This window comes from Paroedura picta, chromosome 1, assembly GCF_049243985.1.
Source record: "Paroedura picta isolate Pp20150507F chromosome 1, Ppicta_v3.0, whole genome shotgun sequence".
NCBI lineage: Eukaryota > Metazoa > Chordata > Lepidosauria > Squamata > Gekkonidae > Paroedura > Paroedura picta.
The window spans coordinates 110583827-110728005 of NC_135369.1; the positions used below are offsets into that span (position 1 = coordinate 110583827).

General features: G+C 43.2%; 1 protein-coding gene across 2 annotated transcripts; it reads left to right on the forward strand.

The window, feature by feature from the left end:
• The first annotated feature begins 21063 nt into the window (after window positions 1–21063).
• On the forward strand, window positions 21064–85794 carry MED23 (mediator complex subunit 23). 2 transcript variants are annotated; one of them, XM_077352824.1, is made up of 30 exons: window positions 21066–21219; window positions 33754–33785; window positions 33903–33990; window positions 34559–34683; window positions 34796–34907; window positions 42224–42322; window positions 43608–43709; window positions 45261–45330; window positions 46482–46594; window positions 47472–47567; window positions 48156–48173; window positions 57085–57285; window positions 59405–59548; window positions 62380–62525; window positions 63585–63830; window positions 63960–64102; window positions 65161–65335; window positions 68055–68218; window positions 68873–68997; window positions 69426–69631; window positions 70132–70312; window positions 71136–71306; window positions 72143–72359; window positions 74679–74915; window positions 79476–79635; window positions 79761–79833; window positions 81209–81423; window positions 81675–81795; window positions 83378–83509; window positions 84747–85794. In XM_077352824.1, the coding sequence occupies exons 1-30, from the start codon at window positions 21172–21174 to the stop codon at window positions 84915–84917; spliced, it is 4131 nt and encodes a 1376-aa protein (XP_077208939.1). In that variant the 5' UTR covers window positions 21066–21171; the 3' UTR covers window positions 84918–85794. The 2 variants fall into 2 exon arrangements, with proteins under 2 accessions (XP_077208931.1, XP_077208939.1); XM_077352816.1 differs by lacking the exon at window positions 48156–48173 and having other exon boundaries at window positions 21064–21219.
• The last annotated feature ends 58385 nt before the right edge of the window (window positions 85795–144179 follow it).

The window sequence follows — 144179 nt, forward strand, 5'->3', positions numbered from 1 at the left end:
TACAACATATTGTATAATTTTTGTACACTGAGACAAATACAAATAAACAAATTCTGAACCTCCTATTTAAATCTCAACTGAGGATTCCCACTCCACATTTATATATGTTTTCCCCATATAATTCCAAAATGGTCTCCATTGATTTTTATACTTTTCTAAGTCTGTGTCCTTCAACAATGCTGTTGTTGAAGGAAGCCATTTTTGAAAAATCCAATAATTTCATTTTCCAATCCTCCAGCGATGGGGTCTCCTTTGTTTTCCAAACTTTTGCTACCACCATTCTGGCTGCTGTTAAGGCATACAATAACAATATATTCAATTCTTTAGGTATTTCATCTCTCGTTATACCTAATAGAAATAGTTCTGATTTCTTTTTGAAGTTAACACCCAGCATTTTCTTAAGTTCTACATATATTTTATTCCAAAATGTAACCATCCCTGGGCAGCTCCACCGCATATGAAAAAAGTGGCCTTCATTTATCTTACATTTCCAACATCTCTTGTCAGTATTCTGAGACCATTTTGCCAATTTTGACGGAGTTAAGTACCACCTAAAGTACATTTTATAAAAATTTTCCCTCAGATCATAACTATCTGAGAACTTAATTTGTTTCTTCCATAAATGTTCCCAAGTCTATTGAATAGCCTAGTTCCTTGGCCCACTTAACCATGACTAATTTAACACTTTCGGTTTCAGTGTCCCACCCTAATAGTATTTTATAAACCTTTGATATAAGTTTCTCATCCTTGTCTATTATCGCTATCTCAAATCTGGATTTCTTAAAACTAAAGCCCGCTGCTTTGTCTCTCTTAAAACATTCATATAGCTGGTGGTACTGAAACCATCCATCCACTGCCTCAGACATTTCTTCCCACCTCAACTTTTTAGTGCCTTCTTTTGAGTTAGTCAAAATATCTCTGTATCTAATCCACTGATCTCTCATATTCTTTTCTGGTCTTTTAACTATCTCTTTAGGAAAAATCCAAAGTGGGGTACACCTCTCTAACCTAACTTTATATCTATTCCATGTCTGCAGTAAGGCTCTTCTTACAAAATGATTCTTAAAATCTTTATGTATCCTCTCTTTATCATGCCACATGTAAGCATGCCATCCAAATCGTCTATCAAAACCCTCAAGATCTAGTAGTCTGGTATCCTGCAATGTCACCCATTCTTTAATACAAACTAATTTAACAGCCTCATGATATAGATATAGGTTTGGAAGAGATAGCCCGCCTCTTTCCTTTGAATCTGATAAGATTCTAAAACTAATTCTTGGTCTTTTCCCTGCCCAAACAAAATTTTGAATATCTTTCTGCCATTTTAAAAAACAATTTTTCTTAATTATAATCAGGATTGATTGAAATAAATACATCATCCTTGGCAACACATTCATTTTTATAGCTGAAATCCTTCCTAACAAAGAGAGGTTAAGTTTATTCCATAAAATTAGATCTTTCTTATTATCCTCCCATACTTACTCATAATTATTACGGAATAGTGTTATATTTTGATTAGTCAACCAGATACCCAAATATTTTACCTTTTTCACATCTCAAACCACTCATCTCCTGTAAATTTACCACTTCTTCATACTTCATATTTTTAATCAATAATTTTGTTTTACTTTTATTCATCTTAAATCCTGCTACCTGACCAAAGTCCTTAATAACTTCCAACATTTCATTCATATTGTTTAGAGGATCCTCTAAGAAGAAGACCACGTCATCAGCAAATGCTCTCAATTTATATTCCTACTGACCAATTTTAGTGCCCTTAATCCCTTGTTCAGATCTAACTTTATTACATAATACCTCAAGAACTAATATAAAAAGTAGGGGTGAGAGTGGAGACCCTTGCCTCATCCCTCTATATATTCTAAATTCTTCTGATAAATCACTATTTACTATAATTCTTGCCTTTTGATCTAAATAAATTGATCTTATACTCCTAAAAAAAATGTTCCCCCATCTGCATCTTTTCACAAGCTTGCATCATAAAATACCAAGAAATATTGTCAAATGCTTTTTCAGCATCAACAAAAATTAAAGCCACCTTCTTTTCGCAATGTTTCTCATAATATTCAAGGATATCTAGTACTACTCTCATATTATCTTTAACATTTCTCTTTGGTAAGAAGCCCGCCTGATCTTTGTGGATATACTCACCCAAAACCCTTTTCAATCTTTGTGCCAGTATACTCATGAAAATTTTGTAGTCATTATTTAAAAGTGATATGGGCCTAAAATTTGCTATTTCCTCTTGGTCCACATTCCCTTTAAGTATGAGTGTTATATTTGCCTCTTTCCATAAGTTTGGAATTTCACCAAATTTCAGTACCTGGTTCATCATTTCAAGTAGAGGTTTTACCAATTCTTGTTTAAACATTTTATAATAAACCGCTGACAAGCCATCAGGTCCTGGTGATTTATTTAGTTTTTGCTTACTAATGGTTGTCTCAAGCTCTTCTAAACTAATTTCACTATTTAATATTTCCCTCTGTTCTTCAGTTAAACTTCTTATTTTTTGTTGTTCAATGTAATTTCTAATTTGATCTATTTTTGGTTCTTCCTGTTTATAAAGATTGGGAAAAAATTTACAAACTCACCCTTAATTTTACTTGGATCAAATATTAATTCATGTCCAGACCTAATTCTGTTAATAATTCTGCTTTCTTTATGTTTTTTCAACTTCAAGGCTAATAATTTACCTGGTCAATTTGAGGTTTCAAATGTTCTTTGTTTGAGACACTCCCGATTCCACTCTAATTCTTTATCCATAATTGCTTCCAATTCTTTTTTAATAATATTAATCTCTTTAACAATAGATCTAGTTTTCTATATTTGAAGTTGTTTTTCCTTATGTTGAATTAGTTCTAATAATTCTTTTTGTCTCTTTTGTCTCTTCTTTCTAATAATTGCACTTTGGTTGATGAAGAAACCCCTCATAAATGCTTTCCCTGCATCACACGCATTGCCTATACTTGTATTGTTATTCCAGTTAATTTCCATATATTCTCTAATTTTTTCTTTACCTTTTTCTATCACCTCCATATTTTTTAATAATCTCTCATTCAATCTCCATCCCCTCTTTTTCCTTCAACTCTCTTTATAGGTCATTCCTATCTATGATCTGAAAGGAACCTAGGGTGAAATTCCATATCAATGGCTTTGTTCATAACTCTCTTTGTTGCCCAAATCATATCAATTCTGGAATTGGAGTTAAATCTATTTAAGTAGTATGTATACTCTCTCTGTCTTGGATTTCGCTCTCTCCATATATCCTCCAAACCTAATTGACTTACCATCTTGTGAAAATTTTGGGGAAGTGATCCATCTATTTTGTCTTTTATATTAACTTTTTGGGTACTATCTCTATCTAGTCCTTTATCTATTACTCCATTAAAGTCACCCATCAAGATCATATCCTCATTGGGTAACTCTAGTAATTTCTTATCATTCGGTGCATATATACCAACACAAGTCATCTTAACTCCATCTACCACAATCTCAATTATTAAGATCTTACCATCCTTATCACTATAAATCAATTTGGGGCTTAGTTTCTCTTTAACATAAAAAAATTACTCCTCTCTTTTTCTTCGCATAACAAGAAGCAAATTCAAGACCTAAATTTCTCCTTATCAACAACCTTCTATCGTTATTACGTATATGTGTCTCCTGTAAGCAAATTAAATCGACTTTTTGTTTATACAAAAAATGGAAGACCCTTCCACGTTTGCTTTTCCCATTCAACCCATTAACATTCCATGAAAAAAACCTAAGACTCATTTATAGGAATAAAAAAAATCAAAAACTTACAAAAAAAATCAAAAAGTTATTAACCACTTAGTTATCAAAATCTGGATCTGGGTCAAGTTCTTTCTTGTATTTTCACCAGAAAGCTTGTGTCTTGATCTGTTCTGTAAACTTATATTTTTTCCCTCTATAGCTGAAGGATATTCCCACTGGTAGCTCCCATCTGTATTTTATTCCTTTGTTCTTTAAGGCTGTGGACAAAAAATTATAATATTTTCTTTTCCTCAGAAGCCTTGCTGGAATCTCTTTTAAAATTTTAATACGTTCTCCCACAACACAAAAAGGTGTTTTATAATGCTCTTGCAAAATTTGATCTTTTATATTCCTTGTAGTAAATTGGATAAGACAATCTCTGGGAAGTTTATGTTGTTTTGCATATACAAAGTTAACCCAAAATACTGTGTCAACTTGGTCTTCCATATATTCCACATTAACGTTTAGTAATTTGGCCAGTCCATCTATCATAAATTTCCTAATATCAATAGCATCCTTATCTTTATCTGGTAGACCCCTAAATCTTAGGGTATGCTCTCTTTGTCTTTAGGGTATGCTCTCTTTTTCCAACATGGCCATTTGGTCCTCAAGTTTCTCCCGTTCTTCTCTTATAGTTTCCACAGTTTGTTCATTATTGTCCATTCTCCTTTTAATTTCTTCCAAATCTTCCACTATTTTTTTTTGTTGTTTCTTCCAGTCCTCCTTGTTTTTTGGTTAACTCTTTTATATTCAAACTCAGTTAGTTAATTGCCCCCGTATTCGTTTGCAAGATCTGCTTTATTGTTGTTAGTGATTCATTTAATTCTACATTCATCTTGTCACTTCTGGTCTGAGAGGCTTGGGAGCTTGGGTCCCCTTTACCAGCAAATGAAAACCTTCTCAGGGATGTCTGGTAACTCTGTTGGCTTTTACCTTTATTCATTTGTTTATTCGCAGTCTGCTTAATCTCCAAATGGCCTTCTAGTTGCACTTCCCTATCAACAAGTTTGATTAGGAAAAACCAATACTGTATTCCCTCTTAAAGAGACCATACATATTTAGTTTAATTTATCCAGAGGTATTCCAAATCAAGACACAAAGCCAAAGATATTTACTTTAGCTGACACATATGAAGGATATTTTCTCAACAATCATGCTGTTTCAATAACCTTGAATTCCTTTCTTCACCTCCCACAGCCTTAAACAAACTCAGCTGGAAGGTAAAACTCCTCCCCTCAAGTGGTTCTTTTACTCACGCAGTTGTTATCTCTTTGTTGTATTCAGTGGTACTTCATATTTACGCCTTTCTCTTAATTATCCATATTAAATGAAGCTGCAAGGTTCCGGTGAGGTGTTTATATTTTGTAAAGGGAACGGCCAAACTTTCAGAGCTGTGCCGCTCTTCTGTTGCGGAGAAGGAATTCCCCTTCGTTTCCGCTTCTTCTGAAGAGTTAAGCTTACAGCAGGCACCTACTTTTGTTCCCCTTTCTCCAGGAACAAAGACCGGACTCAATATCTCCAGCAAAAGAAAAAAAATTCCCTTTAGCAGCCTTGAGCTCTAGAGAGCAAGGAAGGTCATCTCACCTCTCCCCCATGCAACCGGAAGCCTCGGGTCTTGGAGAACTTCTGAGTTAACAAGAAAGATCAAATATACAAATGCTAAGGAAATTCAGTGAAAGCCAAGCCTTTATAAGTGATGCCATAAAATAAAACAAGTTCCCCCTTTTTTTGTCTTCATGCAAAATGTAATACCTTATTTTTATGATAAAACAGAAAAATTGTAATGAGATAATGAGTAGGTGTGCTCTTAGAGCTGTGTCCTAGGGATTTAACTGTAATTATATGTCCTTTGGGTAGTGGGAAGAAGCTATTGGACTGAGGGCTGATTTTATTTAAAACACTGTGCTTCATTGGCATTCTAATAGTAGTGATGAAGAAGAAAGGGCAGAGAGCCCCCCACAAAGATGCCAAAAATAACTGAGCAGTCCACAACTAATATAACCCAAGGAAAGTCTGCAGGCGTCAATGAGCAGCCTGAAGTCCTAGTATCAAACTATTGCATGGGCTGATGCTTTTCCATCTTTAGACTTGAATTCGTTTTTTTTTTCTTAGCTAGGGTTGCCCACAGCCTGGAGAAAAAGACTGTCCTTCCCCTTTAATAGAGGTCTAAACTGTAGAAATAGGCAGCTGAAGCTTTTCATAGTAAATATATCATCTAGAAACTCACATCCACTATCAAAGGAATGGGATTCTTTTTCCTCCAGGCTGTTGGCAGCACTAGTATCATCCAATAAGGAAAGCATTCCAAAACAAAGGGGGTTATCCTGGGAGGGTCAGAAGAATTCCAGTCCCATTTAGTCACCCTTATGTGCTTTTCATACTAATTGTAAGATGACTGAGATTTCTCCTCCACAAACCATCATTCACACACACACGACTGCTAGGAGAGAGAGGGGGAAAGGGGAGGAGAGAAAAGAGAGAAGAAATGAGGAGATGAAGGCTGGTGTGATGTAGCAGTTAGCAACAAATAAGCGATGCTTCTTTGGCTGAAATCCCTTCACAAGCAATTGTCTGTAAAGTTTCCAAGCACAATACAGCCCCCCATTCGACACTGCCCATAATTTCAGCAACAAATAGCATGGGGGGGGGGTTACTTTAAGAGTGTGTAAACAATTAAGTGCCAGCTCCTACGCCAGCAAAAAAGGTCTTTCTGATATATCGAATGAACAAATATGCGTTGCTACTGGTGTTTTCGGGTTTTTAAAAAACAGTTTTTAAAGGGAAGCACGAACACAACAGTTAATTGGTTGTTCTGTTTGATTGACGGCCAGGAGCGGGAGGAAGAGCGGAAAAATATTGCCTACTTTGTTGCGATTTCAGCGAGACCGGAAACTGTGCGTTACCAGAACAGCGCTAGTGGGAAAGCCTTTTTTCTATAGAAACGGCTGTGTGCATTACCGAGACCTGTTGCTTTTGATTGCAGCAATTTTCAGTAGCACACAGATTTAGCAACACTGCCTGTAGTGCAGAATGGGCTCAAGATTTTATAGGTCAGAATGGAAACATGTAACATTTCATATTGAAGAATAATTATACTTATGAATAGATATAAATTAAATCCATCTGTTAGCTTTGTCCAACAAACAGCCATCAGTGGATATTTATTTATTTATTTATATTTGTATACCGCCCTTCCCTATGGCCTGGAACAGCCACTTCGGACGCCACCACGCACAACCCTAGTTACAATCCCTGAAGTATATCTGATGGCAAGGTTGGGTGAACTGGTGGAAAGCACTGGGGTAGCACATTTCATTTCCACCATTGATCTAACAAAACAGTGGATCCTAAGGACCAGGGAAACACTACATTGGTGACCCAAGAGGACTCTTTGGAAAGTCACAGCCAAGTTCAAAAGGTTGGTGGCTAAACTGTAAATGGGGTTAAGTGTTTTACTCGTGCTCGTATTGATGACATAGTGCCCATAAAAGGGAAGGAGAATATCAGTGCAGATGAGCTCTCCAAAACTCTCCACTTAAGGGTGGAGGTGATTGAAACAGGTTATTAAATGCATTTTAAATGTTACATTTATATATGTTAGTTTAAGATGAAGTAAAGTAAACAAAAAGGTAACACACCCATATGCTTCACTGTTGTGCAGGAGAGGCTTGTAAGAACTTCCACTGAAGCAATGAACTCAAAGGGTGGGACAGGTGATGGACTGCAAGCTTAGAAGTTCTGTATAAACAACTAAAGGAGTATGAAGGATTAATTCTTCACAGAGCCAAAGAGCTTTAAGTGACAAGCTGCTCAGGAGATCTGCTTGGGTAGGATCAGATGAACCGCAAAAGACTTCTGAATGGAATGCTGAGGAGAATTAAGGCTGATTTCAGCACTAGCAGAAAAGAGTCAAGTCGGTATATTATGCAAGGTGGTAGCCATGCTGGGTCACCGCTGGTTTCTTGCAGCGGAGCACCATGCTCTGCTGCTTCCCATGTACTAATGGGGTAAGAAATCCCCCGTTGCACACTTTCCACCCTGGAGTTGCATGTGTGCAAGCACAACTCTGGAGCAGAAAGATTCCACCGCTCATCGCCATGCCACAAGTGAGGGGGGTGAGGGGGCATGGGAGATAGCATTACGCCATCCCTCCATCATGGGGGTGAATAAATGCCCATTTGGCTTTGTGGTGCTGCAAAGTACCACGGAGACAAATGAGACATTTTGTGTCCCTTCTGCAACACCATAGGCAGGGAAGGAACCAGGGAAGGACTCAGGCTTGACTGGGAGCAGTTTAACACAAAGAGGACAACTGAGGGGAAATTGGCAAGAAGGTTTGGGAAGTTAGGTGACAATTCCCATTTGGACCAAAGAAAATATTCTAGTGAGAGGAGAATTTCCCTGTCAAGTCAAACAGGGAGTTAACTTTGAAGGTTGATGAAATCTCTGGACTGGCATGGTTAAAAATTGCTTTTAGAGACCTTAAGAGGCAGTTAAAAACTCAATACAAGTACAGGAGTTTCAAGAGAAGGAGTTTGGGTATGGGAAATACTGCATCAGTTTTCTGGAAACCAAGAGTCAGAGTTTTGTATATGCAGTGAAATGGACCCGCAGAGTGGGAAGCGCAGTTCAAACAGTGGGGACATTTAATGTTATTTGGCTGGCAGGTAGGATCAGTCCTGCCACAGGATCATTTGAACAGTCCAATTACCTAGTTTAAACCTGAGAATGTGCAAGGAGCCAGTCACAGGCTCTAGTGGGAACCTGGGGTTGTATAAAAGTTAGGGTGGTGGGCTATATTTCCCCAGTTCTTGGTCTGATCCCAAATAAAGAGCTGATATTTCACTCTAAGAGCAATTCTGTGTCTTATTGAACCCACTATTCAATACGGAGAATACTTAAAGCATACTGGAGTGTTTTAGGAAAACAATGGAACAAAAGCTTCCCAACATAAAGTTTTCCATCACTATGAAAAGCTTAAGAAATTCTCATTTGACTGAAATAGAAGAACTGAAGTCTATGCATGTACTCGTTTTACCTCAGAAATTCCAATTCCTGATTTGATCTATGACAGGGTAGGACAACTAGAGTTCTTCAGCAAAGAGAAAACCACATTACTAGGACAGTTCAGTCAGTAAAGAGAAAGAGAGTAGGAAGTGGGAGGAGGGTGTCATACACATCAAAGCAAAAGTCTTCCTCTGCTGTCTCTTCCAACCCCCCCAAAAAAAACATTTAGGGCTATACTGCCTGTCAAGAAGTTAGGTTCTAAGGCATACAAACAACCAGAGACTTCATAAAACTAAACAAGATTTATTCAGGCTCCTCAAAAGGAGCTTATCATCATATAACATGCAAAACACATAAAAGATACAAAGCAAAAATGATAAAATAAAGATTGACTTACTACCTCGAGCGAGATGGCACTTTCCTTTGTCCTGTTCCTTGAAGAAAAGTTACCTCCCCCTATTCCCCTTATCTCCAAGCCAAGGCTGACCTGATTTTTCCCTAACGAATCACTGGATGAATGGGACCCTCAGGGTTTGAATTACCTCACCCTACAGGTTTCCTGCATAAACTATTAGCAAGCAGAATGACCTATGTGGGTACTGAGTGTTGGCCTACATCAAATGAATGCATCTGAGGGCAATTAACATTCCAAATCAGGAAGGAAAGGAAGACAGTTTGAGTATAAAGTGACAAAAAACTACTTTGCTTCATACTGCCTCTAAACATGAAGACTTCATTTAACTATCATTGAGGGACCACGCTACATAAATTTGTCTAAACCCCTTTTAGATATCTACACTAGTGGCCATAGCTATAACCTATGCCAGAGATTTCAACAAGTTGGTCCCACGAGCAGAACTTGATGAATCGAAGCGTGATCTAAAGACCCTGATAAATGCCGCCGCCACCACCGCTGGGGAGTGCGCGGGGGGTGCAGATGGCGGCACCGCATCCCACCTTTCAGTGGGTACAATCTGGTTACTTTAAGCTATCACTATAACTTATGCCAGGGAGTTCAATAAGTTGGTCCCACAACCAGAACTGGCAAAAGGCAGGCTCAGTGATGAAGTTAATGGTGATTGTGCAGGGCAAAAGGTATGGTTCCACTTCTTCTGATACATATTCACTGCATGCAAAAGTAACATCTGCATAAGGCTAGAAACTAGTAATGGGTTGTGTAATTCTACTTCTTCCAAATCGCTGTTGCTAAATATTTCTTCAGTGGTAGTGGTATAGCACTGTTGGAAAACTACATTTTGTAGTATTCTGTGCATGGTACACTTGCTTTGAAACAGTGGCATGCCTAAGCAATAGATGTGAGACCCATTTCAAATATTCTATGTCACCACATTTACCCAAATAATTCTTCATGAGTTGTCTGTTTATATGAGCAATATAACACTTCTACTTTCCCAGGTAAGAACCTCCTCACATAAACAATGTTGTTATAGCCCAAACCAATGTTTAGTATTGCCTTCTGTAATGACAATTAAGCCATGCACTATAATTTGGTAACTCTCATCCAACCAAGGAGGACAGTGTGACTCATCAAGCCAAATGCAACCCATAATTACTATATTGCAGTCCACCTGAGGTTATAGCAATCTCCTTTCCAGGACAATAAATTCAGGAGAATTACCAGATGGCCCCGATATTACTGATTGGGCAGAACAGTTTTATCAGTGCCTGGCAAGCCCAAGGTCACCCAGCTGGTTGCATGTGTGGGAGTGCAGAATCGAACCCGGCATGCCAGATTAGAAGTCTGCACTCCTAACCACTACACCAAACTGGCCATAAAACATAAGAAGAGAACTGCAGGATTAGACCAGTGGTCCATCTAGCCCTTGATCCTGTCTCTGGAAGACCAACAACAGAGCACAGAAGCTGAGTCTTTCCTCTGAAGTTGTCTGGGATGTTTGTGAACATGGCAGTCCCCTTTAATTAATATGACTAGGAGCCAGTAGCCACAGATAGACCTATCTTCCATGGGTCTGTCTAACATGTTTCTCCCTCACAAACATTTCTAAAGGTTTCTGTGGAGTCGGCACATGAAGCTGTCTTATATTGGATCAGACCACTGGCCCAACAAAGCCAATATTGTCTACTTAGACAGGGCAGCAGCTCTCTACGGTCTCAAGCAGAAGTATTTCACATCACCTACTAGTCCTTTCAACTGGAAGTGCCAGGGATTGAACAATGGACCTTCTGTATGCCAAGTACATGCTCTACCACTGAGCCACAGTACCTTTCAATACACTGGACAGCACTCAAGTAAGGAATAACTGTAATTGCAGGAATCTCTCAGGGCAACCTCCTTTTAAAGTCCAATCCAATGTTTAACAGAAGGGTTAAAAAGAAAATTTTAATTAGTTAAACTAACAACATAATACAGAAACAGGGTGTAAAATATTTGGGTTCAAGAATCTCATGACACTGGAATCTTTGCAGCTCTCTAATTGTGAATGTACCTGAGACAAAAGCAACAAGACTTCACTCCGCTATAACACCCCTAAGATTCCAACTTATATACAATGTAAGGACAAAGGAGCTGGCCAGGACAGATAGCCATTGGTGTACTTTAGCCCTGGTTGTTTGGAAGTGGCTGAGGACCTCTCACAAGTGGCTGGCAAGTTCCTCTTTGGTGCTCCCAGCACGCAAGACAACATCAAAGAATGGGATGATGCTTGTGATACCCTTGAGGAGGTCTTCCATGAGACCTGACCTTGAATGCAGCCTCATGTGTGACAATTGTCTGGGTTTCAGCCGATTCATTGTCCACAGATAATTGCTGGTAGGCCTGTGCAAGGCTGAGCTTTGCAAACACTTTCCCTCTGCGAGGGAGGCCAGCAGGTGGCTTATTTCTGGCACTGGGTACAAGTGGTTGCTGGGTACAAGCCTTATTTACTGTGCATTTATAATACGTGCAGATCCTAATGTCACCATTTGCATTGAGCGGGGTGACAAAGGCATTTCCCAATGGGCGCTGGGGACCAGCTCGAGAACACCTTGTTTGATGAGCTTGGCCAGTTCCACATCAATCTTTGGCTTTGAATAGATATAAATTAAATCCATCTGTTAGCTTTGTCCAACAAACAGCCATCAGTGCATATTTATTTATTTCAATTTCAAAACCACCCTTCCCTATGGCCTGGAACAGCCACTTCGGACGCCGCCACGCACAACCCTAGTTACAATCCCTGAAGTATATCTGATGGCAAGGTTGGGTGAACTGGTGGAAAGCACTGGGGTAGCACATTTCATTTCCACCATTGATCTACCAAAACAGTGGATCCTAAGGACCAGGGAAACACTACATTGGTGACCCAAGAAAACTCATAGGAAAGTCACAGCCAAGTTCAAAAGGTTGGTGGCTCAGACAACTGAGAGCATGTGGAGAGAGCTACTGGGGAGTGTTGCGGCTGACCAGGTGAGGCTATTGTGCTGACTGGGTGAGGTGATTGCTGGGTGATTGCTGGGAGGAATAAAAAGGGCTGCTCCTCGCCAGAGGCGCGAGACAAAGGGCTCTTAGCCTGTGGCTCTTAGCCTGGGGTTCTTGGCCGAGTAATTAGAATCAGTAGATTATATTTCCCTAGTACTTGCACTGCCTAGAACTTACTCATCCCATCATCTGTGGTGAGTGTGACATGATTGCCTTCCTCCCAGAAAACAAGATGGACTACATCTGCCCCGAGTGTAAGCTGGTAAGACTTTTGGAAAAAAGGATTAGGGGAGTAGAAGACAGTATTATTACTCTGACCAAAATTAAGAAAGGGGAGGACTTCATGGACCACAGCCGTGCAACTCGGAATAAAGAGGATACAACCAGTCCTGAAGAGGATAAGGAGATTGACCTCACTACGGAGCCTCTGCAGACAGTTCGGAAAAAGACTCAACGGCGTAGAGCAAGATGGTTCTCGGGGCCTTTGGAGCTCCAGAATGGATTTCAGGCCCTTGCAGAGGAGGTGCAAGTGTCAACGAGGAAAGAGGACCCAAAACAAAGTCTAAGACAAAGAGACCACGGGGACAGAAGGAAATGGAGTTGAGAGGGGAAAAAAGGAGAGTACTGGTAATTGGAGACTCCCTGCTAAGAGGAATGGATCGCCCTGTGGCTGGGCCCGACCCCCTAACCTGAGAGGTGTGTTGCTTGCCAGGGGCGAAAATTAAAGACGTTTCAGAACGGCTGCCCAAACTCCTCAAATCTACGGATCGCTACCCATTTGTGATGGTCCATGTGGGAACGAATGACATGTCCATGAATACCATCACTCCTCTTTAAAAATACTATCAAGATCTGGGGAGGAAGCTCAAGCAAAATGGGGGCACAAGTGGTATCTCTTCAGTCTTGCCTGTCAAGGGAAGAGGAATGCGTCGGGAGAGGAAGATGATGGAGGTGAATCAGTGGCTGCGTAGTTGGTGCCGGCAGGAGAGATTTGGTTTCTGGGACCATGGGATAGGCTTTCTTGAGGAAGACCTACTAGCACCTGATGGATTGCACTTATCGAAGCTGGGGAAGAATGTGTTTGACAGGAACCTGGGGAGATTCATCAGGAGAGCTTTAAACTGAAGCCACAAGGGGAAGGAGACGATCAACATAGGGACTGTAAGGAAGGAGACAGATCGGGGGCAGCCCAACCGGCAAGGCCAGCTCATAGGGAACCAAAAGTAAAAGGATTCAGATGCCTTTATACTAACACCCGAAGCATGGGCAATAAGAAGGAAGAGCTGGAACCTCTCATGCTGATGGAAAGGTATGATCTAGTAGGCATCACAGAAACTTGGTGGAATGATTCTCATGACTGGAATGTAATGGTGGATGGATATGAACTGTTCAGAAAAAACAGAATAGATCAAAGAGGTGGAGGAGTGGCACTGTATGTGAGGAAAGGGCTTACCTGTCAGGAAATTCTAGTGAAGGAGAGCATATCTACAGTGGAAAGCATCTGGGTGAAAATAAGCGAGGGGAAAACAAACAGTGTGGTGGTTGGTGTCTGCTACCGACCGCCAGACCAACAAGAGGATGTGGATGCTGCACTTTGTGAGCAGCTTGAGAACATATCCAAGCAGCAGGACCTTGTCATCATGGGTGACTTCAATTTCCCAGATGTGTGCTGGGAAACAAACTCTGCGAAGCGTCCTCAGTCGTGCAACGTTCTTACCTGCCTGGCTGACAATTTCATTTATCAAATGGTAGATGAACCCACAAGAGGTTCAGCCATACTGGACTTAATACTGACCAACAGGCAAGACTTGGTGGATGAGGTGAAGGAGGTGGGGACCCTAGGGGGAAGTGACCATGTCCTCATAGAATTCCTTTTGAGATGGAGAGCCAAGGAAGCTTGTAGCCAGACATGGATGTTGGATTTTCGTAGGGCAAATTTTAATAAACTCAGAGACATGATGAGTGTCATACCATGGACGAGAATGCTGGAAGGGAAGGGAGCATGTGAAGGGTGGGCGCTACTCAAACAAGAGCTATTGCATGCTCGATCAATGACTACCCCAGAAAGAAGAAAACACTGCAAGAACTCTAAGAAGCCTATTTGGATGAACAAAGAACTTCAAAAGGAACTAAGAAACAAAAGGAAAATGTTCAGGAAATGGAGGAAAGGACAGAGCTCTAAAGAAGAGTACCTACAGGTTACTAGGCACTATAGATCAATCATCAGAAAGGCCAAAGCTGAGAGTGAGCTAAGATTGGCCAGGGAAGCCCACTGTAACAAGAAAAGATTTTTCAGTTATGTGAGGAGCAAACGTAAAGTAAAGGAGGCAATAGGCCCACTGTTGGGTGAGGATGGACAAACTCTAACGGAAGATGAAGAGAAAGCAGAAAGGCTTAGTGCCTATTTTACATCTGTTTTTTTCCCACAGGTCAAAGGGTTTAGGCACATCTAGAGATGGCAGTAGCCAAGAGATAGTGACTGGGTGGCAGGTTAACATGGATAGAGAGGTTGTCAAGAGGCATTTAGCTGCACTGGATGAGTTCAAATCCCCTGGGCCGGATGAAATGCACCCGAGAGTGCTCAAAGAACTTTCCAGAGAACTTGCACAACCCTTGTCCATCATCTTCGGGACCTCTTTAAGGACTCGAGATGTCCCGGAGGACTGGAAGAGATCAAACGTTATTCTGATCTTCAAAAAAGGGAGGAATGAAGACCCGGGAAACTACAGACCAGTGAGTCTGACCTCTGTTGTGGGGAAGATAATGGAGCAGATATTAAAGGGAGCGATCTGCAAACATCTGGAGGACAATTTGGTGATCCAAGGAAGTCAGCATGGATTTGTCTCCAACAGGTCCTGTCAGACCAACCTGGTTTCCTTTTTTGACCAAGTAACAGGTTTGCTAGATCGTGGAAATTCGGTTGATGTCATTTACTTGGATTTTAGTAAAGCTTTTGATAAGCTTCCCCATGATGTTTTGATGGATAAGTTGAAGGACTGCAGTCTGGAGTTTCAGATAATTAGGTGGATAGGGAATTGGTTAGAGAACCGCACTCAAAGAGTTGTTGTCAATGGTGTTTCATCAGACGGGAGAGAGGTGAGTAGCGGGGTACCTCAGGGCTTGGTGCTCGGCCCAGTACTTTTTAACATATTTATTAATGATCTAGACTAGATGAGGGGGTGGAGGGACTACTCATCAAGTTTGCAGACGACACCGTATTGGGAGGACTGGCAAATACTTCGGAAGATACAGAGTTCAACGAGATCTGAACACAATGGGAAAATGGGAAAATGAGAACAAGATGCAATTTAATAAAGAAAAGTGTAAAGTTCTGCATCTGGGTCGGAAAAATGAAAAGTATGCCTACTAGATGGGGGATACGCTTCTAGGTAACACTGTGTGTGAACGAGACCTTGGGGTACTTGTGGATTGTAAACTAAACATGATCAGGCAGTGTGATGCAGCGGTAAAAAAGGCGAATGACATTTTGGGCTGTATCAACAGGGGCATCACATCAAAATCACAAGATGTCATAGTCCCATTGTATACAGCACTGGTCAGACCACACCTGGAGTACTGTGTGCAGTTCTGGAGGCCTCACTTCAAGAAGGGTGTAGATATAAAATGGAAACGGTACAGAGGAGAGCGACGAAGATGATCTGAGGCCAAGGGACCAAGCCCTATGAAGATAGGTTGAGGGACTTGGGAATGTTCAGCCTGGAGAAAAGGAGGTTGAGAGGGAAAATGATAGCCCTCTTTAAGTATTTGAAAGGTTGTCACTTGGAGGAGGGCAGGATGCTGTTTCCGTTGGCTGCAGAGGAGAGGATGGGTTTAAACTACAAGTACAACGATATAGGCTAGATATCAGGAAAAAAAAATTCACAGAGTAGTTCAGCAGTTGAATAGGCTGCCTAAGGAGGTGGTGAACTCCCCCTCACTGGCAGTCTTCAAGCAAAGGTTGGATACACACTTTCCTTGGATGCTTTAGGATGCTTAGGGCTGATCCTGCGTAGAGCAGGGGGTTGACTAGATGGCCTGTATGGCCCCTTCCAAGTCTAAGATTCTATGATTCTATAAACTGGGGTTAAGTGTTTTACTCGTGCTCGTATTGATGACATAGTGCACATAAAAGGAAAGGAGAATATCAGTGCAGATGAACTCTCCAGATCCACTTAAGGGTGGAGGTGATTGAAACAGGTTATTAAATGCATTTTAAATGTTACATTTTTATATATTAGTATAAGATGAAGTAAAGTAAACAAAAAGGTAACACACCCACATGCTTCACTGTTGTGCAGGAGAGGCTTGTAAGAACTTCCACTGAAGCAATGAACTCAAAGGGTGGGACAGGTGATGGACTGCAAGCTTAGAAGTTCTGTATAAACAACTAAAGGACTGTGAAGGGTTAATTCTTCACAGAGCCAAAGAGCTTTAAGTGACAAGCTGCTCAGGAGATCTGCTTGGGTAGGATCAGATGAACCGCAAAAGACTTCTGAATGGAATGCTGAGGAGAATTAAGGCTGATTTCAGCACTAGCAGAAAAGAGTCAAGTCGGTATATTATGCAAGGTGGTAGCCATGCTGGGTCACCGCTGGTTTCTTGCAGCGGAGCACCATGCTCTGCTGCTTCCCATGTACTAATGGGGTAAGAAATCCCCCGTTGCACACTTTCCACCCTGGAGTTGCATGTGTGCAAGCACAACTCTGGAGCAGAAAGATTCCACCGCTCATCGCCATGCCACAAGTGAGGGGGGTGAGGGGGCATGGGAGATAGCATTACGCCATCCCTCCATCATGGGGGTGAATAAATGCCCATTTGGCTTTGTGGTGCTGCAAAGTACCACGGAGACAAATGAGACATTTTGTGTCCCTTCTGCAACACCATAGGCAGGGAAGGAACCAGGGAAGGACTCAGGCTTGACTGGGAGCAGTTTAACACAAAGAGGACAACTGAGGGGAAATTGGCAAGAAGGTTTGGGAAGTTAGGTGACAATTCCCATTTGGACCAAAGAAAATATTCTAGTGAGAGGAGAATTTCCCTGTCAAGTCAAACAGGGAGTTAACTTTGAAGGTTGATGAAATCTCTGGACTGGCATGGTTAAAAATTGCTTTTAGAGACCTTAAGAGGCAGTTAAAAACGCAATAAAAACTCAGGACATCATCAAAGAATGGGATGATGCCTGTGATCCCCTTGAGGAGGTCTTCCATGAGGTTTTGGAAGACCCTGGGAGCAACGCTTACCACGAACTGCAGGGCCCTGATCTTGAATGCAGCCTCATGTGTGACAATTGTCTGGGTTTCAGCCGATTCATTGTCCACAGATAATTGCTGGTAGGCCTGTGCAAGGCTGAGCTTTGCAAACACTTTCCCCCTGCGAGGGAGGCCAGCAGGTGGCTTATTTCTGGCACTGGGTACAAGTGATGCAGATCCTAATGTCACCGTTTGCGTTGAGCGGGGTGACAAGGGCATTTCCCAATGGGCGCTGGGGACCAGCTTGAGAACACCTTGTTTGATGAGCTTGTCCAGTTCCACATCAGTCTTTGGCTTTAAAGCCAAGGCTATGCACCTGGTCTCGAGCTGAATTGGAGCGACTTGCAGGTCAAGGGCAAGGGAGACCAGCTGGCAGATGAAATGCCACAGCGACTGATTGAAAACCACCGGTAATTCTATGCAAATATCTGACAAGTCTGTCGACATCCATGATCAGGACTCCCAGGGGCTTCAGCAACTCGAGGTGGTGGAGGCTGTTCCATTGTCCTTCAACCATGACTAGTCGCAGGTGTTCAGAGAAGGTCCTGAAGATGTGGAAGCCCCTGACGCCCCTTGAGTACTGGGATCTCTGTGCCCAGATAGTCCTTTACCTGAATCAGTAGGGGGTGTAGTGACAGACCCCCATTCAGGCAGAGGCACCATAATGTGGCACTTGAAATAATGAACAGCGATGATCCTGTGTCGAGCTCCATTTTGTGTGGGGAACCCTCGATCCTGACCTTGATCCTGATTTTCAGCTCCACGCAAAACTGCATGCTTTATGGCAGCACATTCAGTCAATCAGTTGGTGGGTAATCCCCCCTTGGAAGGCTGGCCTCTGCATCAGTGAGACTCAGCCGCTTGATCCCTCCTCAGAAGGCAGGACTGCGTGGCCATGGCTCCACATCTGCAGTGATTCGAGTTGCAGATTGCTTACTAGCGCAGCTTGCTAGCATCGCGATCTCACCTTTGTCGCCAGTGTAAAATATGTGGGTTCAAGAACCACATGACACTGGAATTGTTGCAGCTTTGTGAATGTACATGATACAAAAGCACCAAGACTTCACTCTGCTAAGCCCCGCCCCCTAAGATCCCAACTGATATACCCTGTAAGAACAATGGGGCTGGCCAGGGTGGATAGCCATTGGCACAGACCCAAGTGATTCAAACCAACTGGCTGCTGCAGTGGCTGTGGCGATTAGAGTGCAAATGTACCTGATCCTACCTCGGATCATGTGCTCGGTCCTGCAGGATTGGCCATGTGCCTCACTTCAAGAAGGGCGTAGATAAAATTGAAAGGGTACAGAGGAGAGCGACGAAGATGATCTGGGGCCAAGGGAACAAGCCCTATGAAGATAGGTTGAGGGACTTGGGAATGTTCAGCCTGGAGAAAAGTAGGTTGAGAGGGGACATGATAGCCCTCTTTAAATATTTGAAAGGTTGTCACTTGGAGGAGAGCAGGATGCTGTTTCTGTTGGCTGCAGAGGAGAGGACACACAGTAATGGGTTTAAATTTCAAGTACAACGATATAGGCTAGATATCAGGAAAAAAAATTTCACAGTCAGAGTAGTTCAGCAGTGGAATAGGCTGCCTAAGGAGGTGGTGAGCTCCCCCTCACTGGCAGTCTTCAAGCAAAGGTTGGATACACACTTTTCTTGGATGCTTTAGGATGCTTTCAGCTGATCCTGCGTTGAGCAGGGGTTGGACTAGATGGCCTGTATGGCCCCTTCCAACTCTATGATTCTAACACAAGGATAACTAATTGTAAAATTATGCTTCTTGCTGTTTTTGTCTTTTCCCTTTTTTACAATTATTAAGAAGGGATGAAAAAAAGAAAAAGATGTAATCAGACTCCCACCTCAAAGTATACAGGAGAACATTCCTTTCACAAAGGGAGGGCAGGGCTCATAGGCAACTTGACTGTAATACACTGGAAACAAATTTCTCTTGTTCGCCAGAAGCTAGGAACTTTATACATCCTATGATGAAGTACTATGTTGTAGGTGCCATTGAATCAACAGTATTAATTAACAGTAGTCCAACTGACCAGTATTTTCTGAAACTGAGCCCTCTTGTTATGACTATGTTAATTAATGAGAGAGACTATCAAGCACTAATTACTGATACTTCTCTACTGATTAATCAGTGCAAGAGATAAGAGCACCAAAAAGCTACTATGGAAGGTCTTTGCCACTAACAGTGCCGTGCTTTGTATAATTAGTCTAATTTTAGCTCACTGAAATGAACTGGGGAGGGGGGGTCTAAACCCAATTACTAACAAGTCCTATTGAATTCAGTGGTCTTTACTTGTGAGGTTGCATAGTTATAATTTTAAAAAGTCAGCAGTCATGTTGGTCCATAACAAAATCTAAAACCAAAAGCTTACCCCCCCGCACAGGGATAAAAAAAAAATGTCATCAAATGAACCGTTTTGGAGAATTCAAAAACTTGCCCAACATTTGTGTTTTAAGTTGCTGGGAAACAAGCCTTCTGTAAGTAAATCTATGACCTTGCAATTTCTGCTCTCTGACAAAGACCCAGAGATAACCATTTTAGTTGCCAGAGTTTTAACTAAGATGCTTTTATAATATGCTGCCTACCTTGTATTTTATCTCTTATAGTTTATTTAATCATTTTAAGATCTGTTTGGTCATGTAACCCCATTTTATTATTTTGTTGATTTTTGTTGATAAAACCCCATTTTATTATTTTGTTGAAATTTTAAACCCTATTTTTATATGTCTTATACATTTTATGCCAATAAAAGGTTACTGACTGACTGACTGAGTGTTTTAAGATGGCCTTAATTTTTAAAAAAGCATTGCATGATCCACCCCATTTCCTGTTTTCCATTCAGCCGAATAAGTGCTGGAGAATTGAGGATCTTAATAAAAGGTACTATATACCCCCCTTTTTTTTAACATCCAGCCTAATGACACGTTATGGAAAGTTTGCATAGTGTTTTTGGTTGTTCTTAACTAAAAGTAGTATATAATACTAGAACTGCGGGGCGGGGGTGCCCCATGAAGTTGTTGGGCAATAGGTTCTAGGCAGACAAAAGCCCTTAATTCACAGAGTAATTAAATTGTGGAATTCACAACTAATAGGCATAGTGATAGTCACCAGCATAGTTTTAAAACAGTATTAGGCATATTCATGGACCATAACTCCATCCATAGCTACTAGTCATGGTGGCTAATGGGGGGTTTCCGCATCCAGAAGCAGCAGATTTCTGAATACCAGTGCCGCCAAGCGGCAGCAGGGTAGGCTTTTCTTGACCCGCCACGTTTGGCCGCTGTACTAATCAAGATGCTGGATTAGATGGACCCTGCGAGGCTGTTTTTGTGGTTTTTCTTTCGGCCCAATCCGCGCTTTGGTTTTGGATACCGCATAGGCTCTCTTGCAGATTCCGTGGGGACTCCGTCCTAAGGGGTCGGGCTGCAATCACATTTGTTTCCACCTCCCACTGAACTGAGTGAGGCGCATCGCCTTTAGTTAAACTTGCACCATATTTCTTGGGCACCTAAACTGAGGACTGGCCGAAGCGCTGCCGGGATTGCCGCGAGGCCCCAGCAGCGACGGGGCGGGCTGTGAGCGCGACTCCCGGAAGTGAAAGGGAACACCTCCGGAGCGCTCTCCGCGGGCTCGCCCGGCTCCTGGCCAGCAAGGGGGCGGCCATCACGATGGTGCCGATGGAGACCCAGTTGCAGAGCATCTTCGAGGAGGTGGTGGTAAGACAGCGGCCGCCTGCCTTCCGTCCCGGCATCCCCGAGGGATGGCTCGCTCGGGTGGGGCCAAGGGGGGAAGGCAGCCTCGCCTGCTGCGGAGGGAAAGAGAGGCCGTGACTCTTTTGTGTCCGGAAGGGAAGGGAAGGGAAGGCGGGCGGTGTGAAGGAGCGCAGCCTTTACGGGCCGGAGTTGAGGGTGTGAATTCAGTAAGGCACTGGCGGGGATGAGGGGAGACAGGAGGGTGGGGCAGGGCAGGGCAGGGCAGGGATGCCAGTCCCCAGGTGGCACCTGGAGATCCCCTGGATGGAGGGACAGCTCATCTGCTGACTAAAGAGGCCAGTTCCCCTGGGGAGAAGGGATGCTTCGGAGAGTGGACTTCGTAGCATCATATTCCACTAGGTTCCCTCCCTCCTCGCCCCAAATCCCACCCACTCCCTGCTCCACCCACAAAGTCTCCAGGTATTTCTCAGCCCAGAGCTGGCAACCCGTGGGTGGGGCAAATCAGTGGCGTGGGCGACGACATTTCTGGTTGGAGGTATGGGCTGTGTGCCTTGGAGTGACAATGCCTTTGGTTGTAGAATTCCGGAACCATAATAGCAACATTCTGATTTTGGTGTAATTTTTCATGGTCCATTGACAGATTGATTTTCTTCTAAAGTAGTAGGTTTTGGAAAACAAACGTTTGTGCTGTAATGTGTTACTAGCTTGCAGAGTATTGGTTTGTTTTTGGGTCTAGGGTATGAACTAGCTTTGGAAGCAGTGGTGCTTTTCAGATTTTTTAGGTAGCGTGCATTTCTTATGATGGACTCTTAAGGATACAGTGATCAGAGGTTTGGGAGGTGCTTTGGACTAGTGGTTGATTTGATTCATTGCCATTAACAGTACAATAATAAATTGCAAAGACACAAGATATAGTAATTCCATTAACTAAAAATAGCACATAGATTAAAAAGTCTATCCAAATCTGTCAAACATTATGCATCCTCCACTAAAAGCCCTGGGTAATCAACTGTTAATGGTCAGCAATAAAAGGAAACGTGGTCGCCAAAGGATCCGCTGGCTTGACACGATCAAAGCCGATACAGGGATGACCATCAACCAACTAAAAGAAGCTGTCATTGATTGCAGTCAGAGACGAATGGAGGAAACTTTCCTATGGAATCCCGAAGGTCGGACACGATTGAACAGATAATATCATCATCAATTAACTGTTTTACATAGCTTCCTGAATTCAGGAATTGAAGGTGTCTTTGGTCTCCAGTCTCATAGACTAGCGATCCCCAACCTGTGGGCTGCGGACCACATGTGGTCCTTCGACTAATTGGAGGTGGGCCCTGAAGGACGCTTTCTCCCCCCCCCCCCCGGCCCTTTACTTCATTTCCCCCAGCCCTTTACAACACACTTCGGGTGTCATTGTCTCCCATCACTCCCAGATGGGACTATCTCGTTGCAGAGAAACAAGCTCAGGGTTCCTTCCCATTGATTTGTCATTGTCATGAGTTAAAATAGTGAATATTTTCATGAGTGAAAATAAAATGTTCCTTATGTTTATTGTTGTGGCGTGTCTGTATCTTATTTTGAAGGGATGTTTAAACATTATCATAGTGATCAGAGAGCGTTAGGGCAGTGGTTGAGAGTAGAGGAGTAAACTACCCCCCCACCGGGCCTCAGTAAAAGGCATTGAGTGGTCCCCGGTGATAAATAGGTTGGGGACCACTGTTTTAGACCACTCAGAGGACTGCAGCAACCATTGAGACAACCCATGACTTGGCTGTTGCCATATTGACAATCTTAAAATAGGGCATCACAAATGGGAGTCCTGCACAGGCTTGTGGGGCAACTCATTTCCCCACCCCCACTGTCTCTTCTTTCCCTTTCCTGAAAACCTCTCTCTCCTCTTTTCTTGCTTCCTTCTTTCCTTTCCACATGTCAGCCAACCAGCCCTTATCTGCCTCCTCATCTTCAACTTTCCCTCTCTCTATCAGCTCTCTCTGGCAGCCTGACCTGTTAGCAGTCAGATTCCTCCTCTTATTGGGGAGTAGTTTAGAAATAGCAAAGCATGGACACCCTTCATTCAATATAATTTCAAATATTGATTGCAACATGCTTCTTGGCCAAAAATGACATGAAATAGGTGTCATAAATGCAAGCCCAAGAGGACACAAAAAGGATGTCAGCCAGAGTCAAATATGACATATAGTTTTGAACATGTGGGAAAGAGTGGCTGACCTGCTGGCAACCTCCTCCACCCCAGGGAGATACATACCTTAGGATAGCGATCCCCAACCTGTGGATTGCGGACCACATGTGGTCCTTCGACTAATTGGAGGTGGGCCCCGAAGGACGCCTTCTTCCTCCCCCCCGGCCCTTTACTTCACCCCCCCTCCAGCCCTTTACAACACACTTCGGTTGTCATTGACCCATTATGCACGGGGGTTTTAGCACACATTCGGGGTGGAATGGCGGCGACTAAAATCACTGATAACGCACGGAGCCGGCTGCAACTGGCCACAGCTTCGGTGCATGCCGCCGAAAAAGCCGCGTCAGTGAAACGCGGAAGAAAGCGCAGCTTCCGGGTGACCGGGGCGCAACCAGAAGCGGCGCCCGGATCGCCGCGTGCATAATCGGTTACTCTGAGTTTTGCCGCCGTTGCGCCCCGCCCCGTACATAACCAGTATGCGTCGCGTCTTCCCCTTCTGCGTTTTCCATGTGACCCGAAATCGCCGTTTCGGCGGCCGTGCATAATGGGCCATTGTCTCCCATCACTCCCAGATGGGACTATCTCGTTGCAGAGAAACAAGCTCAGGGTTCCCATTGATTTGTCATTGTCATGAGTTAAAATTTCCATGAAAATAAAATGTTCCTTATGTTCATTGTTGTGGTGTGTCTGTATCTTATTTTGAAGGGATGTTTAAACATTACCATAGCGATCAGAGAGCGTTAGGGCAGTGGTTGAGAGTAGAGGAGTAAACTACCCCCCACACCAGGCCTCAGTAAAAGGCGTTGAGTGGTCCCCGATGATAAAAAGGTTGGGGACCACTGACTTAGGTAAATAGTTCTCCCAAGAACTTGCAACTAATTTCATCAGTTTCCAATCATCTCCCATGCACCAGTTTGCCCTAATGTAGCAATACTTAGCACCTTTATTCCCAAGGAATAGCTTTTCCTTCCGTTACTCAAAGGGTCATCGAGCATCATTAATACGTATAGTCTAACTCAGGTAAAGCAATTACGATTATTGTCCTTCTCACCCTTTCCCCAAAATGCTATCTGGTGGTTGCTGTGGTGCCTGGTTCTAATGAGATCTCCCTCTTGTCTTGAAAAAAGCCCAGTCTGATGGCTCTGGTTGAGAAGGTAAAGCTGAGGCTGCCAGCTCCATGAATTGCTGGAGCTGCCAGCTCTGGGTGGGGAGGTCAAGCTAAGGCTGCCAGCTCAGTGAACTGTTGCAGCTGCTGATTGGGTGGAGAGGTCAAGCCAAGGCTACCAGCTCCATGAACTGCTGTGGTTGCCAGCTCTGGGCGGGGCGGTCAAGTCGAGGCTGCCAGCTTTTTGTACTGCTGTGGCTGTTGGCTCCAGGTGGAGAGGTCAGGGCAAGGCTGCCAAAGCTGCTGTTGCTATGTGCAGCCCTGCAGAGGCTAGCATTGGTGGGCAGCAGTCACTACTGTCTCCATGTGGCCACCATCTTGAAATCCCCCATGCTACGATACATCTGATATTCTCTCAGGGTACACCTTTATCCCTGTTCTACAGACTCCCTGGGCTCTGCTAAAGCTTGATGTCGTCTCCATATTGGTGCAAACTCAGCTATAATATCCAGTCAACCTCTAAAAGGTAAAGGGTAAAGGTATCCCCTGTGCAAGCACCGGGTCATGTCTGACCCTTGGGGTGACGCCCTCTAGCATTTTCATGTACTAGTCAACCTCTAGTAGTAGCTAAAACTTTGAATTGGTCATGGAAGCAAATAACTGGTACAGTATTGGAGTAATCTGTTGCAAGTGGCTGACCCCAGAAATGTCTTCAAAGGCAGCCCCACACACAGCATGTTACAGCCGAAGTTACAGTAGCATGGATTAGTGTTTGGTTGGCGAATTCTCAGGGTCTCTTCATAACAATAGCAGCCTGTTTATCCAGTGATAAGTCCGTTAAAGAGCACCCACAGGGCCTTTGTTCAATCTACGAAAATGAGCTCAAAGCAGTCTAGATCCAGGAAATCAGCAGTAGGCCAATATATACTCATCCCAACCAGAATCACCCCCTTCTTGTCTGGATTAAGCTTTGGTTAGTTTACTCTCAACTAGGCATGGCATATGCACACACACCCCTACCAAAAAAACACAAAAAACCCAGACTATTTTGGATTCAGGCCAAATCTGAAGCACCCTACCCTGGTTCGGATTTGGTGCCATTAAGAAGAAGACTCAATGGGAAATATCCCCTTTCTGTCTGTTCTGTGGTCTGGGGTTGGGGTGGGATTTGAGGTAGAGGCACCAGATTTGAAGTGTAGCTGTGGGAGCCTCTTCTCCAAAGAACCCTCAAGTTTAAAAAAAATTGGGCCTGGAGGTTCAATTCTACGGGCAACCAAAGAGGGTGCTCCCATCTGACCTCCATTTTTTCCAATGAAGATTTTGTTCTTGTCTTTTACCATTGGAACCCAAACAGGGTGCCCGTAGAATTGGATCCCCTGATTCAATATTTTTTAAACTTGGGGGTTCTTTTGAGTAGAGGCTCCTACAGCTACACTGCAAATTTGGTGCCTTCTACCTCAGTCCCCCACTCCAGACCACAGAATGAAAAGGGAAAAAATTGGTCCCTTTAAACTGCCTGATTTCCATAAGGCTGTGTTGAGCCCAAATCATGGGTCAATGATTTGGGCAGTTTAACTTAAGGGGAAATGCGATTCAGACCTGATTTATCCAAAAAGTGTCCAGATCAACATTGATTCAGGTACTATTCGGACTATCCAAAATGAATCACGCATGCCTACTCCAAACCACTTTGGTATATTTACTCCCAAACAGCCTTAAGACACTGGCTCAGGACCTTCACAGCTGCTTCTAAATGCTTGGAATTAGACAATAAATTGTAAAGCTAGGTGTCATCCAGAGTGCCTGAGGATCCCAGCCAAAGGTACAACATAAAGATTAAAGTACACTGGGAATAAAAGGGATCCTTGGGCATTCCACACTTCAGGTCCTGGCTAGCTAATGCTTCCTCCTTAGTGGAAACTTCTTGTTTCCTTTTAGTTTACTAGGATTGAGTTCCATTGAACAACAATTTGCTAGGATAGAGGAGAGATTGATGCGGTAGAAGAAGACTTGGGTTTTATACCCTGCTTTCCACTACTCAAAGGAGTCTCAAAGTGGCTTACAACCACCTTTCCTTCCTCTCCCCACTATAGACACCCTGTGAGGTAGGTGTGGCTGAGAGAGCTCTGGCAGGGCTGCTCTGTGAGAACAGCACTATCAGGACTGTGACTAGCCCAAGGTCACCCAGCTGGCTGCATGTGGAGGAGTGGGGAATCAAACTGGCTCTAGAGTAAAAGCTGCTGCTTTTCTACATCAAGCTAGCTTAGTCTTGTTGTCCTGCTTTTGGTCCTGTTAAGAGAGCAAACTCGGATATAAATTAAAAACGAGCTTTGTAGGTAAATGTGTTTTGGGGCACATTTTAAAGTGCTGGTTCTTACGTGTAGGTCTTTAACAGCTTGTGGCTATAATCTGAGGTATCCGAATGACCACCTTTTCTCATAAGTAGTCTTCCTAAAGATGTACAATCTCTAGAAATTTTGAAGCCATGAGGATGAAAAACAAATTGAGGCAGGAAGGCCCATAGGTGGCAGCGAGGGCTCACTTCATGGTTCCTCCATGTCCTCCTCCCTGGCTCTCACCAGCAGTAGGCTGCCCTGCCATGACATCAAGGCCAGGCCCAGCAGCTTGCCAGGTGAGGCAACCCCTTGGGTGGCTGCGGTCCTGTTCCCCCACCACACAGTGAAGACTAGGGTTTGGCTCCCTCTCCCTCCCAGGCCCCAGCCACTGGGCAACTGCCCTCCCCCCAACCGTGGTCCCTGGACCCCCATACCTTCCTCCCAGCTCACTCACCAGCTGGCTCACTTCTGATCATCAGCACAGTAGAGGGGCTGGCACTTCTTCCATGTGGAAGAAGTTGGAGGGGGATTCAGCCAGGGGCAGGACAGCCTACCTGATTGTTTTTGTTCACTTGAGATTGAATTGCATGAAAAACATCTTGGGTTCAATATATATTTTTTCATTAAAAGAATAATGGGCAACTAGATAATCAATTGCTGACAACAGTTACCTATAATCTTGCCCTTCTGCCCCCCCCCTATCCTTTCAAGCATGGAAGCATCTAGGGCAGTGGTCCCCAACTCCCTAGCAGTGGCCCGGTGCTGGGCCACGAAGGCCTTGGCCCTGAGCCGCGGCTCCCTCTCCCCACCCCACCCCGCAGCGAGAAGCTCGCCAGAACGCAAGCAAATCAGCCGCCATAGTGGCTGATTAGCTTGTGGCCCAGCGAGCTTCTTGCTGCGGGAGGGGGGGAGAGGGAAGTGCGGCCGGCAGCGCAAATGCACATGCACTGACCTAACGCGCATGCACGTTTGAGCCCAGTGGAGCCGCAAACGCACACACGTGGCAGTTTTGTGGATGCATGCATGCAGAGCTGCTGCGCATGCACATTTGCACCCCACTGGGAGCGCAAATGTGCTTTCGCGGCAGGCCCGCACATGTGCGAAAGTGCCATGCGTGCACGTTTGCGGCCCCCACCGGGGGCAAACGCGAATGCGCGGGGGTTGCCACACATGCATGGCAGCCGGGTCGCCCTCTCCCCCCACCCATTGGCAGCGGTCCGCAACACAAAAAAGTTTGCAGACCGCTGATCTAGGGCATCAGCTTCTTTGAAGTAGAGCATTTGACTGTTTCTGTTCACAGACCAGAGAAAAGCATATATATAGTATTCCCAACTACATTCTGTTATACTAGTCATAGTTACATACAGTCTGCTTGTTCATCAGTTATTCCAATTAAGAGATAAATTAAAATACTGCATTGGCCGGAGCCATGGCACTTAGATAGCTCGAATACTTTGAGCTCCTGTTCCACTGAGGGTGAATCGCTGCTGTGATTGACAGAATCGGGTTCTGGGTACGCAAACCCACCCACCATCTACTCAGGAATTCCTTGTGAATCTCTGGGGCCTCTCTGTTCCGCAGGGAAATTAATATTCCCTGGAACGCAAGCTCAGTGTGCACAGGGTCCAGTAAGTGCCGTTCGCCATTTTAAAACTTTCGTCTTTCCTTACAACTCTGCAATCTACACAGCTCTTACTTTAATCTTCAAAGCTAATTGGATTCCTCCCTGCAAGACTTTTGACTCATCACAACTCCGGAATGAAAACAACTGGCAGACATCAGATCAAGCCTACAAACAGTGAGTGGGGGTTTCCCCCGGCACCTTCTCCCCTGGAACAAACTCTCGGTGTGGAAAGCTGCTTTCTTTAACTTAAGCAAGCTAGAGTGACAGGAAGATAAATGAGAGAAGGTAAAGAAAGGGGTTAAGGTAGCCAGAACATCCCCTCGCCACTGTGTATAAATCGGAGATTGAAAAGTAGATATAAGGATCTCGCGAGAGTTCGCTTGCCAGAACGAGAACTCAGGCTTGGAAAAGCTTCAACAGGTCATTAAAGGGACGGACGACAGCTGGTGAGACATTACTTTAATATCAAAACAGACTGTTGCTCTTCGTTAGGACTCCGTAGGCTACTGGTTATTTGCAAAATTGCCTACAACATGTCCATGCTAAAGAGATTTGCTTACCTATTGGATAAACAGACACAAGATTTGAAAGCATATACAGATGGCTTGCTTAAAGATATGCTCAAGGAGTTCAAGGGCGGCAAGGAAGAAGTCTCTAATAGGAATGATGAATCAATAACAGTGGCTGATGATAGCTCTAAACAAGGTGGGAAATTACCAGCAGAAGAGAAATCTGAAACTATGGAGATGGAAAAGGGGATGCCGGAGCTTTGCAGCCTAGATAAGGACTCCCTACCTAAGAAGACACACAGCCACTCCAAAGCAACAGTATACAAGAACCAATCAAAAGATATATGGTCCTGTTGTGAAAGTAATCGACTGAAAGGAGCTTCTTGGGAAAAAAACTGTACTGATATTGGAGCCCAGGAGGTACAACTGTTTCAAGATTCACCGATGTATACTCCGAGGGAAAGGCTACAACTGCACTCTCCAAGCCAAAGGCCAACTGGACAAAACATGGGTCAGCGGGAACAACAAGATGCGTCAGGCCTCGATATGAGACCCCCTTAAGCCTCCTCCTGCTTTTTTCCGTAGCCATATAGGCAAGCTGAATTTGAATTAACATATCTCTGTAGTGACTCTCAGCTTAAACTTAAAGCATAACTAACAGGAGGCACCTAACTGAGGAGGTGTAAATGTAACTAGCGAAGACCTTATTTTACAAACTAATGAAGACTCTATTTTATCATTTTTTGTATTTAATAATGTACACTTATATAGCTTACAACCTTAACAACCTATACATATATATATATATTTATTTTTCCGTACAACTAAGTAGGCTTTTATTTTTTCGTTTTCTTTTCCCTAGTGGAAATGAGGATGGCTCTAAGACCACGTTAAGTATAAATTGTTTATGATCGTTAAAAGTGTTAAAACTATGCAGACAAATGTTGAAACTTCTCTTTTTAAATGTGGTGGAAACGTGAAAAAGTTTATAAGCTCTGGGTAAAAGTCTATAATATTGTAGCCATGTGGAGTCTTATAATCTTAAATGAAGAGAAGAGGCTTTCTAAGAACAATGGGGCCCTTATCTGATCTACCTAAGAAAATAAGTTAAAAGGGGATTGAAACGGGGTATCAAGTGTATCAAACGAAGAGCATAATCTTTTTCTTTCTGTATTAATAATGTAGATTATCTGCATTGTATTATCTTTAAATATTACAAAAGGGGATTGAAATGGGGGACTAAATGTATCAAATGAAGAGTATAACCTTTCTTTTTCTGTATTAACAATGTAGATTGCATGTATTTTATTACCCTTAATCTTGGAAAACAAAAATAAAAATCTTATTTAAAAAAAGAGATAAATTAAAATACAGAAGACATTTGGCCTTTCTAAGGGATTATTAAAATAGTAGGTTAGCATATATAGTGAGCTTAAGAAACCAATACCTTTATTAAATTACAGTACTAATACTTGTTCAAATCAATTATTCCAAATAAGAGAATTTAAAATACAGAGGACATTAGGTCTTTCTGAAGGCTTGTTAAAAATGCAAGGTTAGCACATATAGTGAGTTCAAAAACTAATATCCCTGTTGTGTCCTTGGGATTCCATTGTTCTGAGTGTTGTTATAACTTGCATTTCAGCAGTTTGCTTTTTCATTCTGTTCTTGAAGTTCCTTTGTAATAAAAGGGCTACTTTAATGTCATCTATTGAATGTCTTGGAAGACTGAAGTGTTTTCCCACAGGTTTATCAGTCTTGTAGTTCCTGATGAAGCAACAATGAGAACCGGGCATGGAATCACTGATTGCTTCAAAATTGAGAAAGGAGTTCGGCAAGGCTGTTTACTGTCGCCTTGCCTTTTTAACTTGTATGCGGAGCACATCATGAGAAAGGCGGGGTTAGAGGAGTCACAAATTGGGATCAAGATTGCAGGGAGAAATATCAACAACCTCAGATATGCAGATGATACCACTTTAATGGCAGAAAATGAAGAGGAACTAAAGAGCCTGTTGATGCGGGTGAAGGAGGAGAGTGCAAAAGTTGGCTTGAACCTCATTATCAAGAAAACAAAGATCATGGCATTGGACCCTCTCAATTCCTGGCAAATAGATGGGGAAGAAATGGAGATAGTGACAGATTTTATTTTCCTGGGTTCCAAGATCACTGCAGATGGGGACTGCAGCAAAGAAATTAAAAGACACTTGCTCCTGGGGAGGAAAGCTATGGCAAATCTAGACAGCATCCTAAAAAGCAGAGACATCACCTGCCAACAAAAGTGTGTTTAGTCAAGGCTATGGTTTTCCCAGTTGCAATGTATGGCTGTGAAAGTTGAACCATAAGGAAGGCCGAGCGTCAAAGAATTGAGGCTTTTGAACTCTGGTGCTGGAGAAGACTCTTGCGAGTCCCTTGGACTGCAAGACTAACAAACCGGTCAGTCTTAGAGGAGATCAGCCCTGACTGCTCCTTAGAAGGCCAGATCCTGAAGATGAAACTCAAATACTTTGGCCACATCATGAGAAGGGAGCGATTGAAGGCAAAAGAAGAAGGAGATGACAGAGAATGAGGTGGCTAGATGGAGTCACTGAAGCAGTAGGTGCAAACCTAAATGGACTCCGGGGAATGGTAGAGGACAGGAAAGCCTGGAGGATCATTGTCCATGGGGTTGCGATGGGTCAGACACGACTTTGCACCTAACAACAACAACTAGGGAAGCATGCCTAGCCTTGACCAGGGCCAGGGCCTTTTCGGTCCTGGCCCCCACCTGGTGGAACGAGCTCCCAGGAGAGCTGCAGGCCTTGTGGGACCTTTCAACGTTCCACAGGGCCTGCAAGACGAAGCTCTTCCGCCAGGTCTACGGTTGAGGCTGGGGCTGCCATGGCACATCAACTGCTCTCCCCCGGGCTTCTTCTTGAACATCGTTGACTTTCTTCTCCTCCGCCCCCCCCCTTATAGGAATGGAGGTAGGAATGGGATTTTATTATTGCGCCGCCATGTTATGATGGTTGTAAGTCTTTTAATGGCAGTTTTAATGGGGTTTTAACCCACCACGAGCCATTTGGGAATGGCGGGAAATAAATCGAAATAATAATAATAATAATAAAAATAATAATAAAAATAAAAATAACAACAACAAAGTTCCTGATGTCAGATTTGTGTGCATTTATCCTTTGGCATAGAGTTTGTCCTTTTTAGGGAATGGAAGGGCATTGTTTGCATTTGATGGCATATACAATGTTAGAAGATGAGCATGTGAATAAGCCTTTAGTGGTGTAGATGATGTTGGGTCCAGTGATTGTGTTGTTTGGGTAGATGTGGCAAAGTTGACATCTGGGTTTGTTTCAAGCTCTGTACCAGTATTCATGTTCAAATTAGATGTTGTATTATCATGGGTGAGAAGTTGTTTGAGGTTAAGGAGTTGTCTGTGTGCAAGAAAAAGTTTGCTCCCCCCCCTCAAGAACTTGTGAAAGAGAACTGTCATTTTCCAGTAGAGGTTGTAAGTCGCAGATGATGTGTTGAACTGTTTTGAGTTGTGAGCTGTATGTGACCACCAGCGGTATCTTGCTATTGTCTCCTTGGGGCCTGTCTTGTAACAGTTTTCTCTAGATATCATTCTGGCATTGTTAATTTGTTTCCTGGTTTTTTCAGATGGGTACTTAAGTTCCAAAAAGGTTTGTTGCAGATCTCTCAGATGAGAATCCCTGTCTGTAGGGTTGGAGCAGATGCAATTGTAGCGTAGAGCCTAGCTATATACAATGGATCATTTGGTGTATTTAGGATGATAGCTAGAGGAATGCAGGTATGTATGTATGTCTGTCAGTAGGGTTCCAGTATAATGTGGTCTCTAGGCGTCCATTGTGTATTTCTACTGTAGTGTCCAGACAATGTATTGCATAGATTGGTTCATTGTCATGTTGGTGGTGGGGTGAAAGTCATTGTCTGCCTGATAGAAAGTGTCCAGGGTTTCATTACCATGTGTCCAGATGATGAAAATGTCATCAATGAATCGTAGGTATAAGAGAGGTGTGAGTGGGTGGGTATTGGCAAAACACTTCTGAACGTCTCTTGGCTTAAAAACGCTACAGGATCACCTTAAGTTTGCTCACAGTAGGGTTTTTTTCCCCAGTACTCCCCAAAAATTGAGCTTTTCTCATCAGAAAATTGAAAAAGGCCATGACTAAAACTTTCCTTGTGCCCTCCCCCCCCCCCCAGCACTTTACATCCCTAAGCACTGCTAGCCCTTCTGTTTTTACTCCTGCCTGCAAGTGTAGACCAGGGGCAGGGCCTTTATGAGTTGTGGTATCTCAATGAGATGTGGTACCACTCAATGGGGTATCTTTATGAGTTGTGGAATTCTCCCACCCCTCAGAGGCTTACCTGGTACCTACCTTACTGTTCTTTTAAGGGCCAGGTAAAAAAATTGTTTTTTACTCATGTTTTGGAGGATCTCCATCCTTATAAAGCTGCTTTTATTGTTTGTTTTTGAGATTGCTGTCCTATGCTAAATTAGCGACACTTCAGGATGTGGAAGTTGGATATTCTGCCTTCTTTTAGCTAGTGATACCGATCATTGTACATTTTTTTGATCCTCTAATAATTGTTCTTGCAGATCACTCTTCAACAGGAGATTTGTTTTGATTATTTAATCGATTGGTTTCTCTGAGTGGCAGTGGTTGAACACAGGGGAGAAAAGATGTAACACAGACAGTCAAGTAAACTTTATCTGCAGGAATGGCTCATGTTTGTTTGTTTTCTTCTTCCAGAAAACGGAGGTCATTGAGGAGGCTTTTCCTGGGTAAGTACATTACTATTTTACTTGCTTGTAGGATTGTAAACATCTGGTTACATTTGTAATTTGGTAGAATGGTACATTTGGTAATTTGGCAAATAACAGTGGTTTTGTTTACAACAGCATGTTTATGGACACTCCTGAAGATGAGAGAACCAAATTGATCAGTTGCTTGGGAGCCTTTAGGCAGTTTTGGAGCAATCTTTCTCAGGTGAGTGAGTCATTTGTTGTTGGTACCCATTTTTACAGTGCTGAGCAGAATGGAAAATAGCCAAAATGTTCATGTATTCATGCAGTAGACTGGAGCCAATTATTTGCCCTCATGAAAACTAGGTCTTTTTGTGATCCAGTGGGAAAGTTTTTATCTAAATATTTTGTTTTGCTGCTTTTTAACCTGAAATAAGTATGTTTGATTCCAGTAAGTATGGGGACATTGTAGTCCTAATCACATTTGCTAGGAATTCCCATATTAACTCAGTAGGATTTAGAAGTAGACATGCCTAGGACTGAGCTAAATGTTATGCCAGCAACCTGTCAAGATCTTTATTGTGATAGTATTTTCTATCAATTTAAACTAAATTCATCTGACTGCCTGTAAATTGGATTTGGATTATCAATCTTTGTTGTTCGTTCGGTTAATAGTGTGAAAAAATAGGAAATAGTTTAAGGTTATTTGGGCCAGAGAGTTTATCAGTGAAAATGTTTTCATTGCCTGTTTTTGTAAATTGTAAAATAAGGAAATATCTGAACTGATTTTAATCATGTTCTTCCCCCCACAGGAATCTCATGAACAATGCGTTCAGTGGATTGTAAGATTCATACATAACCAGCATAGTCCTAAAAGAATTTCTTTTCTGTACGACTGTTTAGCAATGGCTGTGGAGACTGGGCTGTTACCACCCAAGTATGTTCCAGCTGCTTAAGACTTGACCTCTTAGAAATAAGGCTTATTGGCACTGGAATCTGCTGATGATTCTGACAGAATGTATCTCTGTTTTTGTTTGGAATCTCTCTAGGTTGGTTTGTGAATCTCTGCTGAATTCTGATAACCTTGAATGGGAGAGGACACAGCTTTGGTCTCTAACATTTAAACTTGTCCGAAAAATAATTGGTGGCATAGACTATAAGGTAATCATCCAAAACTCCCAGTATAGTAATATCTGTTTGTTTACTGGCTTCCCCCAAGGGAGCATGCCTTTATTCATTTTGTCCTTACATTCTGTCCTTTGCTTCTTACAACAACTTGATGAAATACACAAGATTGACAACAAAATTTGAGTCCAGTGGCACCTTTGAGACCAATGAAGAGAGAGATTATTTAGAATCCAACTCTCTGTTCTCAAGACAGGATAATAAACTCAGCATGGTGGAGATGGATGGGTCTAACCACAAGTTGCTTTTAATTACTTCTTTTCACAACTGGGAAAGTGTCTGCCGTTAATCACTAACTTTACATTTTTATTGCTCCACTCTTTTTGAACCCTGTCGTGGTTCGGTCCTTGGTGGCTTGGGAACCGGACCGAACCCCGCCATCAGAGGCGCCCGCGATCACGGAGGTAGGGCATGGTGATCATAGGCAAGCCGGCAGCTGGGCGCCCCACCCGATCGTTGAGGTGGCAATGGCCGCTAAAGAACCTCAATGTCCCCCTCCACCTTTTGACAAGGGCCCGGAGATGGCCCTTTGTTCCAGGAAAATGGGCCATCAGGAACCCCGGAAAACCTCGCATATGTGCATGAGTCATGATTGTATCAGCATGTTCCCTCCGCAAGTACTGGGTGGGGCAATACAGCCTAAGGAGGTGGGTTTTGTATAAAAGGGAGCTTCCACCTGGAGTTCGGTGGAAGCTCTTACTCCATACCAGCGGACTCCACGTTGCTGAAATAAAGCTTGTTCCTGTTGTATCGTTCACCAGGCCTGGCGTGACGTTTTCTTCAAAGGGGCACCCTGTTTTTTCAGTTAGCAAGCGGGTCCCCGACATCGTAAGAGCTTCCCACCGAACTCCAGGGTCGGCATCGCATCCGAGCGCTTATCGGGACGGATCCAGAGATGGCGTTTTCAAGCAACGGGGCGGTCTCGACCCCCACGAACCCCGGGAACATGAGTTTAATGTCCCCGGGAGATTTCCTCCGAAAATCGGGGGGCCAGGAGCAGCTGTCCGGGACCCCGAGACCCTCGGCAGCGGCGGCCAAGGGAAGGCGCCGGGCCATGGGGTTCCCAAGCACGGCGGGGAGCGCGCCGAGGTCTGGGGGGTTGGCCCCAACCTGGGACACCCAGCTGAGGCAGGCGCTTCGCCCGGTAGGACCTGAGGAATCCCTAGAGGACCTGCGGCGGGCCATGGCGGACTTGGCCAGGCGCTTGCAGGCAGCTGAAGCCCGTGAGCAAGCTCGGGCCGGGCCCGGAGGGACTGGTAATACAACGGCGGAGGGGATCGCGTCGAGTGAGGACGTCTCCAGCGACGAGGACGAGCCCGGCACTGGTGAGCGGGCCCCGGACCCCGACCCGGAGCAGTTTTCAGTCCCGAGTAGGCGAGACGGCCAGCGGAGAGGCGAGACAGCAGAGGATCTCGGGGGAGCGGGTGAGCCGACGGGGCGGCGAGAGCCGGACCAACGCAGGAGCGACGTGCAAGGCAGGGAGCGGCACGGCGTCGTTGGGCAAGTTGGTAGCCGGTGGAGCGGAGCAGGACGAGACGGCGGACGCCGAGAATCCCGGATCCGGAGGGGGTCGGACTACTCTCCAAAACGTTCCCCCCCAGAGCTTAAGGCGCGTTTCGACGGGACGCCGGACGACCTCCCGCAGTTCCTCCTCCACGCGCTGACGCATGCCCGGAGGTATGGAGACCGGTATGAGGACTCCGAGGACTTGGTCTGGGGGGTGGCCTCGTGTCTCCAGGGCAAGGCGGGTCAGTGGTACCTAGGGTTGGCCGAGCGCGGCGACCCGGCAACTCGGGACCTGCAGGACTTCGTGGTCGCGCTCCGCCGACGATTCCAGGACCCCCAGGCTGAGGACAAGGCAAAGAGTCGGATCAAGGGACTTCGACAGGGTACTAGGGGGGTTATGGACTATATAGACATTTTCCGGAGGGAAGCAGGCAAGGTGTTCTCCTGGAACGAGGAGACCCAAATCGAGTACTTCCGGGAGGGCCTTAACCCGAAGCTCAGGGAATGGGCCGTGATCAAGGGGACGGAAGAAGATCTGTCTACACTGGAGGGGTGGTGTTTTGTGGTCGCCAAGCTGGAAGCCAGCCTGGGTTGGGCCGCCGCACCCCCCCGGGAGGCCAAAGGCGGGTCAGCCGAGGCGCCGAGACCGGGCCCCGACAACTCTCGCCCCAAACGACCCCCGAACCCCGAGCGGGAAAGGAGACGCCGGGAAGGTCTGTGCCTGAAATGCGGGGGGTCAGGACATTTCGCAGCAGCGTGCCAACGGCAAGGGGGGGAGGACCGCAGGCTCTCCCAGGGGGGAGGTGCGACACGCCCCCAGCAGGCACGCCGGGCGGAGGACCTCCGCAACGAACCGGGAAGCGCCCAGGCGACGGGAAACGGCCAGGACCTGCTGTAGACGGCGCCGGGCAGCAGGTCCCGCGGTGCGAGGGAAAACCCCTACAGCATGAGGCGCGACCTCCGAACGTGGTAATTTTAGAGCTCCGGAACCCGGAGAACGGACTAAGTTGGGTGGGGGAGGCTCTTTTGGACTCTGGATGCGACCACAGCATGGTCCACCCCCAGATAGCCCGGGCTTTGGGGCTACCGAAGCGCATTCGGAAGGTTCCCCTGGTTTTCGTCCAGATGGACGGCAGCCCGATTCAGGGGGGACCTTTCGGGGAGGAGGTGGGTCCTATCGCCATCCACATAGGGGACCACCAAGAGCTGCGGTGGCTGATCCAGGTCCCCGTAGCGGGATATCGGGCGGTGTTGGGCCTGGATTGGCTGAAGGAACACAACCCCGTGGTGGACTGGCGGGCGGGGACCCTGAAGTTCGACTTGACGGTGGGTGCACGGCATCGGGTCCCCCACGAGAATTCCAGCCACAAGAGGACGGCGGCGCGTCCCAGGGGAGCGGCGGCGGCGCAGCAGGAGATACCAGAGCCCGAGGTCCCGCCAGAGTACCGAGACCTCGCAGCCGTTTTCAGCGAGCGGGAAGCGGACGAGCTACCCCCACACCGCCGCACGGACTGCGCTATCAACATCCCAGAGGGGGCGGTACTACCCAAAGGGCGCATCTACAAGATGAGTGAGGGTGAGCTCAAGGACCTCCGGGAGTTTTTGGGTAAAAATCTGGCCCGAGGTTTCATCCGGCCCGCTTCCAGTCCCATGGGAGCTCCAGTCTTGTTCGTCCGGAAAAAGGATGGGTCCCGACGGCTGTGCCAGGACTACCGGGGCCTCAACGCCATCGCAGCGGGGCACGCTTACCCCCTCCCGCTGATCCCGGATTTGCTGGCCCGGCTGGGCAAAGGGACTCTGTTCACTAAGCTGGACCTAAGGGAGGCGTACTACTGGGTACGCATCCGGGAGGGGGATGAGTGGAAAACAGCGTTTAACTGTCAATTGGGACAATTCGAATTTAAAGTGATGCCGTTCGGTTTAAGCGGGGCACCGGGGGTTTTCATGAGTCTAATTAATGAGGTGTTGCAGGACCTTCTGTTTCAGGGGGTGGTTGTTTATTTGGATGACGTCCTGATCTACAGCCAAGATCCCCAAGAGCACGTGACCCTGGTGAGGGAGGTGTTAAAGCGCCTGCTGGCAAACCACCTATACGTGAAGCTGGCTAAGTGCGAATTCCACCGTCCCTCCCTGGACTATTTGGGCTACCGCATCTCAGCCCAGGGCATAGCTATGGACCCCGAGAAGGTGCAGGCGGTGCTGGCCTGGGAAAGGCCCCGCACCCGGAAACAGCTACAAAGCTTCCTGGGGTTTGCTAACTTTTTTAGAGGCTTCATCCCCAGATACTCCTCCGTAGTGGCTCCCCTCACGGACTTGCTAGGTACCAAGGGGAGAGGTCCTCGCGCCACGCGGCCCAGCGCAGCGCTCGGCTGGAATGAGAAATCGGAGGCAGCGTTCCTGGCCCTCAAGCAAGCTTTCGCGTCTGAGCCCACGCTACTGCACGTCGACCCAACCCAGCCGATGGTGGTACAAGTCGACGCCAGCGACGCAGCAGCCGGGGCGGTTCTCCTGCAGCGAGACAAGGCGGGACAGCTGAGGCCGGCGGCCTACCTCTCACGAAAATTCGCCGAAACGGAGCGGAACTGGTCTACCTGGGAGAAGGAGGCGTTTGCGATTAAGTTCGCCCTCACCGAATGGCGGCATTGGCTGGAGGAAACAGAGGAGCCGTTCGAGGTCTGGACAGATCACAAGAATCTGGAGGCGCTCCGGCAACCGCGATCCCTGAACGCCAAGCAGATGAGGTGGGCGGAGTTCTTTTCGCGGTACAATTTCAAGCTTGGTCACATCCCCGGCAAAGAGAATTTCCTCGCGGACGCCCTCTCCCGTCTGCCGCATTATGGGGAGGGGTACGCTCCCTGCACCAGGTCCGTGTTTGGTGAGGAGCAGCTGGGGCGGGGGGTCGTCACTAGGCGTCGGGCCAGGGAGGGATGGGAGCCCGACCCGGCGACCGCCCCGCTCCGAGACCGCCTAGTGGCAGCCTACGGGACAGACGAGGAGCTGGCTGAGCTCCGGGACTCTTTGATTTTGGACTCCGGTCTCTGGCGGAGGGGGGAGGCTGTCTACGTCCCGGAAGGGCTACGACGGGAAGCCCTCAGCCTCTGCCACGATGCTAAGACCGCCGGGCACTTCGGTTTCGTAAAATCCTGGAAGTTGGCCCGGCGGCGGTTTTGGTGGCCCAGTCTGCGGCGGGACACAAAAGCTTACGTCAGTGGTTGTCCTGTCTGCCTGACCTGCAAGCCGGGGGTTGGCAAGCCGAAAGGTCTGCTGCACCCGCTCGAGGTCCCGACCCGGCCGTGGTCAGTGATCTCCATGGACTTTATAACAGACTTGCCTCCCAGCAAGGGGAAAACGGTGATCTGGGTGGTGGTAGATCTATTTTCCAAACAGGCCCATTTCATTCCTTGCGCCAGTGTCCCCAGTGCTTCACAGTTGGCTCGGATGTTCCTGGATCACGTGTTCCGACTGCACGGGCTGCCGGACAAGGTGATTTCCGATCGGGGCTCACAATTCGTGTCCCGGTTTTGGCAAGCTTTCCTGCGCCTGTTAGACATCGAGCAAGGGCTGAGCTCCGCTTACCACCCCCAGACGGACGGGCAGACCGAGCGGGTTAATCAAGTACTGGAGCAGTACTTGTGGTGTTTCGGTTCCTATCATCAAGACACCTGGGTGCCCCTGCTCCCCCTGGCCGAGTTCGCGTACAACAACGCAGACCACAGCAGCACGGAGATGTCGCCTTTTGCCGTCGTCTACGGGACAGACCTGAGACACTTCCCGGAGCTTGGAGAGGTCCCCGCCCGGGAATCGGCCGACCTTCGCGAGTGGGGGAAGCGTGCCGGGAGCTGCTGGAAGTCGCTGCAGGAGCAGCTCCACAAAGTCAAGGCAGCGCAGAAAGAGGACGCCGACCGGAAGAGACGACCAGCTGAAGAGATCCGACCGGGGGATCGAGTTTACCTTTCCACCCGGAACCTACGGTTGAATTTGCCCAGCAAGAAGCTAGGCCCTCGGTTTTTGGGGCCTTTCGAGGTCTTGGCCCCGATCAACGAAGTTTCGGTCAAGCTCAAGCTCCCCAAGAACCTCCGGCACATCCATCCCGTCTTTCACGTGAGCCTTCTAAAAAAAACTCCGGACGGTGACGTTTGGCACCCCGTGTTTTCCCCGCCAGCGCCCGAGGTCCTGCCGGGGGGGGAGCACCACGAGGTGGCGGATATCCTGGACTCTAGACTCCACAGGGGGAAGTTGCAGTACCTCGTGGAATGGAAGGACTTCGCTTTGGGGGACCGGGAATGGGTCTGGGCAGCGGACGTCCTTGCGCCCCGACTCACTGAACGTTTCCACAAGCGGTATCCTGGCCGTCCCGGGGGGTTGGAGAATGGACCTTTGGGGGGGCAGAATGTCGTGGTTCGGTCCTTGGTGGCTTGGGAACCGGACCGAACCCCGCCATCAGAGGCGCCCGCGATCACGGAGGTAGGGCATGGTGATCATAGGCAAGCCGGCAGCTGGGCGCCCCACCCGATCGTTGAGGTGGCAATGGCCGCTAAAGAACCTCAATGTCCCCCTCCACCTTTTGACAAGGGCCCGGAGATGGCCCTTTGTTCCAGGAAAATGGGCCATCAGGAACCCCGGAAAACCTCGCATATGTGCATGAGTCATGATTGTATCAGCATGTTCCCTCCGCAAGTACTGGGTGGGGCAATACAGCCTAAGGAGGTGGGTTTTGTATAAAAGGGAGCTTCCACCTGGAGTTCGGTGGAAGCTCTTACTCCATACCAGCGGACTCCACGTTGCTGAAATAAAGCTTGTTCCTGTTGTATCGTTCACCAGGCCTGGCGTGACGTTTTCTTCAAAGGGGCACCCTGTTTTTTCAGTTAGCAAGCGGGTCCCCGACAAACCCATAGGACTGATTGGCTTTTCTAGCAAAGAATTAACATACTGCATATTTGGACATGATGCAGTTTATTAATTTGTTACTAAGTTATGATCCGTATTCCATTGTCTGAGGAAGTGTGCATGCACACAAAAGCTTGTGCCTTGAATAACTCTTTGTCTTAAAGGTGCTATCAGACTCAAATTTTGTTGTACTACTTCAGACCAACACAGATTTCCACTTGAATCTACACAAGATTGAGTGAGTGATGAGGCTCTCTAACAGACACATTAAAATTTCAGTATGGGAATAGAAAGGCAGGCTGTATCAGCATTGAGATCAATTTTAATGGTCTGGGGATTTAATGACTATAATTTGGATTTTAATTGCTGTTTTATGGGATTACAAGGTAGGGAGATTTTTTGTAAACTGCCCCAAGCCATTGGGTGTGGTGGTATAGAAACTGAAATATAAATAAATAAAATAAAATAAATGTAGTGGAACCGTTAGTCCAGAAGTAAGGCTGCTGACATTGATAAAATCCATTCAGAGGTTCAGTGCTGGTGGACTGTTCAGGTTAGTAAATCAGAAGTAGTTGATTTTTCTGTAGGATTATTTATTCAATGAATTACCTGTCCAGTGCACAGAACTAGTAAGAGGACTGACGCATAGAAACCTGATGTGATTCTCAGGTTTGCTATGTAGAGGTCTGGTATGTTCTGTTCATTAAGTCAAGAGGAGGTGAATGAACGCTAACCCATTTGTTAAGTTGGTGTATGTAGTATTTTCTTCAGAATCTTCTTAAAAGGGAACATCAGATCTTACCATGCAGTTTTAAGAACACATATATATTCTGTTTTGAATTTTCTGTCACAATTGTGTACAGGGTTTCTCCATTAAAGCTATCGTTGTATCTTTATAGGGTGTGCGAGATCTTCTGAAGGTTATCCTAGAGAAAATCCTAACTATTCCTAATACAGTGAGCTCTGCTGTTGTACAGCAACTTCTAGCAGCAAGAGAGGTAAAGTGGGGGGGAAATGAAACAGTGGCAAGTTAGTTTAGACCTCATATCTGCATTTTGTCAGTTCTTGCATGGTTTTGGAGGAGCCTTTGTAATTTGCATTTTAAATTTCGTTAGAAGATTTCTGAAAGTTGATCTTATCTGTTAGTAAAAGTTGTTATCTGCATGTTACATGTAGATTATATGCATTTGAAGTGTCTGCAGAACTTCTTAGATAGTAAGGTCCATTGAATGCATATCTGCATTTCAGGCTCTCAGAAAATATATTTAATTCTTAAAGTAAGCAGTGCAGTTACTGAAATAGAATATGCCAGTTGAAATATTTCATTTGATCCATTAATTGTCATGTTGTTATAGCACATTAAAATTGAAAACAAAATCAGTTTTTTGTTTGTCCAGCCTTCCTGAAGGGATGCTTGATGTTATCAGATATAATGTTTCAACATTTTAACACTTCAAAGCCTTCATAGTGTCATGTTATTACCCACTCTGTCATGTATTCCTGTAAGAGTACCTGAGTGCACCACTGGCGGCGCGTCCGACGTCCCCACAGGCAGCTGGCCTGCAGGGTGAGCTGGTAGCCAGGTCAGGCAGCTGGGTGCCTCGCAGCCGGCCTCTGTGAGTGGGCGCTCCAGAGGCCAGCCCAATCTGGGCACGCTCAGATTGCCCTGTGGGCCAGACAGGCCCAGGTAGGGCCCAAATACTGCTCCTCCCACAGTGGCTCTTACAAAATATTAATAGCTACTAATGGTTACAGATTATGACTCCAGTAAATAGCTCTGGGCCTTTTAGCCTCTAGGTGTAGAAATTATAACTTTTGCTTTGTTCTGACTGTTCCTTGATGATAAAAGCCCTTCTGCCATTGGAAGCACAAATGGGGGCGGGGTGGGGTGCCTATATATATCCAAGACTGGAAAGGTCAGTCATTCTTAGCAACATATTTTCTATCATGAAGTTTCCAGATGTACCCTCTTGGACACAATGAAGCTCTGAACCTTTTCTAAGGAGAATGTCTCAGCTTTTCTTGTCTCTCGCAAGAGAGTAGCCTTGGTTCATGACAGATAGCTTTATGTTTTTAAATCTAAGTATTCACCATCTTCTCAACTCTCATATTATCTTTCAGGAATGTAAGAGCATTCTAGCATATTTTTAACATGGATATAAACTGAAAGATGCGTTATCAGTATGATTGTAATTAATTCTGGCCACATTTTGCTGCCACTGCTGCCTCTGTATGTCCCCCCTTTCCTTTTATTAATAACATAGAAACTTCCTTTCTGCCTAGGTGGTTGCTTATATTTTGGAAAGAAATGCATGTTTACTACCCGCGTACTTTGCAGTGACAGAGATCCGGAAGCTGTACCCTGAGGGAAAACTTCCTCATTGGGTGAGATTTTATTGATTTACATTATTTATAGTCCACCTATGTCACAGGGTGAGAAAGTCAATACAGTCATCAAAATGGGACATTCTATAAACAGTGTGTAAGGAATCTAAGTCTAGAACCAACCTGAAAGCTAAAACACAGAACTAGAACACAGCATAAGTATTAACATAACACATTAAGCAGTACAGACGTTCCACAATACATCTTACAGTAAATTTTGCTATGTCTCAGAACAAACTTTTGTTTATGTAACTAAAGGCCTACATAATGACACATCTTCTTTTGAAATAAATGGCTTGAATTCAGTACCTGGAGTTGCACTCAAAATTCTCCTGTTTCATGTCAGCTTCTGTTTTTGGTTTCTTTGTATCTCTTTGTGTATAGGAGCATTTAAAGTAGCGTTTCTCAATTTTTTTACCATGAGAAACTCCTGAAACATTCTTCAGGGTTTGAGAAACCCCAGAAGTGGTGCGATCATACAGAATATGATTGGGAAGCATAGCTATGTACAGGCTCACCCAGGCTCTCCTCTTCCCACTCTCTCTATGCCCAGCATTGGCCATTTTGGAAAGGGGGTGACCGGGTTTACATAACCATATATGGTCATATCACCTGATAAATGTTTACCAAATATTTAAAAAATTAATCCACCCATTCAAGAAATCTTTCCAGGGCCATCAAGAAATCCCAGGGTTTTTGTGAAACCCTGATTGAGAAAGCCTGATTTAAGGTATATGATGTGAGGTGAACTAGATCCTATTGCAAGCCATACTTAATAGGAGGTGTTTGAATATCCTTTTGCTTGTGTTTTGGATCATATAGCAGCAAATAAGTGAGTGTGGCCAGGCTTGATGATCTTCTAATCAGTGGGTTCCACTCAAGGCAGAGGTAGAAGGGACAGTTTTGCCCCCTTCCTCCTCCTGATTGCAGGTCCCTGTCCCATCTGGATATTAGTCTCCACTGGCCATGGGACCCAGGAATCAGTTTCCCATGGTTGGAAAGCTCTGCTGGAGGGAGGGACCAAGATCTGGTAGTATCTTCATCTGATGGGTCCCAGGAGCCAATACTTCAATTAAAGGTCTAAGGTAAAGGTAACCCCTGTGCAAGCACCGGGTCATGTCTAACCCTTGGGGTGATGCCCTCTAGCGTTTTGATGGCAGACTCAATATGGGGTGGTTTGCCAGTGCCTTCCCCAGTAATTACCGTTTACCCCCCCGCAAGCTGGGTACTCATTTTACCGACCTTGGAAGGATGGAAGGCTGAGTCAACCTTGAGCCGGCTGCTGGAATTGAACTCCCAGCCTCATGGGCAGACAGCTTCAGACAGCATTTCTGCTGCCTTACCTCCCTGCGCCACAAGATGCTCAATTAAAAGTCTAGTGATTGTTAAAACCTAATTGTAGACCAAGATTAAACTTAATTGTAGACCAAGATTAATAGTACTTGAATTAATCACATAATACTGATTAAATTTTTCAATGAAAAGAACTATCAAGTAATTTCCGCCGTGAGCAACTTCTATTCAATTGGATATTAATATCATTTTTTTTAGTTGTTAGGCAGCCTACTGTCAGATTTTGTGGATTCCTTCAGACCCACAGCAAGAATAAACTCCATCTGTGGTAAGAACTTCCATGTTAATTTAGTGTGCTTTAAGTAAAAATGCAGTAGTGCAAGAGCATCTAGGGCAGTGGTCCCCAACCCCCGGTCCGGGAACCGGGACCAGTCCATGGATCAGTTGGTACTGGGTCGCGACTCCTCCTCATCCTCCTCCTCGACTGCTGCCTCAGAGGCTGCCCTGCCACTCTGCTGCCAGATCACCTTTGGTGATCTCCAGCAGCCGCCATGGCTGGGGCTCCCCCTCTGCGCGGTACTGTGCAGCTGCTGCTGGCAGCGCCCCCAAGTGGGCGGCGGGAAGTCAGGGGCACTGGCGGGAAAGCAAGTGGAGCAGGAGCTCAGGCAGGGGCAACATCCCTCAGCAAAAGACTATCCCCCCCTCCCCCGGGCCTCACTAAAATTGTCAAGTGTTGACTGGTCCCCAGTGATAAAAAGGTTGGGGACCACTGATCTAGGGCACAACATATGACTAACTATTGTGCCTGTGCCTGTTGATCAGCTAGTGCTAAAACCTCTTCCTGAGCTCTAGTAATTTGTTACTCAGAATTATATAGGCTTGGGTGAAATGTACTTGACAACAAAGCAATGCTCCAAGTCATGGCATTTTGCTGGCAAAGTTCCTTCAGCTGTATCTTGTTGTGTAAGACCTCTTTTACTGTTCTGTCAAGGATTTAGGGTAAGGAGGATGCATTATAACTGCACACAATTCCGTTGGCCTTTTGAACATGGTAGGGCTTCAGTGGTCAGCACTGCTGTGCAGTTGGTGTTTAAGAAAAGTAAGTTATTAGGGCTGTATGGCTGTGTCTTAGTTCCCATGCATGCATAGCAGCTTTGCTAGCCAGAGCTAAAGCTTGTAGCTAAATGGCACATAGTTGGAGAAGATCAGGCTCTTTGGATTAACCTTTCTTTTATATATATAAAAATGGCAAGAAGGCGTACTGACATGCTTACAAAGTAGCTGGAAAGCTGAAATTTGCGATATGTTAAGTATTTCTGATTGTTAATCATACCTGAAGATACATTTTGACATCCAACCTAAAACATGATATTTATTTCATTAGCAATGGACAGCATTTCAGTGCAGAGCAAAGTAAAACTATATGACAGTTCTTGTTTTGTGAATCATGTTTTTCTCTCTGGTGTCCAATATATGTAGGGAGATGTAGTCTACTTCCTGTGGTAAATAACTCTGGTGCTATTTGCAATTCCTGGAAGCTGGATCCTACAACTCTTCGTTTCCCCCTGAGAGGCCTTTTGCCATATGATAAGGTATATGTGCCTGTGATAGTCATGAAAACTGTGATTCCTTCCTGTTCAATATAGTTTATGCTACAGTCTCTACTCTACTGTTTCCAGAAGCACCTTATGAAAACCCCTCCAGTGTTAGTCTGCTCAGGTCCTTCTAGAGAAGAAAATTACACATGTGATGCTTGTGTTGGTGCCACAGGAGAATTCTGCCAAAGAAGGGTAAATATATGAAGGATGTAGCTATTACACTAGAGAGAAGACAAGCTTCTGGAGGTGGCATTTACATACAGACCTACATTATACGGTAGAAATAGCATTTAGTTCTTCTCCCTTTCAACTCATTATGCATCTCTGAGAAGAATTTAGGAGAGGGGTGTATGTGAATAAACTACATGTGGAGAGCTAAACCAAGATATAGTCTTTAGCACCATATGACGTGGTAAAAGGCAAGTAGAGGTAAGTTGTCTCTGATCATTTAACTCTAATGTTTTGAGGTAACAAGGACATAGCGGGTATATGAACAGATGATGAAATGAAGCTGGTATGGAATTTTGGGATGTGTCAGATGAATTGCTGCTTTTGTGAAAGTTGCCATACCTACACGTGTGAAATGCTGCCGTTCATACTGGTATATGGCAGTATCTGGGTATAGTTTTATTTGGGTGGACTATCATCATAGTGACAGTCAGAGGTAAGGTAATATTTAGGGTTGAATTGCTAACTCTGCTCCCCCCCCAAAAAAAAGGGGGGGGAAGGGACTAAAGCATAAATCAAAACATAACATAACCTGCTTAAAATCAGTCAAGATGACCTGGATAGTGACTCTGATTTCAGTTTTCAAATGAAGACTAGCTTTGTGTCAATATGCTGGTATTTGTTTGCTTTTTTTGTTTTCAAGGATCTGTTTGAGCCCCAAACGGCTTTGTTGCGGTATGTGCTGGAGCAGCCCTATTCCAGAGATATGGTCTGCAATATGCTAGGTCTAAACAAGCAGGTACTGTATTGTGCTACAGTGTTGTTCTTAGTTTTGCATAGAATCTGCACTTTTTCTTTTCTCTTTTTCTTTGCTGTAGCTAACTAAGCAAAACAGTTGAGGATCAGATCATGATTTCCCCCCTCAATATAGGTTAATTGGGCACTATTTTTCCTATCATTTACATATTGCTTTAAAGATGTCTAAATTGAAAAACAGTTTTTTTTTTTAAGAATGATATTTTGGCATTGCTTTTTTTCTCTATAAGGCCAGCCTCAAATATACCCTAGACAGATATTAACATGAGTAGACATAGTATTTTCTTTTTGTGAAGGGAGGCCAAAATAGCTACAGATGAATTGCTTAGATCAGTGCTCTTTAGAACTTTTGCATTAAATGCCTTGGCATGTTTGCATTACCTTAGGTGGTAATGATTGATTTAGTAAGTAAATTTTTAATTATTATTTTTTGCCTTACCATGTGGGAGGGCCTGGTCTGACTTGGGGTAACTTGAGGCTGGCCTCATAGTCACTGTTTTGTCTTTTCTTTTTTTTCTTCCTTTATTTTTGTTCTGTCCTGTCTTGTCCTGCCCATCCTCCAATGCTCTAGACCTTGAACATTGCTCAGGTATGTTCACAACCTTACTGTTGTATTGTGACTAACGATACGCTGGCTGCTTTGTAGCCATTTATTCCAGTTCGAGAATACACGTCTGGCCAGGGCTTGAAATTGGTGGGACCATCACATGCTAAGATAAGATCAACTTCCTATTAAAATTCTGAAGTTATAAGAATGCTTCTCAATTTTAAAAGAATGAGTTCAATAATTGGCTTGATTTACCCATTGTTTGCCTGACCTGCCAACTTGCTATAGCTGTTTTTATTCGGACCATAAGTTTCTTGCCTGAAATCATTTGTTTGTATGAAATGAATCTCAGAATGCTTCAGATTTATAAACCTGTCACTCAGAATGATTATTCTTAGCCGCCAATCTCCTTTCAAGTGTTTTCTAATGGGCTGAAAGAGAAGAAGGACAGATTAAATTTACAACTAATTTTTTATCCTCATTTGTATGTTTCTATAATTATTGGCCTGTTTTAGTCTTAGGTGAAATTTAAGCAAAATAAAAATAGCGTTGATGTTTGCAATACTATAGTGAAGGTTGTGTCAGTGTTTTCATTTATTAAAAACTCATTTCAAGGATTTGTATCTTGCCCATGATATTTGCTTGATGCTAAAACTTTGGTTGATGCATTAAAAACCCACTTGTATCTATATTTCTACAATTTTTAAACCTTGTTTTTAAAATCTTGTTTTTTAAACTTTTTCAAAATCTAAAATGAACCTCACTGGTACATCTGGATTCAAATGTGTGCAAGCTGTGAATTCCACAGTGTGTCTGAAAAGGCCTTCTGCTTCTCTTCTCATCTGATAAACAGGAGTAATACTTCCACTGTGCAACAGAGTGTATGTAGTGATTCTAAAAACACCCTGCAAAACATATCAAGTCAACAGGCTGCTCCCTGAACAGTCTGAGACCCCTGCATTTATGGGACCACGTCTTTTAATGTACCCCCCCCCCCAGACCAGTAAGTCAGTTAACAACACTTTTTCAGGATCCTTAGTCCAAAAGAAATAGAATTATAGAGTTGGAAGGGTCCAAATAGGCAATCTAAATGCAGGATTATTGTAGGCTGAATGCAGAATCAGCCTAAAACATCCATGATAAGTACCTGTTCAGCCACTACTTAAAGACCATCAGTGAGTGGGAGCTCACCACCTCCTTAGTCAACCAATTTCACCGCTGGACTACTCTGAAAAATTCTTCCCTGATACCTAACAGATACTGTACTACATGTAGTTTTAACCCATTACTGTGGGTTCTATTCTCTGCTGCCAACAGGAACCACTCCCTGCTCTCCTCTATGTGACAACCCTTCAAACACTTAGAGAGCAATCATGTCCTCTCTCAGCCTCACATTCCCAAGGCCCTCAACCTTTTTTCATAAGGCTTGATCCCCAAGCATCATTTCTCTCCCCTGCACCATTTTGAAGTGAGGCTTCAAGAACTGCACACAGTACTCTACGTACAGTCTGACCATTGCAGTATACAGCAGGACTAGGGTATCTTGTGATTTTGTTCTGATGCCTCTGTTGATACAGCCCAAGACTACATTTGCCTTCTTTACCGCCCCATCACATTGACTGTTTATATTTAGCTTACAGTCCACAAGTACCCCAAGATCTTATTCGTACACACTGCTACCCAGAAGTATATCTTCCATCCAGTATGCATGCCTCTCATTTTTGTGACCCAGATGTAGAACACTGCACTTCTCCTTTTTGAATTGCATCTTGTTCTCATTTGCCCATTTTTCCATCATGTTCAGTTCTCATTTGATTCCATATCTTCTGGGGTGCTTGTTACTCTTCCCAATTTGGTATCATCTGCAAATTTAATGAATAGTCCCTCCACCCCCTCATTGAAATCATTGATAAAAATGTTGAAAGTACCCAACCCAGTATCAAGACCTGTGGCACCCCATTGCTCACTTCTCTCCAATCTGATGAAATACCGTTGACAACTACTTTTTGTGTGTGGTTTTCTAAAAAATTCCCTATCCACCTAACCATCTGAAAATCCAGACTGCAGTCCACGAGTTTACCCATTAGAACATCATAAAGAACCTTGTCAAAAGCCTTACTGAAATCCAGGTAAACAACAATGGCTGAGTTTCCACAATCTAGTAAGCCTGTCACTCGGTCAAAGAAAGAAACCAGATTGCTCTGGCAAGACCTGTTGGAGACAAATCCATGCTGACGTCTGCGGATCAACAAATTAGTCTTCAGAAGTTTGCAGGTCATCCCCTTTAAGATCTTCATTAACTTCCCTGTAAGAGAGGTCAGACTCACTGAATTGTAGTTTCCCAGGTCATCTGTCCTCCCTTTTTTGAAGACTGGGATAATATTCACTTTCCTCCAATCTCCCAAGAGGTCCTAAAGATGATAGACAAAGGTTCAGCAAACTCTCCAGAAAGTTCTTTGAGTATCCTTGTGTGCACACCTTCTGACCCAAGGGATTTGAACACACCCAGTACAGCCAGGTGCCTCTCAATAACATGTCTGTCTATGTCAACTTACCACCCAGACATGATAGCTTGCCTGCTAGCATCCCTAGATGTGCCCATATCCTTGTGGGCAAAAACAGAGGTAAAAGAGGTACTAAGCCTATTTGCTTTCTCTCTAACCTCTGACAACATCTCTCCATCTTCACCCAACAGTGGGCCTATTGCCTCATGTTTGCTCCTCATATCTGAATAAGCTTTTCTTATTATAGTGGGTTTCCCTGATCAGTCTCAGCTCACAGATTTAGCCTCTGATGGTCTGTCCTTCCCTCCATTTCTTGATCATTTCCTTTTTCTTCCTTGGCTCTTCCTGAAATTTTCTGTTCATCAAAATAGGCTTCTTGAATCCCCTACCATATTTCCATCCTGTTGGAATAGTCACAACTTGTACATGTGATAACTCTTGTCATTTGCTCCTTCCTCTTCCAGCATTCTTGTCCAGAGGATGACTCTCATTATATCTGTAAGTTTATTAAAATCTGCCCTATGAAAGCCTGACATATGACTGTGGACTTCCTTGCCCCCCCCCCCATCTCAAAGGGAATTCTAGAAGGACATGGTCACTCCCCTCCTCCCAGAGTCCCCATCTCCTTCACCCCATCCACTAGCTCTTGCCTGTTGGGGAATATTAAATTGAGTATGGCCCTACCTCTTATAGGTTCTTCTACCATTTGATAAATGAAATCGTTGGCCCAGCAGGTCAGAAAATTGCATAACTCTGGATGCTTAACAGAGTTCATTTCCTAGCACACATCGGGGTAATTAAAGTCACCCATAATTGCAAGAAGGATGGGAACAGCCACATATGCAAGAGGAGTTGTAGTAAGGATGAGAATTAGGTGAGATGGAGTGAAGAAGCTGGCTAGATATAACTTCCTGTTCTCTGTTTAAAATATTCTGTAGCCTGCTGCTTTCTATTTAGTTTGAAACTTCCAGCCTATTACTGCCTAAGGATAATTTTTATTTTTAAAAATTTGCAGAAGTTTGATTGAAATTAAATTTAAAATAAGCATTTAATATTGTTCTATAAATCTAGTAAAATTCTCTATATGTATGGTGACAGAACAAGATTTGTGAAATATTTCCAGTTTTTCAAAGAATTGTTGAATAACAAATACAAACAGTTTGGCCATTTCTTACAAATAGGTAGGTATTGTAACCTGTTATGTGTCCATTTGCATAAAAAGTAGAACAAACTTATACTAGTAGTTTTACTGAAAATATAAGGGTATATGACCAACATACCTCTTCCAGCAACTGCTGTCATAAACTATTAGAGCACTGCTGAAATAGAAAGCCTTACATTATGTCTTTCAATAGCTATAGCAAAGAACATCCTCAAATCATTGATATAAATAAATGATAGGTAAACCGTAGTCTAGATAATATTAATTTCAAAGAATTGTAACTTTATTTTCAGTTTTTCTCTAATGCTCACCATGGTTACTGTTTCAACCCAAAGCAAATTTATATGGCCAAGTATCAAAACTCTGAAATTAATAGTTTTTAATGGAAATGCTGACAGACTATGAATTGTAGGTGTGCTGCTGTAACAACAAGAGTCTGTGGAATTTCTGTTCATTTGTTGGTGGAAAAGCATGAGAGGGTTGTATGTGATTTTGCTTGGTGGGAACTCAAGGCTGATGCTGTAAATCAGTATTCAAATTATGTAAATAGTTTTGAATGTAGATTAATCTGTTCACAGATATGCTGTCCAGCTAGTATAAACCATAGCTTTTCACTGCAACAACTAGTTACAGCTCCCATGCACTAATTGGATGTCATGTGAGGTTCACAAGTAATTCAGTAGAAAGAATCTTTAAAACTATAATCTCGGTGAAGACATTAAAATCCTATGCAGAGTGTGGGATCAGAATTGCACCTGTCTGCCCTTGGGCCATACTTATTTGTCCCCTGATCTTTGTGTTTGACTTTGCATTTGCTTAGGGGTTGGTTTTGTCTAGGGTAGATTGTGACTGGAGACAGTTTGCTAGTAGGCACAAATTATTGTTGCCTTTAAACCATGCTGCCAGGAGAAACATTTCCTCCCTCCAATGTATTCTACTATTCATTCTCTCTCTATGTTCTTGCTACCTCCTTTTTCCTCCCCTGGAATCTCAGTAAAATTGTTCTTTAAGGAACTCTTCAAAGTTCCTATTCATATCTGCATTCAGTTTTCAGCTCACACTATTGACCATGTTCCTATCCTGTCTGCACTGAAAGATATTTCCTTTCCAGCTCCTCCATTATTCAGATTAGAAGATGGCTCCTTGATACATACGTTTTCAGTAAAGAGAATGATTCCATACATCTTCTGTTTAGGCTGTAAATTTGTCTGAAATGCATTTCGAAGGCTGCCATTTAGAAAGCGTCTGGAGACGTGTGATTTCATAGAAATTTTAAGACACCTCCTTCATTTCTTCCAAGCACTGAAGATACGTATTCATTGCTTAGAAGAGAGGGGTTCATTGTTGAACTTTTTCCTTCCACTCCCACTAGTTGTTTACATATTCACTAGCAAAAGTTTCTTCCTCCACAATAGTTCCAATCTAACCAATCTTCCTATTACCATCGGTTTTTAAATCAGTTAATATAGGACACGACTGTCGATTCTTCCTCAAACAGATTTATCGGTCCTGGTTTAATGGATTTAAAATAAGAAGTGCTTAGACTTTGATGTCACATACTGGAAAACACATGGTGTCTAAACAAGATCTGGATTGAGGTTTCCCGGTGGGAGGAAGGGCTGGCTGAATGGTTATTTTTTTGCAAATTTGTATGCTCAAATTTCAAACTGGTAATTAAGTATCAGTCTTGAAGTATCCATATGATGGATATTTCACAGGATTTGGTACGTTTGCATACAGGTCAATACAAAATGTCTGCCCACGATAACTATTCAGTATTTACTGCTGCTGAAAAACAGTATTGTAGGTCAGTGAGCATAAACAGCTGGTAGTAAATGCCACATTAAGATGTATCCACCCCTTCAGGAATTGGTGACCACATCAGCAGAGGAGAATGGACAGTTTCAGTGGCGATAGGGGCAAAGGAATCCTTGAAGAGTAGCTACTGGGAAGCAGCAGTAGATGACAACACTTGAGGAGGATCTGTCATGGACAATGGCAATGACACCTCAGCTAACTCTGACTACTGTGCAAAAGAAGGCAATCTCATACTTATAAAAGTGAGACAATCCAAAACAAAAAGAGAGAGTGAGTGCTGGAAAACAGGAGCCCCTGGTTAGATGGCAGTCAATCAGCTACTGGGAAAGAGCAGAGGACATGTACGACTGTTGCATTAATTTCTCATGCAAGTAAAGTGATGCTCGAAATTTTACAAAAAAAAAAGACTGTTATAATACATGAAATGAGAAATTACAGCTGTTCCAACTGTATTCAGAAAAGGAAAAGGCACCAGAGAGCATAGTACAATATTGTGTTGGTTACTGGAGCAGGCAACAGAATTTCTGAAGTAAATCATATATTTCATAGATTACAGCAAAGCATTTGACTGTGGATTTAGAAAAAATAGGTTTTAGAAGAAATTTATTCTGGGTTTGCTAGTTACAAGAAAGTATGGATGTTGTCTTGACTTTGCCTCTGGATCTATTTGAAGTTGCAGGGTGGGGAGGTGAGGAAGTTGTGCCCTGCAGATGGATTTCCTTGGGCTCATGGAAATGCTGCTGTGGATCCAACCAAGGTCATCACCTCTGAAAATATCATTCAGCTACCTCTGTAGTTTCTGATGTTTTAGCATGCACTGCCCATATGCTCTCAAGCATACCTAACTGGTAGGAATTAGAAATGGAGAGGTTGAGTTCTACACCAACATCACTTGCTCTGGTTTTTCTGCACCCCTGTAGAACTGTAGCATACTTTCAGTTGTGAGCATAGCTTTGTCAGTTGCAAGCTTTACTTTTACCTCTCTTTTTACTTTTTGTGATGGATCTTACAGCAGTAATACTGTAATATTGATTCAGGCAACAAAATGTAGTATCAGCAGAGCTATCTAAATTCTTACTATACTGATTGATACAGTTTTGAGATGGTGAATTCCTCTCTTTCCCATTATAGGATCAGTTCTCTTTGATGTTTTTGTAAGTCTTTTCTCTGTAGTCTATAGATAAGATATCTCTGGTAGATTTTTATTGGTGGGTCGTACTTCTGTGACCATAGTTCTTTGTAAGTTGGTGTCAGTGCTGCTCCGCATGGACTGCTCAGGTCACCTTATTCTTCCAAGGCCTGTTATAGCTGCTTTCATGCACTATAGGTGAGCACACCAGGAACAATGTGAGACAGTTGTAAATGCTGCAGCAGTTTGTTGATTTTGCCCTTCATAGTTCCGTGTTAATTGAGTTATAGAATTCAGTATACATCTGCTAGCCTTTTATTGACAGTGTTGCTATAGATTAAATGGCAAGAATTTTAGTACATGCTTCCATAATTATGAGATGTTCCTTGGATGAAATTAGACATCCTTGTGAAGTTTTTATCTTTTCAACTTTCTATACATATAATTTTGAAATTTTGTGGCTTTACTGAGCAGTCCTAAGAACACTTACCTTAGGAATAAGCTCCATCGAGTAGATTTGAATAGGGGTCTGAGTCAACCAGTTTAGGATTGTACTGATAGTGTTAAATCTGTTTGCAGTAACAATAGTTGTTATGGAGTGAGTATGTTGCCCTGTAAGTCTTGCAGTTTTGACCTGCTTTATATTTTTTCCTCTAGATCTGGCTGAGAAAAACTGAGAATTTGTCCTGCTCCTACCTACATTTCCTTTCTCTGATTTCCATTTCCTGGTCAGGCTAGAGTGCTCCAGAAGACAAGAATGTTTTTATTGTCCATAACTATTAAAATTGTAAAGAACAAGTTTCATTTTCTTTTTCATTAGAAATACCATCTCTTTGATATTTACATGAACTATCCTTTTACATATCTTGATTTAAAACCGATATAGCTTTGCATTGTTGGCGACTTTGAGAGTTGCCCTCTGCCTATCAAATTACAGTGAATTTCAAGCCCTGTACACTGTAGTTTTGCATGCTGGATCATGAAATAGTTTGTAGTGTTGTCTGTTGCATTCTGCTCTGCTTCATAATTAGTTGCATTTGGAAAACAAAAGTATTCTCAACTGGTGGTGTTAATATTGCTCTTCGTAAATCTGTAACGTGGTTGATCTGTGATAATGGCATTGTATTTTTGACAGAGAGGGTCAAAAGCAACTAATGCTTTCCTTTTGGTTAGAAGTCTTCTGTTTTAAGCATGCTTCAAGAAAGCACAGCTAGATTTATAGCTTTTGGCAGTTTTGAGATGGCAAAGAGCATGTGAAAGAGGGAGTGCTGTTCTTAGAGTTTGTCTGGAGTTTTGCCATTCTTGCATTGTATTGTTAATTTAGAAACATCCCTTTTTCATGGCAAAAAGCAACCCATGTTGATTGAGGTTAGAATATGTATTTCCTTTCTGCAATCTTCTTTTCCTTTTTGGCAATTCAAAGGGGCTTTTTAGTTTGCCTGCCATTTATTAAGAGGAACACAAAAATATATTGAAATCATGTTTGGGTATCTTGGCAAATTTTGCTTTAAAAAACAACAACACTGAATCCCCCTTTTTTGCCTCTAGAAAGGGACACAGCATTCTCATGATTAGATTCTGAGCAGCTCAGTTCCTTTTCTGTGTTTGTCTTTGAAAATAATACATTTTCTTTCTATTAAGGCTGTTTTATGTTACAGATATACCACAGAAAACTCTAAAACTGTTTCTTAAAAAGGCACGTTCAGAAATGTCTCATATTCATAGCTAATGCCTAGATTATGCATGAATCAGCATAGCTTTCTGCTGCTTGCTATTGAATTTCAGATTGTGTAGATATAGCAGAATTACACACTTTACACAGTCTGGATAGAAGAAAAGTGAAATTAAGGTGAGCCACCAATTTCCTAATTGATAAATACAAACCAAGGAAGATGTGTTAACAGTAGGATAGAAGAGGGTGTCAGTGTTCCCACAGAATGCCTTTTTGTATCTGAGCTGCCTGGAGATGGTCCATCTGAAGCCCATTAATTACAAAATCAGTATCTAAAATCCAAGTTCATGGGAATATTACTCTTTAAACATTAGGCATACAAATATACCTTTCTAAATGCAGTCTCCTTAGCTATATTAATTCTATGAATACTGTTAGGTTAAACTATAGCTCCACCTGTTCATAAAGGCGATGAAATGTAGATATATATATACTGTGACCTGTAACATAAGACAGTTTTAATGCCTTAGCCTACCTTGTAAACCTTTATGTTTAGACTTCATTTCATGCTTCCCAAGCTTCTGTCAAAGAAACCATACTGAAATGAATATAATTAAAGGCACTTGTTGCTAGTCTTTGGAATACTGTATCTGACTTCTGCTTTGCAGCACAAACAGCGATGCCCCGTGCTGGAAGACCAGTTGGTGGATCTCGTGGTATATGCCATGGAGCGATCAGAGACTGAGGAGAAGTTTGATGATGGGGGGACCAGCCAGTTGTTATGGCAGCACCTTTCCAGCCAGCTTATCTTCTTTGTACTTTTTCAGTTTGCAAGCTTCCCTCACATGGTCCTGTCTCTCCATCAAAAGGTAGATTACCAGCCACTAACTGAAACTAGGGTGTTATAATATATCATTTCGAATTAACTCCACATGTTCCATCCCCACAGCCTTTAACCAACCTCAATTTTGTATTCAAGTGTGCAGAGATTTGGATCATGCAGCTGCTGCACACAAAGCAAAGATGTGTAGAAGGTTATTTAAATTGAGATTAGTGTTGAGTGTCAGAAACAAGAAACAAGAAGGGTAACACATGCTGTAGAACGTTTGCATAGAGTGAGTTGCAGCCTCGAGGTGACTGTCACCTGTATCACTGTGGCTAGGTGTTCTGGGTCCAGGTAGGGCACTAGTAGCTCAGCTTGATGCAGGTGGGAGAATTCTAGGCTTGCTACTCTAGTGATCTGTTCCTCCATGGAGACGGAGTTGTTGAAGATCACCCCATCCAGATAGGAAAGGCACACTTCCTCACCTGGACCTTTTCTACCAAACCACAGGACCTCTGTATTTGAAGGATTTAGCTTCAAATGGTTCTGCTTGAACCAGCCTGTCACTACTTCCAGAAATCTAACTAATGAGTCTTGGGGTGAGTCAGGGTACCCGTCCATCATGAGGAAAAGCTGGGTGTCATCTGCGTATTGATGATATTCCAGTCCAAACCTCATATCAGCTGGGTTAGAGGGCGCATGAAGATATTGAATAGGATTGGGGAGAGAATTGTTCTTTGTGGTACTCGACATGAGAGTTGTCTGTGATGAGATTAGTTCTCTCCAATTGCTGCACTCTATCCATGACCTTGAACAAAGGAGATCAGCCCCTGAAGGGCTGTCCCTTGTATCCTGGCATCAATAAGGCAGCAAACTAGTAGCTCATAATCTACTGTGTCAACCAGTGCTGAGACGTTGAGTAATTTTAGCAGTGTTGACCTGCCTTGGTACAGCTGGTGGCAGAGATTGTCCATCAGGATGACCAGTGTTGTCTCAACCCCATGGCCAGGCTGAAAGCCCAACTGGGCTGTGTTTAAGACCAAAGCTTCTTCCAGGAATGCTTTCAGTTGAACCACAGCAGCCCTTTCCACCATCTTCCCTAGAAATGCTAAATGTGGCGAGCCAGGACAGTAGACAGGGATGGTTTCATCAGTAGAGGCTGTTCCACTGCCTCCTTCAGCCCCTCTAGGAATTCTCCAGGCGAGATGGAGAGGTTGGTTATCTTCTGGAGGGGGGCCCCCTATCTGTTCATCTGCTCTTTTGATCAGCCGCAAGGGGCAGGGATCTAGGGGGCATGTAGTTGACCTCTTCAAATTCAGTATCCTGTCTGCTTCAGTCAGTGAGAGTCATCTGAAGCCATCTACTGTTGGCGAGGGGGCCTCTAGTTCCTAAAGTTGGCGAGGGGGCCTCTAGTTCCTGTTCTGTGTCTAAGATTAGGGGAAGGTCATGGTGGAGTGTCAAGACTTTATCTGCAAAGTAGCTGGCAAATGCCTCACAGCTGATACCTAGTTTTTCTCTCTTTTGGCACCCTTCTTCAAGGGTGGTGAGTCACTAGACCACCCAAAATAAATCTGCTGGGCACGAATTTGCAGATGCAGTGGAAGCCAAGTAGAAGTTGTGTTTTACCGACTTCACTACCATCTCATAGGTTTTCATAAATGTCCTGTAGGATGTTCTTGACACTTCTTCACAAGTTTCCCCCCAAACTCTAGCTGTCTCAGAGGAAATAATAGACAGTAGTATGCTGTGACACATTGTGACTATGCAGTGCTCTTTTTAGGGAACTGAAGGACTCTGCCCTATTTTGAGAGCCAACATTTGATGGTGACCTCCCTTTGTTTCCAGTTGATATTTTAAATCTGGATGTTTTGACTTTGGTTCGTAAAGGAAGGAAACACTTTACAAATTTTGATGTTTGTGTTACTAATATTTGTTGACCCACCCATAAAAGTCACACTTTTTTCTTATCTCAGACTTCTGCATCTATTGTGGAAATACTAACACTGTGATGCAAAATGGAAGTTAATAACCCATAATATCTTATTTTAATTTACCAGGTGTGAGAGTGTAGAATTTTTAGAAAATTGGAATGGATTCTCAGTGATATGGGGGGGAGAGGTGTTGTTTTTAGAATGTAAACTTGCTTATTAACGTGTTCTTTACAGTTGGCAGGACGAGGCCTAATCAAAGGCAGAGACCATCTGATGTGGGTATTACTGCAATTCATCTCTGGCAGCATACAGAAAAATGCATTGGCTGACTTCCTCCCTGTTATGAAGCTTTTTGACCTCTTATATCCTGAGAAGGAAGTGAGTCTTTTCTGTGAAACATGGTTATGGTTATTTATGGTATACATTTTACCTAGAACAGTGGTTCTCAACCTCGGGGTTGGGACCCTTTGGGGGTCAAACAACCCTTTCACAGAGATCGTAACAGGGCAAGCAGCTTGGCCGGGGGGGGGGGGGCGCCATCCACACAACATCCTTGCGGGGTAGATTGAGATAGAGTGTTTGTCTGTCTGGAGCAGCGGAAAAGAACGAGATCAGCATGGTGGGACAAGAGGCAGAACTGAACTGAGAAACAGTGGGAAAAAACCCAATTTATATACAATCATGAACAATGGATCTTCATGCTATTGGTCAGTCTCGGTTTAATTTCTCTGAAAGAACACTTGCATAATTTTATTTATTTTCCGCCACTTACAAGATGGGCTTGTGGTGGGTTACAAGTCTCATAAAACCACGTTAACCCCCCCACTAAAAGACATGAAAACCCCAACATGGTGGGAAAATCCCCATCCAATCCCCACTAGCCAGAGGGACGAGGAAGGAGGTCAGAATCGATACACTGCTCATACCCGGGGGGGGGGGGTGGGCATCAATCTATCTCGCTGATCCTAGCCTCAACCATAAACCTGAAGAGCTCCATTTTGCAGGCCCTGCGGAATGCCAAAAGCTCCTATAATTTTATGGTTGGGGGTCACCACAACATGAGGAACTGTATTAAAGGCTCACGGCAATAGGAAGGTTGAGAACCACTGACCTAGAACTATATCCAAATAGTAAAGGAATATATACAGGCACTTGCTTTCAGGGCTTAGTTGGTTCTTCAGCTAGAAACGGGGTGAAAGAACTGTGAAAGGATCAAAAGAGCATTTCAGGGCTAAGAAGAAGAAAATAAACGACCAACAAAATTTTATTCGAGGTATTAAGTTTTAGTGTGCATGCACTCGTCTTCAGATACAGTGAAATAGATTTTTCTCAGCCATTACATATAGGTTGTTATACGCAGCTTGTTCTTTCTCTTTGGTTCTGGGATCTGTTATGCATCTTCATTATGCTATATGTTAATTTGCTGTCCACCTATATGTAATTGTTCGGGAAATTCTGTTTCACGGTATGTGACAAAGTGAATTTATTCAAGATACAAATCTTAAAGGTGCCCCTAGAATCAAAGAAAGCTTCTGTGCATCAAAATCATGTTGGAATGAGAATTAGAAATGGAAAGGACATTAGGAATTTCTTAGTGTAGCGGTTAGGAGCATGGACTTCTAATCTGGCGAACCGGGTTTGATTCCGCGCTCTCCGACATGCAGCCAGCTGGGTGACCTTGGGCTTGCCAAGCAGTGATATCAGGGCTTTCTCAGCTTCACCCACCTCACAAGGTGTCTGTAGTGGGGAGAGGAAAGGGAAGGTGATTGTAAGCCGCTTTGAAACTCCTTCAGGTAGAGAAAAGCAGCATATAAGAACCAACTCTTCTTCAGTATTTAATCTAATTCTCAATAAGGCCTGGCCCAGGGGCCTGCTGGCACCATGTAGCTGTGTGCAGCCCAGCAGCTGGAACCACACACTTTTCCCAGGGGGAGGCTGCCAGGGGGAGACAAAGGATAAGTTAAAGGCAGAGACAAATGAAGGTAAATTTGGCTGATGTATGAGAAGAAAAGAAGCCGTAAAAAGGAATTGAAGCTGTGGGAGTTTTCAGGAAAGTGAAAATAGTGTAGGAAGAGAAAATGAGATGTCCCCCACTTGTCCAAACAAAAAACCTCTAAAAATAAATTTAAAATATGTGCAGAATTCTGGTTCTAGGTAGAGTGTTTATAAACTGTAGAAAGGATGTTGACAGACATGCCAGATGGCTACCATCTTAATCAGTAGCCTGTATATGTAGAGAAATCTGGCATAATGCAGATAAACAAACACCAAAACAGGAATTCAGACCAGATCCTTCAAAACTTCCGTCTAGATGTGACTTGAGCACATTAGTTTGTAAGGAACAGAAAGGAATTTATGAAGAAGGGATAAAGACAGAACAAAACTGTTACGATAAAAAGCTAGATAGAAGTGTAGCTAAGGGGGAAATTTGCGGTTGACTCAATGCAAGAACAATGTTCATAACAATTCATTGATGAGTTTATTATAAATATATAAAAAGTCCAATGTGTTTCAGGTCATAAATAGTGCCACTTGTGGTTTTGTGTACTGATGAACAAATCTGTTTTTATCAACATTCTGTTGGCTCATCTTGGTCTGCTCATTTTCAAAGCTTCCTGCCTCTTGGATAAAGCCAGATTAGCTGATAGGGTAGGAAATGCTGTGATGCTCCAGAACAGGTTTTGGCAATGGAGAAGTGTTTAGGGAGACATTTAAAAAAGGAGTAGGCTGTGGCTGAATAGAAATAGAGTGGGTAGCTGTTTCAGACAGAGGGCATTGTGGTTTAGGGTACCATCCTTACTGAGGATGAAAGGACCGTCTTACTCCCTCTTTCCTTTTGAATGCAATGGTGCTGTTGTATTGAAACATTGTTGGGATTTAATATTGTAGTAGGTAATTGTATCCCGCAAACAACTGCAAGTATCACAAAGAGCAGCTGTATTTGCAAATATACTTTTGCAACAGCTATAACAGCTAGCTTTAACACAAAGTATGCCAATCCTGGTTTGTTTTTTTATACAGATTAACCTGTGACACTTGATTTTTTGCATAGCTATTGGAAAGATCTGTGAAGCAGGGTTCTGTACAGGTGTCAGTCTCTGAACTTGGATTCAGTGCTAAATTGGTATTTAACCATTCCAAATGATTGGGAATTCTTAGCAGCATGCAAGTAGAATAGAATATAACTTTCATTTTTCTTCTTTTCTCAGTGTATTCCTGTGCCTGATATTAACAAACCCCAGTCTACACATGCTTTTGCAATGACCTGTATCTGGATACATCTGAACAGAAAGGCTCACAGTGACAATTCCAAACTTCAGATTCCGATCCCTCATTCTCTCAAGCTCCACCATGAGTAAGTGTAGTAGAAAGCACAAGGGAATTAGTGCACTGTGTCTGTACTCCTTATCTGTAAAAGAGAAAATGTATTTGTTTTATTTATTTATTACATTTGTATACCACTCTCCCCTGAGGCTCAGGGTAGTTCACGTGGAATGTAAAGAACAATACATCAAGCTCGGGTTTTATGTCAAATAGAAATTCAACAGTGGTAATAATAGTAACAACAACAGAAGACAACAATTTAAACAGGATAGCAGTCAAAGGTCAGTTTCAGATACATGGATTCATGGGGGGAGGGGGGAGAGAGAGATTCAGGGGCCCAGCGGGTGTTGTTTGTTTTTACCATATTTATATTTATAATAAACATATTTCAGGAGTTACGTAGATCTCCACCTGGATTATGGATGGATGTCTATGGAAGACATCTTAAAATACATGAAGGGGGTCCATTTAGAAGGCATGGTGAAACCAGCATTGGATGTAACTGCATTGGAATGTCAGCTCCCAAGCAAAGTGATTTGTGTGATGGATCTGAAACGGGGATTCCTGGATTATTAACTGCAGTTTACATTGAGATTCTCCTGCGGCAATCCCAGTTTGTTGAGTCACAGTCCCTCCACTCGCAAACAGAAACAGTAGTATGGTGCACAGACCTTACTCCCTGATCTCCACATCACCCAACCCATGCAGGACTGCAACTCTAGGGTAATTCTAAGAGGCAAAAGGACAAAGTTACTTAACAGCAGGTTGTTATTCTGTTTGCCAACATATGTAGTAGAAATTGCTCTACATTGTTACCATCAAAAGCAATCCATGACCTACCTGTAATCAGTCCTGACATTCTCCCCATAAGGATGACTCACGCTTTATATCCAGGGAAGACTGAATAAGTAAATGACCTGAATGTGATTATATTTATATTGAGTATAAGACAGAATTGCATAATTCACTCATGATAGCTATACACAAGGAAGCTTTTTCAAAATAAAGTGGAGTTTCTTATTTCTAATGTATGACTTGATCACCCATCTGCTGCTCTAATACACTTTCCTTACTTTCTATGGGTGTGCAGATTCTTACAACAGAGCCTAAGGAATAAAAGTTTGCAGATGAATGACTACAAGATTGCATTGCTGTGCAATGCTTATTCCACCAATTCAGAATGCTTCACACTACCCATGGGTGTTCTCGTAGAAACAATTTATGGGAATGGCAACATGAGGATCCCTCTCCCAGGAACCAATTGCATGGCTTCAGGGTCCATCACACCCTTGCCAATGAACCTCTTGGATTCACTGACAGTTCATGCCAAGATGAGGTATGGTGCTGTTAGCTATAGTCAAGCTAGGTATATTTTGTTTTGCTACAAATCTGTCTATAATAATACTAACTTCTTGGTAGCTTTAGAGATATGGTTTTGAAAATAAAATGATGTTTTTTCTTCCAGCCTTATTCACAGCATAGCTACCAGAGTGATTAAACTAGCTCATGCAAAATCCAGTTTGGCCTTGGCTCCAGCCCTTGTGGAAACATACAGTCGTCTGCTGGTTTATATGGAAATAGAGTCTTTGGGCATCAAAGGTTTTATTAGTAAGAACCCTTGCTTATTTGACTTCTGTTGTCAACTGGAAAGTATAACTGAATCGGTTTTAGTAGAGTGCTAAATTGCATATGCAAAGGAAAAGATTCTTCTCATGTATACACTTTGGAGAATGCATAATATAAAATTGGAAGCAGGGAAACTACAAGGATATGCAAGGTTCATCTCATTTTCCCCTTCCCCTGTATTTCCTCCTTACCTTTGCAGAAGGTCCCCATAGCCTCTCCCCTTTTCCTGCTTTCTTCTCCTTCCCATGGATCAGCCAACTGACAATATCTGCTCCACTGTCTTCATCAGATAGGGAGGACAAGCTGAAAGCTAGTGACTTCCCCAGCCACAAGACTGAATTTGTGGGCTAAGACTTGAACAGTTGTTTCAAATTCAGAGTTTATTCTGCTAACAACTTCAAATGTTGGAGACAGCATGTTCATGGCTTGTTAGAACTGATGTATCTTTAAACTGGATCTCCTGTTTTCTGCTCCTTTGCAGGAAACTGATGGTCTTAATGAGTTCAGCTTAAAATGGAGCTCTTCCACCAGGCATTTTGGTCAGGGCCAGGGCTGGAAAATCTCTGGTTCCCCCCCCCCTTTTTCCTTTTATCTTATGACTGTTGTTGTTACAATCTATGCCATCTTTCATCAACCTGATGCACAGGGTCGATGGTGAATCCATGCTCTGGAGTTTCACCAAGGAGGGTGGGGAAAGGGAAGGCTTGTCATCTGCCATTGTGGGCTACTGTTTTTAATTTTTGTGGTTAGTTTATATTTTAATGTTACTTTGTATTTTTCTTGAATTGGAAGTAGCTGCGAGCCAGCTTTGGCTGAGAGCAGTGACAATAGACAGACCGACAAGCTATTTCCTGAATAGATTGCAGACACCTTATGCTAAGATTTTACTAAAGCTATATGATGTGAATTCTATAGTGCTAAGTAAATTTTGCCAGGCTCTTAAGGTACAGGAAAATGTGTGTATTTGTCCTTAGAAAAATGATAACGTTTTCTCGAATGCTGTCATTAGAAAACCGTTGACATTGATGTCTGCTTCTTAGGTCAGCTTCTGCCCACCGTCTTTAAGTCTCATGCTTGGGGAATCTTGCACACACTTTTGGAGATGTTCAGCTATCGCATGCACCACATCCAGCCTCATTACAGGGTCCAGCTGCTGAGTAACCTTCATTCTCTAGCTGCAGTGCCACAAACAAACCAAAATCAGCTTCACCTGTGGTAAGTGTTATCTCTACAAACTGCTATTTCTGTTTTGGAGGCACAGCGCACATCATGAGATTGGTGGGAGAGGAACAAGAATAAAACAGGTTAAAAGGCCAGGGAATCCTGTTCAAACTCTACAGATCCTGTGCTGGGGTCTTCTGAAAACCTCTTGCATGTGATGGTGGTCAGAAACATGAAAACTCAGAGCCACTTAGAACATGAGAAAGCTTTCCCTCTTAAGATTTATAATTGACTGCAATATCCACCTGGTTTTCCTGCATTCAGACCCATACCCTCTAGACCAGGGCTTCTTACACTCTTTCCACTCAGGACTCCTTCTCGCCCAAGAAATCTTTACATGACCCAAAGTACCTAGGTATATAAAATGTATGTACAAATCATACATTTAAATCTTGGCCATAAATTTCCTATTAGAGGGGGAAATCTTTTGTTAAGGGGACCAAGACACACCCAGGGTTGCCAGCCTCCAGGTGAATGGTTTTATTATGCCAACGAGGTGAAGGCAAACAATAAGTTGCCATTTCAGCTAGACACATTAGGGCGGGGTGGTGGCCAGGCAATGCAGTAATCATGTTCTTCAATGAATACCTGTTTAAAGTGCATATGAGAAAGGTCACAGTTTGTTCCTACTCTACCTTCAGCAAGGAAATCCTTAAAATGTTTTTGCTTCCTTTTTCTTTTACCTCCTCTTTCAGCTATCAACAGCTATGTTGTTCTGTTCCCATATTTCAGATGCTTCCCCCAAAAATTCCCTAAAGAGAATGCTTGCTTTACTGCTTCTCTCTTTAAGGACAGAATTGCAAGCATTCACAACTTCAGCAGCTCTCCCTAAATGCATGTCTTTGTCTTGCAGTGCTGCATTGCCTGGCTCAAATACAGACAACACACCTTTCATTAACAGCACTAAAAATGCAAAACTTGCATTTGCATATGTGCCCTCCAAAGCATCCCTTTTCTCCAGGGAAATTAAACTCTTTAGTCTGTAATTCCAAGAGATCCCTAGGTTCCACCTGGAGGCTGGCATCCCTAGTTCTTAACCAGGAACTAGAAAAGCTCCAGAATTTATAGAGGGATTGAAAAGCTTCTGCCCCCTCCATGACTTACTCATAAGAAAGCCTGCCTGGGACATTAGTCTCTCTCCACCTCCCCCATCCACCCCAATCCCAAACTTACTCAGCCTTTCTAGGAAGCAGCTCAGCCTGCTTAACCCTTTTAGTGCTGCAAGCAAAAGAGGAAACCTTCTGTTCCTCTCCACAAGACTCACCAGCCAGACTTCAGTGATGCTGCCCTCAGGGTACCTCCAGTGCAGCTCAACAGGGCTGTTCAGCCTGCTTAGAAAACTGCATGAGATGAAAGCAAGCGCCTGCAGGCTCTCCAGAGTAGATCTTCCCCTCCCGCCCTCCTCCAAAGCTAGCACCACCAAAAGCACTCTGCCTAGAAAACAATGTAGTCAGGAGGTGTGGCACAGAAGTCTGGGGGCGTGAGAAGAAGCCAGCAGCTGAATGAAAAGCTTGGGAGCTCTGAGGCAAGTCTGCAAGCTCAGGAACCAAATCAGGGGGCAGAGTGTGAGAAGCAGTGGGCGGGAAGCAGACACAAGTGCAGCAGGGCTTTTTCCTTAATGTGGCCACTGTTGCTCCCTTCCATACTGGCTGGAAGTCACCAGGATTAACAACCCCCACATTCAGTTTTGTGACCCCATATGGGGTTTGCTCTAGACAATGTAGTCTCCCAGTGCATAAAAGCATTCTATGGGCATAGAAGAAGGTGGGGAATTGTTATGCAGTGCACTCTCAAATGGAGTTATACTTTTCTTAGCCCATTAACTTCCATGGACTGAGAAGTGCAATGTAAACAGTGATACACTCAGATTAGTTCATAATATCAAAAGCAATTAAGACCAGAAAAAAGTCTTGACAATTCTGCTAACAAGACTAATTCCCACAGGACTCAGTTTGAGAGCAGCAGAAGAAAATACTTTTCTTCAGTCTGTTACTAAAACATCACTCAGATTCATATATTGTAAACAGATGTACAAAGTGGAAAATAGTCTGTCCTTCACAGTGAAGCCTGAGTGCTTCTGCAGGCTTAGTTCATTGATTTAGTTCATTTTTTGTATGCACTTATAAATCGTGAATGTGGCAAATAGATGTTTGTCAGCATATCATAGAGGCCTACTTATCAGTAACTAGGGATCAGTTGAGCAACCAGTTGAATGTACTTTCTTTGGTTTTAACGAAGAGCTTGTTTTTTGTACCCTGCTTTCACTATCCAAAGGAGTCTCAAAGCAGCTTACAATCGCCTTCCCTTCCTCTCCCCACAATAGATAGCCTGCGAGCTAGGTGAGGCTGAGAGAGTTCTGAGAGAACTGTTACTGTGCCCAGGGTCACTTAGCTTGGCTGTACATGGAGGAGGTGTGGGGAGTCAAACCCAGCTTTCCAGATTAAACTCCATTGCTCATAACTACTGTACGAAGCTGGCTCTTTTTTGGCTGAGTGTGAAATGACCTCTACCTGTTATCTTAGGCCTGACTTGATTGTGCAAGATATTGTTTTTCAATTGGGGGGAAATAATAATTTGAATAAAGAGAAATGTGCCCTGGTCATTTGAGGGGGAATCCATGTAAGCCAACCAGTGAAGTCCTATTCTTTTTGCATACTTTTGTCAAAACAAACACATTTTGTGCTCAGATGAAGCCAACACCTTCTCCTTTCAGCGTTGAAAGTACAGCTCTGAGGTTGATCACAGCCTTGGGTAGCTCCGAGGTCCAGCCACAATTTACACGCTTCCTCAACGAACCAAAAACAGTACTTTCAGCAGAATCTGAGGAACTCAACAGAGCGCTTATTTTGACTCTGGCAAGAGCAACACATGTTACAGGTAACACTCTTTCACAGTGCTATAAACACTCGCAGAAATATTTTTGCTATCTTGAAGGTATAATAGGAGAGCAGAAGATGAAGGCAGTACTGAAATCATTCAACATTTTGAGAGTTATTAATGTTTTCCTTACATAATTAAAATTATTCAAGGAATACTTGTGTGTGGAAAAGGAAAAGAAGAAAAAATTACAGTAAAAACATTAATTCCGATTAGCTGATATGTCCATTTTTCAAAGAACTTGAATGTTCAACAATGGCATTCAGATTTGAATAAGAAATTCGTATCCATTATTTTTACAGGGAAGAAACAACAGAAGGCTAGTCCTGTGCTCATTCTACAAAGAAGTGTATTGATTTTCTCCAAAGTGGCTTACAATATGAATTTCCTTGATTTCCACTAAGATATAATACATTCAGGCTTTGGTAGGGACGTTGTGACTAGGGAAAAGGCACTATGGATTTTGTGTGGAGTGTTCTGGATTAAATTTAGCTGAATTGTGGAAACAATGACTTAAATTCAAACAATGAAAACTGATGGAATACTCAAAATCATATTAATGTATATGGTGTGGATAGGATGTGAAAATGGCATTGTAATTCATTGTATATGTTTAAACTATATGAAACTAAGACTTTTACTGGCCTTTTTCAGATTTTTTCACAGGATCAGATTCTATTCAGGGAACTTGGTGCAAAGATATACTTCAGACTATCATGAGCTTTACCCCTCATAACTGGGCTTCACATACCCTGAGCTGTTTTCCAGCTCCACTGCAGGTAATTTTCACAAATGTAGTTCACTGTTGTTTACTCATAAGCCGGCTGTCATGAAAGAAAATAATGAGGCCCTTGCTGCGTTAAGCTCACTTCAAAATAATTACTTGAAGGAAAGAAGTTAGATAATAGAGGAGAAAATTAAATGAAATTAAGATTCAGAAAAATAAATCCCACTGCTAACTGAATGCAAACCTTAGTAATGAGATTCACAGATATAAACCTTGAACCTAAAGAAATACCTCTGGCAGGTAAACCTGGTTTTCCTGATCTTTTGAAATGGACAGTGTATGTTCAGCCCCTTAAGCCCTTACTGTTTCATGTTACAGAGGAAAACACTGGATTAGTGGCTCACCACAGCATAGTTATCTTCAGATGAAAACATGAATGTTGCATTCAGATCTGCTCATAACAAAACTACTCTATTTCAGGCTTTCTTCAAACAAAACAATGTGCCTCAAGAGAGCCGCTTCAACCTGAAGAAGAATGTGGAGGAGGAGTACCGAAAGTGGAAATCGATGACTAATGAGAATGACATCATCACGCATTTTTCTATGCAGGGTTCCCCTCCCCTCTTCCTCTGTCTTCTCTGGAAGATGCTGCTGGAGACTGATCACATTAACCAAATTGGCTACCGGTAATTCTTTTCAAGATTAAACCGCATTTCATGGTATATAGAACTGTAAAGTCAGTTGGATCATTTCTGGCATAATAGACTAGTACAGTGTATCTGTACTAATCTGTACATGGAGTTCCTCATTCAGTGAACATATGCTTTGTTCCCTTAGGCATTGCATTGGTCAGTAATTACCCCTTTCTCAAGCATACATTATGAATAGGGCTAAGTAGGAGTAAAGGTGCTGCTAGGCATTTGCTGAAAGCTGGACTTTGAGACCAGTGCTGTCACAGCAAATCAACATAAACCACACCACAGACTCTTAACAGTCCTGTCTGAGAACATCTAAAAGTCTGCATAGCCATTCATTTTACTGAGAATCAGAAAAGGTTGCATGTGATCATTATTGGTCCATAGCTAGTAGGAAACACAGACTGACAGGCTGCCCCAAAGGTTCCATTATTAAATCAATTCATTCTATACCTGCTGCAGTAACTTTTTTTTTCTTTCCTGTTTCTTAGCGTCCTAGAAAGAATTGGGGCCAGAGCTCTGGTTGCTCATGTTAGAACATTTGCAGATTTCCTGGTCTATGAATTTTCCACATCAGCAGGAGGACAGCAACTCAACAAATGTATTGAGATTCTTAATGACATGGTGTGGAAATACAATATTGTGACACTGGACCGGCTGATACTATGTTTGGTAAGGAATGCCATGACATTGTCTCCTTGTAAAGTTACTCCCTAAGTAGTAGTCCTTTTCTGATTCATTGTATATAGGATGGTTATGCAAGTATTTGACAGAATTTCTGAATCTAAAAGTCAGAACACTGCTGAAGCTCATAACCAAAAATGTGTACAATGTGCTTTGCACTGCAAGCTTCTCCATCAATGGGTTAGTGAATGCCACGGGGCTTGAAGCAGGAAACATGTCGGTCCGACTTTCCCTTCCAAGCCTAGAGCCCACCACCAAATCACCTGGTTCACAGGTCACATTTCCACCCCCAGCCTGACTCCACCAGTCATCACTAGACAGCTGACTGGATGGGGGCTTGATAGCATTTTCTGCACCAAGCTATGTCCAGTGAGGTTGCTAATGGGATCTCTCATCATGTAGTGGTGTGAGATTGTGATCTGTTGTTTGAGTTACAATGCCTACAGTTACACACATTTTCCTTTTTGAATTTTACGCCCTCCCAGGGTGGGTGATCAGCAGGCTTGGGGGGGGGGCATTCTTCACATTTGCACTTCTGTTTTCTGTACCCTGTTAATCAGGCATTTTGAGCTACGCTTTGAGGCCAAGTTCAGCATTAGATATATGCCATTAAAGATGAATTATTCATTATTGCCAGGTTTCTTAGAAGTAACTTGTCAGGTGCTGGAGCTCTGATAACTTTTAGGTTCCGGTTTTTTCTTAAGTAGGCCGCACATTAACTTTCAGTACAAGGTAAAAATGTTAATTGCGGTGATGTAACTGAAGACTTTGTCTTGTATCATTTTACAGTACTATCTGCGTTTCATTACAGGCTATGCGTAGTCATGAAGGAAATGAAGCTCAAGTGTGCTACTTCATCATCCAGTTGCTATTACTTAAACCAAATGATTTCCGAAACAGAGTGAGTGATTTTGTGAAGGAGAACTCCCCAGAGCACTGGCTACAGAATGATTGGCATACTAAGCACATGACTTACCACAAGGTACTTTAAACTCTATAAACTGAGTAGTCATGAAGGCTAGTTAGAGTATTTAAATACAAATATAGTGGTACTCTTTATTCCTTTTTGCACAATGGCAGAATGTGTTTAGTATGAGTAGAGTTGTTAGTAAATGTCAGAGGTAAAGAGGAGATATTATAGCTCAGCTTGTAGCATCTTAGCTTTGAAACTGAACTGGGAGTGTGTTATGGAAGTGCCTTCATCATGGGTAATATCTGAGATTAGATATTAGCTGATCACAGAATGTGAATGTGAAGTGGCTTTGATAGCACTTGAAATGGCTCAGGTCTTAGCAGTTATGGCTCCTTGCATTTTCTGCATTTTTAAAGTGAAACTGGTTGGGCCACCCCAGTGGTGCCTAGCTCAGAGAGCATTGTTGTGCATGTATAATCTTGCATGTAAATCCAAATGACAAGGGCAGATTCAATCTTCTTGGATACCAAGAGGCGAGAAACTTTAAAAATCATCTTTGTTGGTTCCACAGCCTAAGTTTGTGCATGATTTGTAGCTTGGATCTTTTTCTGTTTATACGACTCTATATAGATTCCTTACTTTTTATAGCCTCAGTGTCTACAAGGGATTGAATTTAATATGAATATAAAGCAACGGCACTAACCGTATAACCTAAGCAAAATTAACTTAAGCAAAATTACTTTCTAAGTCCATGAAAATCTAAGCCCATTAAAGTCAGTGAACTTAGAGGGTTGTATAGGGTTGCAGCATATGTATCTGGGAGGATTCTGAATAGAATTAAACATCTTTGAAGTATTGTGAACATTAGCCAGGTAACTTGATGTTGTTCAAACTTTCTCCACCAGAAATATCCTGAAAAGCTGTATTTTGAAGGCTTAGCAGAGCAAGTTAATCCTCCTGTTCAGATCCAACCTCAGTATTTACCGATATACTTTGGGAATGTTTGCCTCCGCTTCCTACCAGTGTTTGACATTGTGATTCACAGATTTTTAGAACTTCTTCCAGTGTCCAAGTCACTGGAGACACTGCTGGATCATCTAGGAGGCTTGTACAAATTCCACGGTGAGTTTCAAACAGGACCATGGCGTTATCTCACTTGTGAGAGCACTGAATTCTTCCACAGAAGAAGTTGGTAATTAAAAAAACAATTCTCCAGTCCGGTTTCATGTCCATAAAACCCCAGTCTAGTATATAAATTACTTTGTCCCACTCAAAGTTGGAGAACTAATCCTAAGAAGACATGGACCTGTTCGTTTGAATATGTGAAAGTATGTTTTAAAATACGCTATCCTGGTAGCCAATAGGGCTTCTTACCCTTAATTCAAACATTGTCAAACACTTTAGGGTTGACATAGAGAGCCTCCATGACCGTGGACACCCTAGAGCAGTGGTCCACAACCTTTCTAAAGCTGCAGACCGGTGGGGGGAGAGGGCGATCCGGTGGCCACGCATGCGTGGTGTGGCTGCAAACGTGCATGCACAGCACTTCCATGCATGCGCGGCACTGCGTTTGCGTCCGCGCATGGCACAAACGCACATGCGCAGCAGGTCCGCACATGCGCGTTTGCGCCGGCAGCCCTGCTTCCCTCTCCGCCCCCCAAAAAAAGAAGCTTGCCGGGCCACAAGCTAATCGGCCAATTTGGCGGCCAGTTTGTTTGCAGCCTGGGAAGTTTCTCACTGTGGGGGGGGGGAGGGGAGAGGGAGCTGCAGCCTGGTGCCGGGGCCACCGCGGCCCGGTGGTTGGGGACCACATCCCTAGAGGTTTAAATTCAATTGTCACATTATCTTATTTATTTATCAAATTTCTGTGCCACTCTTTCCCCAGGGGCTCAGGGCAACTTACAACATAGCAATAAATTCAGATTAAAATGTTTACATTATTAAAACCCAGGAGCTCCCTCCCTCTCTCCTGTGGAAGGGAGAATGAATAAAATACTGTGCTGATATTGACTATATGGTGTCCAGATGTTGTTATCCATGTAGGGAGGCCAGTTATTGTGGGTGTTCTGTGGGCCTCAGCCATAGGCCTGGTGGAGTATTAGTGAGGGAGAGTCCCTGCAATGATGCATTCATGGAGCGCAAATGTACATGCTTTACTTCACAGGCAGGATTAGCTCTGCACATACCCAGAAGTGCTTGCAAATGTTTGGATCAGGGGTTTAAGGTTAGATGCCCCCGTGGTGGTCAGGATGGTCTGAGGAGAGGCCACACAGATTGATAGCTCAGGACCTGAATGGCAATTTTCAGCATGCTGAGCAGAACATTAATAAGACTGCAATACCTTTCCTCATTCTCTCCCTTTCTTTAGAATAAGGATTAAGAAAATAATGGTTCAGAAATAATGTGATCCAACATTGTGAATTCTAGAATACAGTGGCCGTATTTTCTTGGCATAATTGAGGTGCAAAGTGAGCTCCTTGCTTCCTTTATTTTTATTGCTTCCAAAGAGAACTATGGAAAACAAAACCTAAGTACTATCAAACTTTGCCCTTTGGTGTTAAAAATTGTATTTCTTTGTTGTTATAGAAAGGCTTAGCTTTTTCAATAGTTTCAGTAAGTATCTCTCGCTATATCCCAAATTATCTTATGTAACAGTACAGAAGAAGTGTATTTCCAATAAGGCCTTTTAATTTGTTAACAGAGAATATATAGCATTTGCAGAATGGCCATCCAGCAAAACTTGGTTACTGCTGCACTAGGCTTCCAAACCCCAAATCCTTTGGAAACCAAAATTCAGTATTGTAAATATTTGTGTTAAAAATGCTACTTTCCTTAATTCCAGATTCAAGGGAAAATATACCAAACTATGATGGAATCCTTGATGACAAAATAGGAATTATTTGTTCAGTTGAGATTCTGTACTTAATTATTTGTTAAACTTCTGACAGGATTTTCTCCTCAAAGGAGCTCTAGCCTCCGAACTTGTGTCAATGCTTAAGAGTAGGGCTGTATGTGTATCCATAATACACTCACAGAAAGTGTATGCTAAACACAGAATCCAGCTTCCGGAGAATATCCTCACTTTTTTAACAGATTCTGCTGGTTTTTAGTCCTTGTGATTTCAGAGAGAAACTTGAAAATGCATGAGTGATGTCAAGTGAAATCCCAGAAGCTATATATAATATTTCAGTAATTGGGGCCGGCTGCAGTATACAGTACTTCCTCTTCCCACAGCTATGAAACATGAAATAGTAAAACTTGCAGAATAACAACAACTTATACAAAATCCAATCACTCATTTGATCGATGTGCATAAATGTATAGTGAGCATTCCTTGACATGTCATTGGAATTGGCTGCATACATAATTTGCATTTTTGTAGTGTAGACTGTACTTGACCCTAGCTTTGAGTTTCTGAATGCTCTTGTTCTCTCCTTGCAGATCGTCCAGTAACCTACCTATACAATACTCTTCACTACTACGAATATCATCTCCGGGAACGTGCAAACCTCAAGCGGAAACTGGTTCATGCTATCATTGGTTCCCTTAAGGATAATCGGCCTCTCGGATGGTGCTTGAGTGACCTTTACCTCAAATGCGCGATGAATGCACGAGAAGATAATCCATGGATCCCTGAAGACATATATTACTGCAAACTGATTGCAAGGCTGGTAGATAATATCCTTTTTTTAAAAAGTGAGTGTAGGTAAAATTTCAGAAAACCTTTGAAACATATGTTTGCATTGTAATTAATCTGCATTGGCCTGTAATGTGATACTTTGGGGGGGGGGCTACACCCTGTCATAGTTTTGTTTTTAGCAGCAGCATTCAGATTATCACTGTTAGCAAAAATAACATTAAGAATGTGAAGCTGCAACAAAATTAATGACCCAAAAGACCACAGGACAAATCATTTTCTTAACAAGCCACCAAGAATATCTTGGGTGGAGCAAGCATGTTCAGAATCTATGATGATGATGTTAGCCATTCAGTCATGTCCAACTCTTGGCGATCCTATGGCTCAGCTGTCTCCACGTCTTTCAATCTTGCGCCATTTCTTTTAGTTGCATAATGGTATGGACAGTGTCTGTTTTGATTGTGTCTAACCACCATGTTCTTTGTCGGCCTGATTTCCTTTTACCTTTGGCCAATCCTAGCATAATTGCTTTCTCCAACGAATTGGATCACTTAATAAGGCCAAAGTAAGTAAGCCAGCCCCCTTCAAGGATCGCTGCCTTGTTGTGGCAAGGGGGCTTGAGTAGTTCAGTGAAGCTATGAGCTATACCGTGCAGGGCCACCCAAGACGGACAGGTCATAGCTGAGAGCTCTGACAAAAGGTGATCCACTGGAGAAGGAAATGGCAAACCACTCCAGTATCTTTGCCATGAAAACTCTATGGACAGTTCCAATAGGCATAACGATATGACGCTGGAAGATGAGCCCCTCAGGTCGGAAGGTGTCCAATATGCTACTGGGGATGAGCAGACGGCTAGTACGAGTAGCGCCAGAATGAATGAAGCGGCTGGGCCAAAGCCGAAAGGACGCTCAGTTGTGGAAGTAACTGGTGGCGAAAAGACAGTCCGATGCTGTAAAGATTTTTATTCCATAGGAACCTGGAACGTCAGATCCATGAATCAAGGCAAGCTGGATGTGGTTAAACAAGAAATGAGTAGACTGAACATCGACATTTTAGGAATCAGTGAACTAAAATGGACAGGAATGGGTGAATTTAATTCAGATGACCATCAGGTATACTACTGTGGACAAGAATCTCGCAGAAGAAATGGAGTAGCCTTCATAATCAATAAGAGAGTAGGAAAAGCAGTCTTGGGATACAATCCCCAAAATGACAGAATGATCTCAGTTCGAATCCAAGGCAAACCATTCAACATCACAGTGATCCAGGTCTACGCCCCAACCACTGCTGCTGAAGAGGATGAAGTTGATCAGTTCTATGAAGCCCTACAACACCTTCTAGAAGCAACGCCCAAAAATGATGTGCTTATCATCATGGGGGATTGGAATGCTAAAGTAGGAAGCCAAAAGATAACCGGGATAACAGGCAAGTTTGGCCTTGGAGTACAAAATGAAGCAGGACACAGGCTGGTAGAATTTTGTCAAGAGAATACAATGGTCATAGCAAACACTCTTTTCCAGCAACCCAAGAGACGACTCTACACATGGATATCACCAGACGGTCAACACAGAAATCAGATTGACTATGTGCTCTGCAGCCAAAGATGGAAAAGTTCTATCCAGTCAATAAAAACAAGACCAGGAGCTGATTGTGGTTCAGATCATGAGCTTCTTGTTGCAAAATTTAGGCTTAAATTGAAGAAAGTAGGGAAAAGCACTAGGCCACTCAGGTATGAACTAAATCATATCCCCGACGAATACACAGTGGAGGTGACAAATAGATTTAAGGAATTAGATCTGATAGACAGAGTGCCTGAAGAACTATGGACGGAGGTTCGCAACATTGTACAAGAGGTAGCAACTAAAACCATCCCAAAGAAAAAGAAATGCAAGAAATCAAAATGGCTGTCTGAGGAAGCTTTACAAATAGCTAAGGAGAGAAGGGAAGTGAAAGGCAAGGGAGAAAGAGAAAGATACACCCAATTGAATGCAGAATTCCAGAGAAAAGCTAGAAGAGATAAGAATGCCTTCTTAAATGAACAGTGCAAACAAATAGAAGAAAACAATAGAATCGGGAGGACCAGAGATCTTTTCAAGAAAATTGGAGATATGAAGAGAACGTTTCATGCAAAGATGGGTATGATAAGGGACCAAAATGGTAGGGACCTCACAGAAGCAGAAGAGATTAAACAAAGGTGGCAAAATTATACAGAAGAACTATACAAGAGCGAGCTTAACATCCCTGATGACCACAATGAGGTAGTTACTGACCTGGAGCCAGACATCCTGGAATGTGAAGTCAAATGGGCCTTAGGAAGTCTGAGCAACAATAAAGCTAGTGGTAGTGACAGCATTCCAGTTGAACTATTCAAAATCTTAAAGGACGATGCAGTAAAAGTGCTACACTCAATATGCCAGCAAATTTGGAAAACTCAACAATGGCCACAGGATTGGAAAAGGTCAGTTTACATTCCAATCCCAAAGAAGGGCAATGCCAAAGAATGTTCAAACTACCGCACCATTGCACTAATTTCTCATGCTAGCAAAGTTATGCTCAAAATCCTACAAGCTAGGCTCCAGCAATATGTAGACCGAGAACTTCCAGAAGTACAGGCAGGATTTCGAAGAGGCAGAGGAACTAGAGATCAAATTGCCAACATACGCTGGATCGAGGAGAAAGCTAGGGAGTACCAGAAGAACGTCTACTTCTGCTTCATTGACTATGCTAAAGCCTTTGATTGTGTGGAGCACAACAAATTGTGGCAAGTTCTTAAAGAGATGGGAATACCAGAGCATCTTATTTGTCTCTTGAGAAATTTATATGCAGGTCAAGAAGCAACAGTGAGAACTGAACATGGAATCACTGACTGGTTCAAAATTGAGAAAGGAGTTCGGCAAGGCTGTATACTGTCGCCTTGCCTATTTAACTTTTATGCAGAGCACATCATGAGAAATGCGGGATTAGAGGAGTCACAAATTGGGATCAAGATTGCAGGGAGAAATATCAACAACCTCAGATATGCAGATGATACCACTCTAATGGCAGAAAGTGAAGAGGAACTAAAGAGCCTGTTGATGCGGGTGAAGGAGGAGAGTGCAAAAGTTGGCTTGAAACTCAACATCAAGAAAACAAAGATCATGGCATCCGGCCCTCTCAATTCCTGGCAAATAGAAGGGGAAGAAATGGAGATAGTGACAGATTTTATTTTCCTGGGCTCCAAGATCACTGCAGATGGGGACTGCAGCAAAGAAATTAAAAGACGCTTGCTCCTGGGGAGGAAAGCTATGGCAAATCTAGACAGCATCCTAAAAAGCAGAGACATCACCCTGCCAACAAAAGTGCGTTTAGTCAAGGCTATGGTCTTCCCAGTTGCAATGTATGGCTGTGAAAGTTGGACCATAAGGAAGGCCGAGCGTCAAAGAATTGAGGCTTTTGAACTCTGGTGCTGGAGAAGACTCTTGCGAGTCCCTTGGACTGCAAGGTGAACAAACCGGTCAGTCCTAGAGGAGATCAGCCCTGACTGCTCTTTAGAAGGCCAGATCCTGAAGATGAAACTCAAATATTTTGGCCACCTCATGAGAAGGAAGGACTCCCTGGAGAAGAGCGTAATGCTGGGAGCGATCGAGGGCAAAAGAAGAAGGGGACGACAGAGAATGAGGTGGCTGGATGGAGTCACTGAAGCAGTAGGTGCAAACTTAAATGGACTCCGGGGAATGGTAGAGGACAGGAAGGCCTGGAGGATCATTGTCCATGGGGTCGCGATGGGTCGGACACGACTTCGCACATAACAACAACAACAAGTAAGCCAGAGTTTCATGATTTTGCCTTCCTGCAATATATCAGACTTGATGTGCTGTGATATTTCTTTATTTGTGACTTTTGCTGACCATGGAACCCACAGAAACCTTCTCCATCACCCGAGATCAAGTGAATCAGTTCTCCTCTTGTCCAGTTTTATCACTGTCCAACTTTCACAGCCATAAGTGGACCTTGGAAATATGAAATATCAGACTAATCTATACTTAGGTCCGTGCTTTTCCATGCTCATTTCAAGCTTATCAATGCTGAGAGGCCCAGAGCAACTGACATTTTATTTCCATACTGTAATCGCCACTGTGATCAATTTGTGATCCAAGAAAAATGCATTCGTGAACATATTCAATCTCTTCACCATCAACTGTTCTTGTGCCATGTCTGTTTTTTTTTTACAGTGATCATTATTTTGGTCTTTTTAATGTTTAAGGAGAATCTGAACTTCTTGCTTTCTTCACTGAATCTATAATACTTATCATTCTTTGTTTGAAAATACATAATCTCTACATTATACTATAATACCAGGGTGCTCGAATGACTAGAAGAGAAGAAAGCAGCAGACATGTTGTAACCTAGGTTTCAGTACTGTGTTTTGCTCAGGTCTGCATATACAAACTGTGTATGAATGGTCTGAACATACAACATAATAGTTCAGTCTATTCCTGTGGATTAAAGACTAAATAGAAGATCTAGCATACTCCACTGCAATTCTCCAAAAAGGAATCAGTCCCTGTAATGGCAGCTGCTTCCTATTTCGCATCAAGGTTGATTACCTTAATTATTCTCACCAATGGCTGGCAAGTCCCCATTCCCAAACTGTGACTGGCGGTTCAATGAGTTTCCTAACCCGGCTGCCCACGCGCTGCATGTTACCTGTGTCGAACTCATGGCATTGGCCGTTCCAGGAAAGGATGTAGGAAATGCCCTTCTAAACGTTGTGCTGAAGAGGTAGGTTGAAGTTCTTCTGAAAAAGAAAATAGTTTTATGCTAAAAACTGTTTCTAACATCTTTAATATAAATTTCTGATATTAAATACGAAAAATGCGAGCCTTTTCTTTTCTCCCTTCCTCCAGTCAGCCACTGGTTCCTAGAGACAATATAACAGCATGGATGAATGCAATCGGACTGATTATTACTGCCTTGCCTGTAAGTTGTCTTGATTCTGACTAATTGAACCAACAAGTAGTTCTCTACTGCAGATGAAAGGGATGTATAAAATTAGATGTTAAGATGATAACAAATATAATAGGGAAATTTAGGGTAGGGAGGATATGCCATTTTCCATTTTTCCTTTTTTTAAATTGCAGAATGTAAAAATGAATTGCTCAAGATATTTGTGTAGAGGGAAAAGGGATTGTTGTACAGTGGAGTTCAGCAGGGCCCTTCCTATACAGGGAATCGGTCTGTTATTGTAATGTCTGTGAAAAAAAATTAGGCAGTACTATTTTACTATTTCCTGTATTATTGTCCTGGTTTTTATTGCATTGTTTTCTAATTTTGTAATCCGCCTTGAGCCTCAGCAAGGAAGGCAGGCTGCTAATATAGGAGGAGGAAGAGGAGGAACAGGAAGCACTCTGGATGGGAGGAACCAGGACTTATCTCTAGATTCCTGATAGCAGCCTCCTGGATGCTGAAAGCGAGCATTGTAGGTGCATTTTAAAGCACAGATTAAGGACTTGATGGTTTTAAATTAAAACAGAAAACCACATGACATGACAGTTTTCAAACTTTACATGTATTCAGTTCCTCCCATGCCGCCTCATGAGTTGAGGCAGATGTGGCCTAAAAACAAACATCTGGAATTGGAGTTTATATAAACTCCATTATGCTATACATGTATTAAGTCACATTAATTCTATAATGTGGAATGATGCTTACTTAAAATGTTGTGACTGTGAAACAGCTTCATAGACTGATTGTGAAACATTTGTAGACACACTTAATTGTTCAGTTAAGAACATAAGAGAAGCCATGTTGAATCAGGCCTGTGGCCCATCCAGTCTAACATTCTGTGTCACACGGTAGCCAAACCCCAGGTGCCATCAGGAGGTCCACCAACAGGGCTAGAAATCATAATGCAGAGGAATTGGTTTGAAAAAGATTGAGCAACTTCCTGCACTAGCATTGGAGCATTAGAAACCTCAGTATCCCAGACTCCAGTTCTTTCGTTGGTGTTGCCTAACGGCTCTGTTCTGCACTACTGCCGTAACAAAGGAATGGAGTAACCATGAGGGAGAAGAGAGATTTTTTGGGTGAAACTACACTCACTACCATTTACTTGTCTGATGCCAACATATTCTTCTCAGATTCTTCCCTCCTATCTGATGTTTTTTCCATTCCTGTGTTGCTAGATCTGTAAGCGGCAGCACTTAGAGAGACTGATATTTATAACTGACAACTGATCCTCAGTTTCATCATGGAGCAATGTCACTTTGTATGTTTGATGTTTGTCTGTGTAGTAGTTGAATGTCCCAAGTAAAAGTACACTAGTCATTTGTGGTGGGGTGGCTTTATTTTGCAGGAGCCGTACTGGATTGTCCTCCATGAACGGATTGTGAGTGTTGTCAACAGTCCTAGCCTGACCTCAGAGACTGAATGGGTTGGTTACCCATTCCAGCTCTTTGACTTCACAGCTTGCCATCAGTCTTACTCGGAGATGTGCTGTAGCTACACGTTGGCATTGGCACATGCCGTCTGGCACCATTCAAGCATTGGCCAACTTTCCCTCATTCCAAAGTATGTGTAGTGGGTTTTGTCTGATACCTGTGAGTACTTATTTCACCTAAATAATATGTGTCATGTCTTAAACACAGGGCATAACAAATAGGTAAATATCCTTCCTTAAATTCAAGTTGATGATTAATCAGTCGTATAAGCCAGTTATTAATATGCGGACTCTTGCCAGAATTAAGGTTATAAAATGAAGAGCTTTGTGTTAGTTTTGGTTTGTAGTAAAAGTATTTATTCTAGTTTCTGAAATACAACAGGTTTCTCACTGAAGTACTGATCCCAATAGTCAAGACTGAATTCCAGTTACTCTACGTTTACCACCTTGTTGGCCCGTTCCTACAGCGGTTCAATCAAGAGAGGACAAGATGTATGTTAGAGGTAGGTTATTGCAAGACCACTCATAGCTCTTTATTGGAAAGAGAGCAAGACTTTGAAGTTTGTGGGATGCTTCCTGCCCCAAAAGGAGCTGTGAACAAACTGCAAACATATTTTCCTATCCTGCCAATAGAACTGGTCCAGTAAAGGTGCGTTTCCTGAACATATAACCCTTTCAGTCCATTCCTCTTCAGTTATTTAACTCATCCTCAAAACTGCAGTTAGCTATATAGAAGGGGGGAAGTCTTTCCTTGTGCACAGAACTCACTGTTGCATGGGAAATCTTAAATTGTGGAAGAGGGATGAAAGGGAAAGAATTACACGTCCAACTCCCCTAGTAACACTTCCCAGAACATGAAGGTGACTAGGTAGGAGTGTAAATTCGAGATATTAATAACAGAACTTCTTGCTTCTTATCTTGTTCCAGCCTTTTACATTTGAGTTGGACAGTGAGACTTAAGTGTGGCTAGACCATTAACAAAGGTCATAAGAATACCTGTATTACGTAGCAAGGCCTCTGTTAGCACACTTTGTATTAACAAAACTGAATTTGCTTTCTTTTGCACTTGTAAAGTACATTTGAGAATTTGAAAATCAAGTCCAAGCACATTGAATGTTGACATTCACAGCCTTATCTCTTTAAGCACACTTAACGAATTTATAAATAAACTATTTGGGATAATTTAGAGGTCATAAAATTGTGCTATGCAATATGTAACAAAAGTAAGCTAGTTTTAAAATTGGTCTTGAAAAAACTGCCTAGGAATGTCTTTGCTTTTTGTGGCTGGCAGATAAATAAGTGCTCAGCAATACAGTCCTAAGCAAAGTTATGCCCTAAAGTCCTCTTTGAAGAATGAAAGTTCCTTATTGCCTAAATGTTCTGCTACTAGAAGTGAGAATTACTATCATTTTGTACTCAAAAACCCTTGAGATGGCAATGAAGCCAGGCCTAGGTCTCATACCTTCTACATAAGATATTTATTTAAAAGAAGCATGCAGATTCATATAATGGCACCTGTAGACTTAGTCACAGAAATCCTCACCTGTAACTTCATCCTTCTGCTATGGTCCCTCTGCTTTGTCTGGGGAATCAACTGACATAAAGGGTGCAGCAAACTGCTGTGAATGGAGGTGTTGTAAATTTCGATGTCACCTACCTTCATCTTTCCCAGCAATCTCTAGAGCAGGGATAGTCAAACTGTGGCCCTCCAGATGTCCATGGACTACAATTCCCATGCAAATGCTGGCAGGGGATCATGGGAATTGTAGTCCACAGACATCTGGAGGGCCGCAGTTTGACTACCCCTGCTCTAGAGTCTATGCAAAACCACTGCTGAAGGGCAGAAGACTCTTCCAGAACAATATCTCATGCAAGATAGGGTGCTGCAGCAAAGAAATCAAAACAAAATCTTTCCCCTTGCTCCTTGAGCTTCCTGTGCAATTTTCTTTTTTGCTCCTGCTTTTTGTGGATGGGGGACTCTGGTAGGAATTAATGTCAGAAACCTTTATAAAAGGTGGTAAAATATTCAATATTATTCTTACGGTTATTCCAGTTTAAATTGCATTTATTTTTGTTTGACAATAGATTGGAGTAGCGTTTTATGAAATGCTCCTGGAGGTAGACCAGTGCAATACTCATCTTAACTACATGGATCCCATATGTGATTTTCTTTATCATGTGAAATACATGTTTACTGGAGACAGTGTGAAAGACCAAGTAAGTGAATGATAAGCCTCACCTGAAAGAAACCAGTTCTTCTGTTAGCATTATTAGACATCCAACTGAAGACTCAAAAATTCTTTTTCAAGTTTTAGTCAAGCTTAAGTATGTTTCTGTGGTGAAATGTGATACAATTCAAATATTTAAACCAAATTTTGAATATGTCGTTTTGTCGTGACTTTGGATGCCAAGGTTTGTTTAGGAATCCAGTGGTTGAGGTAGGGTTGACTCTAATGGATAACCCTCCAGGGCAGTTTGCTCATGGTCCCCCATTGTTTATCTCGTCTTCACTCAAGGGGGGAAAAAATCTTAAATAGTCAGGTAAGCTTTTTCATGAGGTGGATGGTCAGTTGGGAAATGAGGTGGGCAAATCTATGACTTCAGGCCTGTTCAGTTAAATAACATTCACCAGAATTCAATATTGATGCAAAGGTTGAAAGGAAAATGTAACTGATGGGAGAACAAATTAGAAGCCAGTGAGAGGGTGATGATTTTATCAGATATGAGATTTTGGAAGCCGGTAGGAATTTTGAAATATATTAGGGCATCCTACAGAAATTTTAAGGGGTCTCCTGTTTAGTTTTAGTATAGAAATCATGCAGAAAATCAAAACTAAATATTTTATGACACTGTTACATAATGTTACATATATTATTACATTGTAACATAAAACAAACACATAAAAACTTATGCCCTTAAAATCACCATAAGAACAACCATGCCAATTGTGTGGGCATCCCTCAAAGCATCTTGGTTCTCAGAGCGGGGTATTCATATAGAGGGGGCCCAGGTGGTGTTGACCAAGCCATCTTGATGTTCATTGACCCCAACCAAATGCCTGGCAGAAGAGCTCCATCTTACAGGCCCTGTGGAACTGACTCAGTTTCATCAGGGCCCTTTGTTCTTCCAGGAGCTCATTCCACCATGTAGGGGCCAGGACCAAAAAGGCCCTGTCCCTGGTTGAGATGAGACGTAGCTCTTTTGGGCCAGGGATCACTAATTTGTTTGAGCTGGATGATCTCAGTGTCCTTTGGGGGGCATAGTCAGTCGTCCCTCAGATTTTCAACAAAACAATGGCAATAAAATTATAGTACTGTACATTTTCAAAAAAAATAATTTGGTAGCCCTCCCAGAGCCTTCAGCGAAGAACAATAATATAATTAACCATAAAATAATGTTTGAACAATCTATATTTTGCTCTGTGACCTTTTAATCTTGTCTTATTATATTAAAGGTTGAGAAAATCATTTGCAACTTGAGACCTGCTTTGAAACTTCGCCTGCGGTTTATGCATATCAGCAAAATGGAATCAGCTTCTGTCCCCCAGCAACCTATAAGTAATGTGTCTCCAGCACCTCAACCTAATCAGGTGCCAGTTAATGTTGCTTTGCCAGTGTCTCAGTAAAGTGGGCCTCCAAGCTTGTGTCTTTTGTGCCAAGGAAGTCTAATATTTTCCAAGACGAAAGCTGAAGAGCAACAGTGCATTCAGGACAAATTCTTCTAAGGCATTCCTTGCTGACTTCTCCACATGCTTGTTCTACCATCTCGCTGATCAAAGGAACTCCTACAGTTTGCAGATGTCTGAATAGCTGATTGCTTTAAGAAAAAGCCAATCGTTATTTTCCTTATTTGTTCCTCACTGTTCTTATCCAGGATACTATTGTTAAGTGCTGTTCACTTTTTATGGTGTAGATCTTTACAATACAAACTGAACAAGATGGGCACTTTTCTTGTTCCATTAAGATCAGTTTCCAAAGACTGGGATCCTCAGATTTTAACAAGAATATGTAAAAATCCTATTGACTAGCAGGCTGGTTTAAATCCAACTAGTTGCAGCATCTTTGGGAACTGATTTAAGGTAGACTCAGAATCTTGTGGGGCCAGATTTTGATTATGCTGACTGTAATCTTCTCCAGCAGCCTTCTGGAAGACACCAGGACATTACATGGACAATAAATCTGCTGGATGAACAGGCCTCCTTCATATGGCCTCCAACTTTTGAATTGTAATTATGTATAAAATAAATATATTTAAGAGTTTTATTTCTGGGGCTTTTATTATTGTTATAATTTGCCACATAGCTATTGAATTTTAGCAATAGCTGAACTTTAACTTATATTTGTAGTACTACTTTTTCACATTTTATTTTTCTGGTCTGATCTGGGGGCTCTTTTTCAATGAAATGTGGTTTGGTATCTAATGAAAATGAAAAGATTTGTAAAATATTGTTCATAGCCGGTAGCATTAATAACATTGTTTAATAAAAATGGTTTATTTATGCATATGCTTCCCTGAAGTCTAACTTCTTTTCAAAATCCAAATGTTCATTTAAAACCACAACTAAATTTATGCTTGTATTTTTAAAATTTTATTTTATGGCTCTATACCAGATTTGTACCAAAATGAGACAGTGCCTCTAGTAAACATACAATTACCTACTTAGCAGCTTATCTACTTAACCAGAAGTTCATAAAATGAATGCCTAAAAACATGCTAGAGCTTATAGCCTGCTGAAATTATCTTTATGTATCCAGAGTCCATTTTGGTGATACAAAATGCAGCAATTGGAACAGTGAAAATCTTCTATAGTAATCTTCAAAACAAGACAGGATTATTGCCGTAACTAAACTGATAGCAGTGTTCACTTGTTCCAGTTCTGCATGGAGAAACGTTTAGTCTTTCACGAAGTTCTAAAAAAGGTCTAATGCAACTGCATACATGAAATCCCCCTGAATGGCCTTTCCATCCACTGCAGTTCCATGTGCATGAGAGGATGCATTTATGGCGCTCCCAAATTTCCCATGAAATTAAGGGAAGCATTGAGAAGTATTCTGTACATACACCTCAGCATATACAAAGCTTTGGAGGTATGAAGTGCCAAACATTTCTGTAATTCAGTTTTCTGGAAGTATTTGGGGTGGACAAATACTGTATAAAATATAATAAACAGAAGGATTATTCACTTGTCTTCATTCCTGTTTGATCCCACTGTTCCCCCTTTTTCATCCTTAATGTAGAGTCAGTGAAAATGCTGAAGTGTGTATAGATCAGTAGCTCTCAACCTTCCTAATGCCGCAACCCTTTAATACAGTTCCTTATGTTGTGGTGACCTCCAGCCATAAAATTATGCAAGTGTTCTTTCACAGAAATTAAACTGAAACTGACCAGTGGTGTGAAGATTGTATATAAATTGGGTTTTTCCCCAGGGTTTCTCAGTTCAGTTCTGCCTCTTGTCCCACCATACTGATCTCGCTCTTTTCTGCTGCTCCAGACAAACGCTCTATCTCAATCTACCCCGCAAGGCTGTTGTGTGGATGAAATGGAAGAGGAGTATGTTGGCCACTTTGGGACCACCTTGGAGAGAAGGGCAGGGTACAAACCAAGTAACGAAAACCAATGATTTGGAAACGTGAGTCCAGGGGCACCTTTAAGACCAACAAATATTTATTCAAGGCACGAGCTTTCGTGTGCAGGCACCCTCCCTCAGACAAAATTGATTTGGAGACATCAGTAAAGGTATATGGGCCACTTTGGGTCTCCCTTGGAGAGAAAGGTGGGGGAGAAGCCAAGAAAACCCATGATTTGGGGGAGGCAGCACAGGTGGGCCCGAGAGCAGAGCTTCTCGACGCATTTGAGCTGGGCCGGGGCCACTCTCCAGCTGCCTCCTTGTGCCTTGTGCCATCCGGCCTTGCCACCCACTCCCTGCCCAGCCAGGGCCAGACCCAAAGCTGCTCGCTCTGCCGCATCCCCTGTGAAAAGGTCATTCAACCCCCAAAGGGGTCCCGACCCCCAGGTTCAGAACCACTGGTATATATGCTTTTCAATATAAAATAGTCACAAGTTAGACACACACTTTTGTCATTTCAGCCCTATTTCATCAACTGATTCAGTTAATGACAACATTGAATTGAAGCCAGGTCTGACTTCTCAGACCCAGTCTAAACATTTTTGATGTGGAACATATCTTCTGGCACACCCCTTGGGACAAAATTGGGTATGGACATGGCATCTGTAGTCTCAACCCAGGGAGCATGCCAGAAGAGGCAGGGAGGCAGCTGGCAGAGGAGGAGGCCGAGGCCATGGCTCTGGAGGGGGCAGCGGCCCCATGGCCACCGGGAGCCAAAGCAGCCATAGCACCAGAAAGCACCAAAGCGACACCGGGGACCACAGAGGAGCTAGCAGAGGCCTGAAGGACTCCACAGAAGAGGGCAGTCCTTCTGCCACAGGAAGTAAGGAGGAAAAGGTGTGCGTGAGAGAGAAGGGAGTCCGTATATGCATGTGTGTGAGTGTTTCAGAGGGAGGGGGAGGGACTAAGGAGGAGGTTGGGGAAGCAAGAGGGAGGGAGGGAGAGGGTAGGGGAAGTGGGAGGGAGGAGTCAGTGTGTGCATGCGTGTGTGTGTGTATCTGTGTGAGGGAGGGAGGGGGCCAGGACAAAGGAGCCCCAGAGTATGTGTTCCACATACTTGTGAGAGTCAGACTGTCACTACTTTTATTTTATTTATATTATCAACAATATATTTGGGGGGTTGGGTTTTTAAAAAATTATTCCGATTTTAAATGGAAATTTTAAAAACTATTATTGTAAGCCACCATGAGGAAATGTGGGATATAAATGTGGGCAAATAAAAAAAATGTTGAGCTGATAAACTGGCTACTTTTCATTCTTCTTTCTCTCCCACTCCCCCTTCCTTAGACTTCTTACAATGTAATCCGGTACTGAGTTACTCCAATTTAATGCCACCAGTTTCGGATGTAGATTAGAGTAACTCTATATATGTTTGAATTGCTTGACACAAAGGAATTTGGCAATCCAAGCACAGAAGGGAACACACAATATACTTTCCTTTGAAGTCGAAATTCCAGTTTTCCTCAGGAGGCAAAACTTCAAAGAAAATGCAGTTCTCTTTAGAACAGATGCCAGTCTGAGCCATTAAGTGGGCTGCTCAACTGATTAATTTGATGTCTAATTAAAAACCCAATATTTCCTATATCAGTTCTTAAAGCAAATTAACATTTCTGCCCAATTGACTTGAAATACAGGCAACCATGTGTCTGAGAGAGACTAAGACCTGACTTAAATATTATGACAGCAATGCAAAGAACTCAACACTTCTCTTAAACAGTACTGCCATCTGTGCACACTAGCTCTAGTTAGCCTTGGCCCAGCCTTCTGAGGTTTGCCTCAATTTTATTAGTTCAGCAACCAGTTCTGGAGCAGGAAGCTACTCACTCACCAAGCCCTGTCACCTGTAATGGCTTTCAGTAGAGAAATGTACCTGTCTCATTTACCAATATTACCAAGCCTCTTGCTCCAGACCTCTGAATATGGAGGCCCAGTTTATTTATCACAGGTAATAGCAATGAATTTGTCCAACATCCTTGCAAAGCCATTTAACCTAGCAGCAATCACTGTCTTATGACACTCTGTTAAGTATGCAGTATGAGTACCCTGTCCTAAAGCTATTGCCACACAGTTTCACTTGGCATTTGTAAATTTTAGCATTATATATTTACAAACATCATTTATGTCCCATTAGATATCTTTTCTCTAAACTAAAACATCACAAACTCCTTAGCCAATGACACTCCAGTTCCTTCATGGTAGAATATCAAACATATATCCTTTTATCCTATATGAAACTATTCATAAGTGAGCAGGTGACAAAGAGAATACATCCCTTTGCCAAGGAAATCAGCCCAGCTTCCCTAAGCAGTGGAGAATTCAGAATGAGGACAAGAAGATTTGTTTTGTCAGTGACATCATGTTGCTGAGTGTGTTACTGTCATGACACCATGGCTGGCTATATGGCACTTCCAGAATACAGCTGTTTTCTTGTTCTGCAAGGACAATATTGTGCCTTGGAAGTTTGGAGAAACTGGGCATATGATTAGATTCTAGCCAAGGTTTTAGAATTCCAGGACATGCACGTCAGAACAAAGGATGTGAGCCTACTGTCACTCTATGGCTGCCTTGTATAACACACTGGGATTCTAAGCTATCAATGAGAAACAAACTGCGGATACACAAGAGCACAGGAAAGAAAACATGGTGTGTGTGACAAAGAAAGGTCAGAAGAACATGCCAAGCTTTTGTACAGCAAGAAGAGGAGAGAGAGAGAAAGGCAGGGAGAGCAAGAGAGAGGAAGGATGTATCACAACTGTACTTTCAAAGTTCCCATGCACTAGATTCTCCAGAAGTAACAGGATAGTCATACTGGGATATTTTTAAAGGCAACCAACAGAAGACAGCTTCTACCTGTAGGTAATACAGCTAAAGTATTTCCAGGTTCAAGAATACCTGGAGATTTTGGAGGATGGAGCCTGGGAGGGCAGGGCTAAAGGAGGAGAGGGACCTCAGCTTGATAGCAATTAACACCACATGCCATAAAGATTAGAATCCATTTAACAAAACGAAGAATTCTTCCCTTATCAGGTTAGCAAATCATCAAGAGTGACTAATTTTTGTGGCAAATCCCTGTTCAGACAACAAACAGAATAATATGAATTCATGAAGGTAAAAGGAGTGAGATTGTAGGAGCTGGCCTCAGCCCAACCTCCAGATATTTGTTGTAAAATGCAGAAATAGCTATTCCAACCTTCACATAAGAGTTCAATTCAAACATTTTAGGGAATAGGTGGCGGTCAGGAGTCATGTGTTGTGTTCACTCTACCCAGAACAGAGCTTGTTTAAACTGACCATTTCAAGAGTAAAGGCAGATGAAGAAACCACTAAGTTAAATTCTGCATGTGAAAAGCCATTCTAGAAAAGGGTTGCCAACCTCCAGGTGGGGTCTTGGAGACCTTCTAGATTTACAACTAGTCTCCAGAATACAAGGATCAGTTCCCTTGTAGAGTATGGCTACTAGGTACACTACTGCAAAAAATCTTTATTATTTAGTAATAAATGTTGAGTTCCCCATGTTATTGCCAAAACTGACACAGTTACAGCAATTAAAGGTGGCAATTTAGAAAGCATTTGCAAGCGTTTTTAAAAAGTATTAAATATTAATAGTGACCCTCTCTTGAGAGAAACAACTACATATCGTTTTAAGAGCATTGAAACTGCAGTGACAAAGATCTTCTCCTGCTGTCACTTTGGGTTGCCATCTCTGGGTTGGGAAATAACTGGAGAATTTGGGGGTGGATCTAGGAATGAGTGGGATCTATTTTCTCCTGGAGAACTGATCTCTGTCACCTGGCAAAGAGTTATAATTCCATGTCCCACCTGAGGACTGGCATCTCTACAATTATGACTGCTTAATCAAATTCTGCATGTTCCTGAAGCCCTTCAAAAGCCTGCAAAAGCTGTTTGCCAGTCTGGTATGAGGTTACACACCACAACCAGTGCCTGCTCCTTATCACACTGAATTCTAAAAATGACCCCAAACCTCCAAACCTATTTACCCGTTCTCTCTTAGTTTTAAATGAGTATCTGTATGAATCCAACAGACCACAAGGAGGCACCAGAACAACAAAAAACATATGTTTATATTTCATTCTTTGGTAGAAAATGAGCAAATACAAAACTTGAACATAATCTTTTTAATTAAAAAAGACACTGTTTCCTTAGGCTTTCCACTCTCTTATATTCCTTAGATAAATACCCAAGTATTAATAGTAGAGTCTAGCAATAATTACTGTAGTACTTATGAAGTTCTGCTGTGCTCATCCAAATGCCCCATGTGTTATCCTTATCCAGGTTCCTCTATATATTTGTGAAACAGCCTGGGGGGGTGAGACATGTCTGGCTGTCCAAGTTGGAATAGGGCCCCTGCTCTCTATCCCTGGACTCTAGCCTCTTTGCTCTCAGACGCGCCTCAGTGCGTGGAGCCAGCAGCAGGTAAGGGGAGAGGGCCCTAGGCAAAGGGTTGTGGTTGAGGGGCCAGCTAACGAGGGCCTCTTGACCTGCTAGGCTGGACCTGCTAATGAGGACCTCTCTGTCCCGGGCCTACTAATGAACTGGTCAGTCCCCACCCACCCTACTTGATCTGGCTATGAGCTGCAGCCCAAAGCCACCTTAAGCTGCCTGGCCAGGGGCCAGGGGAGGGGACCCTTTCTAGGCCCGTTCTTAGGAATGGGCTTTGAAGCTAGTATACTATAACTCTTTGATCAGAGAATATTCACAACCACCTCCTCTGATTAATATTCCTGGTAGTCTTCCTAATATTCATCGGATTCCCTTTGTCTGTAAATATGCAAGGCAGAAAAGGTATTATTGATGATACTCTTTTTTCTGTTGTACATATGTTACTTTTTCTCTACAGCCATTGGGGAGGCTCTATACAGGGTAGGGTTGCTAGCTTCAGGTTGGGAAATATCTGGAGATTTTGGGGGATGGAGCCTGAAAGGGCAGGGATTAAGGAGGAGAGGGAACTCAACTTGGTATAATATCATAAGGTCCACCCTCCAAGCAACTATTTTCTCAGATGGCCTTATCAAAGTCATTTGGAGATCAATTATAATAGAGGGAGATATCCAGGTTCCACTTGGAGGCTGACAACACAGGGGGACAGTGATCATTTAACTTACAGGGAAATTCTCTGATAGATAAGGTGTGGTAATGTTATCGAGTGAGGGAGGGCTAGGGAAGAGTCATAGTCATGTTTAGGAAAGGCCATGGGATGAATAAATATTATTTTTACATTATTTCACATAGAAAAATATGTATAAAATCATAGGTATAAAATCAATATCACCAATATCAATATAAAATCAATCATCATAAAGGCCAAAACTCAGAGTGAGCTAAGATTGGCCAGGGAAGCCCACTGTAACAAGAAAAGATTTTTCAGTTATTTGAGGAGCAAACGTAAAGTAAAGGAGGCAATAGGCCCACTGTTGGGTGCAGATGGACAAACTCTAACGGAGGATACAGACAAACCAGAAAGGCTCAGCGCCTATTTTACACCTGTTTTTTTCCCACAGGTCAAAGGGTTTAGGCACATCTAGAGATGGAAGTAGCCAAGGGATAGTGTCTGGGTGGCAGGTTGACATGGACAGAGAGGTTGTCGAGAGGCATTTAGCTGCACTGGATGAGTTCAAATCCCCTGGGCCGGATGAAATGCACCCGAGAGTGCTCAAAGAACTTTCCGGAGAACTTGCAGAACCCTTGTCCATCATCTTCGGGACCTCTTTAAGGACTGGAGATGTTCTGGAGGACTGGAAGAGAGCAAATGTTATTCTGATCTTCAAAAAAGGGAGGAAGGAAGACCCAGGAAACTACAGACTAGTGAGTCTGACCTCTGTTGTGGGGAAGATAATGGAGCAGATATTAAAGGGAGCGATCTGCAAACATCTGGAGGACAATTTGGTGATCCAAGGAAGTCAGCATGGATTTGTCTCCAACAGGTTCTGTCAGACCAACCTGGTTTCCTTTTTTGACCAAGTAATAGATTTTCTGGATAGTGGAAATTCGGTTGATGTCATTTACTTGGATTTTAGTAAAGCTTTTGATAAGGTTCCCCATGATGTTCTGATGGATAAATTGAAGGAGTGCAATCTGGATTTTCAGATAGTTAGGTGGATAGGGAATTGGTTAGAAAACCACAATCAAAGAGTTGTCAATGGTGTTTCATCAGACTGGAGGGAGGTGAGTAGCGGGGTAGCTCATGGCTCGGTGCTCGGCCCGGTACTTTTAACATATTTATTAATGATCTAGATCAGTGGTCCCCAACCTTTTTATCACCGGGGACCGGTCAACGCTTGACAATTTTACTGAGGCCTTAGGGGGGGGTAGTCTTTTGCCGAGTGATGTCACCGCTGCTGCCTAAGCCCCTGCTCCACTTGGTTTCCTGCTGGCGCCCCTGACTTCCCACTGCCCGCTGGGAGATGCTGCCAGCAGCACCTGCGCAGTGCCACGCCGATGGGGAGCCCCAGCCATGGTGGCCACTGGAGAGCACCAAAGGTGAGCCAGTGGCAGAGTGGCAGGGCAGCCCCTGAGGCAGCAACCAGGGAGGAGGACGAGGAGGAGCCATGGCCCGGTACTGATTGATCTACGGACCGGTACCGGTCTCCAGACCGGGGGTAGGGGACCACTGATCTAGATGAAGGGGTGGAGGGACTACTCATCAAGTTTACAGATGACACCAAATTGGGAGGACTGGCAAATACTCCAGAAGATAGAGACAGAGTTCAACGAGATCTGAACACAATGGAAAAATGGGCAAATGAGAACAAGATGCAATTTAATAAAGATAAGTGTAAAGTTCTGCATCTGGGTCAGAAAAATGAAAAGCATGCCTACTGGATGGGGGATACATTTCTAGGTAACACTGTGTGTCAACGAGACCTTGGGGTACTTGTGGATTGTAAACTAAACATGAGCAGGCAGTGTGATGCAGCGGTAAAAAAGGCAAATGCCATTTTGGGCTGTATGAACAGGGGCATCACTTTAAAATCACAAGATGTCATAGTCCCACTGTATACGGCACTGGTCAGACCACACGTGGAGTACTGTGTGCAGTTCTGGAGGCCTCACTTCAAGAAGGATGTAGATAAAATTGAAAGGGTACAGAGGAGAGCGACGAGGAGGATCTGGGGCCAAGGGACCAAGCCCTATGAAGATAGGTTGAGGGACTTGGGAATGTTCAGCCTGGAGAAAAAGAGGTTGAGAGGGGACATGATAGCCCTCTTTAAGTATTTGAAAGGTTGTTACTTGGAGGAGGGCAGGATGCTGTTCCCATTGGCTGCAGAGGAAAGGACGCACAGTAATGGGTTTAAACTACAAGTACAACGATGTAGGCTAGGTATCAGGAAAAAAAATTCACAGTCAGAGTAGTTCAGCAGTGGAATAGGCTGCCTAAGGAGGTGGTGAACTCCCCCTCACTGGCAGTCTTCAAGCAAAGGTTGGATACACACTTTTCTTGGATGCTTTAGGATGCTTTGAGTTGATCCTGCGTTAAGCAGGGGGTTGGACTAGATGGCCTGTATAGCCCATTCCAACTCTGTGATTCTGTGATAGGTTTCTATTGGGGTTAAGTTTAGGGTTAGGATTAGTTAAGGCATGGTTCGAGTTAGGGAGTGGTTAGGTTTAGAGGGAGTGTTAGGGCTAGGAAAGAGTTTCAGTCAAGTTTAGGACAGGCCATGAAATGAATAATTTATTTTTACATTATTTAGATGGAAAAATATATTATAACTTCTAGGTCCATATAGGGATTAAATTTAGGGTTGGGGTTACAGTTAGGGTTAGTTTATGTATGGTTCAGCTTTGGGTATGGTAAAGTTTCATGGGTGTGTGAGGTCTACAGAAGAGTTAGAGTCATGTTTAGGAAAGGCCATGATATGAATAATTGTTTCACATGGAAAAAATATGTTAAGAATTATGAATTCATATAGTTAATTTTAGTGTTAGGATTAGTTTAGATATCGTTCTGGGTGGGGAATGGTTAGGTTTGGATGGAGTGTGGGGGCTAGAAAAAATTAGAGCCAGGTTTAGGAAAGGCCATGAAATGAAAATTTCTTTTAGATTATTTTACAAGAAGAAATATATAAATTATGGGTTCATATTGGCAGTAATGTTAGGGTTAGGGTTAACCCTGGATTAGAGAATGATGAGTTTTAGAGGGAGCATGATGGCTAGGGATGAGTCAGAGTCATGGTTAGTAAAGGCTTGGGATTTTTTTTTACATAATTTTACATGTAAATAAATGTATGGACTCATATTAGGGTAGATTTTGGCATTAGAAGAAGAAGAGTTGATTCTTATATTCCGCTTTTCTCTACCCAAAGGAGTCTCAAAGCGGCTTACAGTCGCCTTCCCTTTCCTCTCCTCACAACAGACACCCTGTGGGGTGGGTGAGGCTGAGAGAGCCCTGATATCACTGTTTGGTCAGAACAGCTTTATCAGTACTATGGGGAGACCAAGGTCACTCAGCAGGTTGCATGTGGGAGACTGTGGAATTTGGTCATTAGAGTTAGTGTTAGCTTAGGTTTGGTTTGGGGATTGGTAAGGTTTAGAGTGAGTCTTAGGGTCCTGGAAGAGTTACATCAGCTTTTCTAAACTGTTTGACCATTGAGAAATTCCTGAAACATTCTTCAAGATTTGAGAAACCTCAGAAATGGGGTTAATCATGTAGAATATGGTTAGGAAACATTGCTGTGGACATGCTCACCTGGGGCCCCTCCCCTTCCCACCTTCTCCAGGCCCATCATCGGCCATTGGGGGGGGGGCTTGACTTGTCCATATATGGTCATATCACTCAATAAAAGTTGAACACATTTTAAATATATATAAAAAGATAACTCCCACCTATTCTGGAAATTTTCCAGGGCCTTCAAGAAACCCTGGCTGAGAATTCCTGCATTACAGGTTTCACACCCCCTCACAAAATAAGCTATCCAGAGCCAAAGTCCATACAGGTGCTGAGTATCCAGTGAAGCCTTCCCAAAAAGCTTGTTTGTTCAGGGAAGATAAATCTGAAGCACTTTGTTCAGTAAGTGTTCTCAATGAAGCTTGTGTTTAGTAGCTGGCAAAGAAAAAGAGGAAGTTGAAATTATTTGTTCCTGCTGTGTTTCCTAGATACAAAATTATCCTGGCCTTGGTACTTTGCAACTCAGTCCCAGGTGGCATAAAGGAATTTTAAAAAATACTTGATACTCCATCAGAGCCAGGGCATTTTTATATTAAAATAGTTTAAAGACACCAAGGAACTAAATGCTTGAAAATGCACACCAACTTAATGTGGAAACAACAGTACACTTGACTGTTTTGGACAGCAGGCTCAAGAGCAACACAGCTGCTTATGGAATGTTGCCACTCACAACTCTTCCTCCTAAGCTGGGTGCCTATTTGGCCATTTCCCCACAATATTCAGGGCAGTAATTCCAGAAGGGTAGCCATGCTAGTCTGTGGCAGAAAAAAACAAGCAGGAATTTGTTGCAGCATAAGCTTTGTGGGCCAGACCTTGCTAGACCTCCACCCCAAGTGGGCACTTCCCCACCAGCACTCAGCTAGCCATCAGGCAGGGGAATGGTGGCAAATGGAAGGGATGCCAACACTATTCTGATGTACTGACTTCACTCCCCATGAGCCCAATGGAGACTGTGAAATTTAGCCCCAATGGCAGAGTGTCCATAGTGGGGCGTGCCAATACACTGGTGGCACATCCAGGAGCAGAGGAAGTGATATCAGCACATCATGACTGCAATAATTACAAGACCAGTGAATCTCCTCTGCCACCACTAAATCCCCCTGCCAGTTCCCAGGACATGACTAATCTGGCCTGGGAACCTCAACTAGAGCCCACATTTCCATATGCAATAAGTGGATCCCCACTCTGCAGGCATTTTATGCAGAAGGAATGGAAAAGTCAAACATCAGAGTCAAGCTGCCATGAAATGCAGGAAGTGAAGTGTGAAATGTAACTATTTAGAAATGCAGTGCTAAACACGTGTAATGGGGTGGGGCCCCAGGTATTGTTATGATAATGAATGCTATGGCCTCTTGACTCTGTTGTTTGTTTCATTGCATATCAGTCATGGGTTTTTAAGACTCCCTTTTATATATTAATGTGATATGACGATTGCACCCAAATGCTGGTAATATCCTTCTATGTGGATTAGTTGGTAAAGTATATGACTCTTTCAAAACTTGAGAGAATTGACAGCAAGATGAACTGGAAGAAAGAGGGTGGAGACAGACATTGTGGAAAAAAGAAAGGACAGTGGGCCCCTCAGAAGCCCCATTCACATGTTACAGGAAACCCATTTATTTATTTATTTATTTATTTATTTATTATGTTTATATACCGCCCTCCCCGGGGGCTCAGGGCGGTTTACATAAGAACAACAACAGTACATAAAACAATCTATAAACATGTGAATAACTTTACAATAATAACTAATGGTTGTAACCATATAACAATGTAACAGTATAAATAATATAGACAATACAACAGTGGAACAATACAAACAGGTCCAGAGCATGTTGGTGGAATTCTGAGGGGGGGCAGGGGGGGAGCAGGGGCCTTCAGTCGCTATTGATTGCGTCTGGTCTCAACCAAATGCCTGGCGGAAGAGCTCCTTTTTGCAGGCCCTGCAGAACTGTTTAAGTTCCATCAGGGCTCTCATCTCCTCCGGGAGCTCGTTCCACCAGGTGGGGGTCAGAACAGAGAATGCTCTGGCACTGGTTGAGACCAGGCGGACTTCTTTAGGGCCAGGGATCCTTAACTGGTTGGTGGCAGTGGAGCGCAGAGCTCTTTTGGGGGCATAGGCGGGGAGGCAATCCCTCAGGTACACTGGGCCCTGACTGCATATGCAGACACAAGCAGGATGCCTATCTGTTTGTAAGAAAGAATCAATGTATGTTCACTTTATGAATAAAGCTATAAAGTACCAGCACCCAGATAAATTTCTGGGGATTTCTATCACATATTTCAACTGTTCCTACATTGACTGCAATGTGAGAATTACTCAGTACACATACAAAAACAATCAAGTCCCCACAAGGATTGTGCATGTGTCCAGTGTAATTTGTGAATGGAGTTAGGATTGGCAGGTCAAGCAGGTTTGGCAGCAACAGGGACACTGTGAGCACCACAGTTGCATGTGTTAGAAATCCCATTTAAAAGCATTACTTTTATTTGTCTGTCTGTTCATCCACCACCTAATTATTTTTGTAAAGACAAAACTGCTTTGAGGAAGATGAGTTTGTTTACCCAAAGTCACAGCACTGGAAATTGATTCAAAGATTACAGCAAAATGTCAGGAATTATAGAATGTTATGGAGGATATGGCTCTAGAAAATGCACAGGGCATGTCTACAAAATGAAAGATCTATCACCTGAGAAAACAATCTCTCTGTAAAATTCTAGCAAAACAAATAAATACACAACAGCAAAACAGATGCTAAGTGTGTCCTCTCTTCCCTTGAGCTGCATGCCTTTGGAAGCCAGTCTTTCTGTGCGAGCTCCTCCCTAATCTCCCTTCTGCTTTGCCTTCTAGTCATGCAAATCTCTGTACTTCTTGGCATCCTTCCTTACCAGCCGCCCACTCCCACATACGCAAAGCAATTTACAACCCTGATCTCATTTGCCACATAAAAGGAAAGTGTTTTTGAAGTCAGTTCACCGATTGGATCTTCTAGTTTTTATTATTTCTATATTCCCCTCGGTGTGCTTTGCAGCCTTTAAAAATGTGTAGTCTCCTTAAAAACAGAGAGACCAGCAACTAAGATTTTTTTTTAAAACACCTTATTGAATTGCCTTATCTTACAACATTGCAGGTTACTGATAAATATAAGCCCTGGCAGTGTGAGGCACCTCTGTAGCCAGGGCTGTTCCTGCTGTTAAGAAAACGCTGGAACAACATGGCGTTCAGAGGCTTTGATATACATTTTTATAAGTTTCACTTGGGAATTAAATATATAGGTTGTCATAGTGATGGAAGAGTGGGACATTAGCTCCAATGTCCATTGTGAGTAAAGAGAATACACAGTATCACAGGGGAGAAAGGACTATGAAATGCAGTGGTTCTACTGACTGCAAGGGCCAGAATATCTCATATTCACTCACAAAAGAGGCTGCCCCAGTTGAAGTCCAAATAATTTACAACCATAATTCCTTTGGCCAATGAACTGGTTACATTAACAGAATGATGCTGGGTGTGCTTTTAAATTACAGCTTTTGGAACAGTTAGGCATGTTGAATGAGTGCATATGATACGTGGAAGCCAAAAAAGACTTGTGGATAGAAAAGCTGTCTTGTTAGTCGTGTGAACCTATGATGCTCATAGGAGTTTATTGTTCAGCATACTGTTCTTTAGATCAGATAGCTTCTGTACTAGTGATATCCCTCAATTTTGGTTTTTTAAGTGCCAAACTTTGCATTCCTTTCTGCATCTAATTTTGTCCTTTCAGACCCGAATTGAATGTTCACTTACCCCACTGTTAACGACTCTTCAGTTACAGTGATTTTGTTTTTTAAGGCAGGTTCTAATTCAGGTCTTACCAATTAAGAAATTCTTATTTCGGGCTCTCCCCCGGTGGCCATTTCGAGTAATTTGTGCAAGGGTGTGCACTTGTGCAAAATGTCTGTCACCATCCCCCCTCCCTCCCTCCATCTAAAACATTAATTTGTTTTAAAAGGGGGATGATAGCATTACAATGCTGCCTCTGGGGGGGGGGGAAGCGGCAATCAATCTTGATTTTAACACAGCATTGTAACATAATGAATTCCAGGGTTTTTTAAATATAATAATCATGTCCAGCATAATTGAGGAGGAAAGGGGGGAGACTCAGTAATGAAATCATGAGGGGGGAACAGAATGGTAGAATGATGGAGTGCAATGAAAAGAAAGGCACCATTATCCACCATTTTGCAGAGTATGCACAGACTAAAATAACTTATTGGAAAAGGGGAATGAGAGCAAAACAGCTGCCTCCTTTTAAACCAGATGTGGAAAACATATGGCAGACTTCAGCCTGGGAAATGAGGAGAGATGCCCAAATGCTGAAAGCCTAGTGTCAACTTGCAGCACCAAATGAAAGTCCAAAAATGAGACTAAAACAAGATGTGTTTCAAATGTGGAAACAGTCTGTTTGAAATAGCTGACTGCACACACATTGATCGATAAAAGAAAAGGCAGCTGAATTATTCAGCTTGGGGACAGATTTGTGAGTGCATCCCATGTTGGTCATTTAAAGGAAGCACTCTAAGCAGCAGGCACAAAGTGGGGATGAATGAACGATTCTGCTCTCAAAAGTAGGTCACTTAAAATTAAATGACCCATCCATGGCAACGAGGTATATTGGATGCCATTACTGTAGAACTCTACATATTTCAGAAGTCAAAGATTCCTACCTTCTACCTAGAAGGAACCAAAGTCTTTCAAAAGTGTGCTTCCAACTGTTTGTCTAGTTCCAGGATTTTGAGAAACAACTGCGAATCTCACTGCAAGGATCAAAGTGCATCTTTAGTCCGCGCGAATGAATGTATGGTCTGACCAGACAGCATTCTACACATGACCTTTACTCAGTAGAAGCAAGAGCCACATCATAGCACCTAGAGATATAGTAGTGGAAGATGAGAATAATACAAGTCATACATTTGCTCTGCAGCATCCAGACTCATCAATGTGATAGTTATATAAACTGCCTGCAGATCACTGTGGAACACATGTTACAGATAGTCCTACAAAGCTTCAGCTAGTTTCACTTCCCCCACATCCAGGTCAAGAGGCTTGTGAAATTCTCCAAAGGCTACAATGAAGAAATCAAAATTGCACTTAATTTTAGATGCCTTTCTCGGTTTTCATGCATCTTATCCAGCTCCAGTTTGAGGATCTGAGAGGCCCTTAGCAACAGAGCCAATTTAAAGACTCACAGGGCCTTAGCAGAGCACAACTGGTGCTGTTATTTGTGCTGTAACAGTGGGGCACCCTTCCTAGGGATAGCTGGAACTTTGGAAGCAATTGACAGCTTCACATTTTTGTGTTTATAGTCTACAAGCCCCATAAGTATGACAACTTCCTAGCAAAACCAGCGTGAAGCCCCCCTAACCATACAGCACTGGGGGGCCTATGATCTCATCTACCCTGCCAGAGTAGCTGCAGTCACCCTTTAAGTATCAGCCTGCAGACTGCAAGGCACATCATAAACAGAGTGTCACATATTTGAAGGCCTACAAGGCCATGCTTAGGTGCAAACTTAAATGGTCTCCGGGGAATGGTAGAGGACAGGAAGGCCTGGAGGATCATTGTCCATGGGGTTGCGATGGGTCGGACATGACTTCGCACCTAACAACAACAACAAGGCCATGCTGAAGAGCCTCTTGTGGTGCAGAGTGGTAAGGCAGCAGACATGCAGTCTGAAGCTCTGCCCATGAGGTTGGGAGTTCAATCCCAGCAGCCGGCTCAAGGTTGACTCAGCCTTCCATCCTTCCGAGGTGGGTAAAATGAGTACCCAGCTTTCTGGAGGGTAAACGGTAATGACAGGAGAAGGCACTGGCAAACCACCCAGTATTGAGTCTGCCAAGAAAACGCTAGAGGCCGTCACCCCAAGGGTCAGACATGACCCGGTGCTTGCACAGGGGATAGCTGCTACCCTGAACTCTTGTTGGTCTCCAAGGTGATGCTGGACTCACATCTCACTGTCCAGTCCTGACATTGTAATGGAATTTTGAGTTTGACTCCCTGGCCTTGGGAAGTTACCAGCAATTCCCTGGGAGGAATGTCTTACAATTGTATGGAGCAAGCAACATATGGGGAGGTGATAGCCTTTGATCTCTAATAGCAGCATTTTGGTTTCTCTTTGTAAAGTACACTGAATTCTAGGGGATTGGCTGTTTTGACAAAGGATTATCATTGGCTGTATTTGGTTGTGACACAGATGTAACAGAATTGATTTTTGCTATATATTCCCTGTCATGTAAGAAGATCATAGTCTGACGAAGGGTGCTTGCACTCAAAAGCTCACACCCTGAATAAATCTTTGTTGGTCTTAAAGGTGCTACTGGACTCTGATTCTATTGTCCAGTCCTGTAACACTCATACAAGTACGTAGCTGTTGTGCAGAACATAGCTGTTGTGGAACGTAGCTGTTGTGCAGAACACATTTTCAAGAAGTTGTGGGGGACAGAAAATGGCATATCCATTGAGATATTACTGCTGATAAAATACTCAAATAATGAGTTTCCTCTGAAACAGAAGAGCTCCTTGATAAGTGCCACCAGGATACTGCAAATCCATTTGCTGGCCACATTCTCTTTTTTTAAAAAAACATCCCAGGTCTTAGAAGTCTTTGCTAAAGAAAAATGTTTTGTTTAACGTGCAAGGGAAATGTTCTGTTAGCAAGCTGACCAAACACATTTTTTGTAAACAGGTACTTCTATAAGAAAAAAGTCAACCTCAGTATTATACAACTTTATAACCAGCCAAACATTTCTATGAAAGGAATCTAATCAGGCAAGCTTTCTTAAAGGTCAGTATTAAAGGCCCACCCAAAAGAAAATTAGGGATGGACCATTTATGCTGCATTCTGGTAAAAGCAGGAATTTGAATCAAGTCCAAGATACAAACATGGATGAGAGGAGAGGGAGAGGTAACCAGGGGCTGGAGGGAATTCTATGAAAACCCCAATAAGCCAGCATTTTGAAGGAGATCTGAATTTGGCATATTCACAAATACTGACTTTTAGGAACATGGATCTTTCCTGAAAGATCCTTCACCTCTTGAAAGTGGCTTAAGATTGAAAACAGGGCAATGCTTTTTGAAGCATTTAGTTAAACATACCGGGAAGTAGCAAACAGTGTACAGTATTGTACTTCTAAGTCATATGCTTTGGAACCCATACTGGAGTCACACAATCATTCCCATCTAATATCAAAAGAAAGAAAGCTTTATCCGTTTACTAGAGATCCAAGGATACATATTGCTCTAGAGAAAATGCCAGGTTCCGCCTCCACTCTCCAGAATCACGAATCATACACAAAATTACTTGCAATGGCGAACATAAAATCTTAAATATTTTTTTAAAGGAGCAAAACCAACAACTTGACCTAAAGCCATGCCTTTGAGGATGCAAAGGCTCAGAGTGCACAGAGTCTAGCTTGGAAGCTGACCATCCCTGTGATCAGCTTGACTCAGGCTGTCTCAACCAGAGAAATCCTGGGTTTTCTTGATGGGGGTTAATTAATTTTTTATATATTTTTAAAATGTGTTAAAATATTTATTGGGTGACATGGCCATATATGGTCATGTCAACTGCCCCCCCTTCCAACCAATGATAGGCCTGGAGGGAGGGGCCCTGGGTGCTACCTAACCATATTCTGCATGATCACAACACTTCTGGGGTTTCTTAGAGCCAGAAGAATATTTTAGGGGTTTCTCAATGGCAGAGTCTGCACTTATTTTCTTTATTCCATTGTCAATCCTGTTGAATTCAGATTGCTTTGAACTTGGGTCTTCCTCTCTTCCCCCCCCCCATTGAAACAGAAAAGTCTTCTGCACGTGGTTAGGGAGGCTCAGAAGGTAGGGGGGAGCCAAGCCTCTTTCTTTCTTTTCTTGAAAGGGGGAGGAGAGGAGCCAAGCAGGGAGCCTCTTTCTTTTCTTGGAGGGGAGGGGGAGAGGATTGAAAAAGGCAGAGAAGGGAGAAAAAAATCCAGGACCGACAGAAATTGAGAGAAATTAGGGGCTTCTCCTTTAAGGCAAGTGTGTCACATGACCAGGTGTAGCCTATCAGAGGTTCTCTACCACGGAGCTTTCTTTCCCAATCTGGATATTGAGGATTAAAAGCAGTCTGAGATATCGCACAATAAAGGTAGGGTCACTCCAGATCAATCCTTCTTGCTGCAGAAGAAAAATTAAAATCGCCCAAAATCCAAACAGAAATCGCATTCTGTGTAGAGGGCAGGGACTGAATCGATCTGGGGTTGGAATAAAAGCTCCGTGCAGTTTACACTAATGATAAAAAAGTTGAGAAAGATTGGCTTATCTGGATGACCTTAGCTGTGAGCGATCATGAACAACGAAGCCTTTCAAGATGAAGATAGCCGTCCCAGTTGTGCCCAGAAGCAAGCACAAGTACAGAGTTTTCAGCACTGAGTAGATATGTTTTCAATAGTTTGTGCCAGCTGGGGGATCCTCCCACTGTCTTTTATACATGCTGAAACTTCTGAACATGTTCAGTTGGAATAAAGTCACAAAATGGGCTACCTGTGGCCAAATCCATGTTGATCAAGGAAAGTCCAGATTTGGACTAAGCCCTCCCACCTACCATGACTGTGAACAAATCCACCCAACCCCTGGGTCTCAGTACGAGTTGAGCTAAGGCTCTTGCAGTTTCACCTTCCTTTAATGTTATTGATGTTATTGCTATACTAATGTTATTGTTATTGTTACCACCTTACTGTTACTTGAATGATGTTACCTGTACTATTTTGTTGTTTCCTGTAAACCGCCCTGAGCCTTTGGGGAGGACGGTATAGAAATACAATAAATAAATATAAATAAATAAATAAATATGCTTGCAAACACAACTATAGTTCATATTTGCCCTGATGTTTCAAAAGCTGAAAATAATCGCTTGCCCCAACTGAACTGCATCTTTTCTGTTGTTTCACGCAATGCATTTCTTGAACCACTGGGCATCTCCAGGAACAGCCTTTACAAGATCTCCTTGAGAGAAGAGTGTACAATTGTACAAACCCTGGGAGTTTGTCTTTCAAGTAACCCAAGCCTCATTTTGCGGTCCTCAAAGTTGCTTTTTGTCAGCTAGTTGCAAAAACCACTTTGCTTTTGCTGGACAAGCTTCACTGCTCCAACTGGTGGCAAAAGTATCCCAGCAAGAAGAGCAATGATCTCAGCTGCTACCTTGGCACACAGCTGCAAATGTGGCCTTGCATTCTGCAGTGACCCGATGTGCCGATTACTTACCATTCATTGTTAGCAGCCAAACTGGTGTACAGGTCAGCACAGAGTTCCAGCACGATGCTTCTCATTCAGTGGCAATGCCCATAGTATGCATGTGTGTTCTGCCACCCTGTGTGCCATTTAAGGACAGTAGGAACTCCACAGAAGGGGTTTTTCCCACAGCAGTAGTTAATGGGAATACTAAGGTAAGTATATTCGGGAAGAATAACTCACCAGATGCCTAAGTGCAGCTAAGCCAAAGTCTAAAAGCAAAACAGAACATGATATGGTAGGAAAGGATTTTGATACAGCTGTGTTTGCCATACCTATCAATTATAGGCCTCCTGTGTGGCATTTTCAAATATGCATATTGGAACTAGTAACTGCCACTTAGAGAAAGGGGTGCAACAGTGTAGGCATTTGCCTTCTTCTAAGACCCATCATCGGAAGGTGGTAATTTTCTTTGTGCTGTAGGAAAATTGCTCAATTTATTGAACAGTTCCCAGAAATGAGGCAGGGAACAGCAGTGAGAGGCTTTCAGCACCTGCCCAGATTGTGTAAAAACAGAGCTCTTCAAACCACATACCCAATAGTCAGCTAAGGTAAAATGATTCCACCTCCCTCGGAGGTCGGTCACACAAAATGAGACCTGCACTCTGGTTCTCTGCTTTTCCTCTGTGATTCTTGTATTTTAGTGTCCAGATCATCTAATTCAGGGATGATTAACTTCTGTATTTCAGGGGGTACTCTGTTTTCCCGTGTTCTAGAAAAGACAGATGTATACGCAAGGCAGGCAGGCTGACTGACTGACTGACAAATAGAAAGATGTGTGTTTTTCTGCTCAAATTGACCTCTTCACTAGCAGTCTGGTTCCATAGTCAAACTGAAAGTATGTAACAGTATGGTGGTGAGTGGTTTTTGTTTGTTTGTTTTGCTGTATTGTTATATTGGAATTGTTATATTGTAATGCGATCTGCCCTTTTTTTAAAAAGGGGGGATGGGAAAGGTTGTGAGGGTAGATGTTGGAAGTGATGCTTGGGGGGTGGGTTGGGAGCAGTGACTGAGAAGGTTCAACTGGGGAAAGCCCGACTTTTCCTACTTCACTATGGCTCAGTGTCAAAAAATGAAATGCGGTTTTCTGAGTGTTGCCTTGATACAGGCCAATTGAGGTGGCAAGTTGGGACAGCCCTGGACGGCCCATGAAGGGGCCTGGCTCTGTGCGGGGGGCGGGGGGACACATGGGCACAAGCAAATGGAAATCAGAACCAAATCGGTCGTGCAGAAACTATCTGTGTGACCTCCTCTTCTGGATACCTCATAGCCATGTTCTACTCAGATTTCTTTTTCTAGCAGTTTCATCTTGAAACATAACATGAAAACAGGATAAAGCTTCTTTAAATCAAACAGTGTTTGCAAAACAGATTTTCAAAATGACCATCTTCAAGTAATGTGCAACATGAATAAACTTCTATGGTATCTCATTAAGGGAAAGGCTGGGTGAAATAGAATATTCACTGAGAATCGGAGATCCTACATCTTGTCTGCAAGGAAATCTGAACAGGAATAATTGCTGGGTTTTCTGCAGGTGACATATTGCATGGCTGCTTGTTATTTTAGCCAGACTATTGTTCAGATTGTCATGAAAAATAGGATCACTCACAGCGTACAACAGAACTCTCTAACTCTCAAGCAGAACCTTCTAACTCTCAAGAATATCATATCTAACTATATAACACAGAATATTAACACACTCCATATTCTCTCATTAGATGCCATCATGATGCTTAATCTTCTGTATAAAACATCTAGGTACACCTGGAGAGTGTCTGGGAAGCACTATGATTTTCTTGTCATCGAATTCCAAAGCAGGGGCTCCCCACCCCATAAGAATAACGCACAGAGTGAATAAATAATACATTTAGGTTTGACCCAGAAACTGCTTTAATTCATCCTTCCAGGCTTCTGGTTCTACTAAGGTTACACTCGTCAAGCTCCAAGTTCTTGTATCTAACTGTCTAACTGTCTGACTTCTCTATGCCCTGAGGGAATGCAGTTGCTGTAGGGGAAAGTGAGGTACAGAACTCTGTCATATGGGAAACATTTTCCTTTCCGTACACACAGACAAAACATAATATAGTTACTTTTTGCCCCTTGCTTGTAACAAATGCTTTCTCATTTTTCTGTGGAAGAACTGGTCAGATTGCTGGAGGGCATTTGTTTTATTTCTATTTATTCTCTTCCAGAACATGTAACTTTTCCAATGCAAAGTAAATAAGGGAAGTCAAATATCTGATTAAGAAGCAAAAGGATCTGACAAAAGTCTTGTTGCCCCCTAAGGTGTTGTTGGACTCAATTTAGCTGGAAAATTAGATGATTGGTTGCCACCTTTTTCTATTTTCTTGTTTTATATTACTTAAACTGTTACTGACTGACATAATTCCTAGGAATGCTTGATTTAACTATGTTCCTAAGTGAAAGGGTTTAGGCAAAAGCATAAAAGAAATAGATAGATCATCACAGGAGAAAATCACATTCATGTAATTAATTTCTGTGGCCATTTGTGATTTCCCGCCAATGGGCTGGATGGAAAGATTCCATCCCAATACTGGTAGAGGCTTGCTCCAATGGAAGAGACTTTGACTAGTGGAATGAGCCATCCACCAAACCAGACTCCTTGTTGCAGACTCCTTGTTACAGCATCCATCCTTAGCAGAACAGAACCCTTGGATCCAATGGCATATTTACATACAATCAAAAGCACAGGTGTGTGATTATCCCTAATGATCAGTTTTCACATTTTGACCTATGTGAAAGGATTTTCAGTACAGACCACCATAATATACAAAAGCATGAAAAAAATTACACATCACAAATCAGTCCTTATAATTGTTAATTTTTATCTTCTGTACTAGCGGACAGGAGGTAAATTCAGAAGTAATAGTGACTCACACTCAAAGTTTTTGCAGGAAATGTTCCAAGGGCCACCTGTAACAGTGCTTTATGTCAGGTACATAAAGTGGCTTCTACTCTGCTCCTTCTTTCTCCATGTATCTGTCTTTAGTGTGTCTGCACAGATTGGTCCAACTGCAGTGAAGCAAATATTGCATATTGAGGGATTTATAACAGATGGCAGAATTTTACTTAATGTGGACTTCTATCCAGTGCAAGTTTAGAAACTACAGCTCAAAATAAAATTAGCATCAATTATATACAGATCTGAAGCTTGTGCTAGAAGAGGGTTTTTGGAAGCTACTGAAAATGATTTTTTTTAAATCCAAAGGGTGGAGGCGGGGGGGGGGGAGAATCCATAGAAGCAAAAGATGACAATCCATTCAACATCCTGTTCTAAAATTATACCTAAGTAGAAATGGCAAATGATTTTTAAAAAGGACAAGGAATTCTGTGCTGTAGAAAAAGAGGTCAAGTTGAATAGCTGGTTCCCAGATTTGCATTACAAGTTATTATTCTTTGATAATAAACTTCCTCCTTTGACTCTGGTTTGCATTTAAGCATTGCCTTCGCTAGGTTAATTGAATAGATAATATTCTCATCTGCAAGTAATTAAGAAATTACCACTGCAAAAAAAACAAAACCTTGTGAGGTGAGTCTATATATTTATGTAGCATAGGCGAATATGGGAGCCTTCAGAACTGCAGTGTCTACACTACAAAGTTTTTATTCAAGCAGGTATTAATGCATTATCTCAAAATGTTCTGTTCTCTTAATATTGGAGTGTGCCTTCCCTAAGATTATTGCATAGTTTAAAAAATCAGGGGAAGAACCTGGAGAGGTAACAACACGTAATTAAAAATGTAATTAAAACAGATAATTAAAACAGTTAAGCCAGAACCTATTTAAGCTCCCTCATGAAATTGTTTAAAATCATTCCATTTTAACAGTCTCACTGGCAGGTGAGTGGTAGGTGCCTGTGTCACCCCTTCTGGGAGGCAGTTCTCTAAGTCTGCAAGCAACAGACATAGCTCAAAAAATAGCCTTTAAAAGGAGGGGGTGGGGACCATTAGGAGACCAGGGCCTAGTCTGCACACAGTAGATAATGCACTTTCAATGCACTTTAGAAGTAGATTTTCCTGTTCTGCACTGGAAAATCCAGCTGCCAAAGCACATTGAAAGTGCATTATTCTTTGTGTGCAGACTAGGCCCTGGTCATTGAGAGAAGAAGCACCTTACAAATACACACAAAAATCAATTTAAGCAGTCAAATTGACCAAACGGGTGCACTATCCCAATAGAACTCAGTTGTTCAATATCAGAGTAAATCAAAAACAGTTATACATTAAAAACAAACATGAAAACATTGATTGGCAAAGAACTTACAGTGGGGTTCTCAATTACTGCCGTTTTGTCAGCTTTTCTCAACATTTTTATCATTGAGAAACGTTCTTCAGGCTTCAAGAAACTCCAGAAGTGGGATCTCCAGGTCCCAGCTGGAGCCTGGCATCCCCATCACTGTTCAGGGATGCCAACCTCCAGGTGAGACTTGGGAATCCTCTTACAGCTCCTCTCCAGACTGCAAAGATCCCCTGGAGGAAAGAGCTGTTTGGGACAGGGGATGTGTGGCTGTGTAGCACTCCTCTCTACACATACCGAGAGAGAGAGAGAGAACCAAACACAAAAGCACTCCTCCTTTCTGAATTTGCAAACCACAAAATCACCTCTCCATGTTAGAAATACATGAATGCCTCACTTCTTGGATTGCTTTGAGAAGCCATTGGCCAGAAGGTCCAAATTTAAAGAGTAAGAATCCCATAACAATCCTGTAACAGCTGCTTCTGCCTGTGTTCTAGCTACATCACTTTAAGGCAATGGCAATTTGAACGGCTAGGTGTTGTAGTTAAGAGCAGAAGTATCTAATGTGGTGAGCTGGATTTGATTCCCTGTTCCTTGCCATGCTAGGTGAAGTCACAGTCCTCGAGTCTGCACGGGCCTTTTTATCATCTCCCAGCTTGAATAAGCCCCTCCCCTCTGCACTGTCTTTGATTTCCATTTTGATTTTGGGCACTTAAAGTTTTCCCTCTGCAACATGCATGATTGTTCCACAGTGACCCTACCTTTCCCCTGCAATATCCAGGAGCAGATTTAAGTCACTATATTTTAAAAGCCTGCCTCTGAAAGCCCCCAGTATAGTGTAGAGCTTCTGGATTTTGCCGGATTAACTTCCTGCAAAGCTGGCATAGAGAAGTAGTCTGTCCCTGATTGGCTGGGCATCAGTTCAAAGACTTGCTGGTTCCTGCTTCCAGGCTTCCAAGACTTATTTTTGCCCTGTTTCGAAGTGACTGTGCTCCAGAAGCCCACAATTCTCTCAGCAGAAATTTGCCTCCTTCTCTGAGAGGCTGCTGCAAGCTCACCCCTCCCCTCCTTCATGAGAAGAAAGAAGCAAGCAGCCTCTGCTGCACTTGGCTCCTCCCCCAGCTTGCTCTGGCTAATAAAGCACTCTTTAATGGCTGGACTGACACCACCTGGAGAGGAAACGACTGAGAGGGGATCTGAGAAGGAGGAAGACCTGGGCTCAGATCGATCTGAATTCAGCAGGATCGACAACAGTAAGTGCAGAACAAGCACTGTTAGAAGCTGTTCTCACAGAACAGTTTCTCTCTGAGCTCTCTCAGCCTCATCTACCTCACAGGGTGTCTGGTGTGTGGAGAGGAAGGGAAGGCTACTCTGAGGTCCATTCCGCACGACTTCAATGTTGCAAAAGGCTTGCAAATTGTAAACTAATCTGCAGTTCTGCAAGACGTCGCACGCAATCTGCCACACTCCTGAAACAGTCCCGCAAAAAGCGATTCGTTGTAGCGCTTAAAGGGAAATCCAGAAAAGTGGATTCACCCTCCGAAAAGCGCTACACTCTTGCAAATAATCTGCAACACTAGCAAAAAAGACCTGTGCATTCTCATTGTTGCGGTTCTTGCAAAGTCCCTCCCCCTGGCTCTCTCCTCCAAACTTCTGGCGAAGCGATCACCATTTTTTTTCTCAGAACGAGCAGAAAGCAACAAACAGGCGAGCCTTCATTCACCCAGCGAGGCTTCTCCGGCTACAGCCCCTCCACAGAAGTGCTTTAAAGCTCCCCTAAGTCACCAAGCACAACACAGCCCAGTTTGCAAGTTCCCTTTATTTTCGGCCGAAAATCACGCCCGTGCGGGGGAGGGGGTTCTTTTCACTCGGGTTGCCAGCTCACACACCAGCTGCCAGCTAGATGGGTCTGTTCGTTAGGGAGAATCAAGGCATATTCGTTGCAATGTGTGTGGGTTTTTTTAACTTTTCTTAAAGGGAAAGGGGCTTTCACAGAGCATGATAACAACTGCCCACAGGCTGTTTGTTTGATTGACGGCCAGGGGTGGGACAAAGCACAGGAAAAATCGCTTCCTGTCTAGCGATTTTTGCAAGACCGGAAACCTGTGTGTCTTGTCTACAGTTTCCCCATCTTCTATGCCATTGGTCTCAAATTTGCTTTGCTGTGATGCTCTTGGAAAGATTGCAGGAAGACCAAAGTGGTATACGTAGGGAAAAGGAAAGTCTACCTATTCCTAGTTCCACCCCATCAGCATTATATTCCCCTGCTGCAATTGCTTGTGATGACTACCCCCAAAGCATTCCTCCGTTCTCAGATTGCAAACTGCAAACCTCACATCTCTTATTCATGAGTAAACATTCCCAGCTGGATGTGGAGAACTGATTCCTTATTATGCCCTTCTTAGCCAAGGGCTGACTTCTAAGTGGGGATAAACTATCAGGGCGGAGCATTCCTGGCTGAGGGCTAGTCAGGGCTGAGTAGTCAGTATGGACATTATTAAGGTTTACTGGTACTGATTGCTCACACTGGTCTAAGGATGCTGTATCTGGATGGGATGTCTTGTGTGTTAATGATTTCCTCCCAGGGTTCTTTTTTAATAATAGTATAAAAGATTGATATGTAATCCAAATCACCTGAACAGACTTTTTTGTTGTTGCTGTAGGAAGGATAAGGCAAGAAATGAGAGGAAGGAGACAATACAGCTAATAAATACACAGATTTTCATTACTCAACTATGCTCCTATTGGTTTCCTTTCCTTCTTTTCCCCAGAGTTCTGTGATGTGAAGGTGTAATGGAACACAAAAGTGTTCCTCAATGATGCATTTCCAGATAATGCATTTTAGATAATCAGTTGGCTTTAGATGTGTCTGGCAGAGAGTGTAAAATAGTGATTCATTTTATTATGTGCTCTTAAACCATATAAGTAGGTTTCCTATTGCAGGTTTCATGGATAAATCACTTCTTCTGAGGGAGCCAAAACACTAAGATCTTTCTGCTTTGGTTCTCACCGGTGGAACAGCCTGCCTATTGTTCTGCAGCACATAAAAAACTGCTTTTTTTTAAGGCCTTTTTACAAAATGAATAAGTCCATAACTGGTGTCTGTAGAATGTAAGGCACAATGTGATTTTTAACATGCAACATGATTTTTAACATAAAATACTGTATATAGTTTACTGCTTTCTTCATTACCTCATTAATCCAGCTTTATTACACTGTTGATTGTATCCAATACAATGTTTCTCTGGGCTTATAGCACAGTGGGCTACTTTTGTGGGCTGGTTGCATTGTATTGTTATCACTGTGTTGTTTTTAGTTGCGACCTATCCTGTGTCTCACTGTGAAAGGCATAGTAAATAAATACAATGGAAGTATCAGATGAGCCAAAGGGTGTGTAAAACAGACTGAAATCAAACTATAATCATCCAAGCAAGCCTAATACTGGAATAGTGAGAATGAGTTCTGAAATAATCATCCAGTTATCTATCAATTATTAGAAATTGATTTTAGTTTTGCATTGGTTGCATATTGGCTTAGGTCTGTATCTCTTTTGTTCTCTAAGTGGTGACATCCTTCTGCCTGCTTCTAACCTTTCACCCAGAGCAGCACGGGGCAAACAGCCTGTGGAAGCCTGTATCTCATGCAAGGTTTTTAGATAAGTTAAAGAATTAGGTTAGAAGCATCTTTATAGATAGCTTTAAAATGTTTAGGCTAAAAATTAAGGGTTGTTGTAACTTAACATGCCAGATAGAGCTGAGTTTGATCTAAGCGGATTCTGTGAAGGCAAAGGGGTGGCAGGTTACAGTAGATGAGCGATCGGGATGTGAGTGTTCTGCACAGTGCAGGGGGTTGGACTAGATGACCAATGAGGTCCCTTCCAACTCTATTATTCTATGATTCTATTATTCTAAGCTGGTGCCATGAGTGCTCTGCTGGACTCAGTGACCCCTTGCCATGTCAGAGACTCCAGGGCTGGCTTGGGGACCATGGGGAATGTCCTGGAAATGGAATGACAGGTGGAGAGTTGTAACATTGGTTCAGGTAATGCTGCCAGTCCCTCTGAGGTAACAGCATATAACCCAATGTCATCCCATCACTCCTTGCACAGGTTTTCCAGGACAATTAGTCCCCTGTGTCTGCTTTTGGATTTACTGAAACTAAAATCAAAGTCTGACAAGGTTTTCCAGTCTGGCATGTTTTTGAGTGATATCACATTAAAGCAAAAGAAGGCAATAAAAGAAGTAAACAAATGTAGTAGATAAACAAATGAATCTGTGCAGGCTCAATAAATAGTTTAATTTATTTATTTTATTTTCTTGAATTTCTATACCGCCCTCCCATAAGGCTCAGGGCGGTTTACATAAAATGTTGTTGGGTATACATCACAATCACGAGACAAACACAACAACAGCAATCACAACAATGGTTCCAAATTAACAGAATATTACAACAGATTCATTTGAACAACACCTTTAACAAGAACCCATATGGAGGTCAGTTTGGTTCAGGTCATGGAGGGGGGTGTCTGGGGGAGGACCAGCTTATTGGGTCAGTCAGCCTCAACCAGATGCCTGGTGGAGGAGCTCCCTTTTGCAGGCCCTCCAGAATTGTGGGAGTTCCATCAGGGCCTTGATCTCTTCAGGGAGCTCATTCCACCAGGTGGGGGCCAGGACAGAGAAAGCTCTGGCCCTGGTTGAGGTCCAACATCCTTCTTTGGGGCTAGGGATAACTAGCTAGTTGGTGGTGACGAAGCAGAGGGCTCTTTTGGGGTATAGGCAGAGAGACGGTCTCTCAGGTACACTGGGGGTTCCTGGCACGATGCCCTCAGTTTGATGGTGCCTAGTGGCCCATCTGTTGTGCCCACCAAATGTGTTTAGGAAATGTGTAGGGCCAGGTAGGGGTTTTGCCCAGCAAGGCTTCTGATTGGCCATTGGAGATTTGATTGGCTCTGCAGATTTCTTAAAATGCTGCTTTGGCACAGCTGCCCTCACAGCACAAGGATCCTTACTGTGTCATTGGAGTTAAGATGTGGCAATCATTTTGTGGCGGACTCAACCTCCTGTGGCAACCATTTTGTGGTAGCCATTTTGTCTCTGAGCCCATCAAGTCACATTAAAATTTCAAATGTGCCCAAAATTTCAAATGTGCCCATGCTCAAAAAAGTAGAGGATCTCTAACCTTTGGCCATGCTTGTTCGGAATTTCTCTTATCAACTCCATTGTCTACTTTATTTCCATTAACTCCACAGCAAACGAAAGAACAGAATAGGTTTTACTGTAAGGGAAAGAAAGCCCAGGAATGATTGTGTCGACCAGCACAGTTGTCTTTAAACACCTCAGAGGCTTCAACAGAGGTGCCCACTTGTCAACTCCACAAGGAGTGCCAGGAATTCATCCAGAACCATTAGTTTCCAGGGACAAACAGCAAGAATTAAAAGGAAAATGCTAAGAGAAAAGATGATAGATTATTTTGCTATTAAGTTGCAGCCAATTGATAGTGATCCCATAAGATTTTCAAGGCTAGCAAAGTCCAGAGGTGGATTGCCATTTCTTGCTTCTGCATAACAACCATAGACTTCCTTTGTGGTTTCTCACCCAAATACTGATCTGGGCTGATCCAGCTTAGCTTCTGAAATTTGACAAAACTGGACTATCCAAGTCAAAGCAAACAGATGTTACTTTTCATAAGGAGAAGTAAATGGAATATCATGATTCTGGTTACTTATTTCACCTCCAAAAGAATATTTCAGAAAGGTAGAAAAAGTAGGGCATGTCCAGAGGAGAGCAACAAAGATGGTGAGGGGCTTGGAGACCAAGACATATGAGGAAAGGTTTGAGGAGCTTGGTCTGTTTAGCCTGGAGAGGAAACAACTGAGAGGGGATCTGAGAACCATCTTCAAGTATTTAAAAGGGTGCCATATAGAGCAGTGGTCCCCAACCTTTTTATCACCGGAGACCACTCAACGCCAGGGACCACTCACCGGGCACCACTCAATGCTATTTACTGAGGCCCGTTGGGGGGGGGGTAGTTTACTCCTCTACTCTCAACCACTGCCCTAACGCTCTCTGATCACTATGGTAACATTTAAACATCCCTTCAAAATAAGATACAGACATGCCACAACAATGAAGTATGTTGTAAAGGGCTGGGGGGGGGGGAGAGAAGGCATCCTTAGGGGCCCACCTCCAATTAGTCGAAGGACCACATGCGGTCGGCAGCCCATAGGTTGGGGATCGCTAATATAGAGGATGGAGCAGAATTGTTCTCTCTTGGGATGGGATGAAATTAATTCGAAAGAAATTCTGTCTCAACATCCGGAAGAAGTTCCTGACAGTCAGAGCGGTTTCTCAGTGGAACAGGCTTCCTCGGGAGGTGGTGGGTTCTCTATTTTTGGAAATTTTCAAACACAGGCTGGATAGCCATCTGACAGAGAGGCTGATTCTGTGAAGATTCAAGGGGGTGGCAGGTTATAGTGAATGAGTGATAGGGTTGTGAGTGTCCTGCATAGTGCAGGGGGTTGGATTAGATAACCCAGGACTAGATGTTCCTTCTAACTCTATTATTCTAGGTACAAAAGACAAAAAGAGGCCTTATCTGGTGAATGCAGCTCCTTTTTTTTTGTGCTGTATAACACTTAGAAAAGAAAATTGAGATGTATTCATAAAATCCCTATTTTCATGCTAAAACCACTCAACCTACTCCTTTGCTGAAGGTTCTTTTCTGTAGATCTTGCACAGTATTCACTAATTGCCTGCTCTCCATGAATTTAAAAGCCAAGGCCTACTATATGCTATCAATAATTCAAAATATACTCCAGCAGCTACAGTATATGGAATGAAAGGCCATGCATTGGACACTGCCTTGTTGCTTATGCCTATGCCTCTGCTTCGTGTGTGCTAGAGATAACTTTCAATCACCTCTTAGGGATCTGGGGTAGGACCCTGAAGAATGGCAATGCTAGCAACAAGCACCAAAAAAGCATGAGTATCGAATCCCCACAAGGCAAAATATGGACAAAGTGAGGACAGTGATCTATCAAGGACAGGTAATGAAAATGGGATATCATTCTTAGTAAATAGGAACAGTTGGATTACATATCCTTTCTCTATAAAGAAAAGGAGCTGGCATTTTTCAGTTTAGATAGCTGATCCTCAAAGAGAGTTCTCTCTTAAAGGCTTGAGAACTGACACTCAAATGCTTTCACCATTTTATCCCTTCCTTTTATTTCTTTTGGTTAATTTACAATTTCCATATTCGGGAAGCCCCTGAGCAATCAGAAACCCCTACCTTCTTTATGGGTCTCATCCACAGACAGAACCAGCCAGTTAGATAAAGTGACAATAATACATTTTGGAAAGCAATCTTTTTTTGCTCATCACCTTTGGACCTCATGATTAATGCACATTATTATGCATATATCAAAACACAAAGAAGCAAAAAAAATGCTTTTTGGTAATATTTTAGTAATTCACTACTAGCTCAATTCCTGTGTGAGCCAGTGACCTAGAACTAAAAGGCTTTGTGATCCATTAGTAATCCCACAAGCCAGGCAGCTCTCTGAAGTGGCTCTGGTAAGAAGAGGCAGCAAAAGGTTTTTCAAGTTTTAATTCATAAAACATTAAAGAAACACATGAATTATTTAATTTTGTATATTTTCATTATATTTTTTAAAAACTTTACAATCAATCTGATTTTTGTTGCTGTATTTGTATTACAATTCCTTGTGCTCAGACTAACTCTAACCTCTTTTCAAGCTATAACATTCCTTATTCCTAGAGACTAAAAAGCAATATTTTGCTATATCGTTAGAGATGTCTTAATCCTGTCTCCCAGTAGAAATGTTACAAGATATCCTTCCACATTTTTCAATAACTCTCCAAGGGCAAACAAGCATTACTGGAAAAGTGACAGAAGAATCTCAAGATCATGAACAAGTGGTTGGTTTCAGCTATTCTGAGAATAGATGGAAAGAGCATATGAAAAATTATGTTATCTAGCATAGAGGTTTTCAGCATTGGCTTGTACAAAAAAAATCATTACGCCTTATACTGTAGATTTTCATCAAATCGAATAGATGGGAATCATCCAGATTATTGGGATATTCAACTAATAGAGTAGTGCCCCTATACACATATACATTTAATATATATGACTGGAAACTTTGGTGGATACAAACTTCATTTGCCAGATTATTGTCTGCAAATCACAGAAGGCTGTTCGTCAATGACATAGCCATTCAAGGACTAAGGAGTCAGGTTGTCATGGAAACCATTTCTCTCTACCTGAAGGAGCAGGTTCATAGTTTGAGGGTGCAGCTAGCCTATGGTTGGAGGTTCAGTTCTTCTCTGTGGCATGTAGCTAGTACAACAGAGGCCAACTATGTCCATCCACATGTTAGAGCCCCCAAGGCACATGGGAAAGAGGAAGAAAGAGAGAATGAGCTTGGAAGAGGAGAGCTGAGCAGAAAGAAGGGGATTCTCACCAATAGGAAAGAACTGGCTGACAATGTAAAAGTTGTGGGTGCACTTAGTAGTAGTGACCATTTGATTTTGGATTTTATGGTCTTGAGGAAGAGAAAAGCTGTACGTAGTCACATGTATAGGTTGGACTTCAGGAGAGCAAATTTTAACAAATGTACAGTTATGTTGGGTAGAATCCTGTGGTCAGAAAAACTTAGGGAGCTGGAAGTCTACGAAGGTTGGAAGTTTCTCAAAAGTGAAACACCGAGGGCACAATTGAAGATAATTCCTTTGAGATGGAAAACTGGGAGGAATCTAAAGAAACCAGGACAGCTCCATAAACAGCTTTCAAAAGAATTAAGTAATAAAAAAGACTCATTTAGGAAATGGAAGTAGGACCTTATAACCGAGGAGGAATATAAACAAATAACCAAGGCTTGTAGAGAGTGTGCTAGAAAAGCTAAAGCTCAGTATGAGCTTAAGCTAGCAAGAAATGCCAAACACAACAAAAAAGGGTTCTTTAGTTATATTCGAAGTAAAAAAAGAAGGACATGGTAGGACCATTGCGGGGACAAGAAACTGACATTGTAAAAGATGATGAAGAGAGGGCTTCATCATCTGAAGATGGAGCAAAGTTGTTTTCTGTAGCCTCAGAGGGGCAGACCAGAACCAATGGGTTGAAATTAATTCAAAAGAATTTTTGACTAAACATCCAGAAAGAGCTCCTGACGTTTAGAGCTGTTCCCCAGTGGAACAGGCTTCCTTGGGAGGTGGTGAGTTCTCCTACTTTTTAAGCAGAGACTAGAAAGTAATCTAACAAAAATGTTGATTTTATGAACTTGGACAGATTGTGAGTGGGTGGGCGGGAAGGGATGTGCCAGTGTTTGTCTCTTGTAGCCCTTCCTTGTATACTCAGGGAATTGCTGATCACCACTGTGGGATGGTAGGTGAATTTCCTCCAGGCCAGACTGGATTCTGGAGATTTTTGGTGAAGGGATCGCTTGGGCATGAAACTGGGGTCAATGTGGGTAGGCAGGTAGTTGTGAGTTCCTGCATTGTACAGGGGGTTGGACTAGATGACCCTGGAGGTCCCTTCCAACTCTATGATTCTAGTTCTTTGGTTATTGAAGCAGTAGTTTATTTGTTTTTATTTCCTTGAAGTGTCTGTTACAGATCCCTTGGCCCTGTGGTTTTAAGTGGTTTAAAATGTTATTTTATGATGTAATTATGTATTTTAAGGTTGTGTACCACCTCAAGATGATCAGATTGAGAGAGGTGATGTATAAATAAAACACTGTGTGTCTGCTCTATCTGTGTCTTCCCTGCACTATAGGGTTTTTAAGTAACACTATTTTCAGGGGCTGGATAGAGGAATTGTGTCACACCTGTACTGAAATGTCTTTACTACCTACCTGACCTGTTTCTGAATATGATTAACTATGCTGAAGATTCTTACCAACTTGGAACTGCCTCTTCCTGTACTGGCCAGCCCATTTTTTAAGATCCTCTTCTCAAGACTTGTTCTGCATGCTGCAGGAAAGGGGCCATGTGGTAGAGCACCTGCAGAGCATCTGTAGCATGCAGAAGGTCTCAGGTTCACCCCCCCCCCCCCAGTATATCCAGTTCAAAAGCCCATATCATAGGTGGTATGAAATCTTGGAGAGCTGCTGCTAGTCTGAGTAGACAGTATTGACTTTGATGGACCTATGGTCTGGTGCAATATAAAGCAAATTCATGTGGCTCTATGGAGGTAATGCATGTGGCAACCAGGTCTAGGGCTTGTTCTTCGATGATACCACTCTCCTCTTTAAAAATCACCTGCCTCCTACCTTACTATCCTTCAAACATTTATTATCACTCAGGCTTTTAGCTGTGGGATCCATCTATGTCGGCATTTCTTTGGACTGCATCTGGCCTGCATACTGTTTTGAGAATATCATTATAGGATACTGAATGCTATTTCAGGTTTTTTCATGTCCTGGTATGTTTATTATTGATACTGATAGTGGTTTTTAAAAAGATTGTATTACACAGAATCACTTTGTGAACTTTCAAGTTCTGGTCTTCAGATAGATAGCAGGTACATTTCTAAATAAACTAATAAATCATGTGATTCTAGTGGCTAAATCTCCATTGGGAGTGAATTCTAAACTGTTATTCCCTATTCTGTTCAGATCAATTTCACTTTTGGTGCTGATTGGCTATTCCCCTCTCAATATAATATGTAGGCAAATACTCCAGGAAGGGAGGGGTAGAGCCCCCCCCCCAACATGTGCAATCCATCTCTCTCCCATTTTTACTGTTCCTTTTTATCCCTGCAAAATCTCTGTGAGAAAGTCATGTTGAAAGAGAATGACAGTCTGAAGATCACCCAAAGCATTGGGAGTTCAGTGGGGTTTTGTCTGCCCTAATTTGTCCATATCAACTACAACATCCTTCTCCCAGTGGTTGAACAGGTTGCGCCGGATCAGCTCCTAGCATTTTTGAAGAAGAGTTGGTTCATATATGCCGCTTTTTACTACCCAAAGGAGTCACAAAGTAGCTTACAATTGCCTTCCCTTTGCTCTCCCTACAATAGACACCCTGTGAGGTAGGTGAGGCTGAGAGAGCCCTGATATCACTGCTAGGTCAGAACAGCTTTATCAGGGCCATGGCTAGCCCAAGGTTACCCAGCTGGCAGCATGTGGGGAGTGCAGAATCGAACCTGGCATGCCAGATTAGAAGTCCGCACTCCTAACCACTACACCAAACTGGAAACACTGTCCTTTGCTTATTCCCACTGCCTTGATTCTTCACATCCTTACGCATACAGCAGCCTGTCCCTTGCTCCCTTGTGAAGTGTTGAGAGGGCATCAAATGTCAAGAAGGAATCTGGAAGTATGACACCAAGCTGGCTTTTGAAGGAAACTTTGGCCCTAGATCCATACCAGTCTGGCCATGGGGTGGAGACTATGCTGGTTGCTCTGATGGATGATATCCAGCACCAGTGGGATCGTGGTGGTTCAGCCATCCTCATGCTTTTAGATCTGTTGCCTGCATTTGATGGGGTCAACCACGAATTGTCGGCCCAGTGCCACGCTGGGACCGGGACTAAGGGGACTGAGCTGCAGTGGCTGGTCTCCTTTCTCCGGAATGAGACACAGAGGGTTGCAGTAGGGAAGGAGCTGTTGGACCTCTTTGGGCTGCCATGTAGAGTTCCACAAAGGGCCATACTCTCCCCTACACTTTTAAACGTCTACACGCACCCTCTAGCCCAGCTAGTTGTGGGCTGGGTTATCACCAATATGTGGATGACACCCAGTTCTACCTTCTAATGGATGGACGGATGGATTCCCCCCTGGATACATTTGCCAGTTGTTTGAAGCAGTGGCTGGATGGCTCAGGCAGAGTCATTTGAAACTCAACCCCTCCAAGACAGGGGTCCTGTGGACAGGATCAGGAAGCACACCTCCCCTGCCTAAATGGGGTCCAATTGTCACCTGTACCAGTCGCCAGGAATTTGGGGGTGATTTTTTATGCCTCCTTATCAGTGGAGGCTCAGGTCACAGAAGTAGCCCAGACAGCGTTTTTCCATCTGTGCCAAGCTCGGCTACTAGTTCCCTACCTGTTCTCAGAACACCTGGTCATGGTGATCCATGCAACAGTCACTTCCGGATTAGACTTCTGTAACTTGCTCTATGCTGGCCTGCTCTTGTCTTTTGATCTGAAAATTACAGCTGGTACAAGATGCGGCTTCAAGGGTCCTCACTTGTTACCCAAATTGCTGCGGATAGCAAGAGGCTGGGTAATGCAGGATCTTTACTACCAATTTTTACGGGGTCCTTTCCCTGGAAGAAACCCTTTTTAAATGAAGAAGACAAAAGCTTACACTCAGGGGATTTATTTGGGGAAAATATCAGGGTACATTCAAAACACACACAGAGCAAAAACATACATACACTAAGTTCTACAGGGGGACAAGTTCAAGATACTGCACCTTTCTTGGATCCAAGCAGCCCAGACACAGGGTTGACGACATCAGGGGGTGGACAGGATGCCGGGTGTGGACAACACAACACAACACACACACACACACACAGGGTGTGCGCAAGGCTTGATATAGTGTTTGAAATTCCCGGGCCAGCCCCAGAGACTGCCCACTGGGAGGTCCGTGATTGTTGATTGGTCTCTGATAATATGAGTACCTGATAGGTGGGTTTGAACTGTGAGGTCACTAGATTGGGAGGTGTGGAGTAATCTCAAGTAGAACAATACCTTGGCTAGGTGTAATGTGTGGCTAATGGCCCTGTCTTTGTTTTATCAGGAAGGACTGGGGGAAGACATTTGGGGATAAGAGATGGTGCTAGACAGAAATTACACTGGGCAAGAGAGACAAAAGAAGTTGCAGTTAGTACCTTGAAGGGATATTCCTTTCCTGTAGATAGTCTAATGGTCTTTGGCTGGGGAGGGGGTGATTTAGATAACGTGCACATTTAGCTCAGTCAGTTGGGAAAGGAGGAAATGTAAGAAATCTAGTGAAGCCCAAACAAGATGGCTGGCTTCCTAGGTTTCTTAAGGGGCCCTACTGACTCCATAGTCAGTCTCTGCCAGGCTGGTTTCTGTGTGTGCCAAACTGCTCATAGTCCAGTCATGGGCTTCTGTGCATGAAGGTATCTCTGTGTGAGGCACCCTTCCATTATGGGCTACCTCTCGGGTAACACACTAGGCCATCTTGGAGGGCCCATATCCATCTGGTGCTGTGACAACTGCATCGGTTACCAGTTTTGTTCCGGATCAAGTTCAAGGTTTTGGTTTTGACCTATAAGGCTATACGCAGTTTGGGTCCTACCTATCTGAGGGACCGCTTATCTGCTTATGCCCTCTGCAGGACTCTCTGTTCTGTGGGTATGAATTTGCTGGTTGGCCCGGGCCCCCAAAATACCTGTCTAGCCTCGATCAGGGCCTGGGCCTTTTCAGCCCTGACCCCAGCCTGGTGAGATGAGCTCCCAAAAGAGCTAAGGGCACTGATGGAACTCTTTGGGCCTGTTCTGCAAGGCCTGTAAGCTCTTCTGCCAGGCATTTGGTTGAGGCCAGGCTGGTGATTCGGAGTTTCAATCTGTGGATCTCACCCATCTTGCTTTTATATCTTGCTTTCACATTCTGTTTTAAGATCAGGCTCCTGGCTCCCATCTTTTGGATACCAGCATAGGCCCTGGGGACTGACCGATGAGGCTGAGTGTTAAGGAGGCCAGAGTTTTGTAGGAGGCCAGAGACTCAGACTATGATGCCATCTGTTTGTATGGGGATTTTAGGAGTCATATTGTATTTTGTTGTTGTTGTTGTTTTATTATAAACCGCCACAAGACGATATTTTCTAAAGTGGCAGTATATAAATTAAAACATAAAGTAGCTCCACATTTTCAAACTCCACTTTCAAATCACTGAAAAGGATGGGTTCTTTTTACAGAGGACAAAATATTCACAAAAAGCGGCATTCCTCCATTTTGTCTCAGCTCCAGTTTGACTAAAATTAATTGCCTGAAAATATGGATCTTTAAAGCAGCCATATTCTTGCTGAATTTCAAGATTCTTGTTGAATAGCTATCTATTTTTATACCAAGGGAAGCATTATCTCCTTCAGCTGAAAAGAACTAATTCAATTTTTCTAGACAGCCATGAGATGCTTCAGCAGCTTCTATTATAAAAAAAGAAAAATCTGTGAGAAAAGACTCTTTTTAAAAGGGGATGAACTTTAAAGAGGAGCAAAATCTCATAGCTTTTAAAGTTTAATTTCAAGCCGTATAATAACTGGAACACAGAGGTCATTTCCGCACAGAGTGGTAAAACGTGAGTAGCTTCCTGCTTACAAACACAAGTTGTTAAATCTTGTGTTTGCGTCCCTCCTCATGGGGAGAACCCTCTCGCATTTTCCCTCTGCCCCATCACGGCTTTTTGCCTCCTGAAGAGGCTGCAAGGGAAAGCAACACGAACATATTCCTCTGCTCCTTGGCTTGTCAATAACAGCAAGCCACCAATCACTACACAACAGTACTCTTGTAGACTGCAACTTTCTTCTCCCCCCTGCCCCCCCATTTTTTTAAAGGTACTTCCACGTTACTATGCAGTAATGCCACAACACAGATGTATTTTTAATAGAAATCAACAATGCCCCGTTGCTATGGAGAAATGCCCGAATACAATATCCCCTTCTTTTCTTTTTTCTTTTTCTTTTTCTTTTTCCTTTTCTTTTTCTTTTTCTTTTTCTTTTTCCTTTTCTTTTTCTTTTTTTGAATTCATGTTCTTTATCACTTTATTTCTGTCTGGGTGGATTTATGAGACCCTGAACATGCTACCTTCAGAAAACAGAAAACAGGGTTGTATTTTGCTTGCCCAATCCCCAAAAGACTGTGGACACTTTAAAGAGGATTTTATTTCACCTTTGATAATGTAGGTTCGTGATTGGGCTACAACATGGATTGCAGCATTAAAAACATTTCTCAGAGCAGGAAATGGAGAGGGAAGGGTAGATGTGAGGGCGGAACAAAGCTGCCAAGACTATCACACGTTTCCCCTTCCATACGGTCTTAACCCTGGTTGCTCACTGGTTGCTCATCAGTGGTTTGCGTGATTTAGGGTGGTAAATCCAGTTTTCTGGATTACCGAAATCACAACTTAAAAATGGCCAAATCATGACCTGGCTACTGGACAGCTTCAGGATGTTGGCAACATCATGGAGAGGGGGCTCAATATGCTTCCAACATGCAAAGGCTGTCCAGGAACATTTTCCTCATGCAGAAATAGCCAGAAGAAATATGTATTTGCTTGTTTGCTTTCTTGCAGATGCATAGTGCCAAAGTTGAAGACACCTACTCTTCTTCCCTCACATAAAGAGAAGGGAAAGAAGCTGGTCTGGTCTACCCCATATGTCCCTGAGGCACCACTATTTTGGGTTTGGCTGTAGGGTGAAGGAAGAGGTTTTGCTGCTTCTGGGTTATTTATTGGGTTATACTGGGTTTTAGCTATGGGTTTTATTGGGGATTTTATAATGTTTTTGACCTGCCACAAGCCATCTGGGAGTGGCAGATATAAATCCAAAAATAAATTAATTAAATAAATGTAAAAATCTGAGTTCACAGCGTGCCTTAAAGTCATCATGGGAATATTCCTACAGAAACAGAAACTGCAAAAAAACTAAGAAACATCCAGATATTAGTGTGAACAGAAAGCATCACAAAAAGAATCCCGCTGCGGATTTACTGTTCAAGAAGTTTTACTTTTGGAGAAAAGCCTTCTGATCCTGGCACAATATGGCAGCCACCCAACTTGAATATATTGTTTCAGGTGACCAGCATACTAATCTGGAGCACTATTCACCCATAAAATCATTCATCTGGATCCGAAGGTCATTTTTCACTGATGGAAGGCATTTGTAGTAACAGAATGGAACTTTCCCACCTCCCATAAAATCTCACTGAGCTCCAAAAATGCATCTCCTGAGGAAGAAAGGTGACTTTTGAACAGCACAGGGTAAAGTGAGAAACATGCAATGGAATTGGAATTCATTTCCCCTTCTGCTGACAGAAATAACCACAGGGATTCATCCCCAGAAAAGTTATTTATAATATAACCATTGCCTGGGCAGAGACTATGTCAGGTCAGTTGGACTCATGGTTAATGGAGGTTAGGAACATTTACAACCGTCTCTGCATTAATGTCATTCTTAGCATTATTGAGCATTTTCATGTCACCCCACAACTATTGTCCTTCAAGGAATGCAGACATTTCACTGTATTACAGTCTTGTTTATATATATTTCTCTAGTTGCAGACAGAAAAGTCTGTGACTGAAGGATTCTTCAGGTACCAGGTAAGAATTAAGGTGAAACATGGAGCAGAGTTGTTCTCTCTTGCCCCGGAGGGATGGACCAGAACCAGTGGGATGAAATTAAATCAAAAGAAATTCCATCTAAACATTAGGAAGAAGTTCCTGACAGTTAGAGCAGTTTCTCAGTGGAACAGGCTTTCTCAGGAGGTGGTGGGTTCTCCATCTTTGGAAATTTTTAAACAGAGGCTGGATAGCCATCTGACAGAGAGGCTGATTCTGTGACGGCTCAAGGGAGTGGCAGGTTACAGTGGATGAGCAATAGGGTTGTGAGTGTCCTTCATAGTGCGGGGGGGTTTACTAGATGACCCATGAGGTACCTTCCAACTCTATGATCCTATGATTCTAAAGTTGGCTGGAAGATAATATGAACCAGAATGTGGTTATCTAATGACAGAGTAATTCTTCACATCTACTGCAAGTCCTGCCTGAATAAGGGCCCCTTCAGGATATACTGTGGAGTTTGTTTATGCAGGCTTCTAGCTGGTCAGCATATTGGACTAGAATAGATGTATATGGTGAACTAAAACTGAAGTATTTGTAACTTCTGGATCCACTCCAGTAGGGGCTGTTTCTGTACTGGCTCCAGTGAAATGTTTGTAGTAGGGTAGGATGCACTTGTTTTCTCTTAGAATTGATTTTTGCATGCAGGAGAATGAGGTGACCACAAGCCAATAAAATACTGAGAATAGACTTCAGCACTTCAGATTATAGATAGGGGGTTCCAATTTTGCATATCCCTTTGTATTAAAAAGAACTCCATACAAAAAGAAGGATAACACACTAGGAACAAAAGTTCTATCCCCTTTCATTGCTTGCAGTACTAGTTTTCTATTTGCAGGAAATTTTCAAATAGGAAGCAGACCTGTCTCTGCCTCCTCATTTCCCCTGTTTATGTGAACTGAGCCTTTGATGAAATGCCAGTGAACAGATGTACATTAGCCCCAAATATTAGACTGGTGTGTGATAACCTCAGCAGCTTATAGTAAAATGTGGACCCAAGACAGCACTGGGCATCTGGCCAGTGTCCTGGTTGCCACACATGATTACCAGAGTGATTACATAAGGGCAAATCCATCCCATTGATCTCATAACCAAACACCTTGCCTTCACTTTGGAAGCATTTCCACACCCTTCTGTGGCCACCATAGAAGACTGAACAAACTGGGGCAGGAGAAGGAAGAATCTGATGAGAAAGGGAGAGACTGACTGGGGAGGAGCAGGTGACATGAGGAGGACATAACCCTTTCCCCCCTCCGATGACAGTCTATCAAACCTGTAGAAAATTGTAAAATCATGAAACAGCTTCTCAAAATTGTGCATATAAGAAATATGCATGAAGCAAACTGCCTCTGAAAGAGCAATCTTGGGGGCTACAAAGATTTTTCTTAGATCTGGAAGTATGCTTCATAGTTCACGCTATTTATATTCAAGTCACCTGACATGGAAAGCAGCTTGCAAATGACAGATGGCCAGAAGTGCACAAAGACAGATCCCCCTGTAATTCTTGCCTGTAAGACTTCTTCAGAATTTTTCCACAAGCCAATAAACCCTTATAGGAAAAAACAAAGCCATTAGCAATAGGACTACAGCAGGCTTAATTACATTCAGAAAAATTGTCTAAGAGCTCCACCATTCCATGCTATACTAAAGTGAGTCATTAACAATTTCATCTGAGATTATTTTTTCCCCACTTTTGTTAACTATTTTTTGATTGTTTGTTTTAGAAAAACGCTTAACACCCAACAGGCATCCCGTTTGTCCTCTGTCAACATCTATTGCCTGGCACACACTTCAATAATAGATAGGAAAGAGATTATCTCAGTTTAAAGCTCTCTCAGCTGTCGAGTAATAGTACCTGATTGACCTTCCTGAAGGTGGATGACAATGTAAGATTATTCTCATAATTATATTGGATAATCGTGAGCTACATCGGACAAAGGGTTAGAGAGAAAATGTTCTCCTTCTCTCATAACAGAATAACTTGAGGCAATCCACAGAAGTGGACATGAGGTTAGTTCCTGGCAGAGAAAAGGACATTCTTCCTTATACTGCAGATAATTAACTTAGGCAGTTTTCTATAGTAAATTGACGTGTGATGTCCACTAGTTTAGATGGCAGCATACAGCAATTCACGCTTTGGCAGTGTTTACCTGGAATGTCCACATGGGGATGGTCAACATAATTTAACTGAACAGTTCTTTTCTTTTTTTAATAAGCTACCTATAATCAAGCAGATTACAATGGTAATGTGAGCATCCCCCATATGTAGAAGCTGATTCTCATAAATGGGTTCTCCTGGGTGATGCACCCTGCAGATTCCATGCACTCCCAAGATCTAAACCACTCCTTATCCACAGAGTGGCATGTCAGAAGCAGTACATCTCTGAGTACAAAGAGTTCGGGACAAAGGGAAGTGAACATCTCTTACATGGCTTCTTATGAATTTCCACAGACCTCTGATTTGCCACTGTGGGAAACAGAATGCTGGACCCAGAACAATGGTTCTTAGTGTGATTCAGCAAAGCAGATAAAATAGATGTTAAATTTGGTGTAGTGGTTAGTGTGTCAGACTAGGATTGTGTTGCCAAAATTTAATCTCCATTTCACCATGGAGGCTTTCTGGGAGACCTTGAGCATCTCTCTCTCTCTCTCTCTCTCTCTCTCTCTCTATCTCATATCCATATTGGTTGGAGTTCAAGACTGTGAAGATAAAATAGAGGAAGGGAGACTGGTGAATACAGCTTTGAGTCCCCACAGGGGAGAAAAGTGAGTTAGAAATGCCTATACTTGTATTTACCGAAGATCTGTGCTTTGCTGACATCAGTTTTGGAGCTACATGAAGCAATTCCTAGCAACTTGTTTGTGTAACCCTAATAACCTTGAAATTGTCAGAATACCCTGTGGCATTTCATATAGTCATATACAGCTCATGTGAGTCAATGCAGAGGAAAAACAACATGTCAGCACATGTCTTCAGAGACCTTGTGTCATGCACACACACTTCCATCACAGGCTGTTCTCTTTTGCACTCTTTAAACCAGGCACTGTTGGCAAGTGTTATACATGCCAATGTTATTCTGAAGCATGATGTTGGAGCAGCAGTGAGCCTTTTAAATGTCCTAATGAATTAGAGAGATGCCACAAACTCTGTTCTTTTAGCAAACAGCTACAGGGCGTGTTACTGGTTACTAAATTTCACAACCCCCCCCCCCCCAACTAAGGCGGGCTTATTTCTATTTCTGGCATATTGAATGACTGTAGAAACAGCAGGAATTGCCTAACGTGCCATATTGTTAGCACACTCTTTGATGGCCACCAATGTGTTTGACCACTGCCATAGAAACTGAACTGCCTCTGTACTGCTTTGTGTCACAGCAGCATCAAGAGATGACATGCATGTGTGCATGAATCACTATGGATGAGACACCTCAACACTATATTGGCACACCATGCTCAGTTGTACTATTTTAGTTACTTACCACAACAGTGTTATAAAATGCACGAGTAGGCTACACACTAACCAATCTATTTAAAACGGAAACACATGAAATTTCCATAGTTCTATTTGTAACAACCTGGTGGTAAAGACTCAGCATACATTTTTTCTCATGTCACAGTATGTCACACCACTGTGTGAGTTATGCAAATGTTACCAGAGCCCATTATGCACGGCCGCCGAAACGGCGATTTCGGGTCACATGGAAAACGCGAAGGGGGAAGAAGCGAAGCAAACCGCTTATGCAAGGGGCGGGACGCAACGGCGGCAAAACCCAGAGTAACCAATTATGCATGTGGCGACCCCGGCGCCGCTTCTGGTTGCACACCCCGGTCACCTGGAAGCTGCGCTTTCTTCCGTGTTTCGATAACGCGGCTTTTTCGGCGGCATGCACCGAATCTGCGGCTGGTTGCAGCCGGCACCATGCGTTATCGGTGATTTTAGTCGCCGCCATTCCACCCCGAATGTGCGTTATTCCCCCCGTGCATAATGGGTCTATGAGAGTAGGGATGCCAGTCCCCAGGTGCAAACTGGGGATCCCCTGGTTTTACAGCTCCTCGCCAGGCAACAGAGATCCATCCCCCTGGAGAAAATGACTGCTTTGGAGAGTGGACTCCACAGCATTATACTCCGCTGCAGTTCCTCCCTGCCCCAACTCCTGCCCCCATCCACAAAGTCTCAAGGTATTTCCCAACCCAAAGCTGGAAATCCTATATAGGAGGAATTTTAAAATGTCTTTCTTTTTTGAAAAGCAATCCAATGTTTGCCATTGGTGACAGGAAGCAAAAAAAAAGCTTTGTAGCACCTCAAAGCCATACCTTATGCTGCTTCTTGTTCAGAGACTATCCCAACCTGCTGCCCATCTGCTGTTCATTCTAAGTCTGCCTTTGTTTATTTTAGTATAAGGTGACCATGTGTCCCAGTTTTCTTGGAACAATCCCACTTTTGAAAAAATAGTCCTGTGTCCTGCGGCATTCTTAGAAAGTCCCGCTAGGTCAGGGGGACACCCGTGGTATTCCAGGTTGACCTCAACCAACTGCCTGGCAGAGGAGGCATGCCTCTGGCCGGCCCTGTGGGACTGTTCCAAAGGAGACAGTTGGGGGCTTGAAGGGCTCAAACTTCTTAGGCAATGGGGGGTCTTAATGGGCTCATGCAGTGGGGGCAGAAAGGGCTCATTCTTGATATGGGTCATGCGTGCCATGCTCAGGAGCTTCCCATCGCCCCTGGCCCGGAGCAGCATCCGGAACATGATGGCGAGGGTCGTGGTGGCACCCCTCTTGACCAAAGTGTGCCCCTGGCCTTGCTGGTCCCAGCGGTGCCCTGGGCCAGGTTTGTCTCCCCACGGCCGCCCTTCCTGATGCCCTTCCTCCCGCCCTTCCTTCTGGGTGCAGCGAGGCCCGTGGTCAGCCGAGCCCCCTGGGAAAAGGCATCATGGTGGCGGAGCACTGAGAGGCCACAGCTGCACTAGGGGAGGGCTGGCAGTCCTTGAGGCAGAGCTCAGCTGCGCCAAGACGAGGTGGAGTAGGTGCATTTGGAATTCCCCCTCCCCCTTCTCTTCCCTGGCAGGGTGGGGGTTGGCGGCACACGCAGGAGTTGTCTTTGCACCGTCCCTCCCCGGGAGGGCCTGCCTGGGCCACAGGGAGAAAGGGAAGGAGGGCGATCTGGGCACGAATCCTGCATGTGGGGCAGGAGGACGCGCTGCGTGCAGAGCCTCCCACCACCCGGAACAGCCGCCAAGGTACTGGGGGGAGGGGCCGGCAGGAAGCCCAGGCTGGCGGGCTGGCACCCCAAGGCTGGGGCCGGCTAAGTAGTCCATCGGTGGCCTGGACCTCGAAGGATGCGGGGGGGTCATTGTTTCCCCCCCAACAATGGTGTCCCGCTTTACCAGAGTTACAATCTGGTCACCTTATTTTAGTACTCTGTATGAATTTTAAACAATGGTCATGGTTTGAATTAAGTTGCCAGATCATATGCAAACATTGTAGGGGAGGGGGGAGGAGTTGTGGCTAGAGAAAATAACCTGAATAGATAGTCCTAGAAGATCTGTCTTCAGTTCTTGATTGATAGTTTAATAACACTCACCTGATGCATCAGAGAACTGATATCTGTGGAGGAACTTCCCTTTCTTATAACGAGTTCTGCCAGCTCTATTGTTAGCTAAAGGGCTATAAACAGCTCTTCTTGTGACCCAGAAGTTAATGTTCCTTCTAAAGTCATAAGAGGAAAAATTCCATGTTTATCTTCCTGCTGTATTGTATTAATCTAAATGTTTAACACCCTCCCAGCCCATTGCTTCTTCCCCTTAATAATGAAGGTGTTCTTGAGGGAATTCAGCTGCACAGCATGAGAAAGACTAACAGAGCAGAGCAGTGTCTCCATGAAGACAGATTTCCCTGGCTTCCTAGTGTGCCCCCACTTTATTAGGAAGCCAATGTGACATCATGTTCTCTGAGCATGACTTGTGGGACTCCTGTGGCCTTTGATTCTAAGCTGGAGCAAAGACAAACCTCTCATAAGGAGAAATGGCCCTGGCAACAAGCAAAACCTCTGTGAGAAAGCGATGACTGCAACCAATTCATGAAGGGGGCAGAGGCTCAAAGTGGTGGCAAGAAGCTCTGGCAATCCTCCCCTCCCCCCCCCCCTTTTACAGGCTCTGCTATCTCCCTTGTTGGGGAGAGGGGAGATGCCTGGATTGGCATAAGATTTTCACCAGGTCAGCACTTTTGCAGCAATGAATGAGTAGGAGGGGGATAAGGAGGGATGGCATCACAATGAGCGGTACAAAACTGGGGCATGTGGACACCACCACCCATCCTACACACTGCTGCTGGCACAGCTGGAGAAACTTTTCCTTCACCTTGTGGAACCAACCTGGTACATCCTGTTTTGTGTGCCCTGAGGCTTTCCCTATTACTATTATTACTCTATTAATTAAATATAACCATTCAATTAAATATAAAGTCATTCATAAAGAAAGCACCAAACTTATCATGCCTAATTTTTTTTTTTTGGGGGGGGATAACAGATTTGTGTGTTGACACTAGGATTCCCATGCCTCTTGCTGGCAGTCCTCTCTTCCTGCTGTCACTTGGAGCAGCAGCAGGAGAAAAATAAACAAAATAATCACTGTCAGATTGATGGTGTGATGTCACTTCCAAGGGGAAGAGGAAGTTTTTACAATAAACTTTCTGACAATTCCTAGAGAGGGTTGATGCCTATTCATGTCCCTCCCCCAAACTGGCTTTTGTCATTTGCTCTATTTGCCTTTGATCTTGTATAAATGATTGGTGTAGGTGTGAATGTAGCTGGGTTAGGATAGTGTAGCTTGGGATAGCCATAAATTTAGCCATAAATTATTTGATGTTTTGAGAACAAGTAAATCTCTCTGAACTTGTGGGCCTGAAGTGCCAGTTGTATTTGAGTCTAACTATGGGGAATGGCATCTGGAGTGCTTTGCGCCCAAAGGGGTACTCAGGGGAGCTGTGGGGACTGGAGATAGGTAAGAGGCAATGGTCCCAAAGAGTGTCAGTCTTAGCAAAGGTTCTGAGATACTTGCTTCATTATGCTGTCAATGAAGAGATTTTTTCTTATTAGTAAATTTTTCTTATTGAGCTCAATTGATTGGACTCTCACAGATTGCTAAAATGACCTTTTTTGGCTCCCGTCTCTCATGATCTGCATCATCATGTCTGACCATGAGAATGAGGAGCTGTTTGATTCTGAGTAACACAAAGACCCTGAAGTCCCCAACCAAACTACCAAAGGCCAGACTAGGACAAAGGTAGCCAAGGAGTCTGGGGTAGACAAGGTCATTATCAATAGCCTAACATGAATTCCCTTGGGAGATACAAATGTATTCCAACACTGTACTGTAATAATGGGATAAGTCACTGGCTAGATTCAACATGAGCTTTCAGCTTAGTAAATTAAGAAGCCGGGATTCTTTCTCATGTGTTTCTAAAATCTGGGAGAACTGGTTCCCTCTTCCAAGGACACAGCCTCTGAGAACATGATAGAAAATAAAGCTGCTATTGTTAGAAATCAGTTTTTCTGTTAATTGCCTATAAATGTGAGACCTGTTCTCCCATCTTTCTGCAATTTGGCAGAGAGGATTTATTTAGTGAAGGAATGAAAATCTGTCCAGTTTAAATGGGTTCATTCAATGAGAAACAAAACAAATTAGCAATAAATATTCACTACTGAAGCCAGCGGGAATAATAATGAATAGAATAATTAATTTAAAAACAAGCATGTAATAATGAATGATTACATTTAAAAAAAACATACCATAGTCCCCTTGTGAGTATTAAGGCACTGGGAATATTAACAAAACTTCAAAGGATGTATGACATTGAGGACAGACAAATACAGTTGGCTTGTGACCCATAGGCTGGTGGACCACATCAGTTTTATAAATTACTAGGGGCAAAGCCCGTTGTCTCCAAGAATACAACGGGCGCTAGAGCTTGGCAGTGGGAAGAGGAAGGGGAGGAGTTGTCCAGTCTGTAAGGGCATGGGGTTGAATGTGTGTGTTGTGTGGGAGGTTGTGGTGGCGTGGTGGCAAATGAGGCCATGGGTATGGAGATATGGGTGTCAAGAACCTTGGTGTGGAATGTTTTTGAGTGTGGGAGAGGACTGACCTTTGGGAATTGTGGCATAGTGGTTACAGATGAGCTTTCCAGAGCCATATCTTCAGATATGTGAAGGGAAAATCAGACTGGAGACTCTTCTTAGGGGAAGATGACATGGCAACCAATTCCCCCCAGTTCTGCATCATTTCCCTTCTTGTGTGAATTAGGCCACATTCACCGAAATGCCCCTCTGCCCTAATACACATAGGGTAGTCACAGTACACAGGTGTCCACCCTGTTCCTTCTGTCTCCCATATTTTCACTGTTGGTAAAATGTTATGTGCCCACATCCTTCTTTCATGGTTGCTCCTTAGAAGAACGGATTTTTGTACCCTATTGCTTACTACCCAAAGGAGTCTCAAAGCAGTTTACAAACACCTTTTCCATTTGTCTCTCCACAATAGTCAACCTGTGAGGTATGTAGGGTTGTGAGAGATCTGAGAGAACTGGGAATGGGCCGCAGTGACCCAGCAGGCCTCAGGTGTCTCAAAGCATTTTCCAATCATCTTCCCCTTCTCTCCCCATAGCAGACTCCCCATGAGGGAGGTGAGGTAGAGAGCCTCACAGGGAAGCTGGCAACCCTAAGAGGAAGACTGTCTGTGCACAGCAGTCTTGACTTTAGTAAGGTTTTTAATACTGTTTTTTTATTTGCCAGGCCAAGGTTATTTGCCAGTTACTATTTCAGTTACGATGTGTCTCCAGACATTTACTTGTTCTCTATTTAGTTTCAGGCTGTAAATATTTATTTAAATCTTCCTTCACTTTCCAGACTCACAGGACTGATGCTGGTCTGCCTGTCTGCGCCCCAGAATACAAACAGTTGCTGATAAGGGCTGGCCATAACCCATAGGCCAGGAGGGACACTCCTGCACCACTCCCTACCAACTGCAGGCAAAAATGGCTCATTTGAAGGCTGGACTCTGAGGCATTGTACGATTTTGAAGTCCCACCTCCAAACCTCCAGGAATATTTCCAACTCAGGGGTAGCCAACCTACAGGTGTGGCCTGGAGAGCTCCTGGAATTACAGCTCACCTGCAGAATATAAAGATCAGCTCCCCAGGCAGAAAGGGCGACTTTGGACAGGGTTGTGGTAGAGAAGAAACATTTAAGGCTTCCCACACAGGTTGTTCTTGAATTGAAAGACTTGAGGCCTACTGCACAGGGTTGTTGTGCAGATGAAACAGGAGACAAAAGAGCCAGCTTCCTCTGCAGAATAATGCTGTGCAGTGGCCTCAAATCTGCAGAGAGTTGCAAAGAAGAAAGACACATGGCTTGGCTGTGTCTAACCTCCGGACAGAGCAGTATTTCAAGTGAGAAGGGGCTTTTCTGTGGCCTCCCTGTCAGGCAACTCTTTGGCAGAAGGGGAAAGTCCCCCCCCTCAAAAGGAAGGCCCTCAGGCTCCCCTGCGTTGCTCTCAGAAAGGCCTCCCTCCCCTCAGTCAGGGCCTGTCAGAGGCTCCTTCGCAGCAGGCCTGAAGGGGGGGGGGAGGGGGAGCACTCTGCAGCCTCCTGCCAGCTCTGTCAGGGTTAGGAGGCAATTTACAGTTGGACATGACAGTTAGGACAGCCTTGGGGCAAAAGGGGCTGGCACAGCCTCTGTTCTCATCCCCCTTGGCAGCCCTGCTGACCTCCACTCCCTGCGATGGTCAGGAGCAGACTGGCAGCCAGACTGGGCTGGGTGAATGGAATTTTGGTCTGTCCTGGTGAGGGGCCAATAGGAAGGCACTTTGCGTGCCTCCCCATTGGCTGCTTGGCCCTGGATGGACACTCGGAGGGCCCAATCAGGAGCCACTTCGCAGCTCCTGATTGGGCCCTCTGAGTTTTTATCCTGGACAGGGCCCGCCCTAACTCCTCCCCAGGTGGCCTTACTCTTTTATTTAATAGGACCCTGTCCTATTTAAAGATGTGCATTTTTGGTTCAAAATGTAAGAAAGCCAACGTAATGGAAGTGGCTCACAGTCACAAAGTTACTCCAGTCTAACCTGATCTATTGACTTAGACTGGGGTAACAACGTCAGATAATTTCACTTTGTTCAGCAGGCAAGCTGCTGGGATAGATTTTTAGAAAGCTGTAGCACAGATGTTATTTTAGACAGTCCCAAAGTAGACTTTGAGTCCAGTTCTTGGATAGAAAAGTAAATATTCGAACTATAATAACATAGGTTCTGTTTAAACATTATGGGATTTTTAAAAAATCCCAGCTAGAGGAGTTTGGCAATGGACCAGCTGCCATAGGAGATTTCCAAAGGACGTTGCACCAACAATAGTCTTTTAGATATAGGATGCCTGAGAGTGTTTGTTTGCTGCTGGGTCCTTTGTTTGCTGCTGGGTCCTTTCCAGCCCTTCCATCCAACAGGGCTGGAGTGTGCATTGCAGCTGTTCTGTGTCTGCCATGTTGACACTAGGACTCTCACGAGGACACTTGTCCCACATATCAAGCAGGCCATACCCTGGATTTAATCTTTGTGATGGAGATATAAATGATCCTGGTGCAATCAGCACCCTGCTCCCTCCCTGTATAGGCAGAGAGCAATTTATGCTCACCCAAGGAGCCCAATGGATCCAATAGGATTCCAGAATGCTCTATGGGATCTGTTGCCCCCCGGCAACTCAGTCAATGAGGTAGGAGAGGACTTTCACTGCTGACTCTTTGAAGCCATTGAGTAATCGCTCCATGACATCTACTCGGCTTCCGCCCCACGCCTGCTCTCTGGTAAGTTAATGACGCTACAGTTGGGACCTGGGTTTTCATTTGTTTTCCTCTTCCCCATCACTTTAGTCAAATTCCCTTGAAACATCTTGTCTTCTTATTCTTGTTATAATCAGCAACCATTTTGGTTATCTACTGTTTCAAAACCCATCCAGTTGAGATTTGACAAACCCTACCCTCCTGGATGAGAAAAGGGAATTTGCTAATTTGAGAACACATAAAATCTCAACAAGTGAGCAATCAAAGGAAGCAGTTTTCACAGAGACTTGCCATGTCTTCCCAAAGACAGATGGGAACAAGACTTGTTATTCTAAATGCTTTTTACCCATCCTTAAAATGAAAGCTCTTGATTTGAGGAATGTTTTCAGACCCAAGCAAAAGAGTTTGGTATAGTGATGTAGCAATCATATAGTGATGTAGCAATTGGGACAAGGAGAGTCTTTAAGGAGACATTTCAGATGCTTTCTTCCTTGCTTTGTGGGGCCTACCTGTTATAGTGTTACAGACAAATATGCAAGATCTATAGAATGCATGATTGAACAGATTATGGTAAATACCCTACAGAGAGCATTGGAGAAGATGTGCAGTTAGCATGTTTAGATCAGAAACTTCCTGGTCTTTTCCAAATAGTCTCCTCCTTTGTCCAGATTGGCTCAATTGGAGACTTCCTGCTCCTTTGAAGACATTTCCTCCCTGCTTGCCTCCTCAACAGAAAGGATAAACAGAGAACAGGATGGTTAGAAATCTCTCTCTGTCTTCTCTCCTTCTGTACAAGGTTTGTTTCTCATCTAAATAAAGCTATTTTATTCTTTTAAGCAGCCTGATGCTTGGACCCTCTTTGCAAATTTAAACTCTGGTAATATTATGAAGGAGAACTGAAGATCCTGTAATTACAAGGGTTGCTACATTTTTAGTAGTTGTGTCTCAGTTATACTGGTGGGTGCAAAGTTGTTATATTTCAAGTTTATATTGGCTTGAAATTTTACTATCTTGAATACCTTTTTTGAAGCCATTTTGTAACTGCTTGATAAGCCACAAGGGTACTGTCATTGCTTGACTAGCACCACTCTCCATTTTAAGATTTAAGAGATGGTTCTGTGTATAAGGTTTTGGCTGGATTAAACTAACTACACTTTTAACAGGAACGAGTTGCTGAGTTGGGGGCAGGGGAGCAGGGGGGGTCACCTGCTAATTTCTATACAAGGAACAAAGTGTCGACAGAAATGTCATAGAGCTGTCTGAGATCTTCTTGCAGGCAGAGGAACAGTAGGCAGCTCAGCCCTTTAAATGCCTACACAGCTCCTCTAAACTACTCTTTTATCTAGGCACAAGAAAGACATTCTGACACCTTTTGTGCTGTCTCCAGATTCCTTCTTGACATTTGATGCCCTCTCAACACTTCACAAGGGAGCAAGGGACAGGCTGCTGTATGCGTAAGGATGTGAAGAATCAAGGCAGTGGGAATAAGCAAAGGACAGTGTTTCCAGTTTGGTGTAGTGGTTAGGAGTGCAGACTTCTAATCTGGCCAGCCGGGTTCAATTCTGCACTCCCCCACATGCAACCAGCTGGTGACCTTGGGCTCGCCACAGCACTGATAAAACTGTTCTGACCGGGCAGTGATAAGGGCTCTCTCAGCCTCACCCACCTCACAGGGTGTCTGTTGTGGGGAGAGGAATGGGAAGGCGACTGTAAGCCACTCTGAGCCTCCTTCGGGTAGGGGAAAGCGGCATATAAGAACTACGTCTTCTTCTTCTTCTTCTTCCTTTTGCACATTCCAGGGATAACCTGGATTGCATGTGTGGCTCTGTAAGTAGTAAGAATACAATGAAGTCATCAGATAGTGTTGCTTATATCAGATAGTTTTTGCTCTGTATGGCTCTTGTGCCTTTAACAATTGCATGAGAGACAGAAATCCAAGCAGGAAAGTCTTTGCTTTTCCATGCCCAGAAGAGGATTCACTTGTTGAACTTCTGCTTATTATGATAGTCTGGTGGCCTGAGCCTCAGACTGTCATACCCTGAAAATGGCTCATTACTTTTTCCAGTGAGGAGTGTCAATACCAGCATTGGGAGAAGGCATGTAAAATGAATCTCTTAATTGAGTGCCTGTCTGCTGCAATACAGATGCTATGAGAATTAGCTTCCATGTCAGGAAAAGTGACATGTGAAACCTTCTTTGGGGGGCATTCTTGCTGGCTCTTAAGGAAGGCAATGGATTCCCTAGACTAGAGGAAGTACCTGGAGAAGCAACACAGAGCAGAAGCAGAGCTATTCTCAAGTAATTCCCATTGTATTCTGTGGGGCTTACACCCAGGAGAGTGAGTGCAGTCTTGGCTACTATCCTCTCTTTAAGCACATACAATTTGTTGGGGTTTGCCAGTTACCTGTCTTCGACTCTAAAATGTTCTTGAGGATGATCCTTTTGTATGGATTTCACTGTTACTTTACACAACTCCTCAAAACACAAGTAATTTACCTCGTTCTCAAGAGCTTAGAATGGGAATGTTGCATCTCTGCTAATAAGCCATTCAATTGTGATTAAGGATTAAATAGTTACTATAAAATGAAGGCTGCTTAATGGATCTTACTGAAGTGAGAGTGAAGCCAACACTGTGGATTAAAATTAAATCCAGCCTAAGCAATATTGAATTAACAACGTAATGGAAGCCCCTTTTTTTTATCACAGCCACTGCTGTACACAAAGAGGAACCATGCAACAGTGAAATGTAATTTCATATAATGTTTGCAGGGACTATGTAGAAGGAAACTCAGCTGTGATCCAGCGGATCCCTATCATTCTGCAATCCCTTCATTATCTTTCCTGGGTATAGTGCAGGGAGCCAACTATTAGAGAGATGTATTTTTCCCCCATTCCCCCAAATCCACATCTCCATTCAATGTAAGTTTATAAATATGCCACATTTCTTGGAAACAGAAGCACGAGTCTGTCAGAGTAGCGCTCCAGAATATGCATCAGAAAAAGAACGAAAGTAGCAATAGAAGTCTCCAATGATTTGACTTGGCAGATCTATCATTTTGATCAGACTGTGGCTGTATAATCTGCCAACCTCATTTTGTTGTTAACACAGTTGCACTTTAGGACTGTCTTTGTAGTTAATGCTGCAGATATGCTGCAGCCTCAGGCTACTTTTACTTCTGATTGACCAGCAGGGATAGGGCATCTCCTAAGAGTCCATGCGGCAGCTTTGTTCAGCACCACAGCACCTGCTGGTTGTCCTGCACCTTGAAAGGGTATGTTCTGTTGCTACCTGCTTGCTGGCTTCCAACATAGCAGTGTAACCCTGTGGAACAGCCTTCCAGAAGAAGCTAGAGGGAGGTCTTGTCTCTTTCTCTTTTTCATAAGAACTGTGCAGAGGCGTATCCAGGAGGTGGCAGCCAAGTGCCCTGGGTGCCACTTGATGGGGGCATGAGAGGGTGCACAGAGGCTGCAACTCTGTCCTGTCTGCCATTGGTGGGGGCCTGCTGCAGACCAGGGGGACGGGCACCCCCACATCTGTACCTTTAACTCCTTCCTCTATGAGTACAGGATGGTGGAGCACAGCAGCAGCCCATCCATAAATTGAAAGCCAAGGCAGGACACAGTGGTCCCCTGCGACTGTATGCCACCTGATAGCTGCCTAGGCCAGCATAAACTCCCACAGGCTGCCCTCTAACTGAAGGGGGGACTCGCAGGTGACCAGCCCCTCCACTGCCTCCCACAGGGAAACTGTAAGGCAATGGGAGGGTGAGCCATAGGCGGTGTGGGGGATTTCTCTTGGGCAGCTACAGGGTTCAGGGTTCAGGCCCCTAACCCCTGCATCACTAAGCCCTGCCCAGCTTCCCCAGGTGCAATACGCACTAGGTATGCCACTGAAGCTTTGAGAGGGAACTTCTTCAGAGCTGCTCAGAGTCTTTTGATAGCTTCCATATTCTGTTTGCTGTAAGGAACAGTCTCTTACGGATATTATTTATAAGATTTGTGTTGGCTATTGTAATAGTTTACCATTTGATTTGGGTTCTAATCTGTTACCCAGTTTGGATCCCAGTTGCCTAATTAGGGGCCCTCTATTGATTGAAGTCTCTAGTACTGACTGTTTATGTCTGGTGGGTGGTGGGATAGTGGGAGCAATAAGCAGGAATAGGACCAGTAGCAACAGCTGGTGGGGATAGCCCTAGGGTTGCCAGCTCTGGGTTGGGAAATACCTGGAGATTTTGGGGATTGTGCCTGAAAGGACTAGGGTTTGGGACGAGGAGGGCCTTCAATAGGATATAATGCCATAGAGTCCATCTTCAACAGCAGCCATTTCCTCCAGTTATAATAGCAGGAGATCCCCAGACACCACCTAGAGGTTGGCAACCCGATAGATCATAGAGGCACAGGGTTGGCATTCCTTCTTCCATTACCACTGCCACCAGCCTACTACCCATTCAGTTAACCAGTTGCAGCCATTCATACAGTTCTTTATACTTCTCATTAAACATGCCATTGGCCTGTCTGCCCAGTGTCTGCTTGAGCTCTCACCCATGGTTAAGATTAGAAGCTTTGTTGTCCGACCTACTAAGGGAACCACTGATCCTATCTTGCCCAAAATCCAGCACCCAAGCTCACCTAAACATTCTAGACTGGCTGAGAATGCACTAGATCTAATTTACTGTGTTATTGGTCTCTTTCTCAGGTCAATGACCTCTTGGAAGAGCAATTAGTGATGTGATGCTGAGGCAGCCTCATTTCTTGGTTTGCTGGTGAATGTTATCTAAGTTATTGCTTGCTATTCTTGTATTTTGCTGATTTCCATCTTCCTAAAACTCATCCTTGTCTCTTGTCCTCTCCTTGGTATCCTATGATCCATCCCACTACCTCTATCACGAAACTAAAACATCAGTTACAGAGAGATGAATCCTAACTGTTACAAATAGATGAATCACTTGATATAAGCCTCAAGGCTTCTGCCTTGGGGCTGGAAATGTCAATTCACAGAGGGAAATCCACATCACTCAGACTATTCCTGGCCATGACACTTGGTTTCAGCTGAATGCTGACTACACCCGCCTTCATGCTGTCTTCAGTCATTTGATGAACAACCGACAACCAGTACAGTTTATATCTTCTTCTAAAGCTTAATAGGCACCCAATGCTCCCCTCGCTTCATAAAGCAGAATGGAAACAAGGTACGATTGAATGGTTGGCAATATGAAGTAAAAAGAAGAAGGTCTCTGCTTCTGAAGAATGAGAAAGAGGCATGGAAATAATGACAAAGTGAATTGGATGAAAGGGTGAAGGAGACAGAGGATCTGGGATCTGAGATAAAGGGAGGATTGTGAGGGCAGGGAATGTTTATGCAGGAATATTAACACCACTCACTCTGTCCAATGTTCACATGTGTAATCTGTACAAACATTTCACAGATGCTCCGAATAATTGTGTTGATCAGGTCTACATACTGATTTGTAATTATGTAATTCTTGTCACAGAATTGCCCAATGTATGATGAGTTCCAGGAAAGGATAAATATGCCCTGTGACTGGGGTGGGAAGGCACAATTCCCCTATCATCATATATGCAGGCTGTCCAAAGAATTTATCTGAGTAGGACTTGTTGAGGAAGAACCGATGTTTAATGGGCTTTAGAGGATATGAGCGTAGCTTTTCGAGCGGGCTATGTACCCTTGGAATTAAAAGCAAAACAAAACAGCAATGCAGTTCTATTCCCTCCTTAATGTATTTGCAATAATCTTGCAATGTAATGGCAAGCCCTATGTCTCAATTATAAAGTTAGGGGGAGTAGAATGAAATAAATTTACACCATGATCTTAAAGACTCTTTACTGGGAATAAGCCCAAATGGTTTCATTTGAACGTGTTTGCAAGTAAATTATGCAATTGCCATGCCAATGTTGAGGCCTTGTGGGATACATTTGCAGTAAACAATGATTGTGAAGTCTCCTCAGGTTGCCCTTCTTTATCTTTTGTATTCCTTCCCAACAAGAGTCCTAATTTTCTGATCTCTGGCTCCTCTAATCTTCAAGAGCAGCCTGAATTCTAGTATTGACTGACTTTATTATTATTCAATCTCCAGGCAACATACCGTTTCCCCAGGAATTAAATATGGTATAATTATCTACATATTTCCATCTCATTTTAGTTTATTATAGCAAGAGGGAAATGAGGTGCTTTTGTGTATGAGGTTCATGAAAAAAACATTTTTATACCACATAAAATTGGCTGCCTTGACCTAGGCCAATATCAGGAGATTAATTTTATGCTTCCTATGTTAGTATAATGGTACATTTGTATGTGGGCATCCAGGGTAATCCAATGGGGGTGGAGTGTCAAGTAGAAAACAGGAGCTAGAATGGCCCCTTTCCTTCACTCAGCCACTTCAAATACTATAGGGGAAGGTTGGTGGATGCACAGTATTCTCATATTCATAGAGAACAATGCAGCAGTAGAGGATACTGCACATACCTGTGGCTGAGAATGTGAGAAGATGGAGAGAAGCAAGCAATGCTCAATGAGAGAACTGGCCTTTGATGATCAGTACCTGCATCCCGTAGAATTAGTGGAATATGCATCCTGGGATCCCCTGGCAATGGGGCACTCGGGGCCCTTCCGCACACCATATATATAGTGAAATATTTACCTGGTGATGACACTGCCAACATCCTGCTATATCCTCCATTTTAAAGCACTACTAGCTGGGGAATCGCATAAAGTGGATTCCCCAATGAAAAAAATGCAAGCTAGAGGAGAGCAACCAGCAGGCAACACACTAAAGAAATGTAGAGGTGAAGAAGTGCTATCTCCGACTCCAATGTTCCACCCTCACACCCGCCTCCCTTTCCCTTCTCCCGGGGACAGGTTTTTGTTTTGTTTTGTTTGTAAACTGCCTGGACCAATGAATAGAGGTTCAATCGTGCAGGCAAAGCAAATAATAATAATAATAATAATAATAATAATAATAATAATAATAATAATAATAATAATAATAAATTCCCACAGTTTAAACACGAAACAATCCTCTCTAAAGTCCTCCCCACCAAAAAATCAGGAGTCTTGTGCAAGGGCCCGATTTGGCCGCGTCCGCTATGGCTCCCATGTAAGTCAATGGTGCCATTGATAAAAATGGGATTTTCGGCTTTTCTGTGTTTCCTGGAGGGTGGAGGAGTGGGAGTTTGAGGTACGGCCTCCAAAATTTCAGGATGGCTCTGGGAGGCTCTTCCCTGACTCACCTCTGAATTTCAAAAGGATTGATCCAAGGTGTCAGTTTCTAGAGGCTCACGAAGAGGATGCCCCCATTCCTCCATTATATCCTATGGAGGGGACTATGGGAGCACTTTCTTCATGAGCCCCTAGAAGCCAACCCCTTGAACCAATCCTTTTGAAATTTAGAGGGGAGTCAGGGAAGAGACTCCCGGAGCTACCCTGAAATTTTGGAGACTGTAGCTCAAACCCCCACCCCTCCAGGCCCTGGGAAACACAGAAAAGCCGAAATTCCCATTTTAGTCAATGGAGGAAGAGGATTGGCTGCCTGGCTTGATTCATAGAATCACAGAGTTGGAAGGGGCCATACAGGCTATCTAGTCCAACCTCCTGCTTAATGCAGGATCAGCCCAAATCATCCTAAAGCATCCAAGAAAAGTATGTATCCAACCTTTGCTTGAAGACTGCCAGTGAGGGGGAGCTCACCACCTCCTTAGGCAGCCTATTCCACTACTGAACTATGACTGTGAAAAATCTTTTCCTGATATCTAGCCTATATCGTTGTACTTGTAGTTTAAACCCATTACTGCGCGTCCTTTCCTCTGCAGGTTAAAGATTGACAGGTGAAAGAGTCGTGTATAAACCACGTTGCTTTCTTCT

Coding starts and splice junctions, on each gene's coding strand:
- MED23 (XM_077352824.1), top strand. CDS start 21,172: ATGGTGCCGATGGAGACCCAGTTGCAGAGCATCTTCGAGGAGGTGGTG. Junction 42,323..43,607: donor AACTTCTAGCAGCAAGAGAG/GTAAAGTGGGGG, acceptor CTTTCTGCCTAG/GTGGTTGCTTATATTTTGGA. Junction 74,916..79,475: donor GATTGCAAGGCTGGTAGATA/ATATCCTTTTTT, acceptor AATTATTCTCAC/CAATGGCTGGCAAGTCCCCA.